Raw genomic sequence first — 104,654 nt, 5'->3', positions numbered from 1 at the left:
AAACTCGTAATACGTAAATTCCACGTGTGACTGTGGAGCGTGGACGTAATTATTCACATCTAAGCAAATTAACCAAAAACGATTTCTACATAGAGTCATATCGATATTATTATACGTTAAAACACAAGTACACATATTACAGCTATTATGACCAAATGCCAAAATAAAGCAATAAATGATTTTTCTATTAACAACTTAAAAGTTATAACCTCTTTATAAGACTCCCATCAGGCACCGTTCCACCAAAACATTTTCGGTTTATTATACAGTTACTCCACTGAGAGGATTTGGGTATAAATATAAAATCACATAAATCAATTGTTTGTGATTTCATATTTTTGATACGAATAAATTGTTCTAGTTCATTTAATATTTAAAATATGAAGTCTAGAAGACAGTTTACTAATATACTACTTATTAACAAGATTGACTATTAAAAAAAGAAATATGATTTTATTACCTACATTAATCATATTTACTGACTACTATATAATATTTGGTGTAATAGTCCCTAACTATTCTAACTTCATATTTAGAGAATTCGAACACTTGAACTACCTACCACTATATTATTGATTATTTTTTAAATATGTTATATTACATTCTGCTAAGGCAATATGGGCATAATGTGACCTATGTTGTCTAACAGTCTATTACAAACGTCATGAGAAATACAATTTTATTGAAAATTAAAAGTATTCGTTATAGACGATGTAGTAGTGATGTAAAATAATAAAAAATACAATCATAACTTATAAAAGATTAAAATTTAAAACCTTAAATAATAACAATCAATTCGAGTTGTCAATATGTAACATGTATGTTACTGTATACAAATACTCAAATCACAATATTACAATAACCATAACGCATAACTAAATGTTAGTAAACAAAATAGTAGTTGAACTAATATTTTTTTATGTCAAATTTCTAGTATTCGTTTTTTTAAATACTTACACACTGTAAATTATAATATTAATATACCTATAACCTACTATACATTTGTATAATATTGAAGGCATACTACTGAAAATAAAAACCAATTGATTCACGTTTAAATTAATGACTAATGAGAAATTACATATAGGTACCTAATAATATAATATATAATATTCTTAAATTTAAATATAATATATAAAAACTAAAATGATAGGTATATTAATTGATGTTCACTGTTCATCAAACCAAGTTTTAAAAAAACCAAAGTATAATAAAAATTTGAATAACGTTTCTTTTTTTAAAGAAGCTAAACATAACATCCCGTTATAAATACCTTACGTAAAACTCGTATTTGAGTATTTAACCTTCTACGGGTTTAACGTAAAATAATACGTAGGTAATCATACATTAGGAGTTGGATTAATTTTGAAAAAAGTTATACTATAGTAACAATATATTCAATAAAAATATAATTGTATAAGTAACCTAACTAAGTATAGTAAGTTTATGGCTGTTGTATTACAGTTATTATTCCAAATCATACAAATAAATACATATCTAACTTTTTTAATTATAGCATTTTTTATGTTTATATTGTTAATATTGAATCATCAAAACGTGTTCGAAATAAACATTGATATGATTTAAGTTATTGTTTTAATTATATTAGGTTTATTTTAAAATATAATATTGCATTGTTATTTGTTATATGGTTTGAAAAAAAATATTATATTTTACTTCAGTAATATATTCTGACATTCTTTATAACGGAAATGTACAATAGAAGTTTAATGTGATGTGATATTTAAGCAGAATCTCAAGTGAATTACAAAGCTACTATATCTGAGTTACGTTTTTACACATATTTTGTAAAGAAATTTCTTTATAATATGGTCTTTGCTCTGAAATTATGCGTTTTTTAATCGTGATAAAACCTTCGAGGTTTAAGTGCTTAATATTCCCAGACGTGTTCAGTCTGTAAGATACTAAATAACATTCGAATTGGTCCATTGTAACTCGTAAGACTTAAGAGAAACGGTTTTCTCTTATAGTCTTATTCGCTTATGAATTCGTTAGTTCAGCGCCATATACTAAAAACACGACACCTGCTATAGCGACGTTGCCGCAGTACCCTTCACCGCTTCAGGCCGTAGGCAAGGTTACTTTGAAAATATTTGTAGGTCGCCGAAAACGCATGGCAACGTCGTAATTTCATTATAAATATTAGCAGACGGCACTATATATTTTATTGTTCGTAAGCGCATGCGCTAATGCGTCTATTATAAAAATATATAAGTAGAATAATAATAATAATAATGTATAATATTATACATAAAAATAAAAAACGTATAATATGTCAATATGCCATTACTGCATTAGACACATAATAATATTATACTACCATAATATTATTATGAATATAACATAATATATTATACGTATATTTATGTACTAGATAGTATAAATACAAACATTATACATGTATACAGTCTAAATAGTATAGGTACATGTAAAAGTATTACACTATGATGTACCTATTATTAAAATAACTAAATATAAACTATAATATGTATAAATAATATTATACGAGGGTACAAGATTATTAACTATAACACTATCAACTAATAACACTTAATATTAGATAAGTATGACTGTATGAGGATGAGATGTCCAAGAAACTGCGTAATATTGACGAGCTAATTAGAATACAACTTTAAATTATGATTTTAATTCTCAAGTGTAGCTTGTTATTATCGCTCAAGTCAAAATCCAATTCACTCATAAGCATATATTTTCTAATAATTACGCAGTAACATCTCACATTTAGTTATTTATTATTATTTATTATTAATTATATACAATATTACAAAACCTCAAAACTCGGTGTGATAGATATTTAAACACCCAAAAAATGTATATTAAGACTGTCGGACGTCCGCTAAAATATGAAGTCTGGTATATGTTATAACTATGAAAAATCAAATAATATGAAATTTTGAGTTTAGAAAAAAAATAATAAATATGTCATATTTTACAAGTTTGCAACTAATAATTTATAGTAAATTAGTAAATTACCATGTCTGTTTTATTATTATATTCAATTATATAATATTATAATAAAATATTTTGATTATTGTATATAGCCATAAATAATTATGTGCGAATATTTTATCTAAGGATTAATACATTATAGAAAAAAAATGAATACCTATATATGGTCGAGAGTCAAGACAACATTACAGAAATAAATTTATACTCAGTATTTTTAATCGAAATTAAACAAATTAAAACTTTTTAAAATTAACTATAAACGAATTAAACATGTACAAAAATATTTTTTAATATTTGATAAACGCAATTTGTGCTTATAGTTCATTAAACATAAAAAATGTATAGCATATTAATAAATTATACAAATTAATATGATTACTTATTTTCCATAAACCCAGTATTCGGTAATCAGTAGTAATTGATGACATACAATAATAACTAATTTATCGAAAGATCCAAATTAAGCTACTATAAAGACATTTTTAGGTATAAAAAGATGTTCATGTACCTACCTAGTACCTACTAAGGAAAGTTATTATTATATTATATTTTATTATTTATCATGTTGTATGAAAAAAATGTATTATTTTTTTGTGTGTTAGAAAAACTGTATGATTATTTATTTTTATTTTGCATGCACTTTATGATCCACATATATTATCGAAAACATTCACCAAAAATTATACCAGAGGTTCAGAAATGTGTGAATTGTATAAAAAATTAATTTAAACGGATATTATAATACATTGTATGGCTATTTGATAATATATTTTAATATTTGGTATTTACAAAAGTATTTACGATGTACTTTTATTTGTGAATATATTCTTGAAAACTTGAAATTTTTTTTTAGCTAATAAGTAAAACAATTGATATTGATATCCATTGGTCTCCAGAGATATTTGTGCGAATGGCAACGTTGCTCAAAATCGATCGTCAAAAGGAAATAACAACAGTGTTGGTGAACTATAAAAGGAAGGGTGAAGTCCACAATTGTAATTCTAATTTATTGCGATTTGAGGTTTTAACTGTTTATTGTACACACAACTTTAAACTTCAATATCATAATTAAATATTTGTAACTTCTAACTAATAGCATTGTATAAATAATAAATTAAGTACCTATACCAAACCTATCTTTATACTTAGATATATTTATAATGTATATTAATTAAAATTTGTATGAATAATCAAACTTTTAAATTTAATTACCTTTATTCATTTTTTAGTTTTTAATAATAATAGGTACTATTTATACTTGCACAGTATTATTATAATTTCTTATATTTTTTATTACGAATTTATTTTTAAAATATAATATTTCGAGCTTTAAGCTAAACTATTATAACTTAAGACTTGAGTCTTTCAAACATGATATTATTTCATTTATTTGTAATAATTGCGCAAGATTTACCGTTGGTGAGTAATAACTAATAAATATTTTATTATAGTTACTGAATACTGACGACTGTAGTACTATAGTCTGTAGTATTATACTTGATAAATCTATGTTAAAGATAAATGGTGAATGATGATATTTACTATTCAGCAAACTAATAAAATTATGTAAGCCTTGCAAATAATTAATAAATGGTAGGTTGTACATAATATTTTTGTGTATTGTTTTTAATCTTGAAAATTAATGATTACTCTCATACTTAGGATCGACAGAAATAATATAATAATTAATATGTATGATACGTAAAATTATGTGTAAAGAAATTTGTTTCATTATAAACACTTTTTCATCACAAAGTACAATTGTACACATCTCTGTTGTAAGCTAATTTATATAAAATTATGGTTTTAAATTATAATGGAAAATTAGAAAGTGGAGTATGTAAGTACTATACGTTGCCTTATAAAAATACTAAAACTAAATAACTTGACAGTGTTATATGTAGGAAAAAATGCAATTAAAATTGTCCAAGACGGCGAGATAAATATGTATTTATTTATCAACGTCATTTTATTTTTAGAGGTTCTGTACAGTATTGTTTATTATATAAATAAGACGTCTATACTCTATACAATTGCCATGGTAGGCGGGTCGGGCAACGTTGTCAAGTCTTGGACCGCGAAATACCACCTCTTTTTCCGTTCGATTACAAACTATCGTATACAATTTTTATAATAATAGAATAGAAATATAGGTTCAAGGTAAAAATTAGGTATGAACATTGAAAAGTATCAGACATTAATATGGCGTAATGTAAATTGTAATGAGTTATGACTGTTATGTTTGATTTTTGAAGGATATCTACTGAAGAAAAATATCAAGACACACGGCCATGTGCATTTTATAGTTTTTAGAAGATTAATGATCTTCAAAATACTGAAGTATCGCCGTAGAGGAGTTAATTAAATGATAATATCGAGTTTAAATAATTGTATGAGAATGAAAATGAATTATTTTACAAAATATTTAACCAATTGATACATTTTATAATATTGTTATATTATTTATTTTATTATTAATATTTTTTATACGTTTTAAATTTATATACTATGATATGCATAATACGTGTGTCATCTTTATTTATTTTGTTGCGAATTTATGATATTTTTTACTTATATAAATATTAAATTACGATAATATATTGTATAATTTTACTTTTTTAATAATTCATATTTTTAAGTCAATAATATTTGAATGTAAATATTATCTTAGAGAATTATAAAAATTATATTACATCATCGTTCACTAGTTTGTATTTAAAACGTATTTTAAATTGCTCATAAAATGTACTGACGTAGTTACGCACAGATGTTTTAACCAAAACAATTCTTATATTGAGGCAGATTATTTTGTGTTCGATTTCCGAAAACATACATCTAACTTAAATGTATATTTTTTATCTAAGTGGAATTATAAATGCGTATTTATTATTCTATTATATTTATTAAAAAAAAGTTAATTGCTTAATTATCGTTATCGAGAATAAGAAAGACTATCCTTATTATTTCATTGAAGAATGATGGAATCAATATATTAAATTATATGATTTTATTTTATTATATGAATTTACACGATTTTATATTTTTATATTTCAAAACTTAAAAAAACATATTTTTTTATTTTATGTGAAAACCCGTTTATTATAGTATCCAAGTATGAAATCTACATGATGATATTGTAATATAATTTTTTCCTATGTTCAGAATTTCAAAATGTTTATTTACAATTATTTTTATTCTACCTAGACGACGGATAGGTGCACAATAGGCAGTTTTAGGCACTAGGCTGTTGAAAAATATTATTCTCTCTCTTGCATACAAACACACTGTGTAACTAGTGTGAGACGGGAGTGGGTGTGGGTACAACTTTACGGTCTTGGCCGTGTCATTATCACTTCGAGGAATAATAAATCGTACAAAGCGTGTGCGTTAAATTATATTATTATTATTATTATTATTATTATTATAATGATGTAACAATATTGTTTGTGTTATATGGCGGCGTCGTGTGTGTGCGGGTGTGAGTATAATATAGTATAGACTAGAGAGTATAATATATAATATAAGTGTGACGAGACGACTGATGACTGTCGGGCGGCTGGTGGGCGAGGGCTGAGCGGTCGGACGGTAGTTGTCGGTTGTTCGGCAGCGCACGGACAGAGGGGTCACGTTATTTCGACGCGCAACTGGATTATAACACTTACATGCGGGCGGCATGTAAGCAATGAGCAATGCGGCAACGTCGCACCCTCCTCTCGCGGGGGCCCGGCCCACGCCACGACCCGGCCACGGCCGCGGCGCAGCAGCGGATACCGTGCGCGAGAATCAACGGTCGGCCGCCGTCCCCCGTCCGCGCGCGCCGCAGTCCCATCCGAGACCAGCCATGCCCATGCGACGACGGCGTGCGCGTTATCCCCCTGCACCGCACCTCTTTTACACGGAACAACGGAACGAGTGAACGACGCTCGTCGCCCGGCCGCCCCGGAACGGCGACCCGCCGAAGCGTCCCACCGAAACACTAGCGCAGCCCACAAACCTATTCTTTTTCTGTATGATGTAGGTACAATAATATTATAAAAATAATAATAATAATAGCGTACAAGCGCGCGCACACTACAGTACTACACTCACACGTCACGGGGCGCGTGCGCGCACACGTTACGCGATTACCCGGCGAAAACGATCGGCGACGGGGAAAATTCCCTCGCCGTAGTGGGAATGCAGTTCAACGACTGTGTGCGGCTGGCCGACCCGGCGCCGAGCATACAAACCGTGACTAGGATAATGCATTTTTATCGACCCGCCCGCGGCTGCCGGACCGCTCGGATTTATTTCCCGTGCCCCTTAAGTCTGGCGGGATCGAAACCGTCATCCTGTCCTTGTCGACACGAACGACTTGGAACTATGTAATATTATAATATCGGTAAAGTACGGTCCTATAGATGTACAGCGGCGTTGGTTGATGAATTTCAAAGTATGGACCCCCTTTTTTACCATAATTTATGACAAGAGTTCATAGATAATTTCCCCACATGGCACATGGTCATTCAATTAGAATATTTCCAGTTTAAATTCAAGTATAAAATATCACTAAAATATTATAATCCTTATATTTCAATATAGTTGCGGTGAAAGTATAATATCTGATATTGATATGATGATGTATAAATGTATAATGACATATTATATTATGTTTTCCTACGTGAAAAGTCTAAACAACATAAAAATAACCTCTCTAAAGTATCGTCTGCAATTAAACATTTGCTATTGAATCATATATTTTATGTAATCATTAAAATATGTTAGTTAAAAAATTATTTGCTTATTTTAAAACATCTAATATAAAATTAGTTTATAGTTAACCTGTATGACAATATGTTTATAATATGTTATCAAACATGGTCATTTGTCACTAATTAGTCATCATATAATTAATTGAGTAGTCACCTAAAATCAAATTTGAAATTTAATACTAAAACTATAATTTTTCATTAAAGTATAATGGTTTTTAATTAAGTATGTACGTATCAGCGTCTACCAGATAATATATATATAATATTAAATTCGGCGCTTTTAATCTACTGTTAAACGTTAAAGTACAAAAGCACAAACAAATTTTTCGATTTTGTGCATCACCCGAGCACAATGGTTTGGAGGGAACTACCTAGGTCTTAGATACACCCGACCTAAATCAATAGTCGATAGTTACCATAAAAAAATGTTGTTTACTCTTCACGTAGTGCTTTAATTAAAATAATAATATAGGTATGAGGGATACAAAAGTGTGAAAAAATGTTCGTAGGTATCTGTGACTTGTAAAGAATTATATTAATATTATAAACATCTCATTCCCATAATAATTGAATATAATTTAATAAATAATAAGTATCAACTATATTCATTAATCCTTGAAAAAATAGATTTACTACTGATAATTTTTAATATGTCACTTAATAATATTGTTTTAATATTATAAACCGGGGGTTCAGCAATACGCTGCTCGCTGTCCTACTTCGAACCGCTGATAAAATAAATAAATCACCTAAAATATTTTGTATTAATGCTGAATTTTTCATTATTTGTCTGTGTAGACTTAGAAAACTAACAAAAGAAAAAAGGTTTTCTAGACCTCATAATGTTTTTCAAATCATCCGGATCCCGCTACTCCTCAGAAACGAATAGCCGCTCCTTATTGATTAAGACATTTCGACCTTCTGGGGTTGTATAATTTCTCACTGAGAATTGGTATTGCCAGAAATAAATTGATGTTATATATTTATTTATTGTACCTTCGTATAACTAATAATAGATGTTATATTTCTGCTGAGCGACGCGTCCGGTCGTCAATAATATTGTCGTAGTTGCACTAATTCGATTTCCGACAGCAGTATTTGTGCAAATATATGTCTATAATATTATAGCGTACAACTGTACAAGGTTAAAGGTTCGGCGGAGCTGGCCTGCAGATCCAACGTTAAGAAGCGCTGTGTCAGCTCACCAATTGATTGCTCTCTCAGGAAGATACGTCCAGACGTACGAGCTTTGATCTACCAATAATTTTAATTATTGTAAAAAAATTTAACAATCGAACAAGTAGGTAATCACTCTATTGTATAGTAGATGTGAAGTGCACCTCGAGGTCATTTAGTATGTCACTATTACAGTACGGATATGTTAATTTTAAATTCAATGATTGTATTATACTATTATTCAATGATTGTATAGCGAATCGGAGATATCGGCCTATCTGTCTATATATGTGTGTCTACACAAAACACACCAATATTTTCAAGAGTTTGAAATTCTAACCAGACAAAAATAATGACGTATTACGATGAACTTTTCAGTTTTTTTTTTTGATAAGGGAACTTATATAAAACATAGTGCTATGGTATTTAATTTTCAAATATTAGGTATAGAAATTAAAAATCTAATACATTTTTTACTACAAAATAGTTTGCGAATTTTCACGATTTTCACAACATTTGAAATTCATTCTTTCATAAAAAAGAATTTTGATTATGTATTTTAAAACTTGTTGTTTTTGATTTACTAATAAAAAAATATGTTTTCTTATTATTTTGAAAATTACTCGGAGCTTTTTAAAGAAACCCATCTCCAGCTCTTCAGACACGATAAACAACATGTATATCTCCGCTCTGAATCTATAAAATAAAAATTATATAATACAACACATTATACGAATAGTTCACTTAGTTAAAGAACTCATATTTAAAACTTCGATGCGGTGATGTAGATTAAAATTCCCAGTTTCATCATTACGATATTTTATTGACTTTTAGGCCTGCATTGAATGTGTTCGTTAATCCACAGCTATTTTCAATGGGGGGGGGGCTTACATATAAAAAATTATATACATATATATATTATACATTGATAAATCAAAATAATATGTTGTTTAACTAATATTTATTTTCATTATAAAACAATGTCTATTTTCCTGGGTTTTTGTCCCAACTCATCAATGACTTCTTCAAGAGTTAAATTTATATCACGGTTACCGACAACATGGTCAATCCATTTAATCTGTCCTGTGTAAATAATTATTTTTCAGTTTAAAATATAATGGAGTATAATTTGGAATATCCCATATCTTATAATAATTATTATTAAATAATAACTTCGGCGTCAGACGACGGTCTTCTCGCCGTAGGTTACTCGATTGTGACGGTAACACTGAAATTCCCTTAATTTAATTTTGTATTTATTTTTATTAGTACTATTAATTTTTTTTTTAAATTGTCATCATTTTTATTATACATTTTTACGTAATTACGTCAACTGAAAAAATACTAGGGGGGGGTTGAACACCCCCCCCCCCCGTGGGTACGCCACTGCGTTAATCACCATATGACGATCAGAATGCCCATTTTATAGTTGTTCATATGCTGTGAATACACAATATGTCTTATTAATGCGTGATTATCGATATTATGTGTATGTGCTGAGGGTGACTGTTAAAATATGTTTCAAAGAGTGAGGTTTGATGACTGAGTGGTCGTCAAGGTCACGACCAACGACCCCTTAACCATACCGTCCATTACTCCCGCATACCTACCGCACCCACGCTGATGTGACTCTCGTGACTCATACTGATTAGTTTATATTAAGTATACAATATACATGTATAATGTATACTGACGATTCGGGGATTTTGAAAGTGAGAGAGTGATTCAAAATCATATTAATTACGAATGTGTAATTGTGTATACAGTTGAAATTTTACTAAAATTATAAAGTTTAATGATTATTACTCTGATTTTATGAAACAAAAAATGTGTTGTATTTGGTTAAACCAATTATATTTCATATCATATACTTATTAATAATTGAATTATTATTATTAATATTGAGGTTACTAATTTGCGTATATATACAATTGCGTGGATAGGAATTTCCATGGAGTGGGGGTGGGATGTATTCATTATTTTTTAGAAAAATCACATGGTAGTGCCCCTCGCACAAATATTATATGTATAAAAAAGGTCATGGATCGATCCATGCCCCATATCCGCCCACGAAATTGAGAATAAACAGTTACTAATACCACAGATTAAATAAAATATTTTATTTAATCTATGCTAATACAAACGGCAGACCATAGGGCATAAGCGTAATTTCAATTTTTTTCTGGGGGTGGCTTAAACAATTTACATCGAACAGATCTGTAGTGCGATGCACCGAATCCCGGAAAAAAAAACCACGGAAAAAAAACCAAAATAAAAAAACCAACGGAAAAAAAACCAAAAGAAAAAAAAACCAAAGTGATAATAATATAATCAGAGAATTAGTTTAATCACAAAATATAATAATATACAATCTATTGCTGTGTTATCAATATTATAACGAATAAAATTTATATACAAATTAATTATACATTCAAATATTATATAATTAATTATATTATATTTATTTTATCCAATTTTCAAAGCTGAGCAAGTTAGTTACACTTACCCAACTTTACAAGTATCAATTTTATGAGTGATATATCGACTTTAATATAATAATAGAGATAATAATAATACAAAACACTATGTATGCTATTACATACATTTTAGTTTGAGAAATTCCCTGTAGATCATAGACCTATTACTCTATGCTGTAGATATACTATTGGTTTCGAAAACTAAAAATAACTCAACAATATAATCAGACAAGTCTGACAAGTGACAAGTTAATCTGTCAAGATTTATAGTTGAAATTGAGGGAATATGAAGATCATATAAAAATACACTATGGATCATTGTGCTGACTGTGACTTTACTGTATTGTGTTATTGTGTCTTGTGTCTTGCAAATTGTTTTTTTTTAAGTTCAGGATTTAATATTTTAAAATATGGAAATTATTAAATCAAATAAGGGTGCAGATAAGCTATGTCACAAAGGTTATATGTATACCTTAAAATATGCCGGAAAACAATATTATACATGGAGATGTACAAATTGATGTACAATATAGATTATATTATCATTTTGGTTTTTTTTTCGTTTGGTTTTTTTTCCGTTGGTTTTTTTATTTTGGTTTTTTTTTCCGTATACCAATGCACCACACCTCTTTATAGTTTATCTTAAATAATTTTTTACATCTTACAAGATATTTACTCTACGTTTTATTGATACATTTTTTTTTATCTAAAGAAATTGTACAATCTGTAAAATAATCTTTTATAATAAGAACAAGTGATTTGAGAATTGTATAGAAGATAAAATAACAAACAATTATTGATACATTGACATTATAACTCAGGTCTATTTAGAGAGGGGATTTTGTCACCCCACACATCCGCTACTCATCTATGTATAACAAAATAAATTGCAAAATATAACACCAAAAAGAAAGAATAAGGAAATTGTGCTAGTTAAAATCAAAAATAAAATAACCACCAATGAATGAAACCAAAAATTAATAATATTTGTTAGGTCTAGGTACAGATTACGTTATACTAAGAGGATCGTGTTATGGAGGATTCCAGAGCACTACGGCGTATTTTGTTTTCTGCCTGACTCGCGCGCAACATGCCACATGGAAAGTTTGCGTCACCTTAAGCAATCTTGTATTATTTTTTATAATAACTTATAACATTAGAGTGAACCTTTTAGTCCTTAGATCATTTTATACAATGGATAAAGCTATAAGAAATAATACACGTAGCAAACATGAGGGGGCATTTCATGTCTGCACATGTGCAAAATATAGATTGGCAATTGGCATCAGTCATCGGTTTCATCAAAATCATAAATACAAGTACCTATCAAGAAGACAACAATATTCTAACCTTCATGGTAGTTACATAATAATAATATATCTGTGATAGTATAATACATGATAAATTCAATTTATTAAATTTATCTTGATATTATAGTAGATATTGCCAAAAAAAGGAGGACGCATGCGCAGTAGTTATACGCCCTCTTGATAATTATGTTGGCGACATATTCGTAACCATGACAAAATGCATAGGTACATAATATAATAGGTATATAATATATATTTTGTCATAAAGTCGTAACCAGTAACCACGGATTTTTGCTATCTTTAATCGTGTTCGTAACACGTGAGGTCTTAGATCATATACATGTACGTATATGATCTAAGCGTGAGGTACTGCCGTGTAATTATCAATTATAATCCATATCATCCCTGGCTCTTTCCTCCATATTTATTGAACATTTTTCTTTGATATAATGAATAACGATAAATTATAATTTAAAAATGTGATGTTTTACGAAAGCCATATTTGTATGCACTCATAACCCCGAACACGGTCCTTTGAAAGGTATTTTTTATATAAACTTGAAGATCGTACATCAGCCAACATATGGACAAAGCTCACTGCTGATATTATGAACTTAGTTAAGTTCACTGATTCACTCTTAAATACTTAAGTTTAAACACCTAAAAACACAAGATTTATTTTGCTGAGCACTCACATAAGTCTCACGCTCTCTCCTCTAGCCATCTCAATAGCCGAACGTCACTTTGTTGAATTTTCTTTTATTGAAATCGCCAAATAGCAAATAATAATAATAATATTTGTTTGGATGTGAATAGATAAAAATAAAACACAATTCAAAGTGATTATTTTTGAATAATACCTATAGTATGGGTGTGAGTTTTTTATTTTTATCATTTAGAAATTCAGTGCCATGAGTATGATTTATTAATAGGTATTTTTTAAGTTATAGGCAATTAAAGTCCTTGAAGTTTTAGTAAGCTTCTAAAACTTAGAACTATTCTAGTAATGTACCTATGTACCTACCTGGCTACCTAATAATTATTAATATTATATAACTGCAATAAATATCACTCAATTGATTTTGAGGAATTATACATAAAATAATAAACTACAATTGTGTATTTATTAATAGCAGATAGATATATAAGTAAATATTGTACCACAGGATAAATTAAATCTATTTTGAGATTATAACTTGTACTATAAAATAAACAAATCTATTGTATCATGCTCTATAGATAATATTATGGTGAGTATCATAAGCTGATAGAGTAGCACAACCAAAAATTTCTTGAGAGTGACTAATAGCAAATAAAATAAATTAATAATTAATTATCACTTAATAGTTTATACAAATACTCAAATATGGCTTAAGACATGAAAGGGGGGTCCAGACTAAAGATTTGTCACTGCCATATACCAATAGGCAAAAATCAACATAAAAAAAATACAAATACAAATACTTGATTCTAAATAGAAAATTAATTTTATTGAGTGAATATGTTCAAATATTTTATATTCAGCACTAAGTATAAGCTTGACAAAAGCCTCAGACCAAATTATGTTTTTGGTTATAGCTATAAACATTATAGTGCCAAAAATGTCTTCATTAAAATATGAATTAGTTAATCTGAATATTGTAGAATGAGTGTTTTTCTTTCATACAAATAAAATAAAATTTATAAATGTTAGGCCTAGTAAAATAAAATGTTATGTAAGGTGACTTTTAACCAATAATTATCATGAATCACATTACTTAATAATCTTGGTGAATGTTTTAGTCATTTATTTTATTTTTATTAAAAATGTACATTAAAAAATTATGTTTTATATTTGCAAGACGTGTGAGTGCATACATACAGGTAAAGTTACGTATTTGTAATACATAATTAGGAATTATTTAATGACTTATGAGTAATAATAATACAATATTTTCACAAAAAAAAAAAATCTAATTTTTAATTATTTTAATCATTTGCAGGGTAGTGCACAAAATTGGGATATTAGTGAGTGAACCACAGTTTGTAAAGTAAGTACGCAACCTACTCCATCACTAGATATCTTATCTACAAATGTATGCATATATTGAAATATAAATTAAATAAGTTCAATATTCATATACTTTCAGAAATAAATTATAGTTTTAAATATGAAATTAGAATAAGTATAATTTTTTAAAATCAATAGACAATTTATAATCAAAGAGTTATAAATAAAAAAATATAATTTGAGCCATATTAAAGAAGCATAAATAATTTCTTATTAATAATAATTGTGTATGCTTAACATTTAAACATTGACTAGAGTAAACAATACGTGTGAATTCAAGTATTTTATAATTAGTAATAACTTAGTTTATAAATAGGAATTAATCATGTGATGGACTTAATATAGGCTGGCAAGCTAAAAGCATTCTCTGCCGTGCTCTTTTGAAACTAGCCATTACATTGTTGACACTTTTAACAAGTGCTTGAGCAGATACAATGTCACTTGTATTAATATTATTATTGTTATTCTCAATGCTTTTACAATGCTGCATTACATTACTTAATGTAATATCCAGTGTACCTCTATGTTCTACTTCCATTCCAAATTTACTCAACAACTTTTCCTAAAATGTTTAAATGTATACAAATATATTATAAATAAAAGTCAAGTGAGCATTAAAATAATATTATGGAATATTATACTATAATTTACATTGAAATTGGTGGGTACACTTATATAACTAGGTTCAGCCAATTTTACTGTTCCACCAATGAAATATCTACGTAAGCTATCAACGCAATTTCTAGATTTTGGTAACCACGCTTCTAATTTAATATTGTTTTTATATGATGTTGGTGTAGAAAATTTCGGAATTTGATATGATGCATAACCTTCAACTCGTTCCTTGTTCCATGAATCAATTGAATAGATAATAAATGTTATAAATGCAGAGTGAATAAGTTGATCTAAAGTATAAAATAAATACAATACAAATCATATTCAATAATCTATAAATTTTACCTTTAAGCTGATCAATTGTTTTTGGTAATATTACTGTTACATTGAATAGATATGAAAATATAGATGTCATATTGTCATTTCGTCTACACGTATGAGTGGTTCCATTGAGTGAATTAGTATTTGCACATTTCCATCCTATTGTACATAATTTATGCAACTTATTTTCAGTTTTGAAGTGGATTGATAAAATATATTATTTTAGATATAAAAAAACTAAGTATAAAAATAGTTTATACGGTTTTATATTAATTATGTCAAGTGTTATTAATGAGTAGCTTCTTACTCCAAATATGCATGTAAACTACATTCTATCATCACATATACTTATTGTGCGAAAAAGTACAGATTGTGTACATTTTAATGTGAAATAAAAAATTATAACAGCCCTGTTTTGGAGTAAAATGTAATTTGTGAGTTAATGATTAAAATACAATTTTGCTGAGTTTGAAAATTTACCTGATGGAAGATCAATAAAATAACGAATAAATAAATTATCATATTCAAATCCACTAGCAGAAGTTATTTCAGCAAATATTTCAATAGTATCAGTCTCTGGTATATAAAAGTCATAATGATCGAATTTGAGTAGATTAAACTATAACAAAAAACAAATGTACATAATATTTTATTTATGCATTTCAAAATTAAGATTTAATAATAATTTACATTTACAGAATCTGTTATCAGTTCTAGACTTTCATTTGATAAATTTTCTATCCAAAATCGGTACTCAAAACATGAATCTTTCACTGTACTTATTGGAAGTATATAGCCTGAACAATTGTTAGTCGTAAAATTAGGAAATATTGTCAAAATATGATTGTTTGGATTCCAATACAATGATGCCAACACAAGATTATTTCCTTCATTTTCTGTACTAAAATAATTATAACAAATGAATAACTTTATAAATATGAAATATTAGTTAACAAGAATAAAATAATTAGGACATGAGATTAAGGGGATTCTGGAAGAGGTGGTTTTCTATCTTTTTCTAATACATGAGCAACATAGAAATTAAGACGCATTCTATTTTCAATAAACCATTTGATTTAGTAAGATTTACTTGAGATCGCCATTTCCATATTTTTGATGAAATCCTTCTAAATTTTAATAACTGTTTTACTTCTATTTAAAAAAAAGTTAAAATCAAAATTTAAAAAATGTAGGAGAGCCAATCTCGAGTCCGATCTTGCGATCAATTAAAATGCGTCTTAAAAGTTTACTAGATTAATTGTTATGTTGTATATTAGACAACAAGAAAAAATCATAGCTTCTTATCTCTTTAAGTGTTTTTTTTTACTATGTAACACGTAAATTATTCATTGAAAATTTGATATTATTCTTTATGTAATTAATATACCCATTTTGTCCAAGGTCAAGAAGAACATGCATTATTTGATTGAAATATGGTAATCTATTGTGCAATTTTGAAATGTCAGATGGTGAATTATCAATAATGTTTTTAGTAAAAAAATGTACATTTTTTTTATGGTCTTTCATTAAGCTCATTTTCTTAAATGATTCAGTGAGTGTACTGTCATGACCCATAATGTCATGCAGAATTGTACGACCATTCTAAAATATAAAATGTTTGCTTCATTAATTTTCATATAAAAAAATATTTGATTTGAAAAATTAAACCTTACATGTTGATGATTAAATTCGGTTTTTAAATGGCTATCTAAAAGTTTTCCTTCAATTGATGAAGATGTTTCTTCTAAATCATTTTGATCTTGTGGCTCATCTGAAGTTTTTTCCATCCAATGAAATACTTTTTCAATTCTTTTTGTGTACTTTTTTTCGATCTCAGTATTTTTATGGTGAAATGAAGTACGAGAAATTTCTAAGCATATTCTGAATATAAAATAAAATAATAACGTTAATAACATTCCAACCACTTGCAAAATCTAGTTCAAACAAAACTTAAATTAGATTTAGATTTTTGAAGTTAATTGCATAACATAATTAATCAAATATAACAATAATGAGGTGGACACTATTGAAAATATGATATTATACTATATTACCTGAAATGAAAATGCTCTATTGACCCTTCACATCTATAGCTACCTACATCATAATCTATATCATCTTTATTTGACATTTTTCTTTCAATTCAAATTTCAAATTCAAATCTTAAATAAATTGATTTTCTGAAATTTTAAATAAAATTTGAATAATGAATCGATTGTTCTGGTATTATCAAATTCAATATCAATATCTATTGACATCATGGTTGTAAGCTTTGAAATTTAAATTAAATTATTTAATACAATATTCATATTCTATCACAAGCCAACAATTCAGTACTCAAAAATCAGAATACACAATTGACAATTCATTGTTTTTAAATTTTGAAATTACATAATAACAATTTGGTAATTACAAAATTTGTTCTCTTTGATATCGAAAATCAAATAACAATAGGCATTAGGCAATGGTAAAGTCCATTATTATCTAATGATATTATTATAATTAATAACTTTTTTCCAAGTTTAAAACAGTGTACAGTAGCTACAACAATATTGCGCTTGTCAGTGAAGATAGTGAAGATTCTTCAGTTACAGTTCCGTTTTAAGATATACCTTGAATCGTGGTTTGGATCATATTATAGACAATATTCTTATTCTACGCTTTATTCCTTGATACTGTTACTACTTACTGTTCATAAAAATTGTATATTATGATCTCATCTATATGGGCTATCGAATCTAATCTGTGTTTACAACTTTAATTCAGGTACATGCATGTCATGGTAAACATGGCTAAATATATTTAGCCATGACGGTAACAATCTCACTATAATTTAGTTATTTTTTTCTTCCAGGTACTTTCGGGAAAATTACCACTACGGCCCAATCCCATTCGTATAAACATTTATGAGCTCTTTGATATAAACATTTTACAAGTTATTAACTTAAAGCGCATGCGCTATATTGTTTATTTCCATGTACTCAAAAGGACGCTTGGTCGCCGATCGTCCATCGTCCATGCTCCGCCATTTTGTTACTTATTATTTGTTATTGCATCGTGTGTGAGTTAATACCAAATTCCAATTTTTTTATTCTATTTGAGTTTGATAAATTTGAGTTATACTGTTCTTAATTTGTTTAACTATCCACCGACATTTTTAAAGGTTTGTTTTTACTATTTTATTGATTTATCTCTCTGAAATACATTTGTTTTTATATTTCCTTGCCATGTGTTTTATAACAGTTAGGTTTGGCATACTATCTGTATTTGTACTTCTATTTGGCATTTACTGTTTAGCTCTTATATTTCACATTAACACAAAACGTTTTCATAGTAAAATTTCTTATTCACTTTTTGACAGAGAAACGTTTTTACATAATATCTGTTCATCATTGACTTAGCGACTTAGCGGGTAGTTACATCTGAACACGTTAACTCTGTATTTACCTACCCTTTTAACTAAGATCGAAATACGAACTTGGTCAATGTGTAGAGATTTTGGTAAAACTGTACAGTACCTTAACGTAATATAATATTAATTGTAAGTATTTTACAAAATTTAATGCTTTAAAGTACTTTTCTGCTCGCTAATCGGTGATTATCTTAGGTACTTAACAAACATCAAATTACTGATCATTTTAATACAGACATGTTTATATTAAGTGGTTTGCCTATGCTTTGCTTTTATTTTCTAAAACATTTATTTACTTACTTATTGATAGCATTTAGCAATTACCAATAGTCTTAACAATCTGTTCGTTATTCATAAACCAATGGGTAATATACTATTTTATTTTATACAAATTCTAATTGTATTCAGTTGCAATACGGTTAAGTAGATCTTTCAGGGATTCTGATATTTTCATTTTATTTGATCAATTTTTCCAATACTAATGATAATGAATATATTATGTTTACTGCTCTTATTGTACAAATTAGCTAATTAATAGTTTATTAATTAAGTTACCTACCTATTTGCACATACTTAAAGTTAATAGTTCACATAACTATCCCAGTTAATCAGGAAAATAATGGACATTTTAATTATCCTTGAATTAGAACTTAATTCTATATAATGAATAAAATTTTTATTTTAGCCAGGTTTTCATATTACTTTTTTTGGGATCACCTTTTTTTAATAAAAAATGTTGACTAAATAGCTAGTGCCTAGTGGTAGGTATCCTTTTGATCACCATATTATTAGTTTTTGTGTCCTTAAAAATTAAGCTTAATTTCTCAAAAAGAATAAGTTTCATAGTAGGTCTATAATGTTTGATTTCCAACCTAATTTCAATATCTTATTTTCTATTATGCAGTTTCAAAATACCTACTTAATGACAAAAAAATGTGAAATATGTGTAAATAAATAACCGATGGTTATTGCGGATACATTTTTTGACCTTATTACTTAACAGAATGATATGTTGTTTATTTCATATTGTAATTTGGTTTCTGTCGCTTTACCTACTTTATTATGTACTCACTTTTAATGTAATAATTTAGTTACAACATAGTTATTCTTTTCTCTGCCAATTTTTAACTTCTTATTTGTCACGTATTTTAATATGTCACAAATATACATTATATTTCTCAAACCTTTGAATCCTAATGACGTCCGTCGGCGACACCACTAAACATTTTGACTAAATTAATTATGTAGATGATGGCTTTTGCTTTTGACAAGTTAAATTAAGAAACAGCTACTATTTTCTTTGTTAGTAATGTTACAATTTCTGTTTTTTTTATCTCTAGTATAGTTATTAAGAGAATAATTTCCAAAAATAGATAAGAATACTTCATTTTTAAACAGTCATGGAAGTTAAAGAAACTTATTATATATATTTATTTTTATACAATTTAATTTTCTATTATCTAGTACAGCGTTTCTTAAACTTTTGTATCCGTGGAACCCTTTTTTATGTGCTCTTTCACCGTGGACCCGCAACTTTTTTTAGCCTTTTTTTATTGAGCTCTTAACAATAAATTATTACTGCTCGACAATTAAAACCACTACATTGTTTCAATACTTTCAATGCGTCATTTTATGTAAGGAATATTTGCAATAAAAGTTTTAATTATGTGTCAAAATTTAAAATTTTGAATAAAAAACCACAAGTTTCGGGGAACCCTTGAGTGACCTCCGCGGAACCCAGTTTAAGACACAGTTCAAGAAACGCTGATCTATTACTATAATATGATTTAAGAATATATTCAAAGTTAAACACTGCAAGTGTATTGCAACACCTGCAAGTATATTATACATCTTTCATGTGATTGTACATATACAGTTATCAGTCGTAAGACTGGTTTCTTTTGTTTTTATAGAATAATGTTTTATATTATGACTGGATTAATGAAAATGAACGATAACTGTCTATGACATAACAGTCTAAAACAAGGCCTGACAAATATAATCACTGAAGTTCTAATCGATAATTTAAATTTTTTTATATAATTTGGAAACATGTTTAGTATAAATTTTTTTTTTATACTGAGATCAAACATTTTAGAACTGATAATTGAGAACTTGAATAATTCAAAAAGTTTTGTAAAATTTTTATTGTTGAAACATCAATTTACGTCATATAGTTCATTTTTAACAATTTTTTTTTATAATTTAATTTAATCTAGTCATGTTAACTGTTTCAAAATATTTTAAATACATTTTTGAATAAGTTCTTGTTAAAATCTAATTATTTTTTCAAATGTTTTGAAATTTAAAAAAAAAATCCGTCATATCTGTTTGTTTATAGTTTTTAATAAAAAAATAAATTTTTTTGTATATATTGAGTGCAAGTCAATTATATATAAAAAAATACTGATAGGAACAAAAGTAGTTTTATTCATCTGGTCTTTCTGTTACGCTCTGTATAATGAAGTATTTGGTCTCAAATTGGTTGCACCGTATGTGTGTATAATGTTATTAGTTTCCATTTGTTACCCTGTCATCTCTGTTAGTCTCATTCTTTAATACACCCCACAAGATTAATTTTATAATTACGATAGATTCATTTATTAGTGCTGTTTTATAATTTATGATGTTTATACGGTGGTTGTTATCAGGAGCTGGGTAAACCTATTCAGCTGTAGAAGTTGTATCTAAGCATTTGGTGACTTACACCTAAAGAGGTCAAAATGAGTAATGGCACTAGGGTGTTTGTCGGCGGCCTGTCTCATCGCGTTCGCGAGAGGGATCTCGAGAGGTTTTTCCAGAAAATTGGCAGAGTCAAGGATATTGCTATGAAGAATGGATATGCTTTTGTGGTAAGTGTACATTAAAAAATAAATTATTTTCAGCATGGGGAGTGGTTCAAGAATATATATTGGTCATTTGCCTTATGGCGTGCGAGAAAGAGATATAGAAAAGTTTTTCAAAGGATTTGGTCGTATTAAAGAAATATTACTTAAAAACGGATATGGATTTATTGTAAGTAATCTTGAGTGTTTTATGTATGTTCGATATTCAGTAATATATAACAATACAAAATAGGTAATTTACTAATTTTAAGTATCTTGTTAGTACCGTATCAATTTTTTTACATATTTTACTCATGCAAAATAATTTTATAGGAATTTGATGACTACCGTGATGCTGATGATGCTGTATATGAATTGAATGGTCGTGAATTGAATGGCGAAAGGTATAAATTTGTATAAATTAAATAGAACAGATCTTATTACATTGTTTTGTCATTATTGTAATAACTATAAACTACTACTATTTCTAAGCTAAAAAAAAGCCTCGTGCATAAATTAATTATCTCAATGGCAGGTTGTATTAAAAGTTGATCAATATATTGGTTCATTAAAATTTAATGGACCAATTATGAACTACTGAAATGTAACTCTTTCACTGGCTATTCACACATTAATATTGTCAGTCCAACTTAATTGTTGTATAAAAATGGAATAGTTGATATTATTTTAAGTAAATATAAGTATTATGTTTAACACATAGCACATGTTTATAGAGTTTCTGTTGAACGAGCTCGTGGTACACCAAGAGGCAGTGATGTTTGGCGTGGATCAGGGAGAGGTGGTGATTTACCACCTCCTCCACCGAGACGACCTCGTCGTGATGCTAGGTATGTATTTATTAATTCAATTAGATGGAAAAAATAGTGAAGTAGTTATGCTTTATAAATCTTTGAATACATGAAGCATCTATACAAATTATAGTGTAGAGGCTGCTAACATAAAAAGGCCACTGCTATAATATTTTCATAATCTATATGTTAATATAACATTTTTTAACGTTGGTTAATTAATATGACTATAATTTTTAGGGATGATAGAAATGATAGGTATGGTCCACCAACAAGAACAAATTATAGATTAATTGTTGAAAATTTGTCAAGTCGTGTTAGCTGGCAGGTAAGAAATCATTTAGATCTTAGTTTGTATTAGGTTTATAATAATTATTTTATTTAGATTTGTTTCCATTTGATGTTTTAAACTAATTTTTTGTTTTGCCATTTATTAATTTTGGAGATTTATCTTGTTTATTTGAATGTCTTCTGAACTTTTTTTCACATATGGTTTGTTTTTGTGAGGTGCTGATAAACGTTCAATCAATAATATTATCTGAGGAAAGAGCCTGCAATTCTATTAAGGTTTAACAATATTGTAATAAATAGCTCTGCTATCTAAAAGAAATCATAAAACAATTTTGCCGTTCACTTTATTGCCCAATTATAACAATAATAATAATTAATTGTGTATTTTATATACTAATATTTATTTTTAGTACCATAAAGTGAATGGCGGTCTAAGTTTGTTTTAAGAAAACAACTTAATTTTAATCGTAATAAAAAAAAAAAAACATATAAAATACAAAAAAAAAAAAATGAAAAAAAAATGTAATATTATTTTTCTAAAGAGCCACCACAATGTGTTGGGTTCGATCGATGTCCATACCAATGACATTAAACGCTTGATCGTTGGCCGATAACATAAGAGTGGCACTATGAGGCACATAGGCCAATACCACAAAAGATCACAGTACTATATCACACATTCCATTCCGGGCCTAGGATGATCGGCCTAACCACAAAAGGTGTTCCCAACCATACAAGCCGATCAGCTGCCCAATTTGGTTAACCCCCCATTCATGTCGCCCCACACATGGTCCGAGACCGAGTCGCTTTTCAATACCATTCCATGTGTTTAAGAGGTATGTATTTAAATAATAACATAAACAATGTTTGGTATTTGTTAGGCTATTAAAATAAATTTTTAAACAATATTATTTTCAAAATATAAAAACAATTAATAACAAGTTAAGGATCTAGAAGATGCAGTAACGAAAAAGCAATTCTGTATCAGTCATCAAAACAACAAGGCCACACGATCATCAAAAGCACTAAAATCAAAATCAACGTTACCCATTATGTGTTAAAACATCTTCAGTTCACTAACAGCAAATGAGCACTTCCCATCACTAATTCATTTTCAAGTGAAGTCTTCCGAAAACAATCCCATTTTAAAATCGATAAATTGTACTTGGCGTAGAATAATTAATTTAGCAATAAAAATTTAATTATAATTTATATATATGTATTTGTATGTATATTTTCCATTGCTTAATATTGTATATTTTCTTATTCTTATTAATTTGTTTGGACATAGGATTTAAAGGACTTCATGCGCCAAGCTGGGGAGGTTACTTATGCTGATGCACATAAACAGCGCAAAAATGAAGGGTAAATATTTGAATAATATTTTAAAATATTGGGTATATATTTATTTTTTTTTTTTTTGTGAAGTGTTGTTGAGTTTGCATCTTATTCGGATCTTAAAACTGCATTGGATAAGTTGGATGATACAGAATTGAATGGGCGTCGCATAAGGCTCTTAGAAGACAGAAGTAGTAGTCGCGGTCGTGGTGGAGGCAGGCGCAGTCGTAGTCCTTCAAGTTCTCGTTCTCGTTCAAGATCCCGGTCTCGTTCACGTCGGCGTGTACGCTCTCGTTCAAGGTGAAATTAAATGCTTAAATTAACTTATTTTTTACATATTTTATGTACAATTATTATTTTTGATTAGAAGTAGATCACGAAGCCATTCCAAGTCAAAGTCTGAGTCTCGCTCGAAATCTCCTTACAAGTATGAGTGCAACTACTTAAATATTTTTTTACTCTTCATTTCAAAATTATTGTACATAAATGTTGTTCCCAATCGCTTTCTGTTATTGAGTTAACAATTCATTTAAACTTAAATTTTAACCTACAACTACCAAGTTTTGTATAAAAATATACTTTTAATAAACGTTTTTTTTTCGTTTTTTTGCATATATTTGAAATGTTGACCTTAAATGAGTTATAATTTATATTATAAGATTTTAAATAATTAACCATATGTTCACAATTTAGATCACCAGCTCATTCCAAATCACGTTCCCGTTCAGGATCTATAGATAAAAAGAGGTCTCAGTCACGCTCACAGTCAATATCTAATAAGCGTATTAAGTAAGTCCTATTACACTAAATTAACACATTGAAAATATGTTTGTTTTCTATTTTATTAAAAATATTGTTTTTGGAAAGGTGTGACTAAAAATTAAATGTTTACCATACCCACAGAACATAATAATTATCTTAAACCTAAAATTTACATAGAAGAATTTCAATGTAATTTGTTATTGATTTACTTGGCTGAATATACTTCAACTGTGTTTTTATTCTAGACGCGATTCACGTTCACCTGATGAAAAATCTCGCTCGCCGTCCAGAGAGAAGAATGGTGATGCCAGTCCACAGTCAGGAGACGATTAGAGATACACATTGAATCCTCTATTATTATAATTTTTTTTATATAACAATTCAATCTTTTTCTATCCAGTTTAACTTAATGTACACTTAATCTAACCATTTGACTAGGTCATTTTTATGTTCAATGCCGTAGAGATAAAGTACCAATTATCGATTTTACAGAACATTTTGTATTTGAGACTTAAGATTACATTTGAAGAAACATTCATGAATGTTGTGTTTGACAAAAAACCATATTCATATATGTAACAAAATGAATATAAAATGTATAATATGGTATTTTTTTTTCTTATAAGTTCTAAAGTAATCACTTATTTTATTTGTATGATGTGTGTATGAAGATTATATACTTATATTTAAGACATAATGTGTTCTATAATGATTAATTAATGGTATTCCCTTCCATTACACTGATAAGATTATGCATAATAATCTTACCTTCTTTCCTACCTGGTCATTAATTTAATACTTTAAGGTGGGGTCAGTTTCAAAACTTGTTTTTAATAAATACGTAGAAGTATAGAACCAGTTATTCAGCTAATAGTGAATAACCAAGGTTCATCTTGGCTGGCAAGTACTATTTACCAAATATATAGTTGTTATTTCATTCAGTTGAACTTATGCATACTTCATTACTTCCGTGTGAATCTTAAAATTTTTAAAACACTTGGGTACAATGAAAGGCAAGTGTTTAAAGTTAACTCAAAATAACTTATTCAATTTTTAAGTACAATATTTTTACTTTTGATTTTAGATATATTTTTTTTTATCGTTTGCTCGGTCTTTGCTGTAGTAGTACTTTCTGCTACTACTAGATCTCAAGTTAATGCTAATGCAAAAGACAAATTACAAATTCAAAGGGTGTCCGATAACAGTGTACCAGATTTTCATGCTTTTAATTGGAGACTATGCAAAGTACTTAAACAGTTTAAAAGTAATTTTCATGATAATCAAATTAATTTTCTTAATCAATAGGCTTTGCATGATGTTGAGAAGAACAATGCAGTTATATCCTCTATAAGTGTTAAGTTGGTGCTGTTGATGCTATATGAAGGAGCTCTAGGAAATACAGCTAAACAGATAGAACAAATTGTTGGAATAAGTGGTCGTAAGCAAAATATAAGAGAACGTTATTCACAAAAATTGCAATCGTTACAAGTAAATTATTGATTTAACATGATAATTATATATTACATATTCAAATAACACAATTTTTTGGTTCTGAATTGAAAGGTTATACTAATATGTGTTATAGTCAGTTGGGTTACACAAATTTTCGAAAAAAAATTTTGTTTGATATTTCTCATATGTATAATTTAACATAATACTACACCACTGTCCATACAATCTAGTACTGTGCGGTGAAGGATGCGAGAACAAGTCTCATTCTTTATTATATTAATTTAGTTTTAAAACATTTTGCCTGCAAGCAGCAACATTTATTCAGCTTACAATATTCTTGTTGAGGGGCCGTCTCAACATCTCGCGCGTATCTGCAGATCTGTTGTCTTAAAAACGCTTGACAACAAATTTACGTTCAACAGTTCTCATTAGACTTCAATTTTAATATTAGAGTGAATTTACTAAAGTTTATGGTAACAACATAGTCTGTGGTTTTAAGATATTTTAATTTTGAAGTGGTTTATAAGCGTATAACATTAAAACTGTAATATGCTCCCTATATTTTATTGCCTGTTAGTTATTACCCCTTAGACTTGATGTACTTTGATTCGCCCCCAATGTCTCGTATCAATCAGCTAAATTAAGTGAGAACTGCTGAAGTTGATTTGTGATGTTATGCACATGTAAAACGGAGAAAATGCTTGCGGCTGGTCTTAGGACTTCTTATCCTCTTAAGAGGACACCCGCAAGTGTTGCCTCCGACTACATGGAAAATTTTCGTTCACTAGGTTCAATGGTATGGTGTTAGTTTTGATATTAGAGTGATTTGACTTATCATCAAACTTTAAGGTAAGAACATTATCCGTATTCTCTCGTTGATTATTTACGAAATTTAATTTTGAAGTGAGTTTTGAGTATGGAAACTGGAAAGTATTAATATATTTAAATGCTCATAATTCACTTAAAAATTAACATATCGTAAAAAAACCAATGAGAGAACATAGATAATGTACTTACCTTAAGTTTGATAATAATACAAATCACTCTAATATCAAAATGAATACCATACTATTGAAACTAGTTAACAAAAATTTGGTATGTCGTACGTACCTACTACCTATGTAACATGGAGACAACACATGCGGGTGTGACGTTTTCTTAAGAGCTGTAATAATATATATTTACCTCTTTATTTGTGAGAAACAGTTAACAGATGGGAGGAAAATGGAACATTTTTTATTTAACAACACTAGCTTAAAATAAAAACCTTATTGGATTAATGATATAATATTACAATTTGCATTATGGGATTTATTAGTACATTTTTGCTAGAGATGTTCATATTATTTTTAAGAGAATGCTTGTTGTCTCCATCTTACTTGTGCGTATAATAACAATTTAACATTCAGCAGTTTTCACTTAATTTAGCTAAACGTACGACATACCAAATATTCATTCACTTTAGTAGTTTCGATTGTGTGTAGTTTGTTTTGTTATTAGTGTAACTTGTTATCAAACTTTTAGGTAAAATATTACCGGTGCGTCTGCTTTTTATTCAATATTTTAATTTTCTAGCGAGATATGAGCATTTTTAATTGCTAAATTTCACATATCCATATGTTGCTTGAAAAAAATAATGTTCATGTTGAAGTGTTGAAGTGTCATAATAGGTCAATAGACTCTAATATAAAATCTTAAAGCACTCAATTAAAACTAGCAAATGAAAAATGCTATCCGTACCTAAGACGGTTAAACCAATTAATTTATTCTGTGCAGATACTGAGACAACGAACGCTTTTGTAGCATCCTCTTAATAACAATTGACTTTAGTCGTCATAAACAAGATTTTTTAAAAATGTATCTTTGTTTTATCTTTAAAATTGTAGTATTTCTAAGAATAGCAAATTACAAGGTTCAGTTGTATCAGGATTTTTGAAGTTAGTGTTCTAAACAATGAAAAAACCTGTTTGAATTATAATATAAACCTGTTCTAAGAGTACATCTTAACCCTGGTTCTAATAATTATTTAAATATCAGATAAATCAATTACCACAATCATTTGTCTAATAAGCGTTATCTACTAGTGGTTCATAACTTTTGTCAGTGGAATAATTATTTTACAAAACATTTTTCTGGTACATTTTTTAAAATAGCACTTATTGAGCATGTATTACTAACTAAATAGTAATGTTTATTAATTGGTCATATTATCAGGACAATCGGGGTAATATTATAATGTATACGTTTAAGACGTTTGAGTTACCTATTGGTAACCAATTATAATAATAATATATCTAGACATTTTTGTTATTTTATTTATATTTTTGGAGAAATATATTATCGAGAACATTAAAATATCTGTTCAAGCAGTTCGGTAGATGCCCAGATTAAAATTTAAATCATCTAAAACAGTGGCGTAAATATTTGTATTATGTATTAGGGACAATTATAGTTTATGCGATAAGAAATGTATATAATTAGTTGCAATTTTTAATCTATGGTCTTCAAATATCCTTGAGCCTAGATACTAAGATCATTCAATATTTTTATAATTTTCAACAATTTAATCTTAAAAAATTATTTCTTAAATTTTGTACATCTATTTACAAAATATTTCGCAAATAGTTGAGTTTAGACATTTTGGTATGGTTTGAAAATATTTTTTGTATGAAATAAAACTATAATACCTTTTAAGTATATAATCGTATATGAAGGCTCGAAGCTTAAATTTATATGTATATGCTATTTCAAAAATATTCTCGTTGTTTAATATGCAATTTTATTCTATTGGATTTTTCGGCTGATAAAATTTTACTTTGTTTTTTACCCCATTTAATTAAACCTCCTTGGAATTGGAGAATTTCATAAACTACAGATAGTACGCAAATAGAGGGTAGGTACCTAAATCAGCTCTTAGAACTATAGAGGCCAGAGGGGCCATTTATCAAATCTCCTCGGAATGTCAAAATAATTTTAATTTTAATATCTTGAAAAATAGCAGTGAAATTGAAACATATAAATATTATAAAGCATATCTATTATATAGAAAATCTGGACCACTAGGTGAACTGTGCCTTGCAGTGCAAATATTCGCGGGAAGTTTTTTGAGAACTGATTTGAGAAGGTATTTTTATATTCATGGTCATATTATAGTCATGACTCATGGTATAAACCAATTAATTATTATGTACCAGTAAAAATTATTATTTATTGTTCTATAGCGTAGGTATCATTTAATGATTGCTTTAAATTTGAGATAAAACTATCGAACTCATTAATCATTATTGTACGATCATTGATTAAGTACTTCTATTCCGATTCTACTATTATTCAGGCTTTAGATCCACTGCAATTGAACAATACATTATAGGACTACAAAATACAAACGTCTAAGACATATTTTTCAATAAAGTGTGCGAAATATAGAAACCAAGCACTAGGTAAACACTTCAATTTCGATCATGTTTATGCAAAAGTTTTACATTGCTATAATTGAAAAATGATTTTGAACAGTACCTACTGGGCTGAATAATGTTTTCTTTAATTTTCAACGGCTATCTGTGTTTTATTTATTATTTAATGTAAAGAGATAAACTATTGAAAATATTAAATAATAATTTATTTACAAAGTACCATATAATTTCGATTTACGATATGATATGATATGCATTATATGTTATTTACATCTGAATTGCAGTGCTTAGAAGGAACTCGTTCTAATTATTTCGTTCAATTTTCAGGAACGTTTTGGAAACGTAGTTCCCTTTTCTTCGTATATGTAGAAAAATATTGGAATTTTGTTAATGTATTCTCAAAAATATAAGGAGTTTAAATAATTTTAGGGCAAACGTTTTTATAATTTTTTTAGAAATTTAGACAAAATTTTAATGTGCTGCTTATTTAATTAAACATATACAGTGTGTTTCTCTTTAAAGGTAATACTAAATAATTCTGTCCAGTGACATCAGATTGATATGCGGTTTTTGGGAGGAGATAGGGAATACATAAATATTAAATTCACATTTCTTGATGATTTTTACATTTTTAGATCTTTCCATGTTTCAATTTGATCCTTTTTACCATAACTCTTAAATCAAAATTGACTAAATGACAACGAGTTAAAGTTTCGATTAAAATTATTGAATTTTTCGAACAATCATACTAGAATATTATGAATTATGAAATTTCAAGTATTTTTTTTGTATCCGCAGGATTGCAGACATTATTAAATTATTTCAATTTAATATTGAGGAATTAATACCCACTTGTATCACGAAAAATAACAATAATGATAAAATTAATAATTGAAATTGAAACTTCAATTATAGAAGTGATGAGAAATAAGTTATAACAGTTAGGTTGATCTTTTCTTAGTAAATTAAACTTTTACGTATAATTGATGTTAATTAATTCCTCAAAATTAAATTTTATGATTTAACAATGTCTGCAAGCCTACAGATAGGTACACAAAAAATACTTGAAATTTCATAATTCATAAAATTCTATTATGATTGTTGAAAAATTCAATAATTTTTATCGAAACTCGTTATCATTTAGTCAATTTTGATCTTGGAGTTATGGTAAAAAGGACCAAATTGACTTAAACAATTTGGTATTCAAAACACCTGTTGCAAGTTATATCGCGCATGTACACACGGAAAGATCTAAAAATGTAAAAATCATCAAGAAATGTGTATTTATGTATTCCCTATCTCCTCCCGAAAACCGCATATCAATCTGATGTCACTGGCAGAATTATTTAGTGTTACCTTTAAAAAGAAACACTGTATATGACAATATAAAGATAATATTGACAATTTGACAATATTTGGTTTTACATGGAATATAATAATATATATATCGGCATCTATAATAGACTATCATCATTCACGTTATGGGTTTATTAACCAATTGAATGCGTAGGTAATGTTCGATAAACCAAAGTTATGTGAAAGTATTATTTAAATGTATTCAAATATTAATTTAACAATTTGTATAGTTATTTATTGAAAAATCTCGTATACAGTGCCTATATTTACTTGTTTTGCATTTGTAATTTTTAAATGTTATTTATTGTTTTTTGCTTGGTCAAAAACTTTGAAAAAATTAATACAAGGTTCCTCAATATTTGTTAATATACCAAATAAAAAATATCGTCAATACTACTATGCATTACTTAATGAATGAAAAAGTTATATTACGTGGTAAAAATAATTTAGATTACTCAAATGTAATTTAAATAAAAATATTTGAAGTAACGAGTAACGTAATTTTATGACTTTTTAAAAGTAATTTACCCAAAACTGGCATTTTCTATAAGTGGTATAATTTAAATTTTAAATAATATTTTCTCTACTGATCTATTTATAGATATTTTCAATTTTTTTTTATAAATATCGATAAAAAATTTTTGTTAGGTTTTACAAGGTTAACTGTACGTTATTATAACAGCCGTTTTTAAATATTAGAGATACCTATGATCACAGGTTTTTTTTATGATTTTTAATGTTCAAATGTTGACATCAATTTGCAAATTATTTTGTTATTAAAAATGTTTAAATGGTACAATTTGTAAAGCTAAGTATTTGAAAAAATTTAGGTATTCAAATGAAGAATAACAACATTTTTTAGTTACTTTGTCATTTGGCTTTATAACTTAAGTCAATTTTTACTTTTTAATTTTTATTGAGTTGTATTATTGTTCAATTTTAAAATTGTAATGTTTTACTCAGAGTCATGATAAAGACGATTATGAATTGGATATTGGCACTAAATTGTTTATGGATATATCAGTTCAACCAAAACCTGATTTTATAGAAACTATATCTAGGTGGTATAATTCAAGTTTTGAGGTGGTTGATTTTAGTAAACCTGTAAATGCTGTTCATTCAATAAATCAATGGGCAGAAACCCTTACTCATGGACGTATTCAACAACTAATATCTGAAGGTTTGTATCTAATTTAGTTACTATATTATGGAGATATATTATATGAGATTTAATAAAAAAAATTTAATATTGTGTTTAATTTAGCCGAAACTAAAGAAAGTACAGTTCTTCTTTTGTTGAATGCTATATATTTTAAAGGATATTGGACAATTCCGTTTAATAAAGATCTTACCAAAAGAGGTACATTTTATTTGAACTCGAAAACTGCTGTTGATGTTCCATTAATGACTGCTTACAACTATTTTAAATTATCAACCCTAGAATCACTTAATGCTAGATTAATTAGTTTACCATATCAGGTAAAATATGATTTTCAACATTTTTATAGTAACCTATTAACTTGACAATATTTTTATAGGGTAACAAATTTGTTATGTACATAATATTGCCTGATGAAATTAATGGTTTGGATGATTTAATTAATAGAATTAATCCATCATTATTGGGAGAATCGATAAAAAATATGAAAATGTTTTCTACAAAAGTTGTGTTACCAAAATTTAATTTTGAATATACATCAATTCTTGGACCATTATTACAAAAGGTTTGGCTTTTTTTAAAACAGTATTTTATGGATTCCAATCATCTGTATGTAGAAAGGTAAGCAAGATTTTCTAGAAGAAAAATTTCATGTGTATCAATTAGGAATAGTTAAGTACCAACTAGTATCCAAGTCTTAGTCCAATATGGGTTGGTACGTATTGCAGGTATGCTATACGTGTAACTTCTTAAATGCTTAAAATTGATCCGATGTGTATCGATACACTAAAATTTCTTTCTTGAAAATCTTGCTAGTAATTGAAGGACCTATATAATAATCAAATTAAAATAATGATGCTTTGTATTTATTTATAAAGGTAATTAGGTAACTTTGATGGTATTAATGTAATACTAACTTAACTAAATTATTTATTTTTACTAATTAACAGTTAGGTATTACCGATATGTTTGGACAAAATGCAAATTTAACAAATTTAGGAAATGATGGCCAATTTGGTAGTCTTATTGTGTCTAATATACTTCAAAAAGCTGGACTCGAAGTAAATGAACAAGGAAGTACAGCTCATGCAGCTACTGGTTTGTTTTAATTAATAGTTATAAAATATTAATTTAAATATGTGATTGTAGGTAATATTAATAATTTGTTAATTATATTATAGAAGTTGATTTAGATCACCGTTTCGGGGGATCAATTGACGCTGTTTTTGAAGTCGATAGACCATTTTTATTCATGATAGAAGATATTACAATGGATACCATAGTATTTGTTGGACAAGTCATGAATCCACTTTCACAGGGCTCGCCTGTAGTTTCTATTCCACCAGTTAATACTCCAACTCCAATAAAATGTAAATTTATAACTTTAAATCTTAAAAATGATTAATTACAATTTTTTAGCTTAATTTGAAAGGCTTTTGATCCCTTTAAAATATTTTGGTTGTATAATTGAGTATAGTAAAAAAATTATTTTTTCCAGTTTTATAATTAGGTAATAGGACTCATTAGTATTTAAATTCCACTCCAGGAGCAAACATTATTCTGATTATGTGGCTTTTAGGAGATTTTTTTTTTTAAGTCAAGGAACAATTAGTTTGGTTTATTAATATGTTCCCAACCACCAGCAGATTTAAAAATGTAAAATACATTGTATATATTATATATTATAGCCGTTGGAAACGTTGAGTTAAAAATGAAAATGAATTTTGAACAAGAGGTTGATTTCCAGCGGTTTAGTTATTTTGACAGAGAACTATTTCAAGTAAGCATGTTTTAATATTTAATTATTTAACATTTTACATATATTATTCATTATCAGAACTTTCAAAAAAATTGTAATTAGTATTTTTATTGTTTTTAATTTTGCATAGGAACTTAGCTTAAATCAACCAGATTCCAATGTTGTAGTTTCTCCAGCTAGTATTAAAACCATGTTAACATTATTATCAGAAGGTGCTCGAGGAGATACACTGGATCAATTAAATAGGGTATTACGTTTACCAACTGACCAATCAACATTTCATAATGTATTACATGCAAATCAATTATCTATGGAGAGTAGTATAATTGATTTAGTAGTTGTCAACTGTATCTTTGTTAAGAATAAGAACAGTATATCTAATTATTTCAAAGATACAGCGCAAGATAAATACTCTGCTAATATAACTGAAATTAATATTCTTAATATTGAAGCATCAGTTAAAATGATCAATAAACAAATGTTTGATGTTACACAAGGACTTGTAAACAATATAATTTCTAAAGGTGCGTGTGTTTTTGTATTTAAAATTTTAAGTATTTTAAACATTAAAAATATTTGCATTACTTAAATACATAACCAATTATAGATATTAAACTTTTAGATTCTGAGCAGATAAATGATTGATTTTACAACGATGTTTGTTTTTTTCAATTTATTTTTGTGTTTGGAAACACACTATAGTAGAAAAAATTCATTCATTTTCAATAAAATAATGGCTTTTTTTAAATTATTGATTGTTTGTTGTTTAAACAATTTAGGACATTGAATTTAGTACATTGAAAATAATGTTACAGATGATTTTGATGGAAACACTGAACTTTTATTGGCAAATGTACTTTATTTCAAAGGAGATTGGTTAGTGGAATTTAATGAAAGTAGCACTAAAAAACAGTGTTTCTACACAAAACCTAGTATGTGTAGTGAAGTCAGTATGATGAATTTACAAAACCAAATAGGATATGGATACATATCAGATATTAAGGCCCAAATTGTGGAACTTCTTTACAAGGTAATAAAATATTACAAATAACAATTAGAGAAGATAACTTAATTTGTGATAAAAATTTAAAAATAGTTATTTTAGTTTTTCATTGGAAATCAAATTGATTATAATTTATTAAAACAATAATAAGTTAATGTTTTTTTGTAAAAGGCAAATCACAAAACAATCTCAAAAATGGTATCAAAGTTTTTTTTTTACAAGGATGTTTAAGTTTTTTTAAAAGCTGTATTTAGAATTTAAAAATTGAATGTTATTACTTATTAGTTAATAAGCTTATTCATTTTTGAGAAAAAAAAAATTTTTATTTTAAAATTGTATATAGGTTATATTATATATTGAAAAGTTATATAAATAAAAATGTTAGTCTGACGTCATGCGCTTAGTTCATCAAAGCCAGCTTAGAAACCAATCATATGGACTTTTTTTCTGATCACTTCCGGGATTGGTGCATATATTCATTCATATAGTCTGTGTCAGGGTTTTTTTTAATGATTTTTTTCTAACTACACAAACTTATCCCCATTTTGATAATTTGTCTCAAAATTTGTTATTTTGTCTACGCAGACCAAACCTATGAATTATTAAAATTTTTTTTTTTTAATTTGAGTTATTACTTTTTATGCAATTTTTGTTTTAGAATATAGAATAAATACCATCACTAAATTGTTTTTTTTCATGTACCACTTGATCAAATAAACTTCCTTTTTTGCTTACCTTTCAAAAACGTAAACATTATTTTACATGCATGGAATTTTTTTTTATTAGAAACTACAAAATTACGATTTAAGCATTTAATATTTTAATGAAATAATGAAAATTAAATTTGTGCAATTTGTATTTATATTATTATCAATATCAAATAAACCATATAATATTTAATATAAATAATGATCCATTCTATTTTATCATAAAGGAGATTTACTTCGAGTACCACTTATGAGCTTTCCAAGTACCACTAGTGGAACATGTACTACTGGTTGAGAAACATTGACTTATTAATATTGTAGATATTTGTAAAATTAATGTGGTGATTTATGGGAATGGTGGCCAGTGGGAAGCTCAGGAAATGTTTTCTAACTATTAATTATATATTAATTTTATTTCATTATTAATACCAATTATTGTCTTATAATAAGAATCTTGTTATGCATTCAAAGTAACAAATATTTTAGAAGAATTTGTTTTTGCACTACAATTTACTAAAACTTTTTTATATTATATTATTATGACTTAAGTGGTTAACTCTCAACCCCCTTTACAAATATCCTTGTCACGTCATTGATCTAAATATTCTAAATTCTGAGATATGCAAATATCCAATTATGGTGCAAAGTTGTAGAGGTTAAGTGATGTAAGAAACCCCATAGCCTGGTTATATTTTTGTAGAACCAATAGCTTAATCTATCATCTATCCCAGAGGTTCTCAACCTTTTTTTGGTCCACGGCACATTATTATACATCACAAATTTTCACGGCACACTCACGCGCTTGACAATTACAGCAACTTCGGCAACTTTGCCGTGAGCAATAATTATTGCCATGAGCCTACTAGTATAACATTTATCGCGGTACACCTAGTCGATCTCGCGGCACACTGGTTGAGAACCACTGATCTATCCAGAATAAAAAATGTACCTGGTGGTCCGACTTGTGCGCAAAGGTACAGCTTTGTTCTGTTCTAATGCTTTGCCTCGTATTCCAGAGATAGTGGTAGAAGCATCTGACTGTTGCTGGCGAAAACTGGTCATCAATTAGTGCCTTTCTTATTCTGAATAGAGTATTTATCTACTTTTTAAATTTAAAACACAATTTACAATCTGTAGCATTTGTAATATTTGTACAATAAGCAACTATAATATAAGGAGAATAATTTATACGTTGACTTAGTATGAGAAGGAGGCTGTTTAGTGATATAACCCTCAATAATACCTTCTTATATATTTACTTAGTCCAAATTTAAAGACATATGAGTTGGTTTGTTTAAATAAAGTGTTTAGAACTTGTTAAAATTACTATGGAATTAAAAATAATAATGAATTACAACAATATTGTTGATTACATATTTACTACCTATAAAAGGTAACTGTAAATTGATGTGATGTTGTCTAGGTACCACATACTATTTTATTGTGTATAATGTACATTTTTGTTTTATATTTATTTGTTTTATAGGATACAAATTTTTCTATGCTTATTTTATTGCCGGATGAAAATACTTCAACTGTACAAGTATTAAAAGACTCACAACATAATCCTTTTTCTAAAATATTGAATTCAATTTATCAAAGAACTGTCAATTTGTATTTGCCAAGGTTCAAAATTAATTACTCGACAAAGTTATCATCTGTACTTAAAAAGGTATGGATATTATTATATTAAAGTTAAAAATTAGAATGTTACACAGTAGCATATCTGTTTTGCTTTTTTGGTAGATATCTATTGATATTGCTAAGATAAACAGACAGGTGATCAAAAATATTTATTCTGCATTCGGCCTGATGATAATATTATTCCTAATGAATTTCTGATGGGTGTTTCTCTTTCTATTCTACTTATTTCTTTATATTTAGTATATTTAGTATTTTATGATTGAGTATTTAATTTTTCTTTAGTGTTTATTACTCTGGTAAAACCATAATTTAATTTATTGTATGTATAAAATAACTCTGGAAACCTTTTTTAATATAAAGAAAGACATTTTTAACACATTTGTGAATATGTTACAAATATCTTTTACTATTTTACTAAAAATAAATTATATTATTATTTTACTATTATAATATACACTAAATAAATAGGTACCTACATAATTTTTAAAACTTAAAACTGAATATAAAAAAATTAACATTCATACAAAAATTCAAATGAATGAGTAAGAAATGTACTTTAAAATGATGCTACACATGTTTTAAGGCTATCTTTTTTTGTATTACACAATGTGTATTTTGTTTTTTATTTTTTGTTGTAATCATTTATTTGGTAATAAGGTACAACAAATTAAAAATGTTGTATTAAAAAAATATTTGCTGTGTATTCATTATTTTTATACTAGCCCTTACAAAGTAAAAATTTATACGCCTCTAACTTGACTCAATCCCTTTGCATATGCAATTGGCGTCACTCATTTGTGTTTTTGATTATCCTATATGTATATTTTATATTATTTTATAATTTTTTTTATACCATTTGTAATTAATTATATATTTAGATTGGATTAACATCAATCTTTAGTAGTAGCGCAAATCTAACATCAATATTTAACCCAGCAAAACAAGTGTTGGTAAAGGATGTAACACATAAAGTAACAATGGAAGTCAATGAAAAAGGCTCTAAAGCTAGCGCAGTTACAGGTATATATAATATGTATTATGGTTACCTATATAATATCCATGTTTGTTATATTAACTGTAAATAACCTAGGTATATATCGGCAATGATTAGGGCTCAAGATGTGTAGCATTTACATATTTTTTTTCTATAAAGTAGTTTCTATGAAAGTGTAACAGAGTAAGTTACAAATTAATTTTTAAAAAATTATTAAAAGGAGTAGAAATAAACATTTGTTGTCCTTTTTTTTACAAAAATTCGACAACTTCCATTGATGCTGCAGTTTTTCTATGACCATGCCTGAGAAATTTTGTTTTAAATGCACCCTTGTGCTGCCGCCTTGCTGTTGTAAATGTACAGATTCCTCATGAGTCATGACTAAATAATTTCTGTGATCCGTGTATTTTTATTTGATCGCTGTCCGATAAAATTCTATTGGTGTTTTTTCCAAATACCGATAGATGATCGGGTGTTATTTTTTAAAGTTTATTTTTAAATGGTAAAATTGTCTACATTGGTTAAAGCAGTACCCGAAAATTATTCATGTTCCGTGAGTGGAATGTGTCTTCATAATGTGGCTGAAGACGAGCTCAATATAAACTTGTCTATTATGTTATTTTATCAGTGTTAAAAAAACTTTAAACACATCTTTAAGCCATGTCGATATTTTCAAATTTGGAGCCTCTCATATGTGTGAGAAGTCCAAGAACCAGTCAATACTCGTTGGCATACATGAATTAACTACTTTTTTTCAAGTCTCTGAGCCCTAGATGAGTATATGTACCCCAAGACAAAATCCTAAATTGGGCCCTTGGTCTAGTCATCATTGTATCCTGCCCTTAAATTGTGTTTTTTTTTTAAATGCATATAATTTTATTCTAATATTAGGTGATTATATAATTATCAATTATCAATTGTTAATGCGCCTATATATTTATTTTGCAGTTGTTTCTGTTATACCTTTGAGTAACATACCTCAACCATCACCAGTGACTGTCATTGTAAATCGGCCTTTTGTTTTTTACATTTTTAACCGTGCTACTAAAAATATACTATTCAGTGGCCAAGTATATGATGTAAATAGTAATATTTCAAATTAATATAATCAAACTAATTGGATGTGACGCAGACAAACCATTACGATTTACGGGGTTTACCCTGCATCTTTACAAAAACTATATTGATGACCATCATCTAAACATAATTGTCATATTACTTTTATAATAATTAATTTCATTTTTAGTTTAATTCAATAAATAGTAATATTTGAAATTAATTTGTATTGAAAAAAATAAAAATAATTTGTTCTGAAATGCAGTATTTTCTAATTCCATTTCACACCTAAGGGCTAAGGCCTTACCGCTTGCTGAACAGTGAGTACTCGACTCTCATCTTAAGTTCACCGATGATGAATTCAATAAAACTATTATGAGCATTTTTTTTTTGCTTTTAGTACTTATCAAGGCTTTATTCCAGAATAGTTTCTATATATAGAAAAAAAGCAGATTTGAACGATCAATATTTTCAAAATAACTAACTCACTAGTCACTACCTATATTCTACATAGGTAAATCGCGTGCGGCAGCGGTCCCCACTACGCAGTCCGCGGTCCTCCTGCGGCCCTTTAGTAACTTAAGTGAGACCCGCACTAAAATTAAATTATTTAAATTGTTCATTCTAAAATCCAAAATTCGATAAACAGTGAATAATATGAATGTCGCTTATTGTCTTATTATTTTTATTTATTTTATCTTTCTATTTTAAACTTGTATTGAATTACCAGTTGGATAGATAAGTAGGCACCTACGATTATGAGTTTATTCATTTCCACTACGTAGTGCGCTATTGTCAACATCAATTACACCCATAGACATAAGCAATATTATAAAAGATACAGAAAGATACCGTCCATCAACATCAAAACAACATTAAATCAAATTAATTAATTTTAATCAAAAAAATATCAATATTAATCTAGTAGTTAAATAAATATATAAATTTAATATACTATGCTAATAATATGAATGATTTGCATTTTGTATAAAATAAACTATGAATTGACATTTAAAATTATAATTATAAATCCAAGAAAAAAATTTGTGTCATTCATGTACTTTTTCCTACAATACCCTTTCCTAACAATATACTCGTATATAATTTTATATTTTTAATTATTTTCATTAAAAATGTATGCGGCCTGCAAATAATTTTCGAAAACTACATTTGGCCCATTTTTTCGCCTAAAATTATGTTCTGACTAATAGTCCTTATAGTAGTAAAAGTCTGAAATGAGCAAAGCTAGGGCAATGATTTTTTAAATTTTAGGTATATCATTTATAGGTTCCTTGGTTTTAAATCAGTGACGGATGGGATAAGGGGGTAAGGACCCCAGAAATACATCTTTTTTTGGTGTAACTTTTAAAGTTGAAAGAATCGTGTTGTAGCCTTTAAAAGTTACACCAAAAAAAAAATGTATTTCTGGGGTTCTTACCCCCTTATCCCATCCGTCACTGATTTAAAACCAAAGAACCTATAAATGGTATACCTAAAATTTAAAAAATCATTGCCCTACCTTTGCTCATTTCAGACTTTTACTACTATAAGGACTATTAGTCAGAACATAATTTTAGGCAATGGTTTTCATTTTTCACAGTGTGCTGGTTGGATGTTTGTTTTGACGTCACTGAACAGGTATCAAAACTGGTTGCATATTATGCTTGCCATCCTCCGCCATAATCCATTTGTTGTTTTGCAAAAAAAAATATAAATAAGTACATTGTTTTTAATTCAACAACCAAACAAAATCGTCTGTTAACATCCACTGTATTTACTAATTATCCAACTGAAAAGCATAACTACAACTTTTAGTTCATTAAAAAAGTATATTTAGTATATGATAAATTGGGCGAAATTTGAGCAAATTTGCGGAATCGTGTAGATTTTAATAGCCATTGATAAACATATACGATTCCGCAAATTTCATATGCATATGCACAACTCCGCATAATTTTAAATGCAACGTTGGCATACAATTGTCTGCTCTTGTTATTTTTAACAAATTAAATTTTTTCTTTAATTTTATTAAGTTGTTTGGTTAGTAAAATGAACAAGTGCTTCCATCTAGCGTACTACTTAATCCATTGCTAAATATAATATAGTTAAAGACATGATAAAAATATAAACATAATAATACAATAAAAGTAATATAAAAATATATCAGCTTTATTGTACACAACTATATTAAACAGTTAATAGGTTGGTTGGTTGCTTTAAAAATGCATTAAATATTAAAAAAAATATTAGCTAATAATTAATTATACATTTTATAAAACATATAAAAATATTAATGTTTATCAAAATTATCTGGGGTATATAGTATATTAGGTTCGCTATTCGCCTCAATTATAAAAAATATTAGTGTTTTCAAAATTAAAATTATAATTTGGCAACGTTGCATTTCAAACTTACGGAATCGTTCTCCACCGCTTTTAAACTATAATTCAATCATTTAATAGTAGACAGGTTTACCTATTCTTTTATACCCATGGTTTTTCTTAAAACTGTAACTGTTAATAAATATATTAAGTAAGTATTTTAGTTTCATAAGAAACAAAAAATAACTGAATAATACCTATGCCATATACTGTTTTATATAAAATGATGAAATTATTTACTACTCATACGAACAAAATTTGAATTGAAAAATAAAAGACCATGTCCCTTAATGATTTTAATGTCATTGACTTATTTTCTAAGAAATAATAGAAAAATAGATTTAACGTAAATTTGTTTTTTTAAACGTCATCTTAATACAATTTGTATACATACATGCAGTAATATATTGCATTTTATTTTGTTTGCTATAGTACATATTTTGTTATTATATTCAATGACTATTTTAAGGATGTTGAAATATAATATTTCATTTTGTTTTTAGTTTTTGAACATTTATTTCTTATTGTATAGATAAAATAGTAAAAGGATGAGTCCAGACGTATTAGTGCTATTTTTTTTAGTGTCTACCCAACCAAAAACCTCAAGCCTCGCTACTGTATGTAAGTTATAATATACGAGTAAAAATTAGATGTTCATTCCTATACAAAATTAAAAGAATTTCCTTCGTAATTTATTTAGACTAGGCGTACATTTTTCACAATTCGACAAATTCATGTAAAATAAATGTATAAATTATTTTGTAATTAAAATGTAGGTATGTATATTTTATTTTTAACACTTGAGGCTTGTTAATGTAATAAGTATACTGTTCATCATAAAGGGGTTTTAACTGAGATTCCAAAAAAACATCAATAATTCATATACATTTTTATGAGCATTTGAAGTTCAAATTTTAAAGTTAATGGAGTACTTAAACTCAAAATAACGATTTCTTCACAGAAGATTTCTGTTCTTTTGTTGTTTAAAAATATTAATAGTCTACGGGCTACTGACGGTTTGACTATCCATTTTAACTTACTTGATTTTTTTGCAGTCTAGAATTGGGCCTTATTTTATAACCGGTGATAAAATGAATGTTTTTCTATTTTTTTTTTTAATTGAAAAATATTTTGATTGTCATTGTTGTTGATTTAATTAATAGTGAATAGAAAAATGTTGTCTTTCATTAATGTTACTTGAACGTTAATGTAAATTAATGTAAAGAACGTGGTTTGTAGTTAATATATTTTATATATATTTATGTTTTTTTGATTGGAAAAGTATAATAAATAAAAAGTACTTAAGAAAAAAACTTAAGAAGAAACAAATTTAATTATTGCGTTGGATTACATTTCGCCATTCCGGGGCTTCCTTACTATAAGAAGCCTTTTTGTACATCGCTTATTTATATATTGTAATATATTGGGTCGGTAGGCTGTACGTATGCAACAAAATATTGTAGGTTGTAACACGAGGCAACACTGAACGTTTTACTCAATTTCTCCGGAGTTTTCCTATTCCCGAGCCGCCAAAACAAGGCTAATACAGTTTCCATCGCCGCGCGCTCGTGTGATTTTCGTTGTTCTTCTGATCACCGCTGTAAAAAAATTATGTCCGGTACAATTTTCCAATCGACGTTCAAGATCAGCACCAGAGTATCTAATATGGAAAGTTCAATATCGATCAAGTAAGTATAAATTACATTGCATGTAATTTATTTATAGTTGAAACTTCAAAAAAATATAGGTACTTTAAATTCGAATTCGATGTATGAATGTGTTATTTTAAAGTTTTCAGTATTCAGTTAACTTAAAAATTTGTCAAACAAATATACAAAATAAGAAATTTATTTTACTAAGCTGTAATTATTTATATAATAAATAATACAAAATAATTATACATAATATATTATTATATTTGTATACATTTTAAACATAATTTATTTATTTATAGGGTACCTACTACCTACTACCAGTACATATTTTTTATATTTTTTACCGAATGTACATTATACTAATGTTGAATGCATTATATTAGTCAAAATATTTAAAATATAAATGAAAATATAAATTTGTCTATAAAATTTACGAATGTCGTTGATATAGAAAATAACACCTTACATTATAATAGATTATGTAGGTATAGAAATATATTATAACTGTTCTTGCGTTTGTAATATTTTGATCTATTGGGTTACAATGAAGGTGTACGCATGGATTCAGCTCCCCCATTCATATATATATTATGAAGTTTGACAATGTAATGATGTCCGGACAGCAATTGTTTCGTCATGCCTAAAATAACTACATACTATTATGTCGAGTATAAAAAAGTATGAAAAATATGCTTCCAATTATATGATGTGACAACCTCGGGGTACTTTATTAAAAACGTGATGGATACTTTTTTCTTACAGCCACACATGTGTTAAAACGAATTTAAAAAAATCACGTTCAGATTATTGTCATATATACTTCTTAATATTTTTTGTAGATATTTACTACATATCATTCTCATGAGTATAGAAAAATACTGTTTTAAATCGTATAGTTTTATACATAATATATATAATATAAATGACGAGTACCTATGTAAAGTAAAATGAATATGTTCTTGCTACTTACCTTAAATTATTATTTTTTAAATATATATTTGTATAAAGACGTGTATAAATATAATTTAATAATAATACGCATATATTTATACTGATGTATATGTAATATGCAGTGGTGTAGCCAGGAATTTTTATGGGGGGGGAGACCATATAGTTTCCTTAGGCCCTTAGCCATCTTGTCGACATCTCTGGTAATTTGTACACGTAAATATATCTTTTGTATAGGTAGGTACTTCTAACAATATTTTTTTTTGAACTTAAAGGTAAAGTTAATTTTTATAATTTAATTGAAACAATCAAGTAAAACATTATTTTATAAAAAAAAATTACTCAAGTGGGTACATACATTCTTTCATTTTATTTCAATCTTAATTAAATCTCAACATTTTATTTTAAAAATATAGGTCAATATATATAATACATATACTCCATGGGAAACCGAGCGTTTGATAGGATAGTTTGGGTGTCTACTGACACAATCCCGTGCTAGGTAGACCGTACAGTGGGAAATGAACCTACCTACAAACAACCGACGCGTTTTTCTTTCCAGTATCAACACAATTCTATCGTGTTTTTATACATTTTATTGATAGAAAATAGATTCAGCCGAAACAAATTGATTAGTAGACACTTTCTAAGTGTTATTTGCAATGGTATAATATAATATATATATCTATCAATCGAATTTTCATTGCACAGCGGTCAACTTAATTTGTTGATTAGGAAAAACCATATCCATACTGCATTAGTTAATATTTGTTTAAAAAAAAATATTTGAATTGCAAATTACAAATTTAATGGAATGATGCATTAAAAAAATGTTAATTCATAAAACGTAAAGGTAGTAAAATTGAAAAAAACCATTTTAAAATAAACTTATACTGTTTATTTGTCAATATCATATTATCTTATGTATAGGTAGGTATTGTTTATCTGCAAATTTTTTATTGTAATATAATATCAGACGAATTTGTTATAATTAAGTATTTTTTTCAGAAATAGAAATAACTGAGCTAAGATTAATGTGTAAAGGTTGATTATTTTTTCAATTTTCAACTTTTTATTTGTGAATATTTCAAAATTATTATATTTTCAATTTTTAACATTTTAAATAAAATATATATAGATAATCTACGGAGAAAACAGTATACTCATGAAACAATTTTAATACGTTAACCTTATTTTTTTTTTACCTATTATAAAAATAATAATAATAATATGAATATATGATGTTTATTTTAGACATTTTAATTAACATTTAGACATTTAGTAGTAAATTACAAATATATATACTTTTTTACCTATTAGTACGAGTAACTCAAAGACTCTGGAATGAAATTTGAAAGAGTTAGATTAAAAATATTAAAGGAAAATACAAAACAGGATACTTACTAAAAATGCTCAAAAAATGTAAAAATTAAGTGTAGATTTTTGTTTTTGAACAATTCGTTTCTGTAGTTTAAATAACCTAGGTATAACTTAAGAATTCTAAATTTGTTGTGCAGTTATTTAAAAAGGAATTTGAACCATTTTTGTTTTTTAACACGTGATGAAATCATCTAAGTTCGACGTTGAAAAAATGTGTTGCTTGAAATCAATGAAAACCAGATTTAAAATAGTGTTATGTATTTTAAGACTCATTTATTGAACTTAAACTTAAAAAATAGAACTAATAAGAATTTTGGAAACGTAACAGAATTCTCAGTTTCATTTTAACATATCACAGCTAAAACAATATAATAATTTAAAATTAATATCGTTACTTACTACACAATCTAGATATATTTTTCTACTCGATGAACTCCGCCAATTTCGTTATTGATAATTACTTAAAGATTGGTGTATCACAATAACTTTCGAATAACTCAATTTATTGTTACCTATATGGCTATATGTAGGGTACATTAAAATGTGTATTGGGATTTAGTTTCAAGCAGACAATAATTAATATAAATATCATATATGTATACAAAATGCTATTAGCTACCTACCTAACTAGTAACTAACCTAACCTGGGTACTAAAAAAAGGTAATTAATATTTCTAAAGGAATACTTGATTTGTACGACTTTAAAATGCTGTTTGGTTTAGTAGACCATCAAATTTATTACGCTTTTCGCTTTTTCATTTTCACCAAATTGTTAACTGTCCATGACAACTGGGTCAAACGTTCACTTAACAGCACCCGCATTGTATATGAATTAAAAATTATTAAGTTTAACGAAAAGGAAGTAATATAAGATTGGTGAAGAACTATTGTAGTTAAACTGTTTAAGCCTTAAGGCAATTTGATATTGTCACGAGCAAGCTTATCGCTAGCGTATGACCCGTATGAGTTATAAGTTTGTTACATTTTGAAATGGTAATTATATACTGATGTTTATAATATTATGTTGAATAAAGAATTGATTTGAAATAATTAATTTAATGATATTTTATTCAAATTTCAAATAAAACGAATTATTGCTAAATTTATATTAGTTGTTAATTTAATAATAAAACAAAGAATAAATACATATTATTTTATCGTCGTTGCCGGTTCTAAACGAAAATAAAATATCTATTAAAGAATTGAAAAAAATCTGATGTGTAGATACACTATGATTTTATAATAATGTACTAATGTCCAATCAATAAATTGTAGTTAAATACTATGAAATATGAGATTTAATATTTTTTTAATTCAAAATTTGGTAAAAAAATCTGTTACGTAAATTATAGAAGTTATTGATGCTAATTTTGGGTTATTAAGAAGATGTGAAACATATTAACGCTTATTAAAAATATAAAATTCTAAAATTATATTAATTATTCCGAAAAACAAAACATTATTTAAATACTTAAAGATATTTACTGATTTGTGTTAAGTGAATCACGCTCTATAAAACTATAATAACTATATTAAAAAATATTACCATTTAATATTTTTATCAATGATCTCATATTTATGAGATATGTATTGGTATAAATTATATTTACCTATATTTTTAGAAATTAGAACGAAAGGTCTTTAAAAGTCGACTGTATAGTAATTAGTAACGTCAACCCATTATATAAATACCTATTCATATAACAAGTTTGATACTTAATCTGAATCAGGGAATCTAATGAATATTACGAAATACTATATTATACAATATCATAGTTTAACTTATAAATATTTTATATTACCTACTTAATTCATTGGTTCATAAACGTGAGCGAAATTAACATTTAAAAATATTAGTTCTAACTTCCAAACAAGAAATCAGCAAACATATATACATTTTAAAGTTTTTAAAAAATATAGAAATAATTAAATAACTTAGAGGTGATTTTTTTTTTAGTTTTTTTTTTTATATTTAATATGTGTGATACAATTTTTGATGTAACTTGTAAGTAATTAAGCTTAACATTTTCAATATAAGTTAATAACTAATAAGGTTCCTCATGAAGTCATAAGTTGTTTTCTTAAAGCAATCAAAAATCTTGAAAATACAGTTTTTTTAAGCGTTTAAATTTCAATTTTTTACGGCATTCAACAAAAACATGGAAATATGTAAATTTTTTTGTAGTTAAAAATTCATAACATTTTTATTTTAGTATTCAAGGCTTGGAAAAGTAATAATACAAGATTCTTCATAAGTTTTTTTTATTTAAAATACAGTTTTGGTAAGATCATATATATTGTTTATGATAACTATTCAAAATTTCAAACGCATAATAACAATTTATCTTTTAACGATGTTTGTTCGTAGAAACATTCCACTTTTACTTAAGCCATAGTTTTCAAAATAACTAAACTAATTTTAAATTATTTATATTTTATATGCATTTTTGTTACTATTAATTTGCTACTTACTATACATTAATTATAAAATATCTTTAGAAAAAGAGGTTGGAACATTGTTTCTGATCAGAATAGTTTGATGTGTAATAATTTATCATTAAACTTAATTCCAACACATCCATTATACTGACCATTATACTCAATGATCGTGGTATACTCTTGATATCTACTATACAGCAGAAGGACTTCAACGGTTTCGTTTTGTTTGAATTAAAATTTTTATTGAACTATTTGTTACAATATATTATAAAAAACAATACGTGATTGTGTGATGAAGTAACATGTTCTTCAGGGTGGAGTATTCTTCCACTGGAGGAATTTCGATGTGTTAAAACGGATAGAACACCTAATATTCTGATTAATACTAAATCAATTTTAGTCCCTATTGTTATATAACTTACTTGCTTATTATTCATTATAAATAATAATAAACAGTATGTTCATATACTATACCTAGTGACTAGTCTTATAATATATTAATTATTGTATTTTATAGTACATCTATACAACAACAACATTTATGATCCAAGATCCCTTCGCGTTCATCACTTAAGAAAATGGACGCGAAACAAAAGGGTATCCTCATTGATCATAGGATCCCTTCTACTGATACGGATCAAGAATATTTGGAACAGTATCAAGGAAAAATAATAGACAGTCAAAATCGTCAGCTTCTACCATTAAAAGAAGATTTAGCGGACTGGATCAACAAATCTTTAGGTAAGTTGATATTTTTGATGTTAGGTTCTGAATATAGTGTTGTAATTAATATCAGACTTAAATTTAGAGTTTAATTTTTGATACTATGAATGGGGGTACTTATTATAGTTATTACTATTAGATTCTGAACGGAGCGATGAATGTTTTGATTTTACAATGATGTGTGTTTTTTTATTTTAATTTTTTGAAATTTATTTTGGTGTCTATCATCACGTTTTGATGTAGTAAAAAAGATTCGATTTTCTTCAACAGCAACTTATTTCGCAGGAAAGTGAATCTGGTTGGTACTTGGGGGGGGGGAGTCAAAAGTAACATTTTCCCAATAGTTTTCAAAGACGGCAAGAAAAACAAACAAAAAATTAAGGAAAAACTAGAATTATTACATGAAATCGTGTTCGATAGTGTAACTCTAAAACAAATGACCGAAGGCTTATGAAATGTTTACTGAATGTTAATATTGGTATTTCTATACGCTATCAAAATATTTTGACTCATGTTGAACTATTTATAGGCATATGACATTTTCGATTATTATTAGTTTTATTTAATTAATATCGATAAAAAATTTTTCACCCATTCAGAAAACTTGAAAATATAATACAAGGTTCCCCGTAAGTTTTTGTTAGGTAGTGGAAATTAAAAAAAAGTTGAGCTTGAATCCACAGTAATTTTTAATGAGCTTTTGACTTTATTATTTTGACAAAACTCATAAAAATCAAGAAAATTTGCAAATTATTTTGAGTTAGAAATTCATAAAAAACATTTAATTTTACATCTAAGATTTAAAAATGTAATACGAGATTCTTTATAAGTTTGTGTACTTTTATCAAAAAATACAAGGCTCCTGATATATCGTCACAATATTAGTTGAAAAATATTAAAAATTCATATGCACGTTTTTGTTTTTTAATCATTTAAAGTTCAAATTTTGACACAATTATTAAAATTTAATTTTTAATTGAAAAATGATTTTGTAGTTACAACTGTTACAAGTTTATTAAATGTACAACTTTTATAACTAAGGATTGAAAATTTAAAACAAGGTTCCGCGTAAGTAGTTAATTCCTAATGTACAGCAGAGCGACATGCAGTTACTACTTTTTTTTCATTTACTTATGCGCCTCAACTTCTGAGGTTATTGGCGTTTTCGAAATACACTACATCTTAACGAGTTGTAATAAATATTTTAAGTATGATACCTGAAAGACTTAATGTTAATTTAATTACAATATGATTAATCTATATGCATAATGTATATATTACTATTATTACTTATAATTTACCTATACATACTACATTACTGCCGTAGGTGATATTTGTCTTTATAATGCAAGTACTACCTACATACCAGCTGTCAGCCGTAGTATACATAGGTAACTTCTATTTACTTTTTATACAGTCTGACAGTCACTTGAATTTGTATTGTGAAAATGTGCAATATATTATGTGAATACTTATAATAATAATGAAAAGAACACACGTAGGTATATCTTACATACAAATTTAAGGTGCAATTTAAGATTTCTTTGTATGTTATGAAATAGACGACTGTGTTTTAAATTGTATGTCATAATTTTCCGTAATTATAGTTAGAAGCTTAACAAATCGAGTTTTCTTAATATATATTATTAAATTAATAAATTAATAAATTCAAATATTTTTATAAATTATCCCTGTCAATTTCAATATTTACTACTAGGTACAGCTTGGTACGAGGACGCCTGAAAACCAAAATTTTATTTTTTTTTTAATCTAGGTTAGGTATTCAAAAAACAATGTTAATTATTATGAATTATAGCTAAAATCATAGTTTTCCAAAAAATATACTTCAGAAATATAATTTAGTGACTATGATAATAAACATACCTATAATAAACACACTGTATGCAGAAATAATATATTTATATATAGTTGGACTGAATACGTGTAGGTTTATTTTTATTTTATGGAGCAAGAAAAAAAATATAATTAGTAATTACTGGTAGTTGGTATCTTATTATATAACTATTAGATACCTATGGTACATTAATTTTATAGCCTAGCCATAGGTACATGCATTGACCTACTGTTCTATAGTACATTACTACATTATATAGTAGATATAGTTTATATTATCATAGGTTACAATAATAATACAATTTGATAAATATTTAAATGTATAAAATCACGAAGCATCAAAACGGAATTTCAACAAACGCCTATGTCGTGTATTATTTAACTTAAACTTTGTTTAAATGACGTGTACTCTGCGCCCCTATACGGCTATACCTAGTGGTAAGAGGTAGTATAATATGCGTTTCTAAAGAAAATCATGCCGAATTAAATTATAATATTTTAGTACACTGTTTATTCGATTCAGCGGGAGTCACGCGAAAGGGATTCGTCAGTAAATGGAAAACCAGAAATATTGTAGGCATTCATGATGTTGGGGGTATAGTTAGGTACAGGTACGTGAGGTACGAACCCATGAATATCATTTCTACATTGTTTCTGAAGCCATATGTCACGCTATATTGCTGTATTAAGTATCGTTATATCTGCAAAACTGTACATTGTTGTCATAATATATAACACAATGTAGTGCATAGATATAAGAATATTTAATATTGTTTATTGTCAGTGTTGTATTTAGCTTTAAGTAGAATGGTTGTCTAACATGAGACAAATCTCACAAAATATAATATGGTTATTTATCATGTATAATATGTAACAAATAGGTTACAGGTATAAATGCATAAACAGAAATAGACGAGAATACAAAGAATACACACAGTTTTAATACTTTATAACCTTAATATTATCTATTAAGTAGGTATAAATGTATTAATAGTCTTATATAGGAATGTTGCCATATTGGACATAAAAAAATTACTGTTGTAAAATTAATCTTTGAGCTTTGGACATCAATGATAAAATATTATATCATGTAATTTAAGTTATTATAATAAATACGCGTATAGGTACACTTTATATTAACAAACAAAACAGTTAAAACAATTTTTTTCTCAAATTTTTCATAAAATAAACGTTATGATTTAAAGAAAATAATATATAAATACATAAATACATAATAATATTAACATAGTATTTAATCATTATATAATTTTATACCTGTGGAGTGTGGATATAAATATACTTGCTTATTTTCATTTCATTTTATGTTTAATAATTAATTTAGTTTGAAATTATCTTATTCTATGTTTTTTCAATTTTTATAATATTGTGAATAATATTTTCTCTACATATTTTATGCAGATGGGTATAATTATTACAGAATCATATATTATAATTTAAAAATTAAATTAAAATTACATAATTTTAATTATAATTTACATAATTATTTTTTCTGCTTATCTATTAAAAAATATATTTTCTATATAATATACATTTATGTTAATACTTATAATATTTCATACTGGTCAATATAATATATTAAACTTAATTTCATTGCATATTGTATATTACACATTCTCATACCTAATTTTATTTATTTTCCTTCTATTGTCTACAGTCTATACGTATTTATAAAAATAGTTTAATTTTGTTCGACCACTGCAGAAGAAACTAATCATGAGTTCGTGACTTTGGGATTTGTTGGCCTAAATAGTTTGTATAGTCACCTCCTGTTTCCCCATTCTAAAAAAATCGATTTCCAGCTATTCCAGTCAAAAAGGTCACATCATTTTCACCTAGAATATATTTTGAAGGTATAGAATACCTATATAAACATACAATATGTTTATGACGTTGTTCCGAGTCTTCTGTAGACACAGGCGACAAGGAGAGTAATACACTTTATAGGTATATCTAAACTAGGTGGTATGTTGGTGGACTTTGAAATGTCACGTATAAAAAAAATATATGATAATAATAACAACAATAAGAAAGAAAAATAAAAAAATGAACACAACCATGACAAAAGAGGCCTTCATGATTTACTATTCTATCCTTCTCGCCTATCTATTTATTATTAGTGGAACAAAATGATGGATGTTTTTATATTTTTTTTTCATAGATATATAGCGGTTTTTTTTTTTTAATATTGCGAAACTGAATTCAGTGATTCCACTTACAAATAATCTACGTAGTTTCATCTACTCGTCAAAAAATATATAGATTGTGAAAACAGTGAAAACACAACGACCAGTCAAGAGGGTGGAATCAATATTATTCTGGTTAACCCAGTCACAGCATCCCTGGAGTGACGTCACCAATCCCACCCATTCAAGGTCAAATGTAAAATGGAGTGGAAAAACGCCCTCTGTGCTTTATAATACATTATATGTATATTTCAGTAACTACTTATTTATATTCGTTAAATACGTTTCTATTTTCTTTATAGTGGGTATCTATTATCTTTCATAATTTTTATAATTAGAGATAGTTGTTAATTTAATACAATATCTCATCGTTCAGACATCATAGTTACGCTTATGGCGAAGAATCCGGAACCCAGACCTCGCACCCATACATAATATATATAAACATAATAAAACACAAACAGCCCTACGGTAGTCAATGTGACGAACCCCTCACAACAATACGCAACATTACCGTTCTTGATTGCCCGAGATTGGCCAAGACAAGAACCATTCTAAGCCACTTTTAAAAAATGGTAGAAGCATTTGGTGAACATTGAAACATCCACCTAATTTACGAATTTTTCCAAACTATTGGTATTGATATGAAAATAAAAAAATTATATAACATATTAATACATTATGTATTTTTCTGTATCTAAATAATTTTAGAAAAATTGTATACCCATTATGCAGTATTAGCAAAAAAAGATTATTCTTAAGTTAATGATTTTAGGTACCTACAACACTTGTCTCTTATTTCTTAATAATATACTAAGTTCTATAGTGACACTTACCTATCGTGTATATAAATAATAAATCTGGTAAAATGTACAATACGTCAATACATATAATTGCAATGAAGCATATTGCGTTCACTATACCTACATGGTATACGTATAATACTGATACGTCACATTCAAAATAATTATAACTTATAAATAATTTATATAATATTATTATTATCAGATAATAAATTACTTATATGACGGCTATTTTTTTCTATAGATAATTTCATTTTTATACTATAGGTATCTAGAGACGAATATTTATAAATATTGTAGGTAGGTACCTCCAACGTTCTTATTTCAATACTTATAGTGTATACCTATTTCCTCCCATTAAAAGTTGTACCTATATTATGGCTGTTTAATGGTTAATAATATATTAATAATATTATAAATCATCTGTCATAATATATTTTTATAAAACATTATATAAGATTTATAACATTATATTTTCATTTTATATTATTATAATGAAGTTTTCAAAGTATATTGACCATTTAATATTTTATTTAATATTAATAATATTTTTATACATACTGGGCCCTTTTTATTATTGTAATAAGTAATAAGTAATAATTATCCAATAAGTAAAGTTCCATTTGGCTATTATTATGTCTCCCAATTATCCAAGTACAGAATTACCGAATTGGTTCCCGAGCACTAACCCCACACGCCGAATTGTTTCCTGTTTGGAAAAGATATTTTATTAAGACAAGCCGAATTGGTTCAGGCTTAATTACGCACATTTTCCTTTTCAGTTTTACGGACTTAGGGCCATAGGGTATAGAAAAGAATTGTGTACAACTACAGCATGCGGGCTGTGTAACAATATCTCCCTCAATGATGTAAGCTGTCCTTACGAAAAAAATGCAATAATCTATAAATCTATATATCTTACTCTGTTACTCTTCGTACGTACTACGAATAATCAAAAAGCGCTCTCTGTGTTGTTTCTCTTTCCATCCACTGACTGCTTGTCTAGTAATATTAAGTATAATATACAGGTAAACTCATAGGAATATAAGCACGTATATCTCAATCCTTATTTTAATCGATCGGGGTACCAGCGATAGTTTGGTAAAACGCCAATATAAAAATGTATTACCATTTCATTGTATAGTGTAGGTACATTTATATTTTATACTACCTATTTAATTTATATTTTGTATCAATTATAAATTGGTACAAATGATTTCATTTTCATGTTACAAAAGAATACTTAAAAATGAAAATTGTAACTATTTGACCAGAACACTAACAAGAATCAATTCGGCCTAACTTATTAAAATACTTTTTTCAAACGAGAACCAATTCGACTACTCCTGATTAACCAAGCATACTCACCCCTTTTTCTTTAATAATGCATTTATTCAAATTTAGATTTTTGGAGTTTTCAAGTATACTTAAAGGTCACTTTTTCAAATAAGTGCTTCGAATTTTTTACAATTTCGAGAGTTTCTAGTATTGATGCAAGCCTCTTTTTTGAATAAGAACTTTTGATATACCTGAAGCAAAATGTTAAAGAGCAGTTTCTGAGTTGTTAAAATGTTTATATTAAAGATAATAGTCCTAAAAAATAGTTGCACTTGCACACTTTGTACCGACGAAAATATGATATAAATATTTAATCTAGTGGGTAGGCGTTTATTAGTTATCACTTATTAATTTATTATTCTTAGAAAATTTTGGTTCTAATTTGAAAAACAGAAGTTTTAACACCACAGGACACTCCCTATTCCCCAAATACTGTTAAAAAATCTAAGAAATTGACAATATGGTATTTTTCAATTTATTTGTAAAAAAGTGTTTGAGTGTACTATTAAATTAAATATGGGGTGACTGGTGAGCTTACTTGGCGAATCACCTTGACACCCTGTAATAAATAAAATATTTTTTAAATGTTTCTAACCAAAATTGATTGTAGCCTTGTACCTCAACAATAAATTGAATATACATACAAAATATGTAAAATTATTTATATGTATAACTATAGTAAAATAAAGAGTTAGTATATTGTCTCGTGTGTAAAAAGCTATATATTATTTTGTGCCTATAAGAAGTGATTATTATGTTTGCCTATACATATAAAAAATTTAAAGAAAAATAAATAAACATTTTTCATAACTGTTGATCAATAATAAATATAGGTTTTTGAACTAGTCTATAAAGGATATTTTACTAACTTTTTATAATTTATAAGCATTTTAAAGTTTACAATAGTATCAGCGTAGGTACTAGGTAGGTTTAAGGTAGTAAAGTAGTTTTCAATTGAGATAAGATAACTTTTAACAGCACAATTTAATCATTATATATAGGTAGGTATATTATAAGGTATAATTAAGGTATAAAATAGGTTTATTTATATATTATCAATTTATAAGAATAAATAGGTACATAAAATAATGCGAATAAAAATAGCTTAAGAATTAGGATGATCCCTTACTGATAAAATAAATGTTCACATTTTTCCGATTAGTTTTGATTACCTAATCATTGACCTTATCAACATAATACGATTTCCCGAATAAAAAATACATGTTTATTTGTTTGAAAATTATTAAAAATAGGTCTTAACAAATTGATTAAACCATATCGTATATTTTAATGTTTAAAGATTAATGTTTGTTGGTTCGTCTTTTATAGACTTAAAAATTTGACAACTTTCAATCCAAGTTATATCAATAGATAAATTGAGATTCGGGGAGGGTTTAAGGTGAGTAACTCATGAATTCTGTTTCTGATCATGAAAATATAATTTGTATTTGTATATTATAAGGCATTGGTTACAGATACTAAAATAGTTATTATGATTGGATATAATACAGTTATAACTTATATATTATATTTCGTCATTTCAGCGAATAAAGCTATTATACATAATATTTTACTAACCAAAGCCCCATATCTCCCAAACTTCTTATTATGGCCTTATAATCCTTATTTCTTATAATACACAAAGTTAATTAACTCAAAAAATACAAGTACCTACGAATTTTGATTCTGAATATTATGATACGTTAAAATGTTCAGAAAAATAAATTGCTTAACAATTTATAGTGGACAATTTGGTGGTGGGGGAGTTCTCCTTTGAGAAACATGTAGCATAAAAATCTCAAGAATTTTTAAACATAGAGTATATTTAAAAGTTCCAAACATCAAAATTTGAATAAATTCATTATTAAAAGAAAAATGTGGACGAGCATACTTGGAGAATTATTAACCCGTATACTAGACTGATTTTGACAAAAAAAACTTCAACTGGAGCAAAACGAAAACTCCAGATAGATATAGACACTATTGGTCAGGTTATACGTATGTATCTAAATGACGCATGATATTTAAATTTACAGTTTTTTATCAATTAGCATAACATTTTGCACACATATTATTTAGGACTCAGCTACTCAGCAAGTCCGCATGGATGGGTCGAAAGAGTATTAAAAATTAGAATGGAAGCCGCGGGTAACCGTGATTATAAAAGACAAAGTGCTTATGGTTGAGGCCAAAGGCTAATATTCTCTAGAATCAAAAAATAATAGACTAATTTTGACGATTTAAGGAAGGTTTAGATAATAGATTTGAACTTGTTATTTTAGGGTGGTTTACCTGCCTCCAATAACCAATATTAAAATCATAACCCCCTCTCTAAATGATTTTATAGTTGAGCCACTGATATTCGTTCATTTCGTCTTGCAATTGGTTCTTAAAAAAAAAAGTTACTATTATTACTTCCCACCATAGGTGGGTTGTTATCTCGGTTTCATTTATCCACATGCAATACCGGGTGATATAGTGTTGATACATAAATAAATATTAGTTGGGTAATATATTTTATAGTTAAAATTATTAATTAACAGTTGGTACAGTTCTATAAATATTCAATAATTAGTTGAATCAGCATTGCATTGTTTATTGAATAGGTAATATTGCTGACTACCTGGGTAGAGACACCACTGATATTCGAAAGTCGTCCTTCATCATGCAGCATATGAAATATTTATAATTTTGGAAACGTAATATTATGGGTTACCTATGTGGCTATTAGATATGTGTGTTTAAATTCATGATATATTACCAAATTTAAATGTGGTCACTTAAAATAAAGACAACAAATTAGTCGATTTGAGTTTTGCACTTGCGGTTTTCACAAATGGACAAATGTTAACTTTTTAAAAATTGTTCTTAAGTAAGTATATTATGTATGTAGTTACCTAAATACTAAATTCTACAAAACTAAACAAAAATATGCCCAGTATTAAAAGGACGTAACCCTGGCACAGGTCATTTGGGATCTAATTTACTAATCCCGGTTAAAATAGGTCGGTACACAAGTATAGTTATACTCGCATTATAGTCATATAAAATGAAACAAATTATCCATATTTTTTGTGAATTTGTGATGTAGGCATTCAATAAAAATAATAAAACATTATAATATTAAAATAAGACTACACAATTTAAAAAATAAAATATATTTCAGTTTGATTATTTTATAAAAATGTTTGATTTAATCTTTTTGTTTTTAGATATCGATTGGCTAAATGCGATTAATCTTTTGGATATGTTGGACAATGGCGTCATACTGTGCCGCTTAGCAAAGACAATCGAGTGCTTAGCACATGAGTCCATACTTATGGGGCATTATAAAGGCGTACGTTGATTTTTGTTTATTAAAAATATGAATTAATGTTTTAGAAATAGCATGGTCTAACTCGAGTCCATTAACATTTTACACAATTGTGACAATTTGTTTAATTAATTTACTGCAATGTGCTTGTAATAAAAATGAATTTAATGTGGCTCATACATATGCCCAGTGTATATTCAGTGCATGAAGAGGCTCGGACTATGTGAGGTGATAAAGTACCTTCTATCTTTAAAAATATATTAGTTACCCCTTCTAATTATGTCCTAATCAATAAAAAATTTAAATCTACAGTTTTAATTAATCTTTATTCTATGATAGTTTTGTACTTCCTTCTATTTTTTTCCCCAATTCATTATTCAAGCACTGTACATATACACTTATCTAAAAGTGTTAACTGACAGCTGTTCCTAGGTAAAAATTATTGGACCATACTATTTTAAAACGATTATAGTAGTATAATTATTCAGCTCTGTGTTTTAAATTCAACTCAATAAAATTCCTTAAAAATATGAATATGCTGGTTTAAAAATGAAAGACTATTAAATCAGAAATAACGAAAATTTCATTTTTAGGATTTACCGACAATATCTTCACGTTGTTTTGAGTCGGCGGCAAGGCACAGTTTTTTTTCAAGAGACAATACGGAAAAATTTATTCAATTTTGTCGTCGGCTTGGCGTTCACCAACACCTCCTGTTTGAAAGTGACGATCTAGGTAGGTAATAGATATACCTACTCAATGGGCAGTGATGTATATCAAGCAATTTCGGCCATATTATGGTCCATAGGATACATCCCCAAGCACAGAAATTAAATGATTAAATAGTGATGCTGAAAATCTAAAATACCTATCTAATAAAAAAATAATAGTAACATAATAACTGCTTTATCGGGTGTATTTATTTAAAACAATAACATATTGTATACTTAAAAATGAACTTTTGGAGTCTTTGTTTGATTAAAAAAAATAATTTCTCAGTTTTTTTATATCATGGTAAAAATACTTTGGCTCCCCAAACTCGGGTGCACCCAGTGCCGGATTGAGACTTGTGGGCCTACCGAGATTTTAAATTTCTACCAGCCCTTAACGAAGTATCGGCCCATTTGACAAAAAAAAAAATGACACTCTTTTAGCATGTGGGCTTTAATTCATAATTGTTTCTTTAAAGCAAATTTATAAATTATCCAATACATTAAATTGAGGTACTTAGTATTCTCGTATTTAGCTATATTATTTTTAAAAAAGCAAAATATAAGTTTAGAACTCGATATATGCATATTTTTACACGTTTCATTTTATACTCATCAGTCATCATGACCTTAATATGAGTACCTGTATAACCATTATTTTTAATCAATTTACTATGACTTTATAATTTTAAAATTTGATTTGTTTTTAGATATATATTTATATAATTAAATGTAGGTATGTATATATATTTTAACCCAATACATTATTTTTAAGCGGCCCACCGACACCGAGATTTTCTCGGTAGCTCGCCAGTTCAATCTGGGCTTGGATGCACCCTGCCGGTCCCTACCTAAATGCACACCGTGTAATCTTATATACACGCACATTTTGATTTGTTTCAAAGGAAAACGAATTACATTAATATTTTTTTGTCTCAAACAGTTTTGCAAAACAAACCTCGTAATGTTGTATTGTGTCTGATGGAAGTGTCCCGCTTGGCTTCTCGATTTGGTCTGGAACCACCGGGCCTGGTGCAAATGGAAAAAGAAATCGACGCCGAAGAAGCCAGAGAGCAGAACGACGGTCCCGATACAAAAATATCTACTCCTAACATTAGACATCGGTTTGTTTTGTTTACAAAAATAAAAATATATAAAATAACAATAACATAGAACAATAATAATAATAATAACTTACTTACGAATGCTACAGCTCCACCAGCGCAATACCAATGGCTATTAGATCGGTGAGCAAATTGAGGAGAACCGAGAGCCTCGGAGCAACGTCTATGGTTACTTTGAAATCGGAATCGGATACTACTGACGACGACTATACGATCGAAGGCTGCAATAACTTCAGTGAACTCGATTACAAAGTAAAAAGAAAAATATTATCCTTTTTATAAGTTAGGTACCTACTACATATACTACTAAACAACTGCAGGGGCGTTAAAGAATTGTGCAAAATAATCTATGTTTAAAAAAGTATTCGATTATAAACGGGCTAAGGAGTAAGGGTGCTGATTTCCGCCAACAACTTTTTCCGGAAAATTAGGAAAATCATCATTTCTTTTTCCATCAGTCAAAAATTATGGAATTTTTTAAGTTTGGAAACCCTTACGTACGATTTAATAATATATTTTTTGAAAGTAACTATATTCGTAAAGACTATACAGAATTATTCATTGGATCCCTTTGCAAAAGATCTATATAAAAATCAAATGATTCAAAAGTTATACATTAACTAGTTGTATGTTTAAAATTATTAATTATTTAATGAACAAAGAATAATATTATATATATATTTAAGTAACTAGCTATTAAGTATATCATAGATTCATAGGTATTAATCATAGCTATCATTTATTCTATCCATCTAACTAACTATTAAATCCTTACAAGGTATGCCAATATGTTAATATGTTATAAAAACAATGTAAATATTATACCTACTCTGTTCACTAAATAATTAATAACTTTTAACATATAACTAGTTAATAAATACATTTTGAATTATTTGATTTTGTATAACGTTTACAATTATAGTTACTTAAAAAATAATAAATATATACATCATTAAATCTTACGTAAAGGGTGCCAAACATAAAAATTCTATAATTTTTTTTCCCTGCGGTAAAAGGAATGACGGTTTTCTAACTTGACGGGGTTGAAATCAAAAAAAAAATCATTTAAATGTCATAAATTCATCAATAAAAAAAAATATTAGCTGTACCTAAGGGCTAAGATATAAAATGAGGATTTGTGTGAAATGCAAATGCACACACCCTTGCATCCATAAAGTTACTTCTTTATGTTACTATAGTTACTACTTACCAATTTACCATCACCATCTTTAATCTAAAAAATATATTTAAACCTATGAAACATGTTAATTTTATAGATTTAGTACTCATTTGTAAACGAACAATTTTATAGGTGAAACATGCTAGTCGACAAGCTCTCGCGCAGTGCCGCTGTCAAGGGAAAAAATTGAAATTGAAAAAAATAGGAGAAGGAAGATACAACATACACGGCCGGAACGTTTTTATCAGGGTAATGATTATTTTACTGCAATAAATTGATTCAGTTGTAGTCAAAAGAAATAGCGGTTCTATGAGTTGTACCTACCACGTACGTAGGGCCGTAATCGTAAAAATTGTGGGGATAATGTAGGTGTATGATCATCCATATCCCTTTTTGATATTATTATATAGTGTTTACATTTTTAAACAATGGTTGTTACAAATATACGTTTCATCATTTACCATCGAAATTCAGTAATCAGTACCTATATAAAGGTGGGTGGTTGATAATTGTTATATTTAAACTCAACAGTCTATAGATAATTTATGTAACTGAAAGACTTAGGCAAGGTTTATGAGCAAAATCGTTGTGAGTTATTCGTTTCCACCAAAGTGGAAAAATGTATGATTTTGTGTTTGCGCCAAACCTACACATAAGTACTGTTTTCAAAAATTCCATACAGAGAATGTTAAATCATACTTTGTTATTAGGCACAGTTGAAGTTATTACACTGTTTGAATATATTATTTTTGGTTTTTCGATATTTAATTGAGAACTGTTATGTATATTATATACAAATTAATTTGAACACTTGAAATTAAATTTTTTTAAATATATTAGAATGCGGTTTGTAGAACTGTTCATGGAAGTGTGCATTGAATGATTTTAAATAATTTGTTGCTCTGTATACACAATCAATGAAATTGAACCAGACTGTGGATGGAAACGTACTATTTTCGGACACATAATTTTCAGAATACCATACAATATAATTACATAAAACCAAAAATACAACTAGTGATTCTTAAAATCTCAAACTATAATTTTAAAAGAAAAATGATTTGAAGAAAACGAAAAGCAAACCTTTTTTGAATTTTGGAAATTTGGCAGAAACGATTCACCACTAGTTATTTGTCCCCCTCGCTCCAATAACACTTTGCTACCTACTGAACTGATGAGCACCAGCTCTAGGTATACTGTTTGATATCTACTTTTCTTTTTTCCGGAAAGTTGTTAAAAGGAACGCACATGATGGTCCGCGTTGGAGGTGGATGGGACACGTTGGAAAACTTCTTAACTCGTCACGATCCTTGTCAAACGCCTGGCCGTCCGACTGTCCGGGTTCCGCCGCCAACCAATCACCGGACGCCGTCACCGGCGCCGCCGAACAGTCGGGTCCAGTCACCGTCACAACGCAAGTCGTCAATTCCCAGATATCTTGGATCAAAGTTTAACTCGCCCAACGCTTTCAAAACGCTGCCTGAATCCGCACTTTTAGCACGCTAATGTTTTCCTATACCTACCTAGTTAAGCTGTACATCGATTAAATAAATATTTTATTAATATTATTATTTTATTTTTAATATAACACATATACATATATATTTAGATAAATAAAACAGAAAAAAAATATATCATGTATTAGTTAAATATTATCTACACACAAATACATAACATAATATATATTATATTATATTCTTCTCTACTATAGAAACTAAATGGCAAGATCATACATAAAAAATAATAATAATAATAATAACTATTATAATAATAACAAAGTTACACATTATTGTATTATATGAACAGAACAAAGACAATAATATAGTCCTGAGTATTACAAAAATATAACTCGACAAACTATGTAAAAACAATATAATATTAACAACTGTAACATAGCTAGAGTGGGTAACTAACAATAAACACAAAATAACAAATTATTATCTGATAGGAAGCTACAATAGAAATGTCCTTTATTAACGTTGTGCTAATAAAATATATTGTGTTACAAATAATTTTACAAAAAAATATCATCGTCAGACCTTGGAGGTCAAAATTCAAAATGTAATACGTATAATTGATTTTTCAGTTCATACAATTTTATACTTTTAAAAAAAGGACACAAGACGGATAACAAAATATAATCACATTATTGTAATTTTTAGTATGAGTTGTTGTAGACGTAGTTTGTACTATGAATTACATTGATATCGATAAACATGTAATGTTAATATTTAATAACATATTATTTTTGTTAAAAATAAATTAAGCAGAGGATTAAAGTTTAAATGTTTAACAAAAACATATAATATATTATATAAATGTCTATAAGATCTATGAGTTACTCTTAACCACGGAGGAAGACGACATATTATTCTGTGCGTTTCAAAGTGTATGATTACTAATTTTGGACTCAAATAAAAATACAAATTTGAATGTATTATATTATGGACTTCATAGAAAGTTTGAATATTATATTATGTTAAAATTAAAAAGAAAACATAATGAAAACATGGAATAAAAAGTTTTTAAATAAACAATAAAATATTTCAATCGGAAGATCAAATTTGTACTACCAATTTTAAGTACAGCAGTCTGTTGCGATGTAAATGCGTGACATAAGTTCTTAATACACGCACAATAGCAAATTTTAAATATGGACGGAATATTTTCCTTTATTTCACATGATATTATTGAATCATTATATCTAATTCAAGTTTCAACTAACAATACAAATGAGTAAAAAATAATTCACAGATCTATTAATTAAAACGATAAGCTTGAGCAAAACAATTGAGTCAACAATTTAAAAACTTCAAAAAGGTTAAAACTTTTAAATTCACAGTAAAAAAATATAACTATGCAGTATGCACTAATAATAATATGAGTAATATTAATAATATTATAGTTCATGTTGTACCTATATTTATGTACACTATTTAACTAATTGCGTGTTCTTGACAAATGGCCGACAGTTCTTTCAGCCATTCTGCCAGAATTATTGCATTTATTGGCAAATCTAAAGACTCGGTTTCGTTTTCTCTGTAGTACCTAAAATTGCAATATATACATAAAAAACAAGCCAATATTAGATATTGATAAATTACAAAGCGCATTGTTCTAAGACACATTAGTGATTATACCTATAACCGTTGTTGGTGGACTCTAATATGGCTTCCTTGTTCCCAGAATTTCTCCTGAACATTGCTCCAAATGCTACCGATATGCTGCGCCGTTTGGTTTCACCTAAAACCACATTGATTCAAAATTGTAGTTCAATATTGTTTAGAATTCAAAAAAGGACGATTTATCAAAATTGTTTTATACCTCTAACAAATGGTTCGGTTATTTTTTCGCCAGCTGAACGACTGCATTGAGTGTTGCAGAGTTTATTTTCTCGTTCAATTAAAAATGTTTCGGCTTCTATAACTTTTTCCACACGATTGCATAATTTTGTTTCTATAGTCTGTTTTAAAGAACGCAATATCTACAAAGAAAAAATAAAGTTAATAAAAATCTTAAAATTTTGTATTATCCATTTATCAACTAATAAACTAATCTTATGTATAAAGTAAGTGTTTACTTGAAACAAAGAACGTATGCATGGCTGAAAGATCATAGAATGATTTAGTAGTAATGATTGAATTAAAGGTTTGTTGTACATGGACAGACGAGTCAGAACAGCAGTCAGACGTAGGTTTATCCGAAAATCTTGTTCGGGAAAATTTTCTAAATTTGAAAATAGTGCCTCAAGAAATGGACCTAAAAATTGAACATTACAAAACAAAATGCTTGTTTAATATGTAAAATGCAAGCAAAATTAGATTATGGCCAAGCAAATAAATCTTACCTAAACAAGAGTATTGGGTAAATGGTTCTTTTGTCTTAAATGTTGACTGTCTTATGAAGCATGTTGGAGAATCACTTCCACACGGCGAAGAATTGTTTGACAACATTTCATCAGCAGGTCTACTATCATCAGTTCCGAGCATTCTGAAAAATTGAAATGTTTATCTTATTCTATATTTTCAAATTTCAAACAGTACTTGTCAATGTCTTTCATGGCTTTGAAACTTTCATATCCACTTGAACTATCGTCAGCTGATAATATGCTGTTTTGATCATTCTCCACTTCATTTGTTTTAGTTTCAACTAAAAACCAAATCATATTGTTGTTGTAATAATTGATTAGTGATTGTGTTACGTAGATTTGACAAATATTATTAAGTATGCAATGATTCATTAAACATATATTTTTAGAAATCAAGATACGTATACAAAATACACATCGAGATACACTCAATGCATTTTATTATTTGAAAATAAAAACTTGTAGAAATGTATTCACTAGGAGTTACACCCAATGATAAATTAAATTACTAATATCTGGAGCGCTCTATTTATCAAAAGACTAATTTTCAACAAGCAAATCAAACTTAATTTGATAAAAACAGAATCTAAAAACTTATGTTATGCTGTTTTTTTTATTTTTTAATCAAAATAAATAAATATTTTGACATGTTTTTTACTAATCAAAGAAAAAATAATAGATTTAAATTTTTTTACCTATTACATGAGATGGATTTTCTCCATCATATAAGTAGGTCCAATGTTTGGTTTCTATAGCACATTCAGCTATCTTGATTCGTGCACAATTTAAGTAACCTCGATATTCAGAGAATAAAGTTTGAGAATTAACATTCCTATGTCTAAAATTAAATTATAAAAATGATAACCAAAATTAAAATAACAGTAAAACACAAATTGTACAACTTACTTGAAGACATTTGGTATTAAGGACAAAAATATGTCAGCTGATTTACAATATGAATCTACTTGTTTAATACGTGAACGTTGGCTAAGCATTATGTGTGTGCAAGGCACTAAATACTTGAATACTAGTTCTAACATGACATCCTCGCAATTTAGGTCTAAAATTGTTTCCATCAATGCAAGTGTAGCGATACAAACCTAAACAAATGTGTAACAATTTTTATGGCATGAATAATAATAATAAAATAAAATTATATTTTGATATAATAGTTGCATATAATTTATCTAAAAATCATATGAGTCAAAAACATAAGCTAAAAAATGTATTTGAAACATAAAAATTTAATATTTAATTTCAATTTCTAGCATTATAATAGCGAGGAAATGGAATACCTTAAAAGATTTGTTATTAATTCGATTGACGAGTAGTTCAATTATTTTAATTTTTTCAAATCTTTCACACAGCACAAATTTTGCAAATGTCTGTAGAAGTCCTGGATGAGTGACACTACGAAGAAGTAAATCTAAATATACTGTTGCTGTAGCTACTTCCTCTTCTGCCACCTTAAAACAGTATAGTAAATATTAGTATAAACTATATAAATTCAAATTTGGTAATTGTTACATATTTATAAGGCATACCAGAATATAACATGTACACAGATTTAACATAAGTCTGAAATTTTCAAATTATATACAACAATGGAAAAATAAATATAATTACAATTTACAACTACTAAACTAGAACTGAAATAGTTTGAAAATTTTATTCCTACAATAAGATGGTTCTGCTTTTAGAGCATTAAATAACACATGCATGGGAGTCCTTTTATTATTGCCATGTAAATAAAATTACAAAATTCATTTTATTTAACATTCTGTAACATTATACTATTTACTATTCTGATTTGAAAAGAAACATAACATAATTTAAGAAGTCTTTAAATATGTATAAGAGACGTTTAGGAACAATAAGATATAAGTAATATATTGCGGGGGCTGTCTACCTAGAGGTAGCCTCTTCTAGTTGAACTAATGTGCGTTAAAAGCAGAAACATACTAAAAATAACTTAAAATATACTAAATTCAATAATACAGTAGTACAAATATTTGTACTAAATGTTTCAAATGTAGAAACATGTTTTTATTTAAATTTTTACTATACCAGTATATTTACTAAATAAAAAAAAACCGGCCAAGTGCGAGTCGGACTCGCGCACGAAGGGTTCCATACTATTATCTATAAGAATGGCAACAAAATCATGTCTGTTGTATGGGAGCCCCCTTAAATACTTATTTTATTTTATTATTAGCATTTTTTGTTGTAGCGGCAATAGAAATGTGTCATCTGTAGAAATTTGAACCGTCTAAGTATCACGGTTCATGAGATACAGCCTGGTGACAGACGGATGGACAGCAAAGTCTTAGTAATAGGGTCCCGTTTTACCTTTTGGGTACGGAACCTTAACAAAACAACACAATAAGATGAAAACATGAAAAGATAGCCTATAACTGGTATGTGAAACATGTTAAAAGAAAACTTAAGAAATTAAAAAATATATACTATAGAAATACAAACAGATAATTCTTTAGAAATATTAGAGATTAGACTACTTTAAATAACACTAAGCATTCCCAGTAAAGTTTATATATTACCATGCAAAACAATAACTCAGTAACAGTGACAAAATGCCCAAAATATATCAAAGCATGTAAAATATTCAATAACCCTGACACACTGTAACATGCACTCAACCAATAAGCCACATAGGTAATTTATAAAGTTTTTCCTTATATAAAATCAAGTCAACAATTGTAAATATTGTCATTTAATTTAAATTTTTTTTGATTTTAACTCATATTTAATTACAAATTAGCATTATAACCTTAGTTGTTATAACTGTTAAAGACAGTAATAAAAATAAGAAAAAAAAAACTCGATAGCCAAATATTCAATTTTGCACATGCAAAGAGCCACAACCACATCAAATAAATTTTACCCGCGATAAATGTGCATTGATACCGCAATTATTTTCAAAGTCCTAAACAGAATAAAACATAATTTGAACAATTGTTTTAAACAGTCTTTAAAGCTTATTAGAAAATAATAATTGATTGCTTTATTAAATGTAGAGTACCTACATTAATTTTTATTTATTTATTTATTAGTAAGCAAAATAGGGGTAGAAGTAATATTATGTTAATGGGAATGTAATTAATGACTAATGTTAATGTGTTATATTAAATACTAATTATTCATTTGTATCTGCAATAATTCTTTAATGACTGTATTTTTATGATATTAATAATTTATGTAGTTATGTTATGTTATACATAATATAATCCTCTGAATATCGTATAAACACAAACACACACGTGTATGATACAAAAAAAAAAAAATATCTTATATTCATTTTTTTTCAGAGGATTATCAATTATACAAAATGTTCTTTACTATAAAGCACATTTGATTTCTAGTTTCTAAACTAAGCAGAAAGATTATATTATACGTAGGAGGTAGGACCATAATGTTTTTGATCATAATCGTAAAGTAAATATCTAAAAATTTAATTAATTAAATACTAAAATTATTATTTTTAATAAGTAATCTGTTAAGTTTATCATTTTTCTAATTAAAATAATGATACACATTAACAATTTTGTCTATCACTGTAATCTATGTTACTATTAAAAGTTACCATACTAGTTAGTAGTTACTAATTTAAATTAGTAAAATATATGTAAATAAAATACTATTTAAAAAAAGCTTTTTTAAATGTTATTTTATTAAAAAAAGAACTACAAACTTATGTGTATATTCCTACAGATAATAATTTATTGTACCACTAAATATAATAAAGCTAGAGAAGAAACGTAGATGTATTTTTTATCCCATCACTTATGATTTTTCTATAAAAAGCACTTTTAATGTTGTACAATATTAGAACCACATAGTTACGATTCAGAATATTTAGATATCAAATAACCCTATTTCACAATAATATAAAATTCTATTGTTTAAACTCAAGTAATTGAATATTTAAAATACATAATTTTGAATGTACCTGCATTAATGCTGGCCCGACAACGGGTAGAAGGAACCCATGGTATAAGTAATCCAAAAGTTGATCATATACAGTTTTGTGACATATCTTAGCAACAGCATTACACAGTTCTACTGAAGCTAAGAAATTATTTAGTTCTGGTACATCTTCAATATTTTCTGGGCTCAGTCTGTAGCAATCATTTTCAAAATCTAATTTTCGAGGCAGCACTGAATATAGACCACTTAAACCAGTTGCCAATACAGGACTCACATTCGATTTAGATGTAATAATATTAGCTAGTGTATCATTTTGACGAGATAATGAGACAAATATTAATAAGGCATCACGAGCTTCTTCGCCAATAGATCCATCACGGTGTATGAATGCCATCAATAATGACAAAATAACACATCTAAAATCAAATCACAGTATTTAAATTAATTGCAAAAACAAGTACAACAGAGAATACTTACTTTGAATTTGTAGTGTTATCTTTTAAGACATTGCACAGTATACTTGGCTGATGAGAAAGCACCACACAAAATTGTCTTAAAACTGTAACTAAGTGTTTTTCATTATCCACAGATAAGCAATCACCATCATATGAATTTAATATTAGTATTAAAGGATTTAATATAGAATCATCAGAAAGTAACTGATGCCCTCGAAGTTCTGACAAAAGAATTCCAAAAACTTTTAATTGTTCCAATTTCAAATAGTTTTTAAATCTAAAAATACATCAACAAATTTGAATTACACAAAATGTATTACCTGGAGAACACTTTTTTGGTTGTAAACATTTTTATGGGCTCATTCAAGAAATTATCTCTGAATGTAACATATTAACAAATCAATGATTAATATAATTAAAATCAAAAAATATAAAACATAACACTGTGTATATCTAAATCTATAACATAGGTCAGAAAAATACGATTACCTGTCTGTTTTTAAGCTCCATGAGTATAATTTTCCTAATAATTGGTTTTTCAAAAAGTATTCAAGACACCGTGATTGATTGGTTGATTTGACTGATTGTACATCAAGTAACAATAGCTTTATTAATTGATTTAAATGATTTATAACAGCTACAATATCATCATACTTAATAACGCCTTTTGAAGTCTAAAAAATAAGTATTTAAGCATAATTTTTAAATATATGTTTATTATTTGACATTAGTATAAGAGCATATAATGTCCCTTATATTGAAGGCTGGCTTAGGCATCTAATTTATGAGATAACATCGTATTATTTGAATCTTACAGTATAATTTATATTCCTTATAATCGTTGAGCTATAATTGTATGCACAAAAAGCTAATAAAAATAAAGTATATAATGGGTATATAGCAGTACCATGTTAACTTTCATTGGCTCCCCAGGCTAATAATATTTGGAACCCCTGTGAAACAAATGTATTTAAACATTTGCCGCTCTTTAAAATGTAACAACTTTTGACACTCTAGGGCAGCGGTTACCAACCCATGGTCCACGGCCCACTTGTGAGCCTCGAGCAGAGTGGTACTGGACTGTGAACCATATAAATATATAATATTTAATATTATATATATATTTTTAGTATATACCCAACGCTAAATATAGGAATAAACTGAATTTTGAAAGTGATTTAATTCTAAAACTATCTAGTTTTCATCCCAATTTGACTCTCTCATGAAGGACAAATAATGTCAAAAATCACATTAAATTGTTTAACTTGTGATTAAGTTATATAAAGTGTTTTTCATGATAAACAATCGATTTTTTAATTCTTTTTAATTTTAACAACTGAAGTTTGTATCTACATATATATGCATTCGTAAATAGGTGAGGTATTTGTGGGCCTCAAAGATTTGTTTACAAAATTGGTGGTCCACACAGCTAAAAATGTTGGGAACCGCTGCTTTAGGGCCCTTGCTCTAATTGTCATGGATCTGGTACAGACATAGTATACTTTCATTTAGTAAAAACTAAAAAGGCATTATTTTTAAGATTCTACTATATTTATTTAAATACTTGAGTTAGTTAAATTCATAAACATGGCAATATACTAACTACTAGTAGTAATATATTTGGTTATTAATTAGATGAACCAATAAGTCATTGGATGGATTACATATACTTGGGGTAATTTTGATTACCAGAAAAAATAAAACACAAAATAGGTTATATAGCAATTTTCTTTTAATTTAACATAGGTACTTTTAATTATGTTTTTAAATATGTTAGAATATCTGTTTCAGTTTTTCAACCAAGGTTTTTAGAAACATTCAATTACCGATAATAAATACATAATTTGTAATAAAATGCACCAGATTACATATTAATATATTAAGTTGTATTGTACACTATTTACTTCACATTAAATATGAAAAATACAAAAATTCAATACTCACTTGAAATCGATCAATAATTTCAAAGGTTTGTTGCCAATGTTTGTTAAAGCTATCAAAACACGCAGACAAATCAAGATCGTCAGTTTTTTCAGTTCCTTTATTTCGCTTGAACCAACTCATATTATATGCATCATATGTATTTAATATTTAAATGTGTATATTACATAATACACTACAAAAATATGCATTAATTGAATTAACAATTGAAAATAACATAAGAAAAAACAAATTAAAAAGTATGGTTGACACTATCACTTTTGTTTAAATATAGAAGGCCAAAATTATAAATACCGAACAACGCTAATTAAAGAAATCTATGTTTATTGTTTAGGAACATTTAAAAAGGGATTAATTTACATTTTATTAACAAGTATATACCTATTTACAATACTGACAAGTAGGATTATCCTGTTAGATGCAGAAATTTCCATCTTACACAAATAGTCAATTGTCGTGCCATTATCTAAAAAAGTGTGATAGTAATAAAACGTTATCAAATTAATGATTATGACTAGAAACACGGTATGAGTATATTTTGGTTACATAGTAAGTAATAATAATGATAACAATAATGATAATACACAAAATGGAAAGTTAACATTATAGGCATACACAAGCACAGTGGTATACCTATAGGCTACAATTGTGAACACAAGTAATACACAATACACATAAAATATTTAAATATCACTATAAGCTATCAATACATCAAGTATCGAAAATGGATTTTATTATTTAATGTTTAAAAATACTGGATTAATTCTTTATAGTATGGAAGAACTTCATTTTTGTATAGTTTATGATCTTCCCCATGTGTGACTTTTAAGATGGACATTCCTTTTTTCAAGTACTGTACAGCTGATTCAGAATTTTCAACAATGGAACATAATTTAAATAACTTCATGTACAAAACTCCCAAAGAAGGATGCCAGTCATTATAATATACCCTGAAAATAAAAAGAATAAACTGTATATTACTGTTTAAAAAATGATTTTAACTAGTAGGTCCATCAAGAATTTTAATAAACAAGAGAACACTTAGTAATGCAAAATTATCAATCATAATCCATAGTATTCTAGACCATAAACATTCGGAATACATTTTTCATTTATTCTAAAGGAAGTTAATAAATATTATTAAATAATATTATTGGTACATTTTCAACAAATTGTGTTAGTGATTTTGACATTTGATAATACAATGGAAGTAGCTATCTTTTATAAGTAACAAAATATTAGCTTTTTTTTCTAGATTTATGTAATATGAATGATTATAAGTTGAATATTGTTAATGTGAATAAACTATACATATTCATTAGACTTTGCTTATAAATCATTGAAATAACAATGTACCTATATCCATCGATCAAAAGAATTCCATACTTCAAACTCTCTTTCCATTGTTCCATTTTTATGGCACTTTCAAAAGCTAGATCCAATATTTTAACATGATTAATGTTGTTTGGATGAAAAATTCCATTTTGTTTCTCTAAACACATTTTACAAACATCAAGATCTAAAATAGTCAATGGAATATATTCACACTTTCCTTATACTAATAAGTAATAACTAAACATAAAATCAGTAACAATATAACTAGGAAGAATATCTATAAAAAGGATACAACCAATATCTTTCATTCTACTTAATTGAAACTCTGTAAAATCAGTCACATCATAAAAGGTTTTAATTTTATCTTCACTGATTTTTTCCAAACATTTTGAACAGCTAATTGAATCCAAAACCTAAAAATTATTATGTATGTAAATAGGTATTATTATTATTTTTGTTTATGTAATTACTAATTAAAATAAAGCACACCTCTTCTTGTTTGTTTTTCATAGGAATTGCAGCCTGACAGTCAGAATTTCCACAAAGCATTGAGTTCACAAAATTTTGCTCATAATTTGTTACACAACGTAAACATTGACATAAAAAATAATAGTTGTTTTGTAATTCACTTCTTCTTTCTGATGTAGTTTGCATGAGTTCCAAATATGATATAAATACATGCTAAAAAAATTGTTTAATATTTATAGTTTAGTAATAATAAATAATACCAATTTATTTTATTGGGTACCAATTCTGGATCAGAATATTCAATATCCATTATAGCACCAATTCTCAAAGTACTACCATCAAATGTTGCAGTTGCATTAGGTACACATGAATGATTTATTACTGAAGCTGCTAAGTATATTCCGGTTCCGATAGTGTTCAAATTATCATCCAATATATTAAATGCATTAATGCACATCTATATCCAGAAACAATTTTTTGATTATTATTTTAAATCAACATAATTATGAAAATTCTTATCAATAAAAGTTATTAATATGTCTATTACTACACAAAAAAAAATACAGAATAAATAAAAACCACAAAAGAAAAGAAAAAATACAATTGTATTGAAATTTTGAATAGACAAAAATGTAAAATTATTAAAATTTACAATTTTAGGAAGTATAAAATGTTTTATAAAGCTGTTTTATTGGTTTTGGTAGTTGCAAGTAAAAATACATAAAATCACTTATCACATTAATACACACATTATGTTGTTTCTGTCACCTACGATTTACCCACCATCATTATAAACACTTTATATTACTCTACTCACCCGACCATAAATTCCAAGTAATTCAACAGCATTAGGAAGATTTACTTCTCCCATGTATTCTTTTAGCACTTCACATAGCGTAGAGAAATGTTCTAATCGATGGGTGTCATCCTTTAAATCAGGATAATCTAAAATAAAACATCTTAATGAGTTATATATATTATAATTAAAACAGTATGCAAATTAAATTACGTGACATGAGATCCTTGAATGTTCTAGAACGATTAGATGTGTAATAACCTTTTTCTGTACTTCCTCCATTCTATATAATATATTATATTATAAAACAGATACTTTTGAATACTATATGTACTCATAATATATATATTTACTATTTTTGAATATGTATTACAACCTTAAGCTTAATTAGTATTTTTGACATAATCCGTGCTGCATCTGGCAGTATTTTAGGATAAATTTTTTTCATTCTAGCACATTCTCGCTTATGCTCAGTCCAGGAAAGCTTCTGGCATGTGCGGTTACAGTAAAGGATGTATTGACACCCCGAACATCTTGACAGGTTATCCCTAAAATTTAATCATATAATGATGGAATTAATATAAAAATATATGAATATGTTTTAGTATACTATAATTATGTGCATAATTAATTATTATTATAGGCCAATAGCAAAAGCCAGTAAAAGGTAGGGAGCTCAGATAGGGTAGTATACAGGAAAAGGATTGTCTTGTTTTTTAGTAAATGTTATCTTGTATTTTATTAAAAAAAACTTAAATTCGTTAATATCTCATAATTTCTTCTAATCCTCAGTTACTATGAATTATACAATGAAAATAATAATTAAATAATAAATATGTTAATAGTTTAACAGTTTTTAAAATATAATGATCATTAATTAAAAAATAATTTTATTATTATATCTGTATTTAAATTTTCTTATTGTAAAGTAAGATAAAGTACATATAGATATGGACGATATGGTATTTAAACCCAATTTAAAATTTATAAATTTCTTAACTTTTAGTAATATATCCTGGATCCACGCATACTAAAATTGTAAACAAAACCTCAACACTGACAACCTTAATTGTTTTTAAAACAAATGTTTCTTTTAAATTCTGTTGTCTCTGTTTGAACCTGGATTTATGTCCAGTAGATATATTACAGGTTCACATACTACTTACATACATGCAAACGTTCAAGCTAAATTTTAAAAATGAGTTAAAAATTAACATTTTCAATAGAAAATTATCTATATAGTTTTTATAAAATGAATAGCTATAAGTAGATAGTGAACATTGAACACAATTAATTATTAATATGGGTGGAGTAGAATAAGATATTGTATATATTTTTCATGAATTTTTATTTTGAAAATCTGAGCACCCTGGTGTAAGGTAATATACTCACTCGGAATAGCAATGATCGCATTTTTCGTTTTTGAACGAAGACTTAAGAGCGTGAACGAACGGTTTATCGATTAGAATCGTGTCGCCTCTTCTATAGCCTTTTCTTTTTTTGTCCATAGTTGATCGATCGGCGTACGTCAAGCTCTGCGTATATCTACTAAACAAATAATAATAATGCAATCTGAATGTCAAGATCGAATGAAAACTGTAATGTTCAAAGTGTACAATGTTACCGACCGTGTTGGGCAACTTTTCAATGCACTTTGTCGGTTCTGTGGTAATACCTTTGGGCTATGACTAAAATAATAGAATTTATTGCTATATTGCACCGCCGCACACCGGACGAGGCGACGACGTCCGACACTCCGACGTCCCCGTACGAAAATAAATATGGATATATAATTATATTATTATATATACGCGATGAGTGATGATGATGATAATAATAATAATAATAATCTAATATTCGAATCGGCGTACCGTGGTTTCCTAAAATGCCGAAACTCTAAAGGCGCTGTGCACCGGCCAACAACAAATTTAGAGTAATATATTTCAGGTGGATACCTAAGTAAATAACGTTGTGTATTTAGTTCATAACCTATAACGAGTCCCGCCCTTTTTTCTTGCGCAATTCGCATCGATTCAAGAGCGATAACTGTCCATCAATCTCATTATTTCTTTCGCAATAATATTATATTTCCTGTTATTATTACTACTCTAGATTTCTATCAAGTGTACAATACAATATAGTATAGCGTATAATGTCCGCGGCGTACATCAACAATTGTAAGCTTTTGAAAAGTATTTGTTTGAACGTTTCTGGTGCTATCGGCAAGAGAAAAATGAGTATTATCAATAACGACGTCGGTTTGCATTCGTACGACGTAAGAAACACAAATACACAATTTTTACTTTTTATATTTTTTTTACATATATACATCGAGGATGTGGGAAGTGGGTAGCACGTGATATTTTAGTCACAAGTAGTTGATATGTATAATATATATATACATGTATCATATATCTTACATTATATACGTTTTGTATATTGTTTTGTCGTATTCTCTCGGGACGCACGATCTCATTATGTATATTATATTATATTACATCATTAATATGATTGCTCAAATGATAAGTATGACACGGGTGACACCTGTTGGAGTAGCTCAACAATAACCACCATGTCCTTGTGTACACTATAATAATATTTCATCAATATTGTATTGTATTACCTTTAATGTTTTTTTACTTGGGTAGATGTTAGTTTCAAGCATAGGGTTGATGAGTATCTATTATTTTCAAAAGCTGTGATATATTTATAGGATTATAGCTTCTAAATATTAAGTAATCGCAACTGTTATACGAAAAAAAAATTTGTTTATTTTATTTTTCAACAGTATTGTTGAATATGTGTCCTAAACGATTTCCTTGAAAATTGCTGCTTACATTGGACTTGTGTTTCTGAAGTACAATTTATCTAATTTCCATTAATCTGACTTAGTTGCCCTAGCCTATAATATATTATTATATCATTAGCCGCATCACATTCTTTTCAACTGTGTATAATTTTCAAGAATAAAAAATGTTTCTAACATTTTTATTAATATTATTAAAAGAAATAAATATTTCATTCAATGACAAAATGAAACTGTTATTCCCTTATTTATATGGATAATATTTTTAAAAAAATGTATTGTATTTGAGTTTTTATGAGTTGTATTAAAATATTAAAATATTATACTAAAATAGAACTGAGATATTCATAATAGGTATATCTAAAAGTTAAAAGATCAAAAAATCAAAAAATATACCTATTATGAATATCTCAGTTCTATTTTAGTATAATATATGTATAAGTAAGGTATATTGAGTATTAGTGATTGAAATGTAAAATACTAAAATGTATATATTGTTTAAATATGTCAAAAAGTTAGGCCATTTTGCCATTACTAGGGGGGGGGGGGGAGAGTTAACTTTAATTCTGGTAAGTGAATCAGTAGTTGAGTTAGATACATTTTGTATTCCTTTTAAATTGTGTCAAAGCTAAAATTACCTACTATAAAAATGATTAAATTTCAGCTCACTTAGCATAGTTATTATCTAGCTGACAATTGTTAATACCTAAAAATGGGTAATGTTATTTGGTTTTGATTATATGCCGTTATGCTGCTAAACTTCTTCTGTCTTCAAATATTTTACACGGAAGTGTATTAATTGTATATTGTAATATTAATTTGTTTTTAAAATAAGCTACCTATTATTTCAATATGATAAATAAATAAAAAAGTGATTTGATACTATGTAGATAAATATTTAAATAACACATTGTTATTTAAATTTTAGTTTTTTGATGTATAGGTTTATTGATCATTGATGTATCAAAAAAAAAATATTATTGATTCAAAAATTTAAATTTGACTATTTTATTTTATTTTAGTATTTGAAAAAAAATGTAGTTTTGTGTGGAAACATTGGAATTGTTAGAAAAACATAAATGTTTGTTTTGGAATGAACATTTTAATTTATATTGAGTTATGTTCAGTGTTTTGAGGGCTCAATCACTATTTTCTAACATACTGTGGGGAATTTGTGATTGATTTTATGAATATCGCTTTCCAAAATTTTACACCATATATGTATCTAGCTATTGGGAAAATAATAAATAATTCATTTAAATTTAAGAGATCATAGATAGACTAGGTAAAGATCAAATAACTATTAAGTATGGTTTATACAGTTAATTAAATATTAATCTAATATTTATTATAATAATAATGTAATTTAAATTAAAAATCCTTATAGGATGCAGTCAAAATGTTGAATTCTTTGCAAAGTTATACTTCAAAGTTAACTCGTCATCCAGGAAATTTAAAATTAGGACAGGTGAACACATTTTTAAATAGGTAATTAGATATAACTATTAAAATGTTTAAGTACAATTTAATAGATTTACTCTTGGTGTTGGTAGCTAATGTAAACTGTTCTGAAGGCTATAAATGAAAGTAGATGCGGTGTGAGTAATGAAGATTTGGACCAGCTTTCAGTCATTCATGTTGCTGGCACCAAAGGAAAAGGATCCACATGTGTATTTTGTGAACAATTGTTGTCATATAAAGGTTATCGCACTGGCTTATTTACTTCTCCACATTTAATCTCTGTCAAGGAAAGATTTAGAATTAATGGAAAAGTCATTACTGATGATAAGTTTGTGTTTTATTTTTGGAGTGTTTACAATACACTATTATCAAAACGAGTAAGTTTTTTATTTATTTTATCTAAAATTCTATTTATATATTTTTTGTTAGTAAACTAAATTGTCTCTAAATTTTAAACAAAAAACTAAACTAAATTATATCTAATTTATTTTAAATACATTATTTCACTAATATGTTTAGGAAAATAATAGTTTTTATTGGGAATTGGTTGGGAACCAAATCTAGGCCGGGAGTTTAAAATTTATCCAGGCCACCCACCAAAAATGTTTTTCTCGCTAAGCTCGAATTTCGTTTTTCGATTTACCTATTTCTAAACTATAATATAAGTAGGTTTATTTTTATTACTATCTTCAGTATTATAAAAGTATTTCAATCACTATTTTGTTATTTCTTTTAACTTCTGTCTTCTAAGGCATTATATTAATATAACACTAATACCTGCAAGTCTGAAATATAAAATCAGTAGGTATACTTTAATAGTTGAAACCAACAAAATACAGCACAAAGTGAGTCTTATAACCTAATGAATCTTATCGGCGAAGTGGGAAAAAAATGTAATTAATGATGAATTTTATTTTACTACAAATTTTGCTTTGATTTTAATGCTTTAATACATACTTATTATTGAATACCTAAATTAAAATAATTCTGATAAAAAAATTTTAATACATATAAAAATGATTACATGCATAAAAAATACTAAAATATTATAAAAGATGTACGTATAATGTATCTATTTATTATTTATGAAAAAAAATTGTAATTTTGGTTTGTTTTGAGTTATAAACTAATATTCCTGAAATATGTTGGATAATGTGAAATGCGATAAAATTTGTTGTACATACACACATAATAAAGCAAAAAAAAAAAAAATTTATTTCTAAATTTTAACCAAAAATGTTTATTTTTTACCATTTTTATTACAAAATTTGGGTCTTATAAACGAAGTGTTGAGTCTTAAAAGTTATTACCGAATTTTTAATAGTGTATTTGGATACGTCCGGACCGTTTCAGACGATTTTGAGTTAAATAAGTGACTGAACCTTATATCTGTGTCTTATAAGCGGCGTCCACTGTATTAATAATTATTTATTGTGTTGTAATGGTTTAGGTATAGTAGGTATAAGGTAATAAGTAATAAATAAATACATAAATTATAAACAACATAAAAAAAAATTTATACATTTATAATAATAATTTAGATAATAGCTTAGATTTCTCACCAACTGCATTCATGATAATATTATTATCTATTTCCATGTTTTATTTTAAAAATAACCAGCATATATCATTACATTGCTTTGATTTTATTTGACGTCTATAGTCATGTACATACCAAATATTTTGTAATTTTATACCTAAGCAAAGCTTTCTCATACGATTGTATACTGCTATTACTATGTACTATTATTGTATGGATAATATTTGTAATACAATAGTTTAATAGAAACAAATTTTTGATGCATTTAGCATTTACTAATATTTTGTAAGTTAAATTAAATTAAAAAAAAAAAAATAACAAAATGGTCAGGCCACCAAGCCATCTAGAAAATTCCTATTTCCATACCGGGCACTCCGCTCCTGATTAAAGCTTTTAATTATTTTAGGGTAACGAAGAAGAATTACCAGCTTATTTCATGTTTTTGACTGTTATGGCATTTAAAATGTTTGTCGATGAAAAAGTGGATGTTGCAATCATAGAAACTGGAATTGGTGGCGAATATGATTGTACAAATATATTAAGGTACATTTCATAATTCCTTAAGTATCTATTTTTAAAATAAGATTTTTTTGAGCAATAATACATGAATAATTATAGAAAGACACCAGTTGTTGGAATTTCATCGCTAGGATTTGATCACACAACTGTACTAGGAAATACTTTACAAGAAATTGCTTGGCAAAAGAGTGGAATTATGAAGCAAAATTCTGTAACAATTGTTGCTAGTGATCAACCCAAAGAAACTCATCAAATATTAATTGAACGTAGTATAGAAAAACAGGCAAGTAAATTATGTCCATTATTTTTGCACTTCAACAATTTGTAGCTATACCTAGTAATTTTATTTATATAAATTAACTGATGTTTTATAAACTCAATGCTTATATCAATCAGATATCATTTTTATATTATCATTATATCATATATTATTATTATAATTTTAGACAACATTATTGGAAGCTCCACCGTTCAACAAGTATAATTGGTATGTAAATACTTCGGAATTAGGAGTTTTTAATACAGCACAAGAGATAAATGCTTCACTTGCTATTCAACTTGCTAATGCATGGATAAATCGAAAGAATAAAGGTAAGTATTATATATTTTACATAAAATATGTTAGCATTAATTACCATTAGGTTATTGCAATAATAATTCAGTTAGTTTGATGTAGTAAGTAGTTAACTATAAAGTGTATCTGAAAAAATGTATTCCTTTTAAAAAACTAAAAAATATCTCATAATTCGAATAGATCTAGTAGCTGTTTATGTAAATTATTAAGTAACTAATAGAACAGAGTATCTTCAATTTGTAATATTGCAAAAACTATTATTTAAATTGATAAAAAAATATAAGAATGGGTGTACATGTCTTATGCAGTCTACCATGTTTTTCCGTCTGCCGTAATACAGTGAAGCTGTGCTGCGCTAGGACAAAAATAAAATAAAACATATCCCTCCACTTACTATGCAACTCCTTCTCAAGTAGATCACAGGATAATCTCCAGATTATTAAGATGGCAGACGAAAAAACACGGTAGAAGGGAAACACTCTAAAAATACATATTTTTCCATCTGCGGTCTTAAAAATTTGGCGGTTACCGGTGACCTACTTGTCGAGGTGTTGCATGTCAAGTCAAAGGATATTTTTGTTTTCTTTGTCTGAGCCAGCACCACGTAGGGAGTGGCCACACAGGCATCACTGCATGTAGACGGAAAAACATTTTAGACCGCATATGACATGAATACCAAAAAATGTATATACTATTTTTAATTTGTTCTAGATTGGCTAAAAAAATGCAATGTTGGACTAAGTGGAATGAAACAAGCTCCAATCTGGGAAATAAATAAACAAGATAAACAAGCAATAAGGGATGTTAAGTGGCTTGGTCGCAATCAAGTTCTAAACGTAACACATAATTTATCATATTTCTTAGATGGAGCCCATACAATTGAGAGTATTCAGTTATGTAGTAAATGGTACCAAAGCGTTTGTCCTAAGTCACAATCGTAAGTCAATATAACAGGGGTACATTAAACATCCAAAAATATGTGATTAGAACCATATTTTATCCGAAAAGTTATATTCAAAAACTGTAGTTTGTCCGAATATGTTAACCAAATGTAAATTAACAGAAAATATTTTATCTGAAAGTTAGGTTAATTTTGGGGACATTATTTTCTACATTATCATTTATGAATGTAATATTTTTGAATAAAACATTATGTGTGTATTTAAATTTTGTATCGAATAGTTTTCAGATAAATATATTTTTGGATAGTTTGTAGGCTATATACCATTATTTTTGTTGTATTTAAGTAAATTTATATATTTTTTTTTTCCAGGAATGTACAAAATATTTTAATATTCAATGTAACGGCATTAAGAGATTACTACACGTTTTTAAAAATACTTTTAACTGAAAACAAAATAGATTTAGTTTTGTTATGTCCAATAATTACATCACTTGATAATCGCCGTCCAGGTAACTATCATTAATCATAAAATTTATAATGAGTTGGCAATGTTGGCATAAAAATTAATTAATAACATTTGGTGATAAATTATGAAGGAATAAACTAAAAACATATGATAATACAATTTTTTAAATTTTCATACTAATCATATTTTATTTTGGAGCTTTCTACAATTCTACCCAAAACGATATCAAATATATTTGTTTATCTGGTCAATAGCTTATTTTAGTAATTTTGTCAAAACCAACAACCAAATTTACTTTATTCTTATTTGTTTGATACTCCTAATACTCTAGTGCTGGGTCGCATAAACAATAACTAAATATTCAATGAACCAATAATGAACGACCGGTTAAATTAACCTTTAAATTAATCAATTTATTATGTATACCATTATTATAGGTCTTTCAGTAAACATTTTTTGTTTTTATTGTAAATTGCATACATTCAAAATGCACATAAGTATTTAAATTTAAAATTATGGATAATTTGGAGACTCCTTATATTTTTGTTATTATTATTATTATTACTATCGTCATAATTTATTTCAGATACTGTTGATTTGAATTTCAATTATGAAGAACAATTAATCAAATGTCATGATATGAAAAATTCTATAGATTTTTGTGATGTAAAAGTATTTAATTCTATCCAAGAAACTATCAATCATGTTGGAAAGTGCAGCTCTTCTGACAAAAATACAATCTTTAAAATTTTAGTAACTGGCTCTTTAAAACTTGTTGGTGGAGTTTTAGAGGTCCTCCAATCATGACATTTATTTTATAAATAAACCAATTCCATAGAATATTAGTTATTGTTAGTGATAAAATTTAATCTTTTCAGTTTATTTAAGCATAAGCGGTACTATTCAATTATTTATAAGAATACATGTGTTAATTATTTTGAAAATCAGTAACAATTTTTTTTAAACATTTATTTTTGTAAAACATCGTTTAAGAGATGCCATAATATATTGCATTTAAACAAAGATTTAAATCACTTTTGCTGAATCACAGACAACCGTTACTGACTTTTCCAACTAATTAACATACAGAGCTTAGCTCTATCTTTTTTATATTATATTTATCTATTGCCTTGTGAAATTTATTTAGTTTGTAATATTATTTCTAATTTCTAATTATAATCAAATTATAAATGCTCAAATATATTTTAACTTTTTGTTACCATTTAAAAAAAATGTTGATCACAGTTATTGTATTTTTTTAAAAAAAATTGGCTTATTGAAGTATAAAATGTAGTTAGTCTTTTTATTTCATTTAAAAAAATATATATTTAACTTAAATCAGTTTCTTATGTATGTACACAGTAGATAATTTGTAAATAACTTTTTTAACAACACTAAAACATGCTCATGCCAAATTTCAACCAATAAAAAATTACTGATATATGATTTGCTAGCCAAAAGCTCAAAACATATCTAATCAGTTTTACATTTTGATTGAAGTAATGATAATGCAAAGTTGGAGCTAAGTGCAAGAATAATATTTAAATTAGTTCTTTTGAGAAAGAATTCTACAAAAGTACTAAGTAGAACTTTTATTTTGTTATAACATTATGTATTGATTGAAAATTGGTATTTAAAATATTCAAAACGTGTCAATATTAATGTATTACTAATAAATAAGTTATTTCTTTTAACAGTTATCAAATTATAAGCATCTGTGCTAACCACTATTTGCATTGAACTGCATTATCACATTTCAGGTACAACTGATATCATTTGAATGCTGTGGGTAAGACTAACGGCACTGGTGGAGTCATATGGAAAACGCTATTATATTATTCTTTGGCACTGCCACTGGTTACTTTTGTGATTTAAGTTGCTGAAATTTATTGTACTCTATCAATCTATGTTTTAACTAAGAGATTAAATGTTTAAAAGTATAATATGATAACTGATATAAACTACTTCACCAATTCAGCCATTATGCTTTACCAATAATAGATTTTTCCAAAATATATGTAACTCAAGTAACTAGCTTCACCTAAAATTCAATACCTCATAATAATTCACAACAAGAGTATGGAATATGTACTTTGTAGAGCATTTGATATACTGAATGTGTAAAATGATCCTGGTCATGTTGGTTGAATTTGAATTCACATGTTACAGTTTACAGCAATAACAGGTTGTTTGTATATTAAAATGATCAATAAAATATAAAATAAATTAAAAGGAATTACATATTGACAAAAATGTAATTAAAAAAAACTGTTATTATTCAAACAAAAAGGTGGTTGAACTAAACAGAAATAAAAAAGGAAATTGTACGGTTAAACAATTTTATACATACAAGTTTACAATTAGTGAAAAGATACGTTTATATGTATTTTAACGTTCTTCTTCTTTAGGTTCATCAATGTTGTTCTCAGGCTTATGCAGTTGATGTGTTTTTTTATTTCCCACGCAACTGGCACATTCGTCATTGTCACTTTCATTGCTTTCATCTGTATCAGGCTCTCCAAATTTTTTTGGTTTTTTGTAAATACAACAACATTTGCTCTTTTTCTTATTCAAGTGCTCATTGTCAACAGTGTGTGCATCCCAACTAACCTGTTTGTGACTCTTTTTGGGTTTCTTTAATTTTAAATGTACCACTTGGCCATCATTTGCTTGTGGGCGTAACACCAATGTTGTACTACTATGGAATGGTACATTAGTTTCTTCCATTTAATTTAGTTATTCAAATTTTAACAAATTATTATATGATAAGTTGATTAATTTAATATATGGCTAGTTAATAATACAACCATTAACTAACATAACTACTAAATGAAATAAGATTATGAACTACGAAGTTATAAAAACGTTTGCATAATGCATAATAAAGTAATAAACAAGACTGAAAGTTCAACGATTAAAAAATTATAATATAATAATAAATAATACTATTATCTAATATCAAAGAACAATCAAAGACCTATATACACTGAGGTAGATAAGAATATAGTATTTTCTTATCTATCTCAGTGCCTATATAATATCTATTACCACAGGACAATATTATGCTTTAACCGAATAGATTAACTGATTATTATTTATGCGAGGTGGATAATTTCTTCTACGATCGTGGTTTTATGCATGGCTAATTAATAACTTATTTATTTAGCCATGGTTTTATGTAAACAAAAATGGGACGTTATCATAGATAATATATATTATCTATATATTATCTATGGACGTTATAAAAACCGCGTTATCACTCCTTGTCAACTCTCGCATTTTTGGCCTTACCATATTTGATTATTATTATGTATTTTGACTTTTTGTTTTTGAAAATGGTGGATACCACATGACATAAAAATAATTGTATTTTGGTTACTGAAAATTACAATATTATAGTTATTTCAGTTGGAGTTATTAGATCCCTTGTCTTTAAGATGTCATTAATCTTTAAAGATTATCTTTATAGGTATATGCATTAGCTTTAACACATTAGTACCATAGTATTGTTGGTGTGCACCACGATCCACGATTAAAGACATCTTTACTGCACTAGCGTTTATCTTTTCTATCTTACCAAACCCAACAAAAAGCAAAGAAAAAATATTCACACCAAGAAAATACAAAAATTCGACTTCACTACAAATTAACCACCAGGAAATTAAATGGAACAAAAAAGACGACTCAGTAAAATATCTGGAACCACATCTTGATGAAAAATTATGGTGGAAAATACACATTAACGAAAAATTAAACCAAGGGTGTACCAGGCTGCAAATTCTGTATCCCTTATTAAACCATACAAATGAAATGCTCTCAATTCCTATACACAGCAATAATAAGACCGTTAGTAACCTTTGGTAAGGGCAGCAGCCTCAAAAACAACAATTATAAAATTACAAATCCCTTATAATAAATTTTCAAGAATAGCCCTAAAAGCCCCAAGGTTAGGGACTTAGGATATATCATGGCTTAAATATACAAGGTTATTGCACATAGCCAAATTGTTATCAAATAAAAATAAAATGGCAGCGTAAGGGTACGGTCCATATCATAGGATATAATATCATAATATAGCCTGTATACGTCATAGAGTAATATTACTCTATGGATATATCTTAGGATATAATATCTTAGTTCATGTAAATATGAATATGGAATAGTGATAGCGATTAGCGGTAGTGGAAAAAGTATAAGCAAATTCGACCACGGTTCTGGTTACTAGAACTAAACAGGCCAAACGCTAGATCATATTGGCGTTTGCAATGTTTGCAAACGTTTGCAGCTTCGCTTAGCAAACAGACCGTCCGAATTTCTCCGCTATCAAACGTTTGCAACGTTTCCGCTCTTAGATCTAAGTTTCCGCTACAGAATTTCCTCATAGATAAGAATATTAATACATACACTTTGGTCTATCATGGTGGTAAGAGTGGAGGACGCTCTACCCATAGATAATATATACATATATATATATATATATATATNACGAAGTTATAAAAACGTTTGCATAATGCATAATAAAGTAATAAACAAGACTGAAAGTTCAACGATTAAAAAATTATAATATAATAATAAATAATACTATTATCTAATATCAAAGAACAATCAAAGACCTATATACACTGAGGTAGATAAGAATATAGTATTTTCTTATCTATCTCAGTGCCTATATAATATCTATTACCACAGGACAATATTATGCTTTAACCGAATAGATTAACTGATTATTATTTATGCGAGGTGGATAATTTCTTCTACGATCGTGGTTTTATGCATGGCTAATTAATAACTTATTTATTTAGCCATGGTTTTATGTAAACAAAAATGGGACGTTATCATAGATAATATATATTATCTATATATTATCTATGGACGTTATAAAAACCGCGTTATCACTCCTTGTCAACTCTCGCATTTTTGGCCTTACCATATTTGATTATTATTATGTATTTTGACTTTTTGTTTTTGAAAATGGTGGATACCACATGACATAAAAATAATTGTATTTTGGTTACTGAAAATTACAATATTATAGTTATTTCAGTTGGAGTTATTAGATCCCTTGTCTTTAAGATGTCATTAATCTTTAAAGATTATCTTTATAGGTATATGCATTAGCTTTAACACATTAGTACCATAGTATTGTTGGTGTGCACCACGATCCACGATTAAAGACATCTTTACTGCACTAGCGTTTATCTTTTCTATCTTACCAAACCCAACAAAAAGCAAAGAAAAAATATTCACACCAAGAAAATACAAAAATTCGACTTCACTACAAATTAACCACCAGGAAATTAAATGGAACAAAAAAGACGACTCAGTAAAATATCTGGAACCACATCTTGATGAAAAATTATGGTGGAAAATACACATTAACGAAAAATTAAACCAAGGGTGTACCAGGCTGCAAATTCTGTATCCCTTATTAAACCATACAAATGAAATGCTCTCAATTCCTATACACAGCAATAATAAGACCGTTAGTAACCTTTGGTAAGGGCAGCAGCCTCAAAAACAACAATTATAAAATTACAAATCCCTTATAATAAATTTTCAAGAATAGCCCTAAAAGCCCCAAGGTTAGGGACTTAGGATATATCATGGCTTAAATATACAAGGTTATTGCACATAGCCAAATTGTTATCAAATAAAAATAAAATGGCAGCGTAAGGGTACGGTCCATATCATAGGATATAATATCATAATATAGCCTGTATACGTCATAGAGTAATATTACTCTATGGATATATCTTAGGATATAATATCTTAGTTCATGTAAATATGAATATGGAATAGTGATAGCGATTAGCGGTAGTGGAAAAAGTATAAGCAAATTCGACCACGGTTCTGGTTACTAGAACTAAACAGGCCAAACGCTAGATCATATTGGCGTTTGCAATGTTTGCAAACGTTTGCAGCTTCGCTTAGCAAACAGACCGTCCGAATTTCTCCGCTATCAAACGTTTGCAACGTTTCCGCTCTTAGATCTAAGTTTCCGCTACAGAATTTCCTCATAGATAAGAATATTAATACATACACTTTGGTCTATCATGGTGGTAAGAGTGGAGGACGCTCTACCCATAGATAATATATACATATATATATATATATATATATATTATCTATGCGCTCTACCTGAGAATTAACCAAGTTGGATATATCCACCTTGGAAGTAACCAAATCCTTATCACCATTTACAATGTAATGATTAATGAAACCCTTTACTTCATTATCCGACATTTCAACCAGCAACTTTTTATAGATAACAATTTTTTTGCCATTGCGCTTGCAGATACCGCAACCCGTTGGCCGTAGTTTCTCACTGTTCTAAATACTTAAATAATTTTTTTGTTACGAAATCAGAAATCTAACGTTTTAATTTTATTAGCATAATTAAGTACATTAATAACATTTTCTACGAATAGTTATTCACACATTTTATTGATTTAATTATTGCACTGCAATAATATAAAGTTTGGTTTTTATTGATTAAACGGTTACATAATGGCAGTATCGGCAGCTGCTGCGTTACTCGATGAACTTATGGGGAGAAATCGAAATGACGGACCAAACGCTCAAAAGAAACCTGTACATTGGGAAGATCCTGAGGTAAATTATTTTGGCTAACCACGAATCGTTGCCATGTCAACACGACAATTATTTATTTATTGAACACTTATTTAATAAAATTAAAATAATTTTATAATTTTATTATTATAAAATTATATTATATATTTTATAAGTTGCAATCATTTTTTATACATTTTGAGGACGGTTAATGGGAGGTTACCTTCAGTTATTTTAACAAAGTGGACATTTTCTCCCAAGTAATTTTCAGTTTCACATATTTTGCTCCTAATTTTATTTTTATAGACATATTCTTCATATACTTATATCTATTTACAAGTGATAAAATTAAGGATGAGGCGAACTTCAGTTATCGCAAATTCAAATCAAATTGTGAACTTTAAAATATTTAAATATTTAACCGTACTAGATTATAAAATATAAATATTATTATAACCCTAGATCTTATACTAATAGACAGGGCAAACGAGTAGTTTGAGTGGTCTTGACTGGGGTACTGGATCCGTTGTTCAAAGTACATTCTCAGTAGAGTATACAACAAACTATGTTTATAATTATATATTAATATATTATATATATATTACTGTAATGCGAATTGCCATGGACTGCATTACCAAACTCTACTGGCATTATATCCGCCGTCTTCTGTGATTATAACAGTGTTTATATTTAAAATAAATGCTAAGGTTTGAGATCTTTTCCGAATTAAAATGCTGGAGAAGGGGTAAATGTTAGATTTCCATGTGTTACTGAATTTAAATTGTAACTTAAAAAACTTGGACTTTAAAACTGAAATTAATTGGTGATTTTGGGATGATTCATAGAACTTATGAATCCCTTGTTGGTTTTTGCTTGAATTTTACATGATACTCATATTTTAATCAACTATTTACAATCTTGTGTTTTGGATAAATAATGTTTGTTTGTTTTTGATATCTGAATTACCTATATGTTTCAATTCAATTTTTGTGGACTAATACAAAAAAATCCCCTTTCCAGATTATAAAAAAAAAATTGTTTTCAGTATTATTTCACAATAGGTAACCAAATTATCTTTCTTGTTAAAATATAACAATTAATGTTTATTTTATGCTTCATTTATATATTTTTTGTTTTCAGTTTTGTAAATATTTTATGGTTAAATTTTGTCCTCATGATCTATTTGTCAATACTCGTGCTGATCTTGGAGCTTGTCCTAAAGTTCACTGCGAAGAAGCTAAAACACAATATAATGAAGCTAGTAGCCGTTCAAAAATACAATATGAAGATGAATTTGTGGCATTTGCTACTAGTTTATTGAATGATGTTGAGCGCCGCATCGAAAAAGGGAAACAAAGGTTGGAGCTTATGAATAAAACTGAAACGGTTAGTATTTTAAATCTATTTTATGATTAATTAGGTAACATTACATTTTTTATGTAAGTTCTTAAACAATATTAAAAATAACCTATTTACAGTCATTGTTTATAATAATAAACAGTACAAAAATGAAATCAATAATTTCATTTGGCCTATAAAGTTGTTAGCGTATTCTATAGGTAATTAAAAAAAGGCAGATTGTGATCGGATGCTGTATTGTTGATCATGGATGCGGCGCTTACAGCCTCGAATCTTAAACACGTCAAAGGTTTTTGAGGTACATCATTAAATAATTCCCCCCCTTTATATTTTAATTATTAAAGTAATAACTAAGTTTAGATTTTAGCTTCAATTGTGTAAATATGTGGGTGATAAGTCTTAAATTTGTATTGTATTATGGTAGTGTGTTTTTAATGTATACTATTGTTAAACTTAAGCAATTTCATTTATTAATTATTCTGTATTAGGTCATTTTTAATTTCGGAACTTTTCTGTTTTTTCCGACACCTATTTAACATATGTAGTTAAGCATGCTGAAAGTGCTGGTTAAGTCAGAATTTGTAGGTTGGACTTGGTTCTATAGTTATAGCTAGACAAAAATTTAGTATTTTCATATATTCCAGGCTTGGCACTTGCTCGCTTGGACAATTAAAATCACTAACATCCTTCGACTTATAACTTCAAAATTAAGTCTGACTACTAAAACTTAACCATTGTTTTTCAGCATGCTCAACTACATGCTTTAAAACAAAAAGAATTGTAAAAATAAGGGTGTCATATAAAACAGAAATATACCTTAAATTCTTCAAAACAATACAATTACGTTAATCGTTTTAAAATTTACGAATTGATTCTAAACATTTTAATACATAATTTTATACAAATAAATTATAATGTCAATGACTAATGAGTAATGACAAATATTTTATTAATAATATATAATTATACACTTTGTTATAACAATTTACATAATATTCCAAAATCTATATCAATTTATTAATTATCTTAATAGATATGTATTTTATATATCATATGAGAATTTAAGAAAATTATCAGTTATAGCTAATAATCAAATCATAAGATCTTAATTATCATGAGAAGTGATTTTAGTTTGGTTACTGTAGGATTTTTATTTATCTAATATTGGTTATAACATATTTCTTACATGATTTTAAATTTAGACTTCTTATTAATAAATTTGATATAATAATAGCTTTGGGAAATATAATTTGATTAACATTAGTTAATAATAATATAATTAAATAACATTTTGATTTAATATTTTGTAGCCGGTGTCCCATTCTAATAGCCAAAGTCAGAAAAACCAAGAGCAAATTAAATTATTGTCAGAAAAAATTAATGGGTTAGTGCAAGAAGCTGAACAAATGGGTACACGTGGTCATGTTGAAGAAGCTCAAGGACTTATGAAGCTCTGCGATCAATTAAAAGAAGAACGTGATACTTTGAGAAAGCAAAATGAAAGCATTCATTGGTCACAAGTAATTACTTTTAAAAGAATAAAATTATATACTCTATAATTTCACTCTGTGTAATTCAATTTTTATTTTAGACATATGAACTAGCTGCTGCTCAAGAAAAACAAATGGAAGTATGTGAAGTTTGTGGAGCTTTTTTAATTGTTGGAGATGCTCAGTCCCGTATCGATGATCATTTGATGGGAAAACAACATATGGGTTATGCTCGATTAAAAAATGCAGTAAATGAAATACAAGAGCAAAGGAAAAAGTATGTAGAAGAAAGAGAAAAGCAACGTGAAGAAGAAAGAAAAAAACGCATGGACCGTACTAGGTATTTTATTTTACCTCTACAGTTAAATCTCAACTATATTTTGATTTTTAAATAACACAGGAGTAACTCTAAAGACGTTGATAGACATAGTCGTGATGCTAATAATGACAAGAGATCTAAAAGCTCAAGAGACCGATCCCATCATAGAATTGATAGGTAAGGATGTGTGAAAAAAAAGAAATGTTAAAATGTTTAGTTAATCAAATTTTTATATCATCAAAAAAATAATATCACAGGAAATCTGAAAGACACGAAAGAGAAAGACGGAGAAGTAGAAGTCGCAGTGATCGTCGTTCTTCTAATAGTCATAGGCATAGAGGTAAATTTGTTTTATATAGTTACTATATGAAATCAGTGTATATCAACCTTTATATTTTTAAAATATAGGGCATAATGGTAACAGTCGTAGAGATCACTAGAATTTTATTCAAGACACATTTCATTCAATTAATTCAGGTAAATATTTTCTATTTTATTGAACTAAAGCATTTAGAATTGAATTTTAAAAACAATGCTATTGATGAGGTGTGTAATTTAAAACAAGAACGGGGTTAAGCTTATAATTATGTTAATTTTAAAATAAAAACAAAAGAAAAAACATCCATAAAAAATATTTGAATAACAAAATCCTGTTACAACTATGGTGTAAATTATCACATAGCAGAAGAAAATGGTCATATTGGGCGCTTTATTTCAAAAAAGTGCTTACTCATCATTCGAAAGTCTGCAGATCTTCAAAAATTACATGTGACTTTTTGTCAGGTATTTATATATAACGAGGTATTTATAAAAAATAAAATATCTGAAGTAAATGAATAGTGTTAATTTATATAAAAAACTTATTTAGGGGAAAGTTTTATTCTATGTTGTTACATTGCAATTTTTAATATTAAATTATTTTATTTCATGGCAGATATTAAAATGTAAACCGGTATACTTTAATTCAGATTTTAGATATTTATTTATTTATTTTATTAATAAATCAAGTACTATTTTATTTATTGGTTAAAAAATTGCCCAAGTTATATTAGGCCCAAGGTATAATTGTCCAACCTATTTATGAATTTACATATAAGGTTTATAAACTTGAGTAATATTGCTATTTATTTATTTTCTATGACCTTTTTTTTATTCTGTGTAAAATTATTAAATGAAAAAGTAATGATTGTATCAAACTTAAATTTCAAGATCTTTATGATATAAACATAAATAAATAACACAAGCATGATACAGTGTTATTTATACTAAATTTGCATAGGGTTATAATTTATGTATATTTTATTGATGGTATGGTTTTTACAATTAATAAAAATATGTATACATTTGTTTGCAAATAATAATTTTTTATGAAAATAGTGTTATATCTAAACATATAATTATTATTAATTTATAAGAATAATTGCATTATGGATTTTTACATATAAAATATTTACGATTTCTTTTTTTTTCTAGGTTCAAATATCTGATGATGTTGTGTATAATGTTAAAATGTATAAACACAAAATACCATTCTAAAAAAATTAAGAGTTTTCAGGTAACAATTCAATAAAAAAATTATAATACTTATTTCAATATTTTATTTAATGAAATAAACAACTTTCATAAAAAAAAAAATGCTATTGTGATTATAATTAAAAAACATATTTTACTAATTTACATTATGTCATATTTAAACAATTAATACTTAATAAAATACAAACTACTTGTTAAATGTCAACTAAGTAACGCTGTCAGGGCATCAAAAAACTTTGGTCGATCTTTAGTTTGCATTTTTGCAATAGACGAATCAAAGTAATCCAATGAAACTTCAATATTCGTTTTATTGGAAACTTGTTCGAATGCTTTTCCAAAAAAACTATAACATTTAAATTATATTACACTTTAGATTGAAAACTATTTACATGCTGTAATTATATTATTAATTAATAAATTAAAATTTTTAAACAAAGGGTTGTCTTTTATATTGTCCTTAAATACATATGAAATCATGAGTTGTGATGCAAATATACAGATTATTCACCATGCCTCCTCGCACAACTACCCAATTATCCCATTGATAGAATTCTATGCATTCGGTTAATATACATCAAACTTTTGATTTAGTAGAGCGATGATAAACAAGTATTCTGTGTTTAAATTCTGGTCTAAGGTATGCTCTATATTTGAAGAAAATTCACCTAATGATTAGACGTGGTTAGAATCCCTTTGGCAATATATTCATTTCAGTCTGTTACAGTTTAAAATAAAATATTATACAGATAAATACCTACAACCTACTAATATTTATTTTACTCATTTGTTAAATATTTTAAATATATAGACAAATTAACTGATAGTTGATTTTAAGACCCATATTTATTTGAACTAAGTCCCAATTATTTTTAATTAAAACACAGAAGAAAAAAAATTAAATTTTACATACCCTATTTAAAAGTGATTGCCAAGTTTCAAGTAACCATAATTAATGATTGGAAAAACCCAGACTAGTTGATTATTTTTCTTAATAAATGTAAAAGAAAACATTTGTATACCAACAAAATAGTTATAAAGAAATCTGAACTACCAAAATGTATTATTGGTATGAACCTTTACTAAGGCGAACTAATTGCCCAAATGATCAATTCAACAGATTTATATATTGTGTCATTTGTTAAAGTTATTAAGAACTAATAACATTTGGTATGTCATTTGAAGAAGCTTCATTAATATTAGTTTTAAATTGTTCATCTTGTTTTAGTTTATCAGTATAATCTCAATAACACGAATTTCAAGTGAGAAAAAAAAATTGGGGTAAAAATGTTTTCAAGTTATTGCGATGTGACTGTATATCTGTTAGTTAATATTTTGACAAATTTGATTTAAATAATGGCATGAAAATTATTAAAAATAAAAATATCATTTAACTGACCTTCTAGGCATTGACTCGGTGATAGGAGGGATACCAACCACTAAACATGTATCTTGATCTGAATCAAGAGATGCTGAAGCAATTAATGGCAAACGAGTCAATTTGACTTTTCGTGATGACGCTACTTGAGCTCTTAAAGCAAATGATGCTAACATAATTAAGCAGTGAGGATTGGAATAGTGCTGAGAATGCAACGTACCCTATGCAACAAATTTAATAATATTAAACAGAAATATACTTTTAAACCAATAAAATAATTGTGAAGTTAATAATGCGGTAGTGTAATTTAATACCTCTTGTACAATTAAATAGTAAAATGGTCCAGCCAATATGACTTGTCTCATGTCCAGTGCCGCCTGGACATGCCTAAACATGTTGGACAATATCCATTTGGCTTTTTCTATTCCTTGGTCTAAAAAATCTTTTTTTGATCTAACATAATTCAATTTATTATTTATTATTTTTTTGTTTGCAAATATATTGTTAGTTTATTAATTTCTGTTTCTTACCTGGACAACGAATCCATTGTGTTATAAAAACACTGTGTAGGGGAACATTCACGAGACTACAAATGTGAGTGAACAGAAAAAGTACATATAAAATACAAATAATGTATATACAAATTAAAGTGTAAACCATAAAAACTTGATAAACTTACATTGGTTTCCAATGTAGCAACCATTGAATAAACATAGTCAGCACATTGATACCTTGTTTTAAATCCTTGATGTAGCATAAATGACGGATAAGTCATTTGTAATAAATTATGGGTATTGGAAATTTTTTCCATCATACCATAAAATTGTTTACGTAAACCCAAATCCATTGAATGGTACATTTGACGACTTTCCGCTAAAGGTAACCTTAAATGAATAAGATAATGTTGTTAACCCAAAATTGACTTCAAAATTAAACAATGACGTGGACAGGGATAGAGGTCATCTGAGAATGCCTGAAATCATACTGGGGGGGGGGGGGAATCCATGACATATCCGAAGAGTTGCCTGTGTCGAGAATACAATATTGTAGTATCGTTGCCAAACTTAAGAGATACCATATAAATGTATAATAGTAATAAAATATATTTGTGTGAACCCTCACTAAATGAAAAATTCTTAAATTCTCCACTAGTACTCACAAATGCTGTGGACTGCATTAATTATACAGAGTATATAATATAGAAACACGAACAATTCAATACATAGAGCTAAAATGATAATGACTTGTGTTTACCCCATTTCTGCTAATATTTGTTTCAGTCTTTTTTCGCCTTTAATTGTCCAAAGTTTCAAAGATACTGCTGTAAACATTGAATATCGAAGACTGCATTCAATCGTCCAATGTCTGTATAGAGCCAATAGTAGACTGTAAATTGGTAATTAATTAATGAATCATATTTAGTAATATGTACTTAACTCAAAATAGTTTACTCTTTTTCGGATTCAATTCGAAGATGTGTAGAAGTGTTTGAGGGTTTAGACATTGACGACTGTGACATATTATCTTCGTTGTCATTGATAACTGTAGATTCACAAATACGACCAATGTGACCAGCTATCAATTCTACTTCTCTAAGGTAACGCATACGTTCTGTCTTGCCCAAGATGTATTGTTCAGTCACACCAACAATTCCCCACCTGATAAAAATGTAAAATTCATAAATCATTGTATATTAAAGATAGAAAAATGTCTAATTAAATTATTTACCACAATAAATCAACAGATTCCCTGTGTAATTTCCAAGCAAGATCAAACATTAACATTGCAGCCTATAAATTAAAAATTCATATTATAGAGTGAGAAAATATTTTAGAACATTAAAATATGCATACTGAACGCCCATAGTATGAAAATTGAGTATAATCAAATAACAATTTTTTTCTATTTTCTTCCCATTTTCTTCTTTCTCTTCTTTTAACTAATGTGTTTTGATCAAGTTTTCTTCTTTTGTTTTGTTGTTCTTCAACGCTATCGATATTAACAACATCAGATTCTTCTTCATCCACTTCATCGGAGTCTACATTTTCATCTGATGACTAAACATATAAAAAATATGTAGTATTACTTTTATGAGCAGATAAAAAAAATAATTACTTCATTCTCATTAAAAATGTCTTCAAAATCAGGGATTTTTTCTTCATCATCAGGTGGTGTCAGTACTCTTACCTAAAATACAATAAACAATTTTAAATATTTGTAACATGAAGATTCACAAAGAATAAAATACCTGAGAACTACTATAAATGTTGCATATATCTGTAGGTCTATGACTGTCAACAACAAAAAAAGTAATATTTTCCTCGGGTTCTAATACTTCTATTATATCTAACGTACCTCCACAGTTGATTAACACAACATATTTTACCTAAAAATATTTAATACTTGAACATGTAAAATCTTGAACAAAAATGATAGTACCGAAATGCTTACATCAATTTTTTGCTCTTCAAAAGCTTTTTTTAATTCTGTAATAGTTTTTACTGGTACAAGCACATAAACTATATTGTCAAAACGTAATATGCACTGAAGTATTTTCACAGCACAAATTGCATCCACATCATAGTTAACCAAAATCAGAATTTTCTATAAAAGATAAAAAAAAAAAAATGTTTGGAATACCTATTAATACTATAATAATTAAATTACTAAAGTAGGTCAGTAAATAATATATAATTTAATAATACAATATAAACATGAATAGGAAACCTATTTTAATTATTTGAGGAAAAAAAATAATTGAATAAGGTTGTGCAAAAGTAATTGATGAATGATTCATTAGGCATTTTTATTATAAAACTTTAATTTTTACAAATCCTTTGGACATTTTGTATGATAAAATGTTTTAGATTTAATAATTGAGAAATGTGTATAATCAGTGGCGTAGTCAGGGAGGAGGCTGAGGGCCCTGCAGCCCCTCCCCCCCCCGAAATGCTAATAAAATTTAAAAATTATTTTAATGGTCTATGGTATTCGATCAAAAACTAAACCACCGCTGTGTAAAAAATTGATCNCCCCCCCCCCCCCCCCCCGAAAAAAATCCTGGCTACGCCACTGTGTATAATACAATCTATAATGTGTATAATCTATCTACTAAGTTATTAAATAAATTCAATTTAATTTAGAATATAGGTAGTAAATGATAATATTTATAAAAATATAAAACCTATTTATACTCACATTTTTTGAAATTATGTCATAAAATCCTTTCACTAAATCTTCAACAAACATCTTTGAATAATTAATTGGAAATCCTTTGAAATCAAAACAATAAATATTTATTTTTTAATTAAAACATTAAACGGTTTGTACAAAAATTGACTAATAAATTAATAAAATTGTAAAATTCATTTAGTTACTACGCCAAAATATATTCTGTTGATAAATAAAAAAATGATTCATTCATAATTTATTGTATTATAGAAAAATTGAAACTTTTCGGTGATTGTACTTCGGTGACCAATTGGCTATCGGCCAAAATTTTTATTTTGTTTTTGTACTAAGAACTATTTAGTACCTATGAATTATGGGTTAATATTTGTTATTACCAGGGCTTGGGACTTATAGCACTTAAAATCATTTAAATAAGCGTTTAAAAAAGCGTTAAAAACATCCTTATAAGAATTTAAAAAACTTAAATTTAAGCAAAAATATTTATTTAAAAATAAAACTAAAAAATCAAAAATAACAAAAAATAAATCTTTATCTTTATATCACAAAAAAAAATTGGACTTCAATTGTGTGATTTTAAGAATTTTCTGAAAAATAAGATGTAAACAACATTTACAAATACAGTGAAACTTGATATATAACAAACTTCCATTTAATGAAATTTCCTATTTAACAAATTATTTTTGAGAACCATGACCTTCATTGTTAAATACGCGTCAATTTATCTCCAAATAATGAATCTGATGTTTTTATAAACGAAATAATTATTCAATAAAAACTGTTTTTGTAAATGTTGTCACTTTCAAATTTTAAACAGTTCTAAAATTGTACATGAACAATGAATCCGATAAAGATAACCAAAGGTAGCAAACTGACTAATTTTATTGCAGTATTTCAAAACTTAATGATATAGAAACTTTTTACGAAAAGAGTACAATTTATAAAAATAATAAGGAAACAAAACTCACTAATCATTTCTTTTGAATTATAAAATTAAAAACTTAATTAAACTGTAATATTATATTTGATGTTGTTTTCTACATAACATATACAACATAGAAGTATAAACATACATATAATACAATTTTTAAAAAAAGTTGAAAAAAATACGTAATTCTATTTAATGAATTCCTCCATATTACAAATTTTTTTTGCTCCTTACTCGATTTCGTTACATTGAAGTTTCACTGTAATTGAAAAAAAATTAATTAATTAATTTAATACACTGCAACGTAGATAAGATAAGAATTATTTTTAATTTTAATTCTATCAAAAACAACTTTGCAAGTGAAAACCATATAGAACTAGAAAAACTGATCAAAAAGCACAAGTAATCATAAAAAACTGGAAATTAGAATTTTTTTTAAAAAAGCAAAAAAAAGCACTTTCAAATTTCATAATTGACCGTGTTGTAACATGACATACACTTCCATAGTGATCTGCTACATTTTAAGTCAATCCATAAAAATAAGCAAATGCTTTAAGTCCTGAACCCTGATTATTACTTTTTTACAATATATAAGGTGCGCATAGATATTTGTGAATTATAATTAATAATAAATTGAATGAATAATAAAATGTAGACAAATATGGGTACAAATTTTGTTATTAAAGAGACATCAAATTAAAATTAAATTTATTATTTGAATAAATATACAGTTAATACTTATGTTTTTTTGATGACGCAGAAATTCACTTATGAAGGAAACATAGACCGATGAATTCCCGAGTGTTGTTTATCCTGCTCTCTAGTCGATTGCCATAAACGTTCAATATTTTGAGTGTGTGCTTCACTAATCGGATCTGCAAAATTATATTTGAAATTGAGCTGCATGTCTATATAAATAGTTACTAAACAGATCGGAGTACGATAAAAGCACTTGAAAATCTTCAATTTTTTTTATAAATAAGACCACTTTATATGTACATAATATCAGATGCAGTTTAGGTTGAATGACAAAAGAGTTAGTTACTTGGATGTTAATATTTTGATAAAACTAAACTTAAATAGTTTGTTTATTAGTGACTACATAGGTAGATTTTTTTTTTCAAGATTAATTTATAAGTTTTTGCTTAATCTATTACAATTAAGTTCAATTTTTTTACTAAATAACCAATGAAAAAACTTGAAAGCAGATATAATTTGAATTAGTATTTGGGCATAATATTCCCAATATTATGCACAATTAAGGAAGGTTCCTAGTAATGTGCTCCTAGGTTTTTATTTTAGATTTTCCAGTACTTCTGATTTTGTGAGATATCGTTTAACTTTTTAATTTATATTGTTCCTAGTTTTTTTTGTGAAATCTGCAATATTTTAAATAATTAATTTCAAATATTGCTATGTTTAGTCCAGTTATGAAGTTAATTCAAAATGACAATTTATGTGAAATAGGGATTAATTTTTATTGTTCAAGAACATCTTCAACGACTTCAACTATATAAGTAGGTATCTAGATATTAGTTTAAATTATAAATTAAAAACATGTCAGCAACATAATATAGGTATAGGTAGTGTATAAATAATTACCTATGTGAAATATAAAATTTTTTTAAACTTGTTTCTTCTGATTTATATTTTATATTTTTCTACCCAACACAATTCAAATTAGATAACTACCTTCTCAGCGAAGTTTCTCAGTCTCTTCTAAGAATATCATCACGTAATAAAGCAAAAGTGCCAGTATTAAAAGGAAACACTCGTCTTTATTTCGATGGATGATATTCAACAACAGCATCGTTCATTCGCATCTGATCATGAAAATATAGACGACCATCCAGACTGAGGTGTTGGTAATTTAAAATCGGTACAATACCTATGTCGTTTTGGTTACAATAATACTATTAACAGTTACACACAATAATAAATAAACAAAACTAAAAACACTAAATAATCCGACAACGATCAATCAATGAACGAGGTTGACAAACCGACACTGACGACAATAAAAATTTTAGCTACGATAATCGGATAGTCGATATTTTCGATAATAATGAATAATAACAACAATAACAAAAGGAAAAAACGAACAAATTCGCGGTATAACCTTAAATAAAAACTGAGATAAAAAAATTTTAATTTAGTTTTGGGCCCATATTTAATCCCAAACGGATAGCGTGTAAGTCATTAATTTCTTTGAAGTTCGCAAACAGCTTGCAATTTTATTGATACTCTCAATTCGCACTTGTAAAATTTGAAAATTGTTAGCTTATATTTTAAAACGAAGATTCGAGTTATCTCACAAAAATAATTGTTATTATCAACTGATAAGAACCATTGAAATCAGCATCTGTTCGGGGGTCAGCGACCATGCGCGCGTACCCGCCACCCGGCTAGGGTTCACTGCTGAATGCTGGTTCTACGCTGTGCGCAGCAGCGGTTTTCTTTTTTTTTTTTCAGTCGAAGTCTCTTTGCACGAGTTTAAAAATAGTAACCTCGTTTTAAAGATTATACATTGTTAAATTGTTTTGTCGGTGGGTAGATTGTAGATACATAATTTTATACATTTATACACATCTATTATTTGGCCGCCCAGGACTTTTAGACTTCCAGCGCCGGAGGGAGGTTTTGCGGGGCCCGGGACAAATTTTTTTCATGAGACTAAAAACTAGTAATAGTGTTACTTTGCAGGCACAGAAGTTAGAATTATTTGTGTACAGTTGTACTAAATGTACCTATATGTATATATGCAGCTTGTTTAAAAATAGCTATGAATATCAATCAATAAATATGTTATGACTTATTTATGAATCATTGACGGATTTCAAAAAAAAATACGAAAACTGATAAAGGGAGAAATTTGAAAAGTATCGGAAAAAATTTAAAAAGTTCAGGCGGCAGTAGTATTTAAAGGCGTCAACGCGTTGTCGCCGTATCGAAACCTATACACCACAGAATAGATTAAATCATTAAATTAAATTGTTAAATCATTAAATTAGATTTAATCTATTCTGTGCCCACATCCCAGGAGAATTGACCTAACGCCTACAGCTACCTAGTTAACATTTGAGATAACATTAGACGTCAAAACTACAAGACTTAAGCTGTTTTTCCGCTGTAACGAATATTACATTGAACACTATTTAAGCGATTAAATTCGTATGAGTCGTGTGTAATAAAACCACGAATAATATTTCCTCACGTGAATGTACCACGATTTCCATCAATAGTTATATACTTATATATATATATATATTACTCGATTCGGTAAAGGTACACTCCGTTTGAATACAATTTATTCAAAGTTAATTTGAACTAAATAAGTGATGTGACAAATAATATCGCATATAAATTATAAATATAATCACAGACATGTCGGTAGCACACGAAACGCGTACCTTTTTTCTTAAGGCAAAAAAAATTTTCTAGCACGTTCTAGTACTTAGGTACTCGTAAGAATTTTTTCAATATTTATTAAAATAAAATATGTGCAAATTAAATGTTTATATACACCTGTACGCCGAAGCAGCACTTACGATTTTTGTATATTTGCAGTTTGCTGCACCAATTCGAGTTGTGTATAGGATAGGGGGGATTCAGCCAATAAGTGGGTAAAAATCGCAACAATAATAAACTATAAAGCTTAAAAATATAATAATTGACATACGAAACCAATATTTTTGGTACAAATAACCATATACAATATAAATGACTAAATAATAACATAATATAGCAAACACACTAAAAAATAGTGTTTTTGACCTTTGACCCACTAACAACTATATCAAAAGTATTTGTGATATCTCGACCTGTGTGGCTGTATGGCAGTATCCACGACGTCCTTACTGATAGCCGGAACTACGACGGCGGACAAGAAGTGAAACCAATTTCGGCAGAGACTGAAGCTCAGCAAAGTGAGCACAGCGGTATAGCTGGATCTCCGGGAGCCACATGTAGACTGTAGCGATAGGCCCCAGTCATGTAACATAATATGTTATAGTCACCAGCATTGCTTCGGCCGCCTTCATGCCGAAACATAGGTCATAGTACCTATAATATATTTCATAATTTTCTAACGATACCTAAATTCAGCGTTTTCCGTAAACTGTACAAAATATTCACTTATCGTTGTCAATAAATTATGTATCACGAGTCTACAAAATATACTTCTGGGCTGACATTCAGTGCGTATTAGACAAATTTAAGTATTATATTATTCTAAGCGGAGTTATAATAGTACATCACGCACTTAACGCACTTTGCTTGTATATTTTTTATTGCAGCGACCAGAATAATATTTTAATCACTTATCGTTTCAATACTATGTTAATTTCATCGAGAATTCGACAACTCATTTGAATATAAACAGTCCATAATATTTTACCAAACAAAAAATCAATAAAAATACTTATGTAAATAATTAATTATTGGAATAGTTCTTTCACACAGTACCTACCAATATTAAATTACGATTTAAAATATTTTTTATTATATTCGATCTCCAGTGGGTAAAAAAATAAGTCTTATATTATATTTTAATAAACTTGGTGGTAAACAACGTTGAAAATTAAAAATTAAAATAAATATTCACAGAATGCTTCGGGCGCCTAGCATATTTTATTTTTCAAATGTATAATAACTGTATAAGTTTTTTTAAATTGTATTATTTAATTAAAAACAACTTAATTCAAAATGACAAATCACACATATTATCTTATTTTATATTTATAATATTACAAACTACTTTAATTAAAAATAATTTAATAGTGAAAGACTATGATTTATGAATAGAGTAATATTACAAATTTAAATTTATATGCTGTATTTCAAGATAATTTTATCAGTTTAGTTATGAATATGGCCTGACCTAACACAACCTGAACTTTGGGGCTATCAAAAGGCACTTGAATAGCAAATTTTTTATCCAAGTACAGTATTATAGCCAGTAGTCACCACTCTTATACAAAGAACGACGGTAATATATCTATATATATACTCCAGTGGATGGAACTCGTTATTCTGATAATTCAGAGACAGCTCAGGTCATAACACTAAGTTCAAATTTTGACAAAATTTAC

The 104,654-nt window shown here is 27.5% G+C and overlaps 10 protein-coding genes across 25 annotated transcripts; 5 read left to right on the top strand and 5 right to left on the bottom strand.

Moving 5' to 3' along the window:
* Nucleotides 1-14,943: 14,943 nt before the first annotated feature.
* Nucleotides 14,944-18,479, bottom strand: LOC111033913 (Meckel syndrome type 1 protein homolog). Of its 5 annotated transcripts, none has more exons than XM_022314864.1 (9): nucleotides 18,381-18,479; nucleotides 17,746-17,871; nucleotides 17,365-17,572; nucleotides 17,079-17,293; nucleotides 16,382-16,592; nucleotides 16,172-16,310; nucleotides 15,716-15,850; nucleotides 15,407-15,660; nucleotides 14,944-15,317 (listed from the first exon to the last, which is right to left on the bottom strand). In XM_022314864.1, the coding sequence occupies exons 2-9, from the start codon at nucleotides 17,820-17,822 to the stop codon at nucleotides 15,075-15,077; spliced, it is 1,482 nt and encodes a 493-aa protein (XP_022170556.1). In that variant the 5' UTR covers nucleotides 17,823-17,871; nucleotides 18,381-18,479; the 3' UTR covers nucleotides 14,944-15,074. The 5 variants fall into 5 exon arrangements, with proteins under 5 accessions (XP_022170556.1, XP_022170553.1, XP_022170557.1 ...); XM_022314861.1 differs by having other exon boundaries at nucleotides 18,304-18,393; XM_022314865.1 differs by having other exon boundaries at nucleotides 16,388-16,592; nucleotides 18,304-18,393.
* A 190-nt stretch (nucleotides 18,480-18,669) lies between these two features.
* On the top strand, nucleotides 18,670-25,732 carry LOC111033914 (serine-arginine protein 55). 6 transcript variants are annotated; one of them, XM_022314872.1, is made up of 10 exons: nucleotides 18,670-18,854; nucleotides 21,989-22,118; nucleotides 22,262-22,332; nucleotides 22,663-22,776; nucleotides 22,978-23,065; nucleotides 24,320-24,393; nucleotides 24,457-24,666; nucleotides 24,740-24,793; nucleotides 25,060-25,155; nucleotides 25,374-25,732. In XM_022314872.1, the coding sequence occupies exons 2-10, from the start codon at nucleotides 21,990-21,992 to the stop codon at nucleotides 25,459-25,461; spliced, it is 924 nt and encodes a 307-aa protein (XP_022170564.1). In that variant the 5' UTR covers nucleotides 18,670-18,854; nucleotide 21,989; the 3' UTR covers nucleotides 25,462-25,732. The 6 variants fall into 6 exon arrangements, with proteins under 6 accessions (XP_022170564.1, XP_022170562.1, XP_022170559.1 ...); XM_022314870.1 differs by having other exon boundaries at nucleotides 24,737-24,793; XM_022314867.1 differs by having other exon boundaries at nucleotides 18,672-18,854; nucleotides 24,734-24,793.
* A 252-nt stretch (nucleotides 25,733-25,984) lies between these two features.
* LOC111033912 lies at nucleotides 25,985-39,890 on the top strand. The gene is made up of 14 exons (XM_022314860.1): nucleotides 25,985-26,141; nucleotides 26,213-26,373; nucleotides 26,434-26,616; nucleotides 32,313-32,529; nucleotides 32,614-32,828; nucleotides 32,888-33,073; nucleotides 33,459-33,606; nucleotides 33,690-33,878; nucleotides 34,197-34,288; nucleotides 34,398-34,791; nucleotides 35,083-35,297; nucleotides 37,464-37,649; nucleotides 38,500-38,641; nucleotides 39,564-39,890. Exons 1-14 carry the CDS (start codon nucleotides 26,135-26,137, stop codon nucleotides 39,716-39,718), a joined length of 2,490 nt encoding a protein of 829 aa, XP_022170552.1. The 5' UTR covers nucleotides 25,985-26,134; the 3' UTR covers nucleotides 39,719-39,890.
* Nucleotides 39,891-43,573: 3,683 nt separating this feature from the next.
* Nucleotides 43,574-63,305, top strand: LOC111033910 (growth arrest-specific protein 2-like). 2 transcript variants are annotated; one of them, XM_022314858.1, is made up of 8 exons: nucleotides 43,574-43,740; nucleotides 48,992-49,215; nucleotides 58,609-58,733; nucleotides 59,303-59,444; nucleotides 60,363-60,543; nucleotides 60,633-60,795; nucleotides 61,856-61,972; nucleotides 62,954-63,305. In XM_022314858.1, exons 2-8 carry the CDS (start codon nucleotides 49,053-49,055, stop codon nucleotides 63,227-63,229), a joined length of 1,167 nt encoding a protein of 388 aa, XP_022170550.1. In that variant the 5' UTR covers nucleotides 43,574-43,740; nucleotides 48,992-49,052; the 3' UTR covers nucleotides 63,230-63,305. The 2 variants fall into 2 exon arrangements, with proteins under 2 accessions (XP_022170550.1, XP_022170548.1); XM_022314856.1 differs by having other exon boundaries at nucleotides 60,627-60,795.
* A 714-nt stretch (nucleotides 63,306-64,019) lies between these two features.
* LOC111033906 (UPF0518 protein GJ17503) lies at nucleotides 64,020-72,166 on the bottom strand. Of its 2 annotated transcripts, XM_022314850.1 has the most exons (14): nucleotides 71,936-72,166; nucleotides 70,481-70,665; nucleotides 70,014-70,268; nucleotides 69,559-69,952; nucleotides 68,494-68,535; nucleotides 66,887-67,057; nucleotides 66,498-66,691; nucleotides 66,287-66,429; nucleotides 65,767-65,872; nucleotides 65,571-65,713; nucleotides 65,304-65,482; nucleotides 65,048-65,207; nucleotides 64,864-64,966; nucleotides 64,020-64,771 (listed from the first exon to the last, which is right to left on the bottom strand). In XM_022314850.1, exons 1-14 carry the CDS (start codon nucleotides 72,053-72,055, stop codon nucleotides 64,660-64,662), a joined length of 2,307 nt encoding a protein of 768 aa, XP_022170542.1. In that variant the 5' UTR covers nucleotides 72,056-72,166; the 3' UTR covers nucleotides 64,020-64,659. The 2 variants fall into 2 exon arrangements, with proteins under 2 accessions (XP_022170542.1, XP_022170543.1); XM_022314851.1 differs by lacking the exon at nucleotides 68,494-68,535.
* A 274-nt stretch (nucleotides 72,167-72,440) lies between these two features.
* Nucleotides 72,441-76,291, bottom strand: LOC111033909 (histone-lysine N-methyltransferase SMYD3). Of its 2 annotated transcripts, none has more exons than XM_022314854.1 (10): nucleotides 76,160-76,291; nucleotides 75,924-76,076; nucleotides 74,908-75,079; nucleotides 74,745-74,814; nucleotides 74,553-74,680; nucleotides 74,016-74,192; nucleotides 73,757-73,948; nucleotides 73,560-73,680; nucleotides 73,289-73,451; nucleotides 72,441-72,882 (listed from the first exon to the last, which is right to left on the bottom strand). In XM_022314854.1, the coding sequence occupies exons 2-10, from the start codon at nucleotides 76,037-76,039 to the stop codon at nucleotides 72,678-72,680; spliced, it is 1,344 nt and encodes a 447-aa protein (XP_022170546.1). In that variant the 5' UTR covers nucleotides 76,040-76,076; nucleotides 76,160-76,291; the 3' UTR covers nucleotides 72,441-72,677. The 2 variants fall into 2 exon arrangements, with proteins under 2 accessions (XP_022170546.1, XP_022170547.1); XM_022314855.1 differs by having other exon boundaries at nucleotides 75,924-76,079; nucleotides 76,160-76,282.
* A 257-nt stretch (nucleotides 76,292-76,548) lies between these two features.
* LOC111033907 (putative folylpolyglutamate synthase) lies at nucleotides 76,549-84,724 on the top strand. 2 transcript variants are annotated; one of them, XM_022314853.1, is made up of 9 exons: nucleotides 76,549-76,806; nucleotides 78,725-78,805; nucleotides 78,912-79,175; nucleotides 80,745-80,881; nucleotides 80,957-81,140; nucleotides 81,304-81,448; nucleotides 82,143-82,368; nucleotides 82,705-82,844; nucleotides 83,388-84,724. In XM_022314853.1, exons 1-9 carry the CDS (start codon nucleotides 76,684-76,686, stop codon nucleotides 83,606-83,608), a joined length of 1,521 nt encoding a protein of 506 aa, XP_022170545.1. In that variant the 5' UTR covers nucleotides 76,549-76,683; the 3' UTR covers nucleotides 83,609-84,724. The 2 variants fall into 2 exon arrangements, with proteins under 2 accessions (XP_022170545.1, XP_022170544.1); XM_022314852.1 differs by having other exon boundaries at nucleotides 76,550-76,806; nucleotides 78,725-78,825; nucleotides 78,929-79,175.
* Nucleotides 84,084-85,778, bottom strand: LOC111033911 (type 1 phosphatases regulator ypi1-like). The gene has a single exon (XM_022314859.1). The coding sequence runs from the start codon at nucleotides 85,526-85,528 to the stop codon at nucleotides 85,190-85,192; it is 339 nt and encodes a 112-aa protein (XP_022170551.1). The 5' UTR covers nucleotides 85,529-85,778; the 3' UTR covers nucleotides 84,084-85,189.
* A 3,200-nt stretch (nucleotides 85,779-88,978) lies between these two features.
* Nucleotides 88,979-94,106, top strand: LOC111033904 (luc7-like protein 3). Of its 2 annotated transcripts, XM_022314848.1 has the most exons (8): nucleotides 88,979-89,413; nucleotides 90,512-90,757; nucleotides 92,041-92,250; nucleotides 92,322-92,560; nucleotides 92,621-92,716; nucleotides 92,797-92,879; nucleotides 92,948-93,016; nucleotides 94,013-94,106. In XM_022314848.1, exons 1-7 carry the CDS (start codon nucleotides 89,309-89,311, stop codon nucleotides 92,977-92,979), a joined length of 1,011 nt encoding a protein of 336 aa, XP_022170540.1. In that variant the 5' UTR covers nucleotides 88,979-89,308; the 3' UTR covers nucleotides 92,980-93,016; nucleotides 94,013-94,106. The 2 variants fall into 2 exon arrangements, with proteins under 2 accessions (XP_022170540.1, XP_022170539.1); XM_022314847.1 differs by lacking the exon at nucleotides 94,013-94,106 and having other exon boundaries at nucleotides 88,980-89,413; nucleotides 92,948-93,692.
* A 54-nt stretch (nucleotides 94,107-94,160) lies between these two features.
* Nucleotides 94,161-101,862, bottom strand: LOC111033903 (cell division control protein 45 homolog). 2 transcript variants are annotated; one of them, XM_022314845.1, is made up of 16 exons: nucleotides 101,257-101,862; nucleotides 100,303-100,439; nucleotides 99,799-99,823; nucleotides 98,646-98,719; nucleotides 97,899-98,051; nucleotides 97,696-97,833; nucleotides 97,563-97,634; nucleotides 97,301-97,504; nucleotides 97,176-97,237; nucleotides 96,899-97,105; nucleotides 96,702-96,833; nucleotides 96,127-96,331; nucleotides 95,978-96,033; nucleotides 95,762-95,900; nucleotides 95,469-95,668; nucleotides 94,274-94,415 (listed from the first exon to the last, which is right to left on the bottom strand). In XM_022314845.1, the coding sequence occupies exons 4-16, from the start codon at nucleotides 98,694-98,696 to the stop codon at nucleotides 94,274-94,276; spliced, it is 1,761 nt and encodes a 586-aa protein (XP_022170537.1). In that variant the 5' UTR covers nucleotides 98,697-98,719; nucleotides 99,799-99,823; nucleotides 100,303-100,439; nucleotides 101,257-101,862. The 2 variants fall into 2 exon arrangements, with proteins under 2 accessions (XP_022170538.1, XP_022170537.1); XM_022314846.1 differs by lacking the exon at nucleotides 99,799-99,823 and having other exon boundaries at nucleotides 94,161-94,415.
* Nucleotides 101,863-104,654: the final 2,792 nt, after the last annotated feature.

Source organism: Myzus persicae, unplaced genomic scaffold (genome assembly GCF_001856785.1).
Source record: "Myzus persicae strain clone G006 unplaced genomic scaffold, MPER_G0061.0, whole genome shotgun sequence".
Taxonomy (NCBI): Eukaryota; Metazoa; Arthropoda; class Insecta; order Hemiptera; family Aphididae; genus Myzus; species Myzus persicae.
This window is presented reverse-complemented; position numbering and strand designations above follow the sequence as displayed.

Bases quoted from the DNA above. Each gene is read 5' to 3' on its own strand.
- LOC111033906 (XM_022314850.1), bottom strand. From the start codon at position 72,055: ATGAGTTGGTTCAAGCGAAATAAAGGAACTGAAAAAACTGACGATCTT. The intron at 67,058-68,493 runs GTAAAATTTATT...TACTGTTTTAAG, and splicing joins TCAATGCACATTTATCGCGG to GTGGCAGAAGAGGAAGTAGC. The intron at 65,873-66,286 runs GTAAAAAAATTT...TTTGGTTTTTAG, and splicing joins AAATCCATCTCATGTAATAG to TTGAAACTAAAACAAATGAA.
- LOC111033911 (XM_022314859.1), bottom strand. From the start codon at position 85,528: ATGGAAGAAACTAATGTACCATTCCATAGTAGTACAACATTGGTGTTA.
- LOC111033913 (XM_022314864.1), bottom strand. From the start codon at position 17,822: ATGTCAAATAAAGATGATATAGATTATGATGTAGGTAGCTATAGATGT. The intron at 17,573-17,745 runs GTAATATAGTAT...TTTTATATTCAG, and splicing joins ATAGAGCATTTTCATTTCAG to AATATGCTTAGAAATTTCTC. The intron at 15,661-15,715 runs GTAAAATTTATA...TTTATACTTTAG, and splicing joins AACAATTGATCAGCTTAAAG to ATCAACTTATTCACTCTGCA.
- LOC111033912 (XM_022314860.1), top strand. The intron at 26,374-26,433 runs GTACTTAAACAG...CTTAATCAATAG, and splicing joins TTAATTGGAGACTATGCAAA to GCTTTGCATGATGTTGAGAA. The intron at 33,607-33,689 runs GTTTGTTTTAAT...ATTATATTATAG, and splicing joins TACAGCTCATGCAGCTACTG to AAGTTGATTTAGATCACCGT.
- LOC111033909 (XM_022314854.1), bottom strand. From the start codon at position 76,039: ATGGACAAAAAAAGAAAAGGCTATAGAAGAGGCGACACGATTCTAATC. The intron at 74,681-74,744 runs GTAATTTAATTT...GTTTTATTTTAG, and splicing joins ATTCAAGGATCTCATGTCAC to ATTATCCTGATTTAAAGGAT. The intron at 73,681-73,756 runs GTGTGCTTTATT...AATAATTTTTAG, and splicing joins TGAAAAACAAACAAGAAGAG to GTTTTGGATTCAATTAGCTG.
- LOC111033904 (XM_022314848.1), top strand. From the start codon at position 89,309: ATGGCAGTATCGGCAGCTGCTGCGTTACTCGATGAACTTATGGGGAGA. The intron at 90,758-92,040 runs GTTAGTATTTTA...AATATTTTGTAG, and splicing joins TTATGAATAAAACTGAAACG to CCGGTGTCCCATTCTAATAG. The intron at 92,251-92,321 runs GTAATTACTTTT...TTTTTATTTTAG, and splicing joins AAAGCATTCATTGGTCACAA to ACATATGAACTAGCTGCTGC.
- LOC111033903 (XM_022314846.1), bottom strand. From the start codon at position 98,696: ATGTTTGTTGAAGATTTAGTGAAAGGATTTTATGACATAATTTCAAAA. The intron at 95,901-95,977 runs GTAAGAAACAGA...GAATTATGTTAG, and splicing joins ACAATGGATTCGTTGTCCAG to ATCAAAAAAAGATTTTTTAG. The intron at 95,669-95,761 runs GTATTAAATTAC...TTTGTTGCATAG, and splicing joins ACTATTTAATTGTACAAGAG to GGTACGTTGCATTCTCAGCA.
- LOC111033910 (XM_022314856.1), top strand. From the start codon at position 49,053: ATGGACGCGAAACAAAAGGGTATCCTCATTGATCATAGGATCCCTTCT. The intron at 49,216-58,608 runs GTAAGTTGATAT...TTTTGTTTTTAG, and splicing joins CTGGATCAACAAATCTTTAG to ATATCGATTGGCTAAATGCG. The intron at 58,734-59,302 runs GTACGTTGATTT...TTTCATTTTTAG, and splicing joins TTATGGGGCATTATAAAGGC to GATTTACCGACAATATCTTC.
- LOC111033914 (XM_022314867.1), top strand. From the start codon at position 21,990: ATGGGGAGTGGTTCAAGAATATATATTGGTCATTTGCCTTATGGCGTG. The intron at 22,333-22,662 runs GTATAAATTTGT...ACATGTTTATAG, and splicing joins CGTGAATTGAATGGCGAAAG to AGTTTCTGTTGAACGAGCTC. The intron at 22,777-22,977 runs GTATGTATTTAT...TATAATTTTTAG, and splicing joins CGACCTCGTCGTGATGCTAG to GGATGATAGAAATGATAGGT.
- LOC111033907 (XM_022314852.1), top strand. From the start codon at position 76,684: ATGTCCGCGGCGTACATCAACAATTGTAAGCTTTTGAAAAGTATTTGT. The intron at 76,807-78,724 runs GTAAGAAACACA...AAATCCTTATAG, and splicing joins TCGGTTTGCATTCGTACGAC to GATGCAGTCAAAATGTTGAA. The intron at 80,882-80,956 runs GTACATTTCATA...GAATAATTATAG, and splicing joins GATTGTACAAATATATTAAG to AAAGACACCAGTTGTTGGAA.